The sequence below is a fragment of the Mauremys mutica genome, chromosome 2, assembly GCF_020497125.1.
Source record: "Mauremys mutica isolate MM-2020 ecotype Southern chromosome 2, ASM2049712v1, whole genome shotgun sequence".
Lineage (NCBI taxonomy): Eukaryota > Metazoa > Chordata > Testudines > Geoemydidae > Mauremys > Mauremys mutica.
The window spans coordinates 5,184,520-5,309,150 of record NC_059073.1 but is presented as its reverse complement, the minus strand read 5'-3'; the positions used below and the strand labels follow the sequence as shown (position 1 = coordinate 5,309,150).

Sequence of the window (124,631 nt, the reverse complement as noted above, 5' to 3'; positions counted from 1 at the left end):
GCCCGGCCCTGTCCCAACGTGCCTGGCACCGCACCGGCCGGGCAGGGAGTCCCTGGAGCCCGGCCCTGTCCCAACGTGCCTGGCACCGCCCTGGCCGGGCAGGGAGTCCCTGGAGCCCGGCCCTGTCCCAACGTGCCTGGCACCGCCCTGGCCGGGCAGGGAGTCCCTGGAGCCCGGCCCTGTCCCAACGTGCCTGGCACCGCCCTGGCCGGGCAGCGAGTCCCTGGAGCCCGGCCCTGTCCCAACGTGCCTGGCACCGCACCGGCCGGGCAGGGAGTCCCTGGAGCCCGGCCCTGTCCCAACGTGCCTGGCACCGCACCGGCCGGGCAGGGAGTCCCTGGAGCCCGGCCCTGTCCCAACGTGCCTGGCACCGCACCGGCCGGGCAGGGAGTCCCTGGAGCCCGGCCCTGTCCCAACGTGCCTGGCACCGCACCGGCCGGGCAGCGAGTCCCTGGAGCCCGGCCCTGTCCCAACGTGCCTGGCACCGCCCTGGCCGGGCAGCGAGTCCCTGGAGCCCGGCCCTGTCCCAACGTGCCTGGCACCGCACCGGCCGGGCAGGGAGTCCCTGGAGCCCGGCCCTGTCCCAACGTGCCTGGCACCGCACCGGCCGGGCAGGGAGTCCCTGGAGCCCGGCCCTGTCCCAACGTGCCTGGCACCGCACCGGCCGGGCAGGGAGTCCCTGGAGCCCGGCCCTGTCCCAACGTGCCTGGCACCGCACCGGCCGGGCAGCGAGTCCCTGGAGCCCGGCCCTGTCCCAACGTGCCTGGCACCGCCCTGGCCGGGCAGGGAGTCCCTGGAGCCCGGCCCTGTCCCAACGTGCCTGGCACCGCGCCGGCCGGGCAGGGAGTCCCTGGAGCCCGGCCCTGTCCCAACGTGCCTGGCACCGCGCCGGCCGGGCAGGGAGTCCCTGGGAGCCCGGCCCTGTCCCAACGTGCCTGGCACCGCGCCGGCCGGGCAGGGAGTCCCTGGAGCCCGGCCCTGTCCCAACGTGCCTGGCACCGCGCCGGCCGGGCAGGGAGTCCCTGGAGCCCGGCCCTGTCCCAACGTGCCTGGCACCGCGCCGGCCGGGCAGGGAGTCCCTGGAGCCCGGCCCTGTCCCAACGTGCCTGGCACCGCGCCGGCCGGGCAGCGAGTCCCTGGAGCCCGGCCCTGTCCCAACGTGCCTGGCACCGCGCCGGCCGGGCAGCGAGTCCCTGCAGCCCGGCCCTGTCCCAACGTGCCTGGCACCGCGCCGGCCGGGCAGCGAGTCCCTGGAGCCCGGCCCTGTCCCAACGTGCCTGGCACCGCGCCGGCCGGGCAGCGAGTCCCTGGAGCCCGGCCCTGTCCCAACGTGCCTGGCACCGCGCCGGCCGAGCAGGGAGTCCCTGGAGCCCGGCCCTGTCCCAACGTGCCTGGCACCGCGCCGGCCGGGCAGGGAGTCCCTGGAGCCCGGCCCTGTCCCAACGTGCCTGGCACCGCGCCGGCCGGGCAGGGAGTCCCTGGAGCCCGGCCCTGTCCCAACGTGCCTGGCACCGCGCCGGCCGAGCAGGGAGTCCCTGGAGCCCGGCCCTGTCCCAACGTGCCTGGCACCGCGCCGGCCGGGCAGGGAGTCCCTGGAGCCCGGCCCTGTCCCAACGTGCCTGGCACCGCGCCGGCCGGGCAGGGAGTCCCTGGAGCCCGGCCCTGTCCCAACGTGCCTGGCACCGCGCCGGCCGGGCAGGGAGTCCCTGGAGCCCGGCCCTGTCCCAACGTGCCTGGCACCGCGCCGGCCGGGCAGCGAGTCCCGGGAGCCCGGCCCTGTCCCAACGTGCCTGGCACCGCCCTGGCCGGGCAGCGAGTCCCTAGAGCCCGGCCCTGTCCCAACGTGCCTGGCACCGCGCCGGCCGGGCAGGGAGTCCCTGGAGCCCGGCCCTGTCCCAACGTGCCTGGCACCGCGCCGGCCGGGCAGGGAGTCCCTGGAGCCCGGCCCTGTCCCAACGTGCCTGGCACCGCGCCGGCCGAGCAGGGAGTCCCTGGAGCCCGGCCCTGTCCCAACGTGCCTGGCACCGCGCCGGCCGGGCAGGGAGTCCCTGGAGCCCGGCCCTGTCCCAACGTGCCTGGCACCGCGCCGGCCGGGCAGGGAGTCCCTGGAGCCCGGCCCTGTCCCAACGTGCCTGGCACCGCGCCGGCCGGGCAGGGAGTCCCTGGAGCCCGGCCCTGTCCCAACGTGCCTGGCACCGCGCCGGCCGGGCAGCGAGTCCCGGGAGCCCGGCCCTGTCCCACAGAGGATTCCGGGGGCCCGGGGTCTTGGGCGGCGGGGGCCCCCCACTTCAGTGGTAAGTCGGCGGTGGGGGGTCCTTCCGTTCTGGGACCCGCCGCTGAAGTGCCCCAAAGACCCACGGCGGGGACGTCCCGCTGCCGAATTACCGCCAAAGACCCGGCTGCACTCCGGCGGCAGGTCCCGCTTCGGCAGTAATTCGGCGGCGGGGGGATCCTTCTGTCCCGGAGAGGAAGGACCCCCCACCAGCGAAGACTGGCAGCGAAGAAGCTCCGGGGGGCCCAGGCCCCGCCTGAGTTTTTTGGGGCCTCCGGAGCGAGTGAAAGACCCCGCTCCAGGGGCCCCGAAAAACTCTCGAGGGGGCCCCTTCTGGGCCCGGAGCGTGGGGCAAATTGCCCCACTTGCCCCCCCCCCCCGGGCGGCCCTGCCAGCTGCCAAGGAGGCACGCTGCCAAAGGGCTTCCCTAAAGCAGCCACCCCCAAAGGCCCGGGCTGCGCTTTGCGGCTTTCCTTTCGCCCAGCCTCCCGCTCCCGGCGGCGGAGCCGAAGCGGCTGGCAGGGAGCGTTAGCGCAGACAGGCCTCGGGGCGCCTGCCGCCGCTTCGGCCACCTGCCCTCCCAGCCACGCCTGCTGCCAAGGGGGCAAGACGGCCGGCTGGTTTCAAAGAAGAAAACCCAACCCCACGGCATGGGTCCGGGTGCCCAAAGGCCAAGCCCTCCGCCTCGGGCGCGGTGGGCGAGGCGGCTACGGCCTGGGAGACCTTAGCGGAAGCAAGCCAGGGCGAGGCGTCAAAAGCGTGTGGCCGAGGGAGAGCTGCAGCCGGGCAGCGTGAGGGAGCGTCAAAAGCCTACAGCACCCAGTATTCCCAGGAGGTCTCCCATCCAAGTACTAACCAGGCCCGCCCCTGCTTAGCTTCCGAGATCAGACGAGATCGGGCGTGTTCAGGGTGGTATGGCCGTAGACGTTGTTGCTTGTTGCTTTGCCTGCCTTTAAAGAAGCGCACCGACGAGCCCTGCTTCTTCACCCATATCCAGACACGGCCCCTCCGGCACGGCCCAGCAGGGCCGCCCAGAGGGGGGGGGGCAAAGGGGCAATTTACCCCGGGCCCCGCAGGGGCCCCCAAGAGAACAGCAGAGGCTCCCGCCTCCGCCCCTCTCCTGGAGCCTCAGCGCATCAAGTGGGGTGTCTCCGCCGTGGCCCCTGAGCCCCGCCCCGCTCCGAGCCGCGTGGTGGGGGGGGCGGGGCTGGGAGCTCCGGGCTGAGCTCAGCTCCCTCCACTCGGCGTGGAGCTCCCAGCCCCGCCCCCTCCCCACGCGGCTCTGAGCAGGGCAGGGCTCAGTCCCCGCCGGCCACACGCTGCGGCTGTTCTGCGAGGCGCTGAGGTTCCAGGTGAGGAGGGAGCCGGGGGTAAGAAGCTGGGGCCGGGGGGGTTGCTAAGGGGCAGGGAGTCCCGGGGACAGTCAGGGCACAGGGAGGGGGCAGAGGTTGGGGGGTGGTCAGAGGGCAGGGAATGGGGGGGGTTGGATTGTGGGTGTTTGGGGGGGGTGGATAGGGGTTGGGGCAGATAGGGAGCAGGGGTGGGGTCCCAGGGTGGTGGTTGGGGGGGTTGGGGTCTGTAGTGGGATGGCTACTCGCTCCTGCCCTTTGGGGCTTTAAAACAGCCCTGGGAAGGGGCTTTAGGCTGGGCTGATTGGGGGAAGTGGCTGCAGCTGGGGCCATGCCCCAAACAGAGCTGCAGGGCCTTATAAGAAGGCCAGGGGAGCCAGAGGCCAGACAGTCTCTCTCTGTATTCAGAAGGAGATGGGCCTGGCTGCAGGGAGCTGAGAGAGAGCACCTGAGTGGAGCAGGGCTAGGGAAAGGCTGAGGAGCTGGGGAGCTCCAGCCTGGAAAGTCCCAGGCTGCGGCCTAGCTATAGGCCAAGAGGTACTGGGGGTTGCAGAGGGTAGCCCAGGGGTAGCCAAACCCCTTTGCCTGGGATGAGTGGCTGACACTGCAGTCTGCCCCAGGGCGTGGGGCTAGACAATGACTGGCAGTAGCCAATACTGAGGCAAAGTGGGGATAGTGGGGTGGGGGGTTCCCCTGGGAGGGGGAGACCCAGTTGAAGGGGCACCGAGGTCCTGGGAGGGACACGGGGGCCAGTAGCTGGAAGGCGGATCACCAGCCTGCAGAGGGCGCTCTGGATGCTGGACTGAGCTAATTCCCAAGGACAACCAGCAGGAGGCGCCGCAGGGGTGAGGCTGACCCGGTGTGACGTTATTGATATAAATGGGGACCATATAGAACATGGGTTGCAACCAAGGTCCTGTAGTGGCACCAAACCTTGGGTAAAGGGGGTCATCTAAGGTGTCTAAGACCAGGTTCTGGGTTGCTGGTTATGATTATGCTGTCTGTATGTCTGCGTATCATTTTGTAGTTGAAGTTATAAGTATTGGCTCTGTAATGTCTGTATTCTGTATTATGCTCTGCCTCTGGGAAGTGTCCCAGACAAAGCTGATGTTAGCCCGGCATAGCTGGCTTGATGGCCCATTAAAGGGCCATCGGCTACACAATTGACCCATGGAGAGAAGGCAGACACGCCTTGTGACTCAGCAAAGTATGCAGGGACTGGCCCATGTGACTCCAGGCTCCATTTTGCTGTAAATTTCCACAGTGAAGACAAAGGGATTCTTACACCTGGAAAAGTCTATATAAGGCTAATGCCTCATCTCCATCTTGTTTTCAATCCTGCTTCTGACCTCTGGAAGGACTTTGCTACAAACTGAAGCTCTGCACGAAGGACTGTTGACCCATCCCAGCGGGGGATGTTCCAGAGACTTATAATCTGAACCTGCAGTTTACTCCAGCACTGCTGCAAGCCTGAACTAAGAACTTTGCCATTACTGTATGAAATTGATTCCATTTAACCAATTCTACCTCTCTTCTCTACCTCGTTCCCTTTGTAAATAAACCTTTAGATTTTAGATTCTAAAGGATTGGCAACAGCGTGATTTGTGGGTAAGATCTGATGTGTATATTGGCCTGGGTCTGGGGCTTGGTCCTTTGGGATCGAGAGAACCTTTTTCTTTTATTGGGGTGTTGGTTTTCATGACCATTCATCCCCAGGACGAGTGCACTGGTGGTGATGCTGGGAGACTGGAGTGGCTAAGGAAATTGCTTGTGTGACTTGTGGTTAGCCAGTGGGGTGAGACCAAAGTCCTTTTTGTCTGGCTGGTTTGGTTGGCCTTAGAGGTGGAAAAACCCCAGCCTAGGGCTGTGACTGCCCTGTTTGAGCAATTGGTCCTGATTTGGCACTCTCAGTTGGGTCCCGCCAGAATCGCTCCGTCACACCCGGTTACAGCATCTCTGGGGGACGGTGAGGGGACAAGGAGCAGGATGGGTCAGGGATTCTGAGGGAGGCAGTCAGGAGCAGGAAGTGGGTGGGGGTTGGATGGGGGTAGGGCCAGGCTGTTTGGGAGGCACAGCCTTCCCCACCCTAAAGCTCATTCAGCAGTTTGAGGCTTGCAGAAGAGCCGAGCTGTTAGCTTTTCCATTACGGCCACCGTCCCTGTCACTTCTCAAATGCCAAATTCTAGTCTATATGTACTTTCAGTGCCAGAGGGAGATTATGTCAGGGGAGGGGAGCTTCATTTAAAATTAGCCACTGCGGGGAGGGATCACATGAGAAGAACAATATCCTTCCCAACCCTACCAAGGGAGACCCCTCTCCCCTGCATTCCCTGAGGCTCCAGAGGGGTTAATTCAGTGGTTCTCAAACTTTTGTCCTGGTGACCCTTTCACATAGCAAACCTCTGAGTGCGACCCCCCCCCCCCCCGCCCTTATGAATTGAAAACACTTTTTTATATATTTAACAGTATTATAAATGCTGGAGGCAAAGCGGGGTTTGAGGTGGAGGCTGACAGCTCGCGACCCCCAGTAATAACCTCATGACCCCCTGAGGGGTCCCGACCCCCAGTTTGAGAACCCCTGGGTTAATTTAATTTTAGCACCCTGTGTCCATTCACATGCATGTGCTATTTTAAGCATTTCAGTTTTCACAACATAGGCTCATCCCAGATTCTGGAACAAGCTCAAATGCTCAGTTCGTGGAGTATGTACATAGTCTATACTAAAGACAAACCCACAGTAACCCTCTCCAGTTTGTGAGGGACCCCTTGGAGCCAGTCTCTAGGAAACACATAAATGCATGCAGGCTAAGTCCATTAATGGCTATTAGCCGGGCTGGGTAAGGAATGGTGTCCCTAGCCTCTGTTTGTCAGAGGATGGAGATGGATGGCAGGAGAGAGATCACTTGATCATTGCCTGTTAGGTTCACTCCCTCTGGGGCACTTGGCATTGGCCATTGTCGGTAGACAGGATACTGGGCAGGATGGGCTTTGGTTTGACCCAGTATGGCTGTTCTTATGTTCTAACCTAAATGAACCCAAAGTTATGGAGACAGATATGAGTCAAGGAAGCCAGCAGAGTATCAGAAACCTGGAAAAATCTCTGCCTGGATGGGCTCAGGCGTTTGGTCACAAGCTGAGGTGGTTCAAAAGTTTTGGATTTTTTTTTAAGCAGAATTTTTTTATTGTTTCTTTAAACAATCAAACACAGCAAGCAGCAAATATTTGGCCACACACTTCTGAAACATCAAACCATGTTCAGGTTTTGGCAGACTAATTTCAGCTTTTCAATCAAAAAAACCACAACAAATTTTGAAGGAAAGCAGACATTGTCTGTGATTTTTTTTCTGCTTTTTAAAACCCCCTAGTTTTCGATCCAGAAAAAGTTTTGATGGAAAATATTTGTCCAACCCTTTTAATGAGCTTTAGTGCCTTTTAGCACTAGCTGATGCTGAGAACCAGTGATACCCTGTAAAGAAGTTTTCTCAAAACTGGGTTTGTGCCAAAATGCAGAAGGTTTATTTTTCCTAGGAGCGCCCGTGGGGGGGAGCAAGTGGGGCAATTTGCCGTGGGCCCCGCAAGGGCCCCCAGGAGAATAGAGCATTGCGATTTTTTTATAGAAGGGGCCCCCAAAATTTCTTTGCCCCAGGCCCCCTGAATTCTCTGGGTGGCCCTGCGGCCCAGCCCCGCCCCACCCAGCACAGCCACGCGCCACCAGCCTCACACCCCTCCCTCCCCACACCAACGCTCCCGCCCCGACCCACCAGCCGCAGACCCCCGCCCCTGGCCCGCACACACCAGCCTAACACTCCTCCCCACCCCTCCAAATACACCCCTCTCCCCCGCCCGCCACGCACTCGCTCCTGAACGCGGGACCCTCACAAACCCGCCGCACCCACCCACGACACAAACCCCCCCCCAGGCGCGCCGCGGCGCAACGCAATGCCCAGGACCCCACTGCCCCACGCACCCCCGCTGCCACTCGCCCTTTGCTCACAGCTCCTGGTGCTCGCCGCACCTCACGCCTCCCTCCCTGGGGACGCCCTCCCGCACTTGGCCTGCCTATTGCTCGCTCCGGGAAACCCGGGACGCGCCGCCCGGAGGCCTCACCCGCGTCCTGCCCCGTCTCCCGCTTCGCAAGGCCCCGGGGGAGGCAGGATGGGACACCGCCACCGCCACGGCCTCCTCCTCAGGGGGATCAGCCCAGAGGAGACCAGCACCCAACTTCCCCCGAGGCAGGGACAGCTCCAGGCCCACTGGCAGCCTTCCCGGGCAAAAGGGCCATCTTAGGGCAGCAGCTGCCTCGCTCTCCTCCCGCTTTTAAAGGGCCAGCTGCCAGGGCCGCCCAGAGGATTCCGGGGTCTTGGGCGGCGAGGGGCCCCCGCTTCGGTGGTAAGTCGGCGGCGGGGGGTCCTTCCGTTCTGGGAGCTGCCACCGAAGTGCCCCAAAGACCCACGGCGGGGACCTCCCGCCGCCGAATTACCGCCGACGCGAGACCCGCCGCCGAAGTGTAGCCCCCACCGCGGGTCTTCGGGGCACTTCGGCAGCGGGTCCCGGTTCGGAAGGAACCCCCCACCCCCCCGCCGAATTACCACCGAAGACCCGGCTGCACTCCGGTGGCGGGTCCCGCTTCAGCGGTAATTCGGCGGCGGGGGGATCCTTCTGTCCCGGAGAGGAAGGACCCCCCACCAGCGAAGACCGGGAGCGAAGAAGCTCTGGGGGCCCGGGCCCCGCCAGAGTTTTCTGGGGCCCCCGGAGCGAGTGAAGGACCCCGCTCCAGGGGCCCCGAAAAACTCTCGAGGGGGCCCCTGCTGGGCCCGTGGCAAATTGCCCCACTTGCCCCCCCCCCCCCCCGGGCGGCCCTGCCAGCTGCCAAGGAGGCACGCTGCCAAAGGGCTTCCCTAAAGCAGCCACCCCCAAAGGCCTGGGCTGCGCTTTGCGGCTTTCCTTTCGCCCAGCCTCCCGCTCCCGGCGGCGGAGCCGAAGCGGCTGGCAGGGAGCGTTAGCGCAGACAGGCCTCGGGGCGCCTGCCGCCGCTTCGGCCACCTGCCCTCCCAGCCACGCCTGCTGCCAACGGGGCAAGACGTCTGGCTGGTTTCAAAGAAGAAAACCCGACCCCGCGCCATGGGTCCGGGTGCCCAAAGGCCAAGCCCTCCGCCTCGGGCGCGGTGGGCGAGGCGGCTACGGCCTGGGAGACCTTAGCGGAAGCAAGCCAGGGCGAGGCGTCAAAAGCGTGTGGCCGAGGGAGAGCTGCAGCCGGGCAGCGTCAAAAGCCTACAGCACCCAGTATCTCCCATCCAAGTACTAACCAGGCCCGCCCCTGCTTAGCTTCCGAGATCAGACGAGATCGGGCGTGTTCAGGGTGGTATGGCCGTAGACGTTGTTACTTGCTGCTTTGCCTGCCTTTAAACAAGCCCGCCGACGAGTGACTGAAGGACCCTGCTCCAGGGGCCCCGAAAAACTCTCGTGGGGGCCCCTGCTGGGCCCGGGGCCAATTGCCCCACTTCCCGCCCCCCCCTCTGGGCGGCCCTGCAATTCAGCCCAGAGCCCGGGAACGGACCCGTGACTCACCAGGGCCGTATTTCCACGCTGGGGGCCTCTCTCCCAGGAAGCAGCGACTCCAAACAGGATTGGGGGGGGATGCTGGAGAAGCAGCTCAACGGGACCGCCTGCTGTTCTGCTGGGGGCCGGAGGGCTAATGGGAGCCTGACCCGTAGGAACAAACAGGGGAATCCCGGGGCGCAGCAGAGACCTTTTCCCTCGGCATTCAGTGCTGGGCCCAGCGCTGATGGGACCCTGGCTCCAGTTCTGGTGGCCACAATTCAAGAAGGATGCTGGTCAATTGGGGAGGGGGCAGAGAAGAGCCACGAGAATCATTAAAGGGTTACAAACCTGCCTTCGAGCGAGAGACTCGGGGAGCTCCCTCGATTTAGCTGAACAAAGGGAGGGTTATGGGGGATTTGATCCCAAGCCTGGGGAACAGAAATGTACGAATGGGCTTTTCAGTCTAGCCGAGGAAGGTCTAACGCCATCCAGTGGCTGGAGATAAATTCAGACTGGAAACAGGAAGCGATGTTTCAGCAGTGACAGGAATTCACCCCTGGACCAACTTGCCAAGGGTCCTGGTGGATTCTCCATCACTGGCCACTTCGAAATCCCGCCTGGCTGCTCTGCTCTGGGAATGATCTAGGAGCAAGTCTCTGGCCTGGATGGTCACACTGGTCCCGTCTGGCCATGGAATCTGGGTATCCCTGGGGCCAAGTCCGTGTCTACATTACGTGTGGCCCTGTGATTGGAGCAGGGGCTGAGGAATCTGTACACTCGTATTCCCACTGAACCGGCCCACGGGCTGCTAACCAAGCCGAGGAGGGAAGCCACTTGCCTGGGCACCCCCCAGCCAGGGACTAGGCTGCACTTGACTGGAATCCCAGGGGCCATGGATGGTCTAAGACGTTCACGCTGGGAGCTTGGACTGGAAGCTGAGGACAGAGACCTCGCAGCGACCCCCCCCCCCCCCCATCGTCAGATGCGACTGGTGTGGTGCTCTGCTCTGTTCAGTGTTGATATCAGTTGGTTACGTGTGTGTTCCCTCTCTGTGCTGCCCCGGCTCTGCACAGATCACTGACACAGCAAACCCCAAGAGAACCCCAATGACCACAGACTCTAGTAAGGTACGAAGGCACCTCGGCCAGGTTTATTGTCAAAGCACAGTAAGAGTTCCCTCTAGACTCTACAGGACATACTACGAATATGTGCCCCCGGCAATGGACCGGTTCCGTCAGTGGCGGGACTTTCCACTGCCCCCTAGGCTGGACAAAGACATCCACTCAGGGATGCATTCTTATACACGTTTGCAAACAGATTACTCGTCACGCCTGACGCATTGAGGTACAGCCCCTCTGTTAGGGGGTTGCCTTCTCCTGGCACAGGTTGGTTCGAACAAACTAGCCACCGTATTGTCCTTCCATATCATATTGTCTCCACCGTATTGTCCTTCCATATGGCCTATCCATCCTATTGTCTATCCATCCTATTGTTCGTTTATACTGCCTTTAGGCTGGGGCTACCCGTTCATAGAATCATAGAATCTGAGGTTTGGAAGGGACCTCAGGAGGTCATCTAGTCCAACCCCCTGCTCCTTGTTATCTGTGTGGGATGTTCGTACCCAGCTGTTCTGGTGCCGTCTTGGCACATGTTCATTGTATTAGTGACTTCTGGCAGCCCTCTTCTTGCCAACTTCGGTGAGCGGGACCTGCCTCTGGCTCACAGCCCAGCTTGGCTTAACAATGGCTTGACTATTGCTCTAGTTCAGGCCTCATACCGGTTTATACTCATACTGATACCAAGGGTTTATGTCCCATGGACTCATCTTACTACACCCCCCCCACACACACACACCTCCGCCCAGGGAATGATTCTGTTACAATGATTCTGTGTGGTGGGAGCTGGCCCATTTCAAAGGCCAGAGCAGAGCCCTGCAGAAAGAGCCCCCCGGCCATAAGGAGCCCCCGAGCCAGCCCCAAGTGTCTGGGATGATTTCGCTGTCTCCAGCAAGTAGGTGAATCCAGCCAGCAGCACCCACTGCTGGAGGGGGGGTCCCGCCTGGAGGCCTGGCCTGGGTCTCTGACTGATCGTCTTGTGTGCCTGCTCCCCAAGGCCACAGCTCCAAAAATGGGTCCTGATTTTGGGTGGCTGATCCCCACCCCTGAGCAGTGCCGGGACCCCCTGGGCCCAGGGGCGGCTCCAGGCCCCAGCACGCCAAGCACGTGCTTGGGGCGGCATGCCACGGGGGGCGCTCTGCCGGTCACCGGGAGGGCGGCAGGCGGCTCCAGTGGACCTCCCGCAGACGTGCCTGCGGACGGTCCGCTGGTCCCGCGGCTTTGGTGGAGCATCCGCAGGCACGTCTATGGGAGGTCCACCGGAGCCGCGGGACCGGCGACCCGCAGAGCGCCCCCCCCCCCGCCCGTGGCGTGCTGCCGTGCTTGCGGCGGCAAAATGGCTAGAGCCACCCCGGCCTGGGCCTGACCCCCCCGAGCAGTGCCCAGACCCCCCGGGCCCAACCCCACCCCCGAGCAGTGCCGGGACCCCCCGGGCCTGACCCCCCCACCCCCGAGCAGAGCTGAGACCCCCTGGGCCTGACCCTCCCAGCGGTGCCAAGCGCCTGCAGTGCCCAGTACAAATTGCAGGTACCCAGCGCCTTGGACACCGCCCCACGGCTCCCCATGTCGGGCACCGAGCGTCCGTGGGAGCGTAGCTGGGCCCCCCGCCATGCTGTGAAGCGTCCATCCCGGGCCGGCCCATCACCTCCCCCTCCCGCCCCAGGCCCTGGAGCCCTGCCCTGCACCCGGACTCCTGGGTCCCGGGCTCTCCAGCGGGTCGGCTCCCTGCCAGGGCTCAGGCTATGGTCCCCTCGGCGATGCTGCCATCTAGTGGAGGAATTGGGGGTGGTGCCCCTAAGCCTCCCCTGCAGGGGCTCTCGGGGTGGCTTGGTTTCATCCAGCCCAGACCCAGACCCAGACCCAGAGTGCCTGGCACCGCACCGGCTGGGCAGCGAGTCCCTGGAGCCCGGCCCTGTCCCAACGTGCCTGGCACCGCACCGGCCGGGCAGGGAGTCCCTGGAGCCCGGCCCTGTCCCAACGTGCCTGGCACCGCACCGGCCGGGCAGGGAGTCCCTGGAGCCCGGCCCTGTCCCAACGTGCCTGGCACCGCCCTGGCCGGGCAGGGAGTCCCTGGAGCCCGGCCCTGTCCCAACGTGCCTGGCACCGCACCGGCCGGGCAGGGAGTCCCTGGAGCCCGGCCCTGTCCCAACGTGCCTGGCACCGCCCTGGCCGGGCAGGGAGTCCCTGGAGCCCGGCCCTGTCCCAACGTGCCTGGCACCGCCCTGGCCGGGCAGCGAGTCCCTGGAGCCCGGCCCTGTCCCAACGTGCCTGGCACCGCCCTGGCCGGGCAGCGAGTCCCTGGAGCCCGGCCCTGTCCCAACGTGCCTGGCACCGCCCAGGCCGGGCAGCGAGTCCCTGGAGCCCGGCCCTGTCCCAACGTGCCTGGCACCGCGCCGGCCGGGCAGCGAGTCCCTGGAGCCCGGCCCTGTCCCAACGTGCCTGGCACCGCCCTGGCCGGGCAGCGAGTCCCTAGAGCCCGGCCCTGTCCCAACGTGCCTGGCACCGCGCCGGCCGGGCAGCGAGTCCCTGGAGCCCGGCCCTGTCCCAACGTGCCTGGCACCGCGCCGGCCGGGCAGCGAGTCCCTGGAGCCCGGCCCTGTCCCAACGTGCCTGGCACCGCGCCGGCCGGGCAGCGAGTCCCTGGAGCCCGGCCCTGTCCCAACGTGCCTGGCACCGCGCCGGCCGGGCAGCGAGTCCCTGGAGCCCGGCCCTGTCCCAACGTGCCTGGCACCGCCCTGGCCGGGCAGCGAGTCCCTGGAGCCCGGGCCTGGCCCAACGTGCCTGGCACCGCGCCGGCCGGGCAGCGAGTCCCTGGAGCCCGGCCCTGTCCCAACGTGCCTGGCACCGCCCCGGCCGGGCAGGGAGTCCCTGGAGCCCGGCCCTGTCCCAACGTGCCTGGCACCGCCCCGGCCGGGCAGCGAGTCCCTGGAGCCCGGCCCTGTCCCAACGTGCCTGGCACCGCGCCGGCCGGGCAGCGAGTCCCTGGAGCCCGGCCCTGTCCCAACGTGCCTGGCACCGCCCTGGCCGGGCAGCGAGTCCCTGGAGCCCGGCCCAGACCCAACGTGCCTGGCACCGCCCCGGCCGGGCAGCGAGTCCCTGGAGCCCGGCCCTGTCCCAACGTGCCTGGCACCGCCCCGGCCGGGCAGCGAGTCCCTGGAGCCCGGCCCTGTCCCAACGTGCCTGGCACCGCGCCGGCCGGGCAGCGAGTCCCTGGAGCCCGGCCCAGACCCAACGTGCCTGGCACCGCCCTGGCCGGGCAGCGAGTCCCTGGAGCCCGGCCCTGTCCCAACGTGCCTGGCACCGCCCGGGCCGGGCAGCGAGTCCCTGGAGCCCGGCCCAGACCCAACGTGCCTGGCACCGCCCTGGCCGGGCAGCGAGTCCCTGGAGCCCGGCCCTGTCCCAACGTGCCTGGCACCGCCCCGGCCGGGCAGGGAGTCCCTGGGAGCCCGGCCCTGTCCCAACGTGCCTGGCACCGCGCCGGCCGGGCAGGGAGTCCCTGGGAGCCCGGCCCTGTCCCAACGTGCCTGGCACTGCGCCGGCCGGGCAGGGAGTCCCTGGGAGCCCGGCCCTGTCCCAACGTGCCTGGCACCGCGCCGGCCGGGCAGGGAGTCCCTGGGAGCCCGGCCCTGTCCCAACGTGCCTGGCACTGCGCCGGCCGGGCAGGGAGTCCCTGGGAGCCCAGCCCTGTCCTGCACCATCCCCCCATGCCAGCGACCTCCACCCCGTGGTGTCATTCACCCCAGCACAGGAGCTATCCATATGCCCCAGTCAGTCACCTGAGCACTGGCCAATGCCCCAGGTTTTGGGAAGTCCTCTGGGGGGTCTGTGCCCAGTGGGGGTGTCTCTGCCCCACAGGAGGGCAGGGACGGGTGTGGGCTGCCGGAGCTAGGTTGGGAATGCTGTGGGGCCCGTTGTGGTGACAGGTTCCATGGCCCATTGGCCCTGCCCCGAGCCAGTCCTGCCTTGGGGGTGAAGGTGTGATCGCGCCTCACCCGGCAATACCCTTAACCGCTAGTTACTGACAATCACAGACCCGAGCGCACACCCCGAGCACACAGTGCGCACCGCTCCCCACGAGGCATTCCTGCTGGCCAGGCAGGAGCGGGTCAGCCGGGGACTCCAGGCGCTGCACGGGGTCGTTGGCAGACGCTGAGGGCTGGCAGCTCTGATCCTGGGCTGGGTCCTGCGGTTGGTTCCCAAAGAGCTTCCTCGTGGACCCCAGTTTAGAGAGTGAAACCTGAGTCCTGCTTAGCGGGGCCGTGACCAGTCATTTAAAAGTACAACACAGTATTTCTCACCAGTCCGACCCCCTTCACTCCCCCCAGCTCAGCCGAGTTACACCTTGCAAGATCAGCCACGCAACAGCCAGAACCAGCCAGCCCCACCGAGCCACACTGGGGAATGGGGACCGACGGGGCAAACCAATAGGAGTCGCGGTTTTGCAATCACAACCGGTGAGACGTGGTTCCTTGCCACACAGGATGCTTCAAAGCCCGTTTTCGGTAACATCTTCAGCTCTGTGTCTCTGGCGGCCGTGGGCACTGCTCGGACATTGGTTTAATGTACGTTATTGGGACTGTGAGGCTGTGGCTTCCTGCTTCTTAGCTCGGGGCTGCTGCTACTAACTCAGGGAAAAGCCCTCAGACCTCACAGCCCCCAGACACGCGTGGGTGAGAGTGGGAGGTGAGGCGGGTTCTGGGTGCCACCTGCTCCCTGGGCTCCACATCCCACAGGACCCTCCCTCACCTGCTGCCAGGCCACGCCTGGGCCACTCACTTCTGCCCTAAGATCTCTGTAGGGGAAGGGGAGCCGGGTCTCTTCAGCCCCTAAATCCTTTGCACTGGCTGCCCTCGCGTCCTGTGACAGCCCGTAACCCCCATATTCATCATGCCCCCCGGGCTGTGCTAGGCCATACGCAGCATGCCATGGAAGGGCCCTATGAAAGTCAGGAGGCTAAGACTAAGGGGGGACAGGATAGAGGTCTATAAAATCATGAGTGATGTGGAGAAAGTGGATAAGGAAAAGTTATTTACTTGTTCCCATAATACAAGAACTAGGGGTCACCAAATGAAATTAATAGGCAGCAGGTTTAAAACAAATAAAAGGAAGTTCTTCTTCACGCAGCGCACAGTCAACTTGTGGAACTCCTGACCTGAGGAGGTTGTGAAGGCTGGGACTATAACAATGTTTAAAAGGGAACTGGATAAATTCATGGAGGTTAAGTCCATAAATGGCTATTAGCCAGGCTGGGTAAGAATGGTGTCCCTAGCCTCTGTTCGTCAGAGGATGGAGATGGATGGCAGGAGAGAGATCACTTGATCATTGCCTGTTAGGTTCACTCCCTCAGGGGCACCTGGCATTGGCCACTGTCGGTAGACAGATACTGGGCTGGATGGACCTTTGGTCTGACCCGGTACGGCCTTTCTTATGTTCTTATGAGCTGCTGAACCCCACGGTTCTGGTCCCAATGTGTCTAAAGTGATGAGCTCGTGCTGGAGGCGTGTTACTAAAACATGCTGTGAGTTTCCTAGTGGCATGAAAAAGATCCCTGCCCAGGTGGGTGTTGACCAGTGACCACCCGTTAATCAACTGTGTGACAGCTGAGCAAGCACCACACCCTGGGAACTGAGCAGTGCCGGTGACTCGGGGCCACCAGGACATGCCTGGGCTGGCGTCTGCCAGGCACGTGGGCCAAGAAGGGTATAAAATAAGGAACAGTTGCAGCTGCTAGAGGGGACAAACTCCAGGACCAAAGGGTTTCATACACATCACACCCGGCGACCTTTATTCTAAGCAGGGAGGCCATGCCACTCTGCCCCCACACTGGCCAGGACAGGCTCAGCCAGGACAGCTGGCCGGGGAGCAGGCTCCAGCCCACCCGGGCTCGGATGTTTCACACCCCCTGGGGGAGGGGGAGTTGTTCCCTGGAGCAGCTTTTACCAGGCAGCTCAGCAGCTGAACGAGCGCAGCCCGGTGACATGGTCCAGTGCCCAGCTGATGGGGAGCTCGGAAGGCACGGGGCTGCTCCTGTCATCCTGCACCGCAGCGGGTGGCAGGACTCCTGGGTTCTAGTCCCATCTCAGCCACTGACTTGCTGGGTGACCGTGGGCAAGTCCCTTCCCTTCCCAGTGCCTCAGTTTCCCCATGTGTAAAATGGGCATAATCCTGCTCTACCAGGGGGTTAATGGAGAGGCTCCTGCTCAGTGCTTAGAATTGTCCCCAGGATGCCAGGGTGGTGGGCACAGTGTAATAACCTGAGTGGAACAAACACATCTGTGGCCTTCTAGGCCATGCGAGTTATCTCTGCACTGCACACTGGCCACTCCCTGCACCACAGTGACAGCAAGTGCAGAGGTCAAAAACCCTAGCTCCTCAGCCCAGTCGCACCTACTTGAGCTAATGGCGAATCCCCAGTAGCTGGTAGCAGTATAGGCCTGATGATGGTGGCTGGCGCAGTTCTGATTTCACACAGCAGAGGGCGGCGGTGCTGGGCCAGTAGGACTAGTGTCCAAGGGCTGAGCTGGCAGCCCCGGCGTCCCCCCGGCTGCGCGGCGGGTCTCAGCTGGGGCAGCGGGTGGTGCAGGGGTCTCCGGAGCGGAAGAGGCTGTAGACGCTGACCAGCGGGAACATGGTGAGGGCCCCAAGCATGGAGCCCAGCTGCACCACGGCCCCGCACCACACCAGGGCACTGTGCCCCTCGTCCCGCAGGATCATGCCGATCATCAGCTTCACGTAGGACAGCGAGCCCACAAAGAGAACCCAGCACAGCACCTGGGGGGAGAGCGCGGCCCGTCAGGAACTCCGGCCCGGCCTCCCACCGCGGCCCCTCCGAGCAGGGCGCTCACCCAGGGACCCTGGGGGGGAGAGCGCGGCCCGTCAGGACCCCCGGCCCGGCCTCCCACCGCGGCCCCTCCGAGCAGGGCGCTCACCCAGGGACCCTGGGGGGGGAGCGCGGCCCGTCAGGACCCCCGGCCCGGCCTCCCACCGCGGCCCCTCCGAGCAGGGCGCTCACCCAGGGACCCGGGGGGAGGAGAGCGCGGCCCGTCAGGACCCCCGGCCCGGCCTCCCACCACGGCCCCTCTGTCACGGAGTGTGGGGGACCCAGGCCCTTCACCCCCGTGCTCCCTACGATTCACCAGGACTCTCAGCCAGCCAGTAAAGCAGAAGGTTTATTTAGACGACAGGAACACAGTCCAGGACAGGGCTTGCAGGCACAGATAACCAGATCCCCCCGGTTAGGTCCATCTTGGGGGGCCTCCCAGCCCCCCCCCCCCCCCCGGGGATCAGAGCTCGGTCTACCTGCTCCCCTCTCTTCTCCAGCCCACTTTCGTCTTCCAGTCCTCTCCGGCCCCTCCTCTCTCCTCCGCCTCCTTCCTTTGTCTTCCCTGGCCAGAGGTGTCACCTCCCCTCCCCCAGGCCAAGCTCAGCTCACAGTTGAATTCCTGCATCTTCACCTAAACCTCTGGCTCTCCCCTCCCCCGCACAGACAGTCTGTGCTTCCTACTCCATCACACCCTCCGAGCAGGGCGCTCACCCAGGGACCCGGGGGGGGGAGCGCGGCCCGTCAGGACCCCCGGCCCGGCCTCCCACCGCGGCCCCTCCGAGCAGGGCGCTCCCCCCGGGACCCGGGGGGGGGGGGGGAGTGCGGCCCGTCAGGACCCCCGGCCCGGCCTCCCACCGCGGCCCCTCCGAGCAGGGCGCTCCCCCAGGGACCCTGGGGGGGGGAGCGCGGCCCATCAGGACCCCCGGCCCGGCCTCCCACCGCGGCCCCTCCGAGCAGGGCGCTCACCCAGGGACAAGGGGGGGGGGGAGCGCGGCCCGTCAGGACCCCCGGCCCGGCCTCCCACCGCGGCCCCTCCGAGCAGGGCGCTCACCCAGGGACCCTGGGGGGGGGAGCGCGGCCCATCAGGACCCCCGGCCCGGCCTCCCACCGCGGCCCCTCCGAGCAGGGCGCTCACCCAGGGCCGGGGGGGTGGGGGGCGCCAGGGACCCGGGGCGGAGGCGGGATCCCTTGGCCAAAGGGCCGGAGCCGGGGCTGCGCTGACTTACGATGAGCGTCGCTCCGGTGTGGCTGTGCAGCAGGGGCGGGCATGGGCTGAGCGCCGCCACGGCCATGATGTAGCAGCCGAACCCGGAGCCGGCCACGGCCAGGAGCCCGAGCAGCAGCAAACGCCTGGGGGGCAAAGCACCGGCTGGTGAAGGGAGACGCGTCGTTTAGCCCCAGGGACCCCAGCTCCTGCCCACCCCGTGCTACCCACCTGCCCCAGCTCCTCCAGCCTGCCCCTATGCCCTGACCCCCAGCTCCTCCAGCCTGCCCCCCCTGACCCCCAGTGACCCCAGCCTGCCCCCCCTGACCCCCAGCTCCTCCAGCCTGCCCCCCCTGACCCCCAGTGACCCCAGCCTGCCCCTATGCCCTGACCCCCAGCTCCTCCAGCCTGCCCCCCCTGATCCCCAGTGACCCCAGCCTGCCCCCATGCCCTGACCCCCAGCTCCTCCATCCTGCCCCCCCTGACCCCCAGTGACCCCAGCCTGCCCCTATGCCCTGACCCCCAGCGCCTCCAGCCTGCCCCCCCTGACCCCCAGTGACCCCAACCTGCCCGCCCTGACCCCCAGCTCCTCCAGCCTGCCCCCCCTGACCCCCAGTGACCCCAGCCTGCCCCTATGCCCTGACCCCCAGCTCCTCCAGCCTGCCCCCCCTGACCCCCAGTGACCCCAGCCTGCCCCCCCTGACCCCCAGCTCCTCCAGCCTGCCCCCCCTGACCCCCAGTGACCCCAGCCCGCCCCTCGGCCCTGACCCCCAGCTCCTCCAGCCTGCCCCCCCTGATCCCCAGTGACCCCAGCCTGCCGCCATGCCCTGACCCCCAGCTCCTCCAGCCTGCCCCCCCTGACCCCCAGTGACCCCAGCCTGCCCCTATGCCCTGACCCCCAGCTCCTCCAGCCTGCCCCCCCTGACCCCCAGCTCCTCCAGCCTGCCCCCACTGACCCCCAGTGACCCCATCCTGACCGCATGCCCTGACCCCCAGCTCCTCCAGCCTGCCCCCCCTGACCCCCAGTGACCCCAGCCTGCCCCCCCTGACCCCCAGCTCCTCCAGCCTGCCCCCCCGACGCCCAGTGACCCCAGCCTGCCCCTATGCCCTGACCCCCAGCTCCTCCAGCCTGCCCCCCCGATCCCCAGTGACCCCAGCCTGCCCCCATGCCCTGACCCCCAGCTCCTCCAGCCTGCCCCCCCTGACCCCCCGTGCCCCCAGCCTGCCCCTAGGCCCTGACCCCCAGCTCCTCCAGCCTGCCCCCCCTGAACCCCAGTGACCCCAGCCTGCCCCCATGCCCTGACCCCCAGCTCCTCCAGCCTGCCCCCCCTGACCCCCTGTGACCCCAGCCTGCCCCCATGCCCTGACCCCCAGTGACCCCAGCCTGCCCCCGTGCCCTGACCCCCAGTGATCCCAGCCTGCCGCCAGGCCCTGACCCCCAGTGACCCCAGCCTGCCCCCGTGCCCTGACCCCCAGCTCCTCCAGCCTGCCCCCATGCCCTGACCCCCAGTGACCCCAGCCTGCCCCCAGGCCCTGACCCCCAGCTCCTCCAGCCTGCCCCATGCCCTGACCCCCAGTGACCCCAGCCTGCTCCCATGCCCTGACCCCCAGCTCCTCCAGCCTGCCCCATGCCCTGACCCCCAGTGACCCCAGCCTGCCCCCATGCCCTGACCCCCAGCTCCTCCAGCCTGCCCCATGCCCTGACCCCCAGTGACCCCAGCCCGCCCCCATGCCCTGACCCCCCTGCCCTGACCCCCAGTGACCCCAGTCTGCCCCATGCCCTTACGCCCTGACCTCCAGCTCCTCCGGCCTGCCCAAGAACCTCAGGCCCTGACCCCCGGCTCTCCCAGCCTGCCCCCATGCCCTGACCCCTATGCCCTTACCCCAGTGACCCCAGCCTGCCCCAGACCCCCACGCCCTGACCCCCACTGACCCCAGCCTGCCCCAGACCGCCACGCCCTGACCCCCAGCTCCTCCAGCCTGCCCCAGACCCCCATGCCCTGACCCCCAGCTCCTCCAGCCTGCCCCCCCTGACCCCCAGTGACCCCAGCCTGCCCCCATGCCCCGACCCCCATGCCCTGACCCCCAGTGACCCCAGCCTGCCCCATGCCCTTACCCCCAGACCTCCAGCTCCTCCGGCCTGCCCAAGAACCTCAGGCCCTGAGCCCCGGCTCTCCCAGCCTGCCCCCATGCCCTGACCCCTATGCCCTTACCCCAGTGACCCCAGCCTGCCCCAGACCCCCACGCCCTGACCCCCACTGACCCCAGCCTGCCCCAGACCGCCACGCCCTGACCCCCAGCTCCTCCAGCCTGCCCCAGACCCCCATGCCCTGACCCCCAGTGACCCCAGCCTTTCCAGCCCCCCAGACCCTGACCCCCAGTTACCCCAGCCCCTACCCCCAGATCACCCGTGATACCCGCCTGTCCCAGCGACGCCAGCCTGCCCCAACCCCCACCCCCAGTGGTGCCAGTCTTCCCCCAGCGCCCTCGGTGACCCTGGACCATCCTGGCACCCTCTGCAGCAGGGGCATTAAACGCAGCTCCTGCAGCTGCCCCGCCCGGTGCCAAGCCGCGGTGCTCCTGGTGCCATTGGAAGGCAGCGCCGTTGGCCGGAGGCCTGCCCAGGCTGTGGGGTGCCCCCCCCCCAGCTGGGACGCCCACCTGTTGGGCAGGAACATGCCGATGAAGCAGGCCAGCGGGTTGGCCATGGCGGCCAGCGTGGCCGAGAGGTGGTAGGCCGAGCTGCCGTAGGGCAGGCAGGAGTAGGACTGCACCGCGGGCAGCACGGCGTTGGTCAGCGCGTTGACCCAGGCCAGCACCAGGAAGATGTAGGCCACCTGGGGCCAGGAGTACGTGCCGGTGCCGAAGTAGCTGCTGAGCCGGCGGCTCTCGGTGGGGCCGATCATGGGCCGCTCCTCCACCACGGCCTGCAGGCCTGCGCCGGCCTCCACCCGGGCCTGGGCCCGGAACCGCTCCTTGGCCCGCTCCTGCCGGGCGGCCGGGAGGTGGTTGAGCAGGACGAAGGCGGCGAGGCACAGGCCCATCATGGCGCCGAGGAAGAGGAAGAAGAGGCGAACGGAGAACCTGGCCGGCTGGTACTCTGCCCGCAGCCCCGTGCCCGAGGCGTTCCCTGCCAGGCTGCCATTCACGCAGCGGGCCACCCCCACGCCCTGGGCCAGGGCCACCAGGCCGGGCACCAGGCCACTCAGCCCCTCGCCCACAAAGTAGGTGGTGAGGTAGCGGGCCCGGAAGCGCAGCATGAAGGGCAGGAAGGTGACGGAGGAGGTGCAGTCCACCAGCGAGAGGAAGAACAGGAGGACGAGGAGAGCGGTGCTGCGGGCCGTGCCCCCCACCACGCTGGTCGCCTGCCAGAAGAAGGCCAGCAGGACGCAGGCCAGCGCCCCGAGGCTGACGATGGTGTAGATGGTGCCGGCCTCGCTGAGCCGCCCGGGCTGGAAGTGGTGCATGAGGGTGACGAAGAGCGGCCCCACGTTGGCGAACTGGATCAGCACCGTGAGGTAGGACGGCAGGTACCAGCCCTCCGGGACCCGGGGCACAATGAGGGGCAGCTCCACCCACACGCCGTTGATGGCCACCCACGAGCCGGTGCCCAGGAGGCAGGCGAGGATGTGAACCACCAGCGCCATGGCTTCCGCTGGCACGCCGGGCCTGAGAGCCAAATGGAGAGGGGGGCATTAAACCAGAGCGGCGGGCGTGCTGCCAGGGCCCCGGGGCAGGGCGGGGGCTCCCTGGAAAGCCAGCGCAGCAGCCCGGATGTGACCCCAAAGCCGGGTAACCCCCTGCCGCCCCCCAAAGCTGGGGTAACCCCCACCATCACCTCCTCCCATCTGTGCGCCACGCCCTGCCCCCCAAAGCTGGGGTAACTCCCACCATCACCTCCTCCCATCTGTGCACCACACCCTGCCCCCCAAAGCCGGGTAACCCCCTGCCGCCCCCCAAAGCTGGGGTAACGCCCACCATCACCTCCTCCCATCTGTGTGCCACGCCCTGCCCCCAAAGCTGGGGTAACCCCCACCATCACCTCCTCCCATCTGTGCACCACGCCCTGCCCCCCAAAGCCGGGTAACCCCCTGCCACCCCCCAAAGCTGGGGTAACGCCCACCATCACCTCCTCCCATCTGTGTGCCACGCCCTGCCCCCAAAGCTGGGGTAACCCCCACCATCACCGCCTCCCATCTGTGCACCACACACCCTGCCCCCCAAAGCTGGAGTAACCCCCTGTCACGTTATTGATTTGAACTGGGACCATATAGAACATGGTTGCAACCAAGGACCTGTAGTGGCACCAAATCTTATGTAAAGGGGGTCAGATAAGGTGTCTAAGACCAGGTTATGGGTTGCTGGTTAGGATTATGCTGTCTGTATGTCTGTGTGCCTGTGTCATTTTGTAGTTGAAGTTATGAGTATTGGCTCTATACTGTCTGTATTTCAAATTTGTGCTGTGATTCTGGGAGACACCCCAGACAAGTTGGTGTTAGCTCTGCCTAGCCTGCTTGATGGCCCATTAAGGACCATCAGCTACACAATTGACCCATGGAGAGAAGGCAGACACGCCTTGTGACTCAGCAAAGTGCAGGGACTGGCCCATGTGACTCCAGACTCCATTTTGTGGTACTTTTCCACAGTAAGGACAAAGAGATTCTTGCACCTGGAAAAGCTTATAAAAGGCTGATGCCTCATCTCCATCTTGTCTTCAATCCTGCTTCTTACCTCTGGAGGGACTTTGCTACAAGCTGAAGCTCTGCACAAAGGACTGAATGACCCATCCCAGATGGGGATGTTCCAGAGACTTGATTTGAACCTGCAGTTTATTCCATCACTGCTACAAGCCTGAACTAAGAACTTTGCCATCACTGTATGTAATTGATTCCATTTAACCAATTCTAGCTCTCAGCTCTAGCTTTTTCCTTTTATGAATAAACCTTTAGATTTTAGATTCTAAAGGATTGGCAACAGCGTGATTTGTGGGTAAGATCTGACTTGTATATTGACCTGGGTCTGGGGCTTGGTCCTATGGGTGGCAAGTTTGTAAAAATTTTGGTGGGGCCCAGAACCCGCCCCCAACTCCGCCCCCCCCAACTCCGCCCCCACCTGCCTAAGGCTCTGGGAGGGGGCTCGGCGGGGGAGGTCTGGGGTGCAGATCCTGGGCTGGGGATTAGGGTGCAGGAAGGGTGCTGGGTGCAGGCTCTGGGCTGGGGCAGGGGGTGGGTGTGCAGGAGGAGGTGAAGGGTGCAGGCTTTGGGATGGAGTTTGGGGTTGGGAAGGGGTGTGTGGGAAGGGGGAGGGAGTTTGGGGATAGGAGGGAGTGCAGGGTGAGGACTGTGGGGCTGAGGATGAGGGGTTCATGATGCGAGGGGGCTCAGGGCTAGGGAAGAGGGTTGGGCTGTGGGTGAGGGCTGTGGATGAGGGGTTCATGATGCAGGAGGGGGCTCAGGGCTAGGGCAGAGGTTTGGAGTGTGGGGTGAGGGCTGTGGATGAGGGGTTCATGATGTGGGGGCGCTCAGGGCTGGGGCAGAGGATTAGGGTGTGGGGGGATGAGGGCTCTGGCTGGGGCTGAGGATTAGGGTGCAGGGGGATGAGGGCTCTGGCTGGGGCGGAGGATTAGGGTGCAGGGGGATGAGGGCTCTGGCTGGGGCTGAGGATTAGGGTGCGGGGGGATGAGGGGTTCATGATGTGGGGGCGCTCAGGGCTGGGGCAGAGGATTAGGGTGTGGGGGGATGAGGGCTCTGGCTGGGGCTGAGGATTAGGGTGCGGGGGGATGAGGGCTCTGGCTGGGGCTGAGGATTAGGGTGCAGGGGGATGAGGGGTTCATGATGTGGGGGTGCTCAGGGCTGGGGCTGAGGATTAGGGTGCGGGGGGAATGAGGGGTTCATGATGTGGGGGTGCTCAGGGCTGGGGCAGAGGATTAGGGTGCGGGGGGATGAGGGGTTCATGAGGTGGGGGTGCTCAGGGCTGGGGCAGAGGATTAGGGTGCAGGGGGATGAGGGGTTCATGATGTGGGGGCGCTCAGGGCTGGGGCAGAGGATTAGGGTGCGGGGGGATGAGGGGTTCATGCTGTGGGGGTGCTCAGGGCTGGGGCAGAGGATTAGGGTGTGGGGGGATGAGGGCTCTGGCTGGGGCAGAGGATTAGGGTGCAGGGGGATGAGGGGTTCATGATGTGGGGGCGCTCAGGGCTGGGGCAGAGGATTAGGGTGCAGGGGGATGAGGCGTTAATGATGTGGGGGCGCTCAGGGCTGGGGCTGAGGATTAGGGTGCGGGGGGATGAGGGGTTCAGGATGTGGGGGCGCTCAGGGCTGGGGCAGAGGATTAGGGTGCAGGGGGATGAGGGGTTCATGATGTGGGGGCGCTCAGGGGTGGGGCAGAGCATAAGGGACCGGGGGGATGAGGGCTCTGGCTGGGGCTGAGGATTAGGGTGCAGGGGGATGAGGGGTTCATGATGTGGGGGCGCTCAGGGCTGGGGCAGAGGATTAGGGTGCGGGGGGATGAGGGCTCTGGCTGGGGCTGAGGATTAGGGTGCAGGGGGATGAGGGCTCTGGCTGGGGCTGAGGATTAGGGTGCAGGGGGATGAGGGCTCTGGCTGGGGCTGAGGATTAGGGTGCAGGGGGATGAGGGGTTCATGATGTGGGGCTGCTCAGGGCTGGGGCTGAGGATTAGGGTGCGGGGGGAATGAGGGCTCTGGCTGGGGCTGAGGGTTTGGGGTTGGAGAGGCTCAGGGTAAGGGCAGCCTGCCTTGCCAGTACTGGCGGAGGGCAGGCACTAGGACCCTGCGGCAGCAGACAGCAAATCTGCTGGGAGCCCTCCGGGCAGCAGGCAGGGGAGAGGCGGCTGCGTTCTGTCAGGCAGGGACGCAACACAACGCGGCGGAGGGGGGGGAACACGCGGAGGGGGGGTGGCAGGCGGGGGCTGGGACCTGCTCCAGGCAGGGTCGCGGGGGGAGACCTGCGGTGGCCGGGGCCGATCCAGGCAGGACCGTGGGGGGGGGGGGGGAAGAGACCCAGCTCCAACTATTGCTGGAGCAGGGCGCCCAGCCCTGAATATTGCTGGGGACCGGGCCCCACACAAATATATAACCTGCCGCCCATGGATCGAGAGAACCTTTTTCTTTTATTGGGGTGTTGGTTTTCATAACCATTCACCCCCAGGACGAGTGCACTGGTGGTGATGCTGGGAGACTGGAGTGTCTAAGGAAATTGCTTGTGTGACTTGTGGTTAGCCAGTGGGGTGAGACCAAAGTCCCTTTTGTCTGGCTGGTTTGGTGCCTTAGAGGTGGAAAACCCCAGCCTAGGGCTGTGACTGCCCTGTTTGAGCAATTGGTCTTGAACTGGCACTCTCAGTTGGGTCCCACCAGAACCACATTGTCACCCCCCCCCCATCATCTCTTCCCATCTGTGCACCACGCCCTGCCCCTCCAGCCCCCAGCACCACCTCCTCCTGCCTTCAGGAGACCCAGGCGTGACACGGGGCAGCAAAGCACGCGGTGATTTAAGCCTCTTGAAATGCCCCTCTCTGGTCTGTATCCCCCCCCCCCCCCCCCCCGCACGTGTCACAGGGGCACGAGTGACTCAGGCGCTCTGGTGGCCCACGCGGCTTTTCAGCTCCTCTGTCTCAAGAAGAAATTCAGACACATCCGGCTGAAGCACAATCAGATGCAGTCGTTGCCCAGTGCTGCATCAGTCCCGCCCCCAGGCAAACAAAACCAGCCAACAACATTGCAAAGTGCAAACGTGTGTAAAAGCCACACACAAAACAAAAAAGGGGGGGCGGGGGGCCAACATATTTTTTGCTTGGGGCAGCAAAAACCCTAGAGCCGGCCCTGGGCACACACCAGTCCAGGCGCCGTGGGGCTGCTCCCCACAGCTGGGTTTGGGGTGCGGGTGTTGACTGGCTGAGGGGCCGCTTCACACAACACCGAATGGGCAGAAATGGGCTTTGCAGGGAGCAGTTCTGGGAGCCCTGTGGGGAGCTCCTGGCAGCGCTCGCTGTGCCAGGGGGCCGAGCGCCCGGGAGGGGCCTCTCTAGCCCAGAAACCCCATCAAAGCCCAGGCAGGACCAACACTTGGCCTGGGCCTGGAAGGGGGTGCTGGGGCCAGCCTGGCCTCACCATGGGGATGTGGAGCTGGGACCAGCCCGGCCCCGCCATGGGGGCGTGGAGCTGGGACCGCCGGGGCCAGCCCGGCCCTGCCATGCGGACGCGGAGCTGGGGCCAGCCCGGCCCCGCCATGGGGACACGGAGCTGGGGCCGCCGGGGCCAGCCTGGCCCTGCCATGGGGACACGGCGCTGGGGCCGCCGGGGCCAGCCTGGCCCTGCCATGGGGACGCGGAGCTGGGTTCCCAGCAGCCCTGGCAGCACCCCGGGGGGATCTCCAAGCGCGCGGCCTGGGCTGGTGGAGCCCGGAGACACTTCACTGCTCTGCGCTGTAATAAGTGACCGCAGCTCGGTTAGGCTTTAACTCCGGCTCAGGGAATCGCCGAGCTCAGCACAGGATGCCTGGGGCAAGGTCCGGCCTTCGGCTCGACCTGCTCATGGGGCTGACCGGAGCCAGCGGCCGGGACTGGCTGAGATTAACCCTCCTTTCCGGCCGCCTCCCGCGCTCTGGGAAGGGTCACGAGCGGATTCCAGGGAGTCCCTGGGGGGGAGGACTCTGCCGGGCTCCTCATGGCACCGTCACCCCTGGGCACCTTGTACCCTGTGCACCCACACGGAGCCCCACGCAGAGCTGGTGTCCTGCTGCGACCTGGGGCTCTGCCCATGTGACAAATAGGCATCACCGCACCCACCCTAGGTCACCCGACAGGCGTCATCACACACCCACCCACCCACCTGCACACGCACACACACACACCATATCACCTGACAGGCATCATCTCACACACACACACGCACACCCCATGTCACTTGACAGGCGTCATCACACACACACGCACCCACCCACCCCATGTCACTTGACAGGTGTCATCTCTCTCTCACACACACACACCCCATATCACCTGACAGGAATAATCATCACCCACCTGCCCACCCACACGCACACACCCACTCACACCCACCCACACACCCCATGTCACTCGACAGGTGTCATCACACAGACACTCACACACATATCATGTCAGCCGACAGGTGTCATATCTCTCACACACACACACACACACACACACACATACACCATGTCACTCGACAGGGTGTCATCACACACACACACACACACACACACACACACACACACCATGTCAGCCGACAGGTGTCATATCTCTCACACACACACACACACACACACACACACACACACACACCATGTCACTCGACAGGGTGTCATCACACACACACACACACACACACCATGTCACCTGACAGGAATAATCATCACCCACCCACACGCACACACCCCATGTCACTCGACAGGTGTCATCACACACACACACACCATAACACCTGACAGGCATAATCATCATCATCACACACACACACACTCCATGTCACTCATCAGGCATCATCACACTCACACACTCACAGACATATCATGTCAGCCGATAGGTGTCATATCACACCCCCCCACACCCATACCATGTCACTCATCAGACATAATTACACAGCCACACACACATGCACCCCTCCCGTGTCACTCGACAGGTGTAATCACACACACACACACACCATGTCACTTGACAGGTGTAATCACACGCACATGCACACACACGTGTACACACAACACACACCATGTCACCCAACAAGCGTCCTCTCTCTCTCTCTCTCTCTCTCACACACACACACATACACACACACTCACAATCACACCATGTCACTTGACAGGCGTCATCACATACACAAAAATACGCATGCACACCCACATCCACACCATATCACTTAACAGGCATCATCTCTCTCTCTCTCTCTCTCTCTCTCTCTCTCTCATACACACACCCACTCACACACCATGTCACTTGACAGGTATCATCTCACACACACACACACTCCATGTCACTCAACAGGCATAATCACACAGACACACACGCATGCACAGCACCTCCCATGTCACTCGACAGGCATAATCACACACACACACCATGTCATCCGACGGGCATCATCATCAATCATCATCATCATCATCACACACACACACACACACACACACACACACATCTCTCTCTCTCTCACACACACACACAACATGTCACTTCACAGGCATCTCACACACACACACACATGCACCCACACCCACACCCTTGTCACTCGACAGGCATCATCACACACACACAGAGGCACACGCACAGAGATGCACACACACTCACACACACACGTACGTGCACAGGCAGATGCCACCTGTTACACATTCCCCCCCTCCCCGTTGGCAGCCTGGCCCCGGGCAGGGGGCTGCCAGCCGCTTTCCAGCCCTCTCCTACCTCGCAGGGCTGGGCTGGCCCCACTCTGCTGCCGAGCCGAGCCGAGCTGGAAGTGCCGCGCTCGCTCGCTCGGGGCCCCTCCCTGCTGCTTGAGCCTCTCCTGGCTGCTGCTGCCTACGTCATGTGCTGCCCGGGGCAGGGGCAGTGCCAGGGGCAGCGATTGGCTGCCTGGGGGGTGGGCAGGGGAGCTCGGGCTGCCCTGGCACGTGGAAGTGCCTGGCCCGGCTGGTTTATGGCTCAGTGCCGAGCCGCAGCAGGACGGAGCCCAGCTGGGGCCTGGCGTGAAGCCGCTTCGCTGGGTGGAGCTGGAGGAACTGCGGGGGCACCTGGCTCAGCTGGTGAACCTGCGACGGGTGAAACTGCCCGGGCGCCGGGCGCCTGACACGCCCATGGCTCTGCCGGTGTCCGGCCGGTGTCTCTCCTCCGGGACCTGGACCGGAAGCTCTGTGGGGCAGGGACGGGCTCTTTGTTCTGGGTTTGTGCAGCACCGAACGCAGCGGGGGCCTGGGCCGTGGCTGGGGCTCCCAGGCGGTGCCACAAGCCACAGAATGACGTGGGGACGGAACGGTGCCAGGGCAGCACGATGGGCAAGGGCAGAATGAAGCTGCCTGTATCTGAGCACGACCTTGGCCCCCTCGGGCAGACGTCATGCGATACTGGCTGTAATGCCAGAGCTCAGCCCCCTCCCGCCCCCCGAGCCCTGCCTCATTCAGTGCTCAGCCCCCCCCGGAGCCCTGCCTCATTCAGTGCTCAGCCCCCCCCGGAGCCCTGCCTCATTCAGTGCTGAGCCCCCCCCCCGGAGCCCTGCCTCATTCAGTGCTCAGCCCCCCCCCCCAAAGCCCTGCCTCATTCAGTGCTCAGCCCCCCCCCCGGAGCCCTGCCTCATTCAGTGCTCAGCCCCCTCCCGCCCCCCGCCGCCCTGCCTCATTCATATCTCAGCTCCCCCCCCCCCCAAAGCCCTGCCTCATTCAGTGCTCAGCCCCCCCCCGGAGCCCTGCCTCATTCAGTGCTCAGCCCCCCCCCCCCGGAGCCCTGCCTCATTCAGTGCTCAGCCCCCCCCCCCCCGGAGCCCTGCCTCATTCAGTGCTCAGCCCCCCCCCCCCGGAGCCCTGCCTCATTCAGTGCTCAGCGCCCCACCCCCCCGGAGCCCTGCCTCATTCAGTGCTCAGCCCCCCCCCGGAGCCCTGCCTCATTCCGTGCTGAGCCCCCCCCCCGGAGCCCTGCATCATTCAGTGCTCAGCCCCCCCCGGAGCCCTGCCTCTTTCTGTGCTGTGCCCCCCCCCCGGAGCCCTGCCTCATTCAGTGCTCAGCCCCGCCCCCCCGGAGCCCTGCCTCATTCAGCGCTCAGCCCCCGCCCCGGAGCCCTGCCTCATTCAGTGCTCAGCCCCTCCCGCCCCCCGGAGCCCTGCCTCATTCAGTGCTCAGCCCCCCTCCCCCCCGGTCCCGTGCGTCATTCAGCCCTCAGCCCCCCCCGGAGCCCTGCCTCATTCAGTGCTCAGCCCCCCCCCCCCGGAGCCCTGCCTCATTCAGTGCTGAGCTCCCCTCCGGAGCCCTGCCTCATTCAGTGCTCAGCCCCCCCCCCCCCGGAGCCCTGCCTCATTCAGTGCTCAGCTCCCCTCCCCCCCAAAGCCCTGCCTCATTCAGTGCTCAGCCCCCCCCGGAGCCCTGCCTCATTCAGTGCTCAGCCCCCCCCCCGGAGCCCTGCCTCATTCCGTGCTCCGCCCCCCCCCCCCCCGGAGCCCTGCCTCATTCAGTGCTCAGCCCCCTCCCGCCCCCCGGAGCCCTGCCTCATTCAGTGCTCAGCCCCCCCCCGGAGCCCTGCCTCATTCAGTGCTCAGCCCCCCTCCCCCCCGGAGCCCTGCCTCATTCTGTGCTCAGCCCCCCCCCCGGAGCCCTGCCTCATTCAGTGCTCAGCTCCCCCCCCCCCCGGAGCCCTGCCTCATTCAGTGCTCAGCTCCCCTCCCCCCCGGAGCCCTGCCTCATTCAGTGCTCAGCCCCTCCCGGAGCCCTGCCTCATTCAGTGCTCAGCTCCCCCCCCCCCCCGGAGCCCTGCCTCATTCAGTGCTCAGCTCCCCTCCCCCCCAAAGCCCTGCCTCATTCAGTGCTGAGCCCCCCCCCCGGAGCCCTGCCTCATTCAGTGCTCAGCCCCCCCCCCCCAGAGCCCTGCCTCATTCAGTGCTCAGCCCCACCCCCCCGGAGCCCTGCCTCTTTCTGTGCTCAGACCCCCCCCCCCGGAGCCCTGCCTCATTCAGTGCTCAGCCCCCCCCCGGAGCCCTGCCTCATTCAGTGCTCAGCCCCCCGCCCCCGGAGCCCTGCCTCATTCAGTGCTGAGCCCCCCCCCCCGGAGCCCTGCCTCATTCAGTGCTCAGCCCCCCCCCCGGAGCCCTGCCTCATTCAGTGCTGAGCCCCCCCCCCCGGAGCCCTGCCTCATTCTGTGCTGAGCCCCCCCCCCGGAGCCCTGCCTCATTCAGTGCTCAGCCCCCCCCCCCCGAGCCCTGCCTCATTCAGTGCTCAGCTCCCCCCCCCCCCGGAGCCCTGCCTCATTCAGTGCTCAGCTCCCCTCCCCCCCCAAAGCCCTGCCTCATTCAGTGCTGCCCCCCCCCCCCCGGAGCCCTGCCTCATTCAGTGCTCAGCCTCCCCCCCCGAGCCCTGCCTCATTCAGTGCTCAGCTCCCCCCCGGAGCCCTGCCTCATTCAATGCTCAGCCCCCCCCCCCCCGGAGCCCTGCCTCATTCAGTGCTCAGCCTCCCCCCCTGAACCCTGCCTCATTCAGTGCTCAGCTCCCCCCCCGGAGCCCTGCCTCATTCAGTGCTCAGCCCCCCCCGGAGCCCTGCCTCATTCAGCACTCAGCCCCCCCCCCCGAGCCCTACCTCATTCAGTGCTCAGACCGCTGGGGCAGGGCCACCCCCTGGAAGCAGCCTAGGCCCCAATCCAAACACACGAGTAGGGGCCAGTTTACATTCTGTACATAGACACCCTGCCACTGCGGTGGGGAGCCAGGCCGGGGACTGGGGACAGGGCAGGGCACCGGGCTGGGGAACAGGTGCTGCAGGGAGCCGGGCCGGGGACTGCGCTGTAGGGAGCTGGGCCGGGGGATGGCGCTGCAGGAAGCGCTGTGCATGCAGCCAGCACGGGGAGGGCTCAGAGTTTCGCTCCGGTGCTCTCTGGCCAGCGGACGCGAGCTGCGCCTGTCCAGACCTTATGGCCTAGCTTGGCTGTTTGCTGCCGTGAGGGGCCCCCCAGGGACTAGCCCCGTTCCTCAGAGCTGCAGACCGGCCCCAGGGTGGGGGTGGGGGGCGCTCACACGCAGGGCTGGTGCAAGGATGTTTCGCGCCCTTGGCGAAACTTCCACCTTGCGCCGCGCCCCCCGCCCCCCGCGCCCCCCCCGCCTCCCTGTGGCAGCTTCCCCCCACCACTCTGAGGCGCTCCCCCCCCGGACCCCTGCCCTGAGGCCCCCCCCACCGCCCGGTGGCAGCTTCCCCCCTCCACTCTGAGGCGCTCCCCCCCAGACCCCCGCCCTGAGGCCCCCCCCGCCCCAGCTCACCCCTGCTCCGCGCACCCCGAGCACGCCGTGGCTGCTTCACTTCTCCCGCCTCCCAGGCTTGCAGCACCAATCAGCTTAGGCGCCGCAAGCCTGGGAGGTGGGAGAAGTGAAGCAGCCACGGCGTGCTCGGGGAGGAGGCGGGACAGGGGTGAGCAGGGGCGGGGAGTTCCCCTGTGTGCCGCCCCCCTTACTTGCTGCAGGCGGCCCTTCCCGCACTCCCCTGCCCCAGCTCCCTCCGCATAATGCCGGTGGCGACCAGGGCGGCCGAAGATCCGGCTGCCGCGGTCACTGCTGAAGAAAATGGCGCCCCCCTCAAATCCCAGTGCCCTAGGTGACTGCCTAGGTCGCCTAAATGGTTGCACCGGCCCTGCTCACACGGCCGGTCGGCACCGCAGCAGGGCTTAGCAGCTGGAAGCCCCCAACCCCCCAGCTGGACCCTGCTGCCATCCCAGCCCATGCACACTTAGCCGGTGCCTGCAGCTCAGGCAGGACTGCTCAGGGGACGGGCGCTGGCTTTACTTGCTGGGATCCGGGGGGCAAAGGTTCCTCTCCCGTGGGACACAGCAGAGAGTCCCGGTGGCAGGGGCCCTGTGCTGTGCCCATAGGCGCTAAGGCAGGAAGAGGTGCCCAGCCTGGCGCTGCAGAGCAGCCGTGCATGGCGAGGGCGGTGCTCACGCAGGATTCGGCGGACAAGCAGTGCCCAGTTTGGAGCGTGCGTGTATTGAGTTCCATGTCCCAGCCGCGGGAGATTCCGGGGACTGTCAGACAACGATGCTGGAAGGACGGGAGAGATTCAGAACGTTCAATCCTGTAAAACACACCCCGGCCACGTCGCTCCCCGGGCCCAGCCTCCAGCCGCAGGCTCCCCCGTCTCCAGCAGCGGCTGGACTCTGCCAGGCTCCCCCAGGGAAATACTCACCCCTCGCTTCACGCCGGGCACCGGTACAAACCAGAGCCTGCCCCCCTGGAGAGCAGGCGGCTGCACCCCCCTGCCACACCCCGGGGCACAGGCCTGTGGGCACGTGAGAGCCAGGCTGGCCCCGGGCCCGGGTAGCTCTCACCCCCCCCCCCCCCCCCCCCGGCACCGCTGGAAGCTGAGCTGGGATGAGTCAGCTCAGCCCGACGGGTCCCACTGTGCCCCCCCCAGGACACTCTCCCTCTGAGTCCCTCTGACAGTCCTCCCCCCTCGGCGTTAACGCTTCCCAGACGGGCACGGGGGGGTCACACTGTTCTCCACTGAGCGCCCGCCTGCAGCGTGAGCGGGGCTGGCACAGAGCGGCCCAGATCCAGGCAGAGGCTGGACTAGACACCCCGGGCAACAGGGACAGGCCCAGGCCCAGGCCCCCTCCCCAGGCTGCCCACGGAGCCGTGCCGAGACGCCGAGCTCTTTTCTGAGCCCTGCTAGGGTCTTGGCCTTCACAACATCCCCTGGCGAGGAGTTCCACAGGTTGACTGGGCGTTGGGTGAAGAAATCCTGCCTTTGGTTTGTTTTAAACCCGCTGCCTGTTAATTGCATTGGGTGACCCCTGGGTCTTGTGTTCTGAGGAGTAAGTAACACTCCCCTAGTCACTACAGACCTCTGAAGAGTCCGTGTCTCATTCCTCTCTCCTCGCACGGCAGCCGGTCCATCCCCCCCCCCCCTCCCCATCACTTTCATTGCCCTTCTCTGCCCCGTGTCCAGCTGTGACAGCTCGCTTGCACTGGGGCCCCCAGACCTGCAGGCCGTATGCAAGGCCTGGCTCACCATGGCTTTGCACAGCGGCAGTGTGGGCAGAGTGTCCAGGAGTCCCAGCCACACCCCCAGCCAGGCAGGGGAACCCCATGCTGGCATGGACGGGGCACACCTGGACGTGCGGGACCGGATCTCCCTGCAAGGAGCAGCATCCTCAGGCACCAGGCTGTCACCTCCCGAGGACACGAGTGCCCAGGTCTCAGAGGGCACCAGGCAGCCCAGCTCCGGCGGCCTCTTTTCAAAGGAAGGGCTGGCGTTGCCCCACACACCATGGGCACCATCAGTGCCCGTTCCCATCGCCAGGGCTCCCGCCTTGCCCCCACCCCCACGCTCTCCCCCGAGACAGCCCGAGCACCTCGCCTGATTGCACAAGCCCAGCACCCTGGGGCTGGCTCTGGTGAGGGCTTCCGGCGACTCAGGCGTGGGGCAGAACTGACTGCGCTCTGCCCACAGGCTGGTCCTGGAGCCCGCCAGCCGCTGGGATTCCCAGGGCCTCAGCCAAACCCCAGCAGAGGGTTTTCTGTTTGTCATTGCCAAGGATGTGGAGTTCTTCCTTGGGCCCTGTGCTGTGCCCTGCCATGCTCCACCCCAGAGCTGGCTGGGTCCCTGTGAGCTGCCCCATCTCCCTGCAGGCCGGAGGAGCCCCTGCCCCGCCGGGCACACCGCAGCGGCAGAGGAGCTTGGCCAGCTGCTCGCGGGGAGGAGGAAGGAGCCGGCCGCGCTCCATCAGCCTGAGGCGCGATAGGCCGGGGAAGCAGGTGGAGCTCTAGGCAGGCGTCTCAATGCGCAGCAGGTATGAAACTGAACCAACCCTGACCCCCAGCTCCCACGGAGAGGGGCAGTGATGGGGGTGTTTCCCACGCCCAGGGCCAGCCCAGCAGCACACCACTCACACCCAGGGTGCTTCTCCCGGCCTGGCACCAGGGCACCCGGCTGCCACCAGCCTATTTAAAATATGCCCAGCGCTCTCTGCCTCGCGCCCAGCCGAGGAGAAAGGGCAGCGATCTGACGGCTGGGGCAGCTTTGAGGAGCCCACAGAGGAAGAGTCAAGGCCAAAGCTAACCCCAGCCTGTGGCTCTGAGCACAGCGAGGCCTGGCCTCTCTTCTCTTGTGGCAGTGAGTTCCCCAGGCCAGACGCAGCTGTGGGGAAAGTGCCATCTCCCGCATGCAGCAGCCTGGCCCCCTGGGATGCAGCCCTGCCGGAAGCCGTGCTCACAGGGCCGAGGGCTCCGGCTGGCCCGCGTTCAGCAGGGAACCAGTGCAGCGTGGGGCAGCAGGGGCTGTGCCCACAGGGGCCTGGGGCACTGTGCTGAGTGCCAGGGGGACACCAAGGCAGCTCCCTCATCAGCTGGAACGAACTGCGGGAACCAAGCCCAGCAGCCCCAGATGTGTGGGGCACCCTGGCCAGCTCTGGGTCTGCAAGATGGGGCACAATCTTCACCCCAGCCATGAAGGGGAGGAGCAGACAGATTCCTCCCATCTGCCTCCGAGAACATCTAGGCTCCCACAGCACCCAGAGTCCTAGGCAAGGGGATGGGGCCGGCCCAGCCGGCCCCGGCCCAGCCCTGCCCTATGCCGTGCAGACCCCAGGGCAGGGCTAGTCAGGCGCCGGCACTTCCTGAGCTGCCAAACAATCAACCCTTCCAGGCATCCTTCCCCGTGCAGCAGGTGGGGACCAACGCGGAGCTGCCTCCCCCCGCCCCAGCACAGACACCCCTCGCCGCTGTCCTGCAGCCTCCCTCCCGTCCGGAGCCAGCCCAGCTCCCCGGAGCTCCCCTCTAGCACTAGCTCTCCAGGACACGTCGCCCCCAAGGCTCTCAGGTCACGCAGCCCCCACCACTTGGCCTCCCCTGTCCCTGCTGCCTGGCTCCAGGCCCGGCAGAGCCTCGTGTGCTCCGAGATCACGCGGGCTTGTGGAGAGCAGCTGTGGTTTGGCCAGAGGCTGTAGCAATCTGAAGGCTGCGGAGCATTCCAGGAGCCGGCCCCAGGCCCACACCCTCGTGGTGCGGCACGGCTGCTGCCTGCAGCTCCATCCATTGCACGGACAAAGGGAGCCCTGTTCTGCAGACAGCTCCTGACACTCAGCAGCCAGACCCACCCAAGGCCCAGAGCAGGTCACGGTGCTGCCCCTGGGCGTCACTAACCGGGGAGCACTCGGAGCTGCATGGGCCATGCTGGGGGTGTACTGCACCCCCCTGGAGCCAGGCTTCCTGCCTGCCCGGGGCCCCCACACAACTGCAGCCCTCCCTGGGCCAGGAGCCACCTGCCCAGGGGCTCTCCGGGGCAGGCTTACGCCCCAGTAGCTGCATGAGAACGGCCAGGCTGCGTCAGAGCAGTGTCCTGGCAGCCGACAGGGGCCGGAGCCCGGTGCCCCGGGGGAGCGAACAGAACAGGGAATCACCAAGTGACCCACCCCAGAACGGCGCCATGACTCGCTAGCCCTGCAGCCACACAGCTGGCTCCAGCCCTCCCAGGGGGACGCGGCGGCCCCAGGCCGGAGCCCCTGCCCAGGGACACCAGCGCCAAGCCCCAGTGAGTGGGATAAGATTTATTCCTGCTCCACCCCTCCGTGGCCCATGGCGGAGGGGAGTCGGCGTCTACACGAAATCACCATCGTTCTACGGCCGCGGAGACAGATCGCCGCCCGCCCAGCCCCGTGGAGCCCAGCAGGAGCCAGTGAGAGGCAGCGGCCTGAGCACACCGGGCCGCATGCGGCAGGGCCTGCAGAGGTGACACGGCCAGTAGCCAGGCTGTGCGCACCACCCTGCGCCTACGGGCCTGGCTTAGGAGACCCCCCAAGGCTGGGGGTTCCCTGCTGGCTTTGGTCCCAGGCTGCTCAGGGAACAGAGCACCTCCCCCCCCCCCGCAGTGAGGAACCCCTGTCCCCCCACTGCAGTTTGTGTCGCCCCAGCCCGGGTCCCCCCAGCCCCCCCGGTTTTTGGGGGGCAGGAGCCATGCAGACCTGCAGAGGGTCAGGCAGCTGTTTGCCCCTTGTCCTGCCAAGATAAACTCCCTGCGCTGAGGCCGACCAGCTCCTGTGCCGGAGAAGAGGCTGCTGGGAGTGAACCATGGGGCTGGCTGGGCATCCGGGATCCACCCTGAAGGCAGGGCACAGACCCCAGCTCTGGGGCACAGGCTGCAATGGCTGGGATCAGAGACCAGCCCCTCCCCGGGCTCCCCCTGCTAAGTGTTGGCTCTGCAGTGAGCAGGGGCAGGATTCCCTGGGGGCTACCACGGCACAGAGGGTATCGAACGCAGGGCAGCCCAGCCGCAGGCTGGCAGGTCCCCGTCCGCCAGATCCCCAGGTGCTGGGGGGACCGCGGGCCGGAGGGCGGGGGCAGGGCCGCCCAGGGTTAACATGTACTGAGAGCGCTGGGCGGGGGCGGCTGCGCAGCGAGTGGAACGGCGCTGGAGAAGGGTGCCCAGCGGCTCCATCCAGTCAGCAGCCATTGCTGTGGGAGGGGTGGACCCCATGGAGCCTAGTCCTGCGCCACAGGGGCCCCCAGCTCCGACATTCGGACAACGGCAGCAGCGCCAGCGAAGGGCCCCCCACCCCAGCCCCAGGTCAGTGCGTCCTAAACTCTGCCGGAGAAGCACGAGTGCAGCAGCTGCCAGCCCCAGGGAACCAGGCCACAAGGCAGGGCTGCTACCCCTCTCCCCAAGCAGCAGGGCTGGGCAGGCCTCCTGGCGCCTGGTCCGTACGGTAGTGTGACCGGCCCATGGGCCTGCTCCGAGCAGCAGGGGAGAGCAAAGGCTCCCAGCTGGCCAGGGGCACCACGGGCTTCTCCTCTGAAGCATCAGCTACTGGCCAGGAGCCGCGGGACGAGCCGGCCCAGCGCTCTGACCCTCTACAGCAATTCTTAGGTCCCGAAGGCAGAGGCCAGCTGATGCCAGTTCCAGCCGGGCAGAGCCTCCCTGGGCCCGCTGTGTCCTGCCCCGCTCATGCCCCGCAGCTGTCGGTACAGTCCTGCCCGCTCCGGAAGAGGTGATAGATGCTGACGAGGGGGAACATGGCCAGGGCGCCCACCAGGGAGCCCGCCTGGATGACCGCTCCACACCACACCAGCGCCGCGTGGCCGGCCTCGTGCAGCAGGCTGCCGATCACCACCTTGAGGTAGGAGAAGAGGCCCAGGAACAGGATCCAGGACAGCACCTGTCGGGGAGAGACGGGGCCTCAGCACCTCGCCAGCCACGGGGGCCAACCACAGCGACCCAAGGGAACCCAAGGGTGGCGACGGGCAGGACCAACAGAGCCATCCCCGCCTCGTGGGCCAGAACCCCTGAGCAAACAGGCCTGGGGGCCGGCTGAGAACCAGGGGGCACTCGCCAGCCCCTGGGGATCCCGGGCATTGCCTGGACCCCCAGACATTTCGCCAGCCCTGTGAGCCTGGTATCAACCCAGGGCCGGCTCCAGGCACCCGCGAAGGAAGCAGGTGCTTGGGGCGGCACGTCCCTCAGTCCGTCTCTGAGCTGCCGCTGAAGAGAGGGAGGGAGCGAGGGGCCCGCCGCCGCCGAACGGAGCAGCACCACTGAGCTGCTGCCCATCGGCTTTACCTTCTTTTCTTCCCTTCGCTTCGCCGCTCGGGCGGTAATAAAGCTGGCGCCGGCCCCGTATCAGACACCTGGGGACTGAACCCCGAGGAGCAGCCCAGGGCAGGAGGGGCAGAGCCGGGAGCCACGGGAGGAGACCGGAGGGACGTTTCCCAAGGGCCCTGGGAAGCCCCGGCAGGTAGAGGCCGACTGGTCGGTGCCCCAGAGATCAGGCCCTGGAGCAAAGCCGCAGCCCACCAGCAGGGGACGCTCTGACGGCTCCTCTGCAGCCAGGTGCAGGGGCCCCCAGAGAGACCGGGGCCGGACTCCACCCTACTCACCACCAGGGCGACTCCTGCGGCACTGCCCAGCAGGGGAGGGCAGGGGCTGAGCACGGCCAGCACCATCAGATAGGCCGCAAAGACGCCTCCCAGCACGGAGATGACGCCCAGGCCCACCGCTGACCTGGGGGGAGAAGGCAAAGGAGGGTCAGTGGCGGGCCGGGGGGGCGAGTGGGGGCAGGGGACAGGAGCACGGCCCTGCTGTCTGAGCAGCACCGGGGGCAGGAGGCGTTAGACTGGGGGCGCCAAGTGCTGTGCTCTTGGGGTGCAGGGAGAGCTCGGAGCAAGGCTTGGGGTGCCCCGAGAGGGACTCCCACGCCAAGGCCCCTGTTGATTTAGTAACATGCTGGGGGGGCGGCTACGTCAGTTTGTACAGGTGGGGCTCAGAGCAGAGCTCTGTAGGGGAGGGGCCGAGCTCAGCGTTCCCATCGCTGTCGTGTCTACACTGAAGCGGGGCAGCGGCACAACTGTAGGTGTAGCTGTACCTGACACGGGGAGGGGGGGGGGGGGTGAGAGAACACTGGCCCGGCTGGAACAATTCACCCCCCCCCCCAAGCTGGTCAGGCTGCAGCATCTCCATGGGGCCTCCTCCTTCAGCTGAGAACACCTCACACCACACCACACCTCTCCAAGCCTGCTCCGAGAAGAGCCTCTCCCCCATAGGCTAGGCCAGATTTAGAGCTGTGGGGACGTGTGGGGAGGGGGGCTCGGAGCTGTGAGGACGTACGGGGAGGGGGGCTCGGAGCAGAGGGGACGTACGGGGAGGGGGGCTCGGAGCAGTGGGGGCGTACGGGGAGGGGGGCTCGGAGCAGTGGGGGCGTACGGGGAGGGGGGCTCGGAGCAGTGGGGGCGGTGGGGGAGGGGGGCTCGGAGCATACGCGACGTACGGGGAGGGGGGCTCCGAGCGGTGGGGGCGTACGGGGGGGGGGGCTCGGAGCAGAGGAGACGTACGGGGAGGGGGGCTCGGAGCAGAGGAGACGTACGGGGAGGGGGGCTCGGAGCAGAGGAGACGTACAGGGAGGGGGGCTCGGAGCAGAGACGTACGGGGAGGGGGGCTCGGAGCACTGGGGGCGTGTGGGGAGGGGGGCTCGGAGCAGCAGGTGTGTTGGAGGACTCAGAGCAGCAGTAGGAGAGTCTGAGCGGCAAGGGGGTGCTGGACCAGTGCAGGGGAAAGTGGGGTGAAAGGAGGGGCAGAGCTGTGCAATTGGGGCTCTGTCCCCCCCCCAGCCAGAGAACACGTAGCGTTTATATGTCCCCAGCCGTGTAGTATCTGAGGCTGGGAAGGTTTGAGGGGCTTTCTCCTCACCGCAGCCAGGGGAGGCGGGCAGTGGGGAACGGAGATGCAGAGAGATGAAGGAACATGCCCGAGGTCGCCCATCGTGTCTGTGGCGGAGCAGGGAACTTGACTCAGCTCTCCCAAGTCCCAGGCTCTAACCGCTGGGCCAGCCCCCCCTTTCCATAAACACCCCCGACTCCCCCGGGCCCCTGCCCATCAGTCTGAGCTGCCCCCTCCCCCTCCGGCAGCTGGCGGGCCTGGGGAGCCTGGCAAGCCGAGGCACCAGGCAGCTCGGGGCGGGAGGCGGGGACGTGGTCTCGGTTTTACAAACGTTTCACGTGCACAAACCCTGGACCCGGCTTGGCTGCTCACTAGGGACCCAGATACATGCCGGGCCCCCAACTCCGACCACAGAGCCACCATGCAGCTGTGACCCGCAGCTCTCCTTGCTGGCCCACCCCCCTCCCCCCAGCTGCACCAGTGCCCCTCAGGCAGGGGGTGTCAGACGGTGCTGAAGCGCGCTCTGGGGCAAGGGTGAAGAGGGGGGTAGGGAGGAGGCTGGGACATGTGGAGGTTCAACAAGGACAAGTGCAGAGTCCTGCACTTAGGATGGAAGAATCCCAGGCACTGCTACAGACTAGGGACCGAATGGCTGGGCAGCAGTTCTGCAGAAAAGAACCTGGGGGTTACAGTGGACGAGAAGCTGGATAGGAGTCAGCAGTGGGCCCCTGTTGCCAAGAAGGGATTTTGGGTTGTATAAGTAGGGGCATTGCCAGCAGATCGAGGGATGTGATCATTCCCCTCTACTCAGCACTGGTGAGGCCTCATCTGGAGCACTGGGTCCAGTTTTGGGCCCCACACTACAAGAAGGATGTGGATAAATTGGAGAGAGTCCAGCGGAGGGCAACAAAAATGATTAGGGGGCTGGAGCACATGACTTATGAGGAGAGGCTGAGGGAACTGAGATTGTTTAGCCTGCAGAAGAGAAGAATGAGGGGGGATTTGATAGCTGCTTTCAACTACCTGAAAGGGGGTTCCAGAGAGGATGGATCTAGACTGTTCTCAGTGGTGGCAGATGACAGAACAAGGAGCAATGGTCTCAAGCTGCAGAGGGGGAGGTCTAGGTTGGATATTAGGAAACACTATTTCCCTAGGAGGGTGGTGAAGCACTGGAATGGGTTCCCTAGGGAGGGGGTGGAATCTCCTTCCTTAGAGGTTTTTAAGGTCAGGCTGGGATGATTTAGTGGGGGTTGGTCCTGCTTTGAGCAGGGGGTTGGACTACCTGAGCTCCTGAGGGCCCTTCCAACCCTGCGATTCTGATGCTCTGTGCCCGGCCCTACCTGCAGAGCACAAACATGGCGACGAAGCAGGCCACGGGGTTGGCGATGTTGCTGAGCACCACGGAGAGGTGGTAGGCCGTGCTCCCGTAGGGCAGGCAGGAGTAGCTCTGCACCGAGGGCAGCACGCCGTTGGTCAGCGCGTTGGAGACGCCCAGCAGCACCAGCAGGTAGATGTTCCGGCCCGTCCAGAAGGAGGCGCCCTTGGCGATCTCTGTGGCGCTGTCCGCCGTGGGGGTGCCGTCCTGCAGCGGGAAGGACTCCTCCGTCTCCACGCTGACCTTGGAAGCGCTCTCCTGGCAGGCGGCGGCGCTGCTGGCGCGGTGGCGCTGCAGGATCAGCCCCAGGAAGGCGAGTGCCGAGACAGCGAGCATGGCGGCCATCAGCCAGAAGTAGGTGTCCGCAGGGAAGTTCTCCTGCAGGTAGTGGGGCTGGGAGCCGTTGCCGGAGGTGGCGTTGCGGCACTCCAGCTTGCCCACCCCTTGGGCCAGCGCCAGCACGCAGGGGAAGAGGGCGCTCAGGCCCTGGCCCACGAAGAAGGTGCGGATGAACGGCTGGGGGAAGCGGTACATGAAGGGCAGGAAGGTGACGTTGGAGGTGCAGCAGACCAAGGCCAGGACGAAGGCCAGGAGCAGGAAGGCCAGGCTGTGGGGCTCCCCCGCCACCGTGGCCGTCCGGTGCCAGAAGAGAGCCAGGAAGAGGCCCGCCCCCACGCCCAGCACCTGGCTGGCGTGGATGACCCAGCGCTCCTTCAGCCGCCCAGGGGCCAGCTTGTGGGCCAGGGTGACGGCGATGGGGCCCACGTTCCCCAGGGCGATGAGGACCGAGAGGTAGGCAGGGAGATTCCAGCCTGCAGGGGGAGAGACACAGCGCTAGTGACACTGACGTCCCGAGCCCTTCGCCCTGCAGGGCAGCCGGAGCCTCGGTGCGCCAGGCACCCCAGGGCCCAGCCCCGAGCCCTGCAATTCTGGGCCCTTCTAGTGCAGGCGACCAGAGCCGCCCAGCCCGTGCCCCCCTTGCCGGAGAGGGAAGCAGAGGCTGCAGAGTTCCGGGCAGCACCGCGAAGGGGCCAGTGCCTGGGTTTCGTGTCGTCCGGGCTCTGGTTGGGGGAGACAAAGCCAGGGCTCCCATGGGGGTGCTGCAGCCTCCCGTGGGATCAGCACAGCCCGGCGCAGCCCTACTGGGGAGAAAGGAACCCATGGGCTGATCTCCCCGCAGAGAGCGCGACGGGGGGGTGGGGGGCAGGGCGGACGCTGGCTAACGAAACGCTGCTACCAAAGCAACTCGCAGAGCTCTGCTGCTGCCCCCAGTCCCGACCCTCCATGGAGACGCTGCACTGTGGGATGGTCCTGGGGGCCAGCGGGGACCGGCCGAGCCCCAGCCAGCCCGGGCTGCAGGCTGCTAGTGGCAGGGGCCAGGCGAGGGCATGCGTGTGGGGGGGGAATCCAGCTGCGAGGCGGGGAGGCTCAGGCACACTCCCTTGGCACAGCCGGGTAACACCGCCAGCCCCTGGCAGCGCTTAGCTGGGAACACCGTGTGCCCGCAGCAGGTGCAGAGGCAGCCTTCAGCTGGGCGGCCCTGGCACAACGGCAAGACAGAGAAGTAGGGAACCAGGCCTCCAGCACCCTCAATAGCCCCCCAGGGGAAGCACAGCAGCCTGCCCCCGGCCCCAGGACGCTGCCTGTGCAGAGCGTGGGGCTGGCCTGCCAGCCTCCCGCCCCAGGGCTCCCTTGCCATGGCCCGAGGACACTTGCGGGTGACCTGCGGGGGGCTCTGTGACAGAGGCGAGCCTGGAGCCGTGGGGGACCCCCACAGAGGAGGAGAGTGGAGGCGCCACGGGGAGCAGGGGGCCCCCAGGAGGCTGGGTAGCGTGTGCGTGGGGCACCAAACGTGAGCATGACGGGGTGGGGGGAGGTGGCTGGCGTGTGCGTGCAGAGTGGCAGAGAAGGGCAGACAGGAGGGGAGTTGAACCAGGAACAAAAGGAGCCTGGAAATCCCCCAGCTCCTCCTCCGCTGTCTCTGCCGGTGGGAGGGGGGCGCTGCCAGAATGGCCAAGGTGTGCCCCCCCTCCCCCATTGTGGGCATTTGGAACCCCCGACGCCGGCTACTCCTAGCCAACCCGGCTACGGCAGAGGCGAGCGGGCCCCTGTCTGGCCGGGGGCCCAGCGAGTTCCTCTGGGACCGGGCAAAGGGCGAGGAGCGGCCTCCCTGCACTCGTGGCGTGGCTGTGGCAGGGCCGTGCGTGGGGCGGGTGCAGATCACGGCAGGGCTACGGGCGCCCCAGCACAATCCCTCCCGAGCAGGAACAGAGCGGCCCCCGTTTGGGAGGCGGTGGAACTGGAACCGCCCTAACACTAACTCCCGGCCCTGCCTCCTGCTCCTTATCCCGCTAAGGAGCCAGCCCCAGCACGCCAGAAACACCCACTCGGCCCACCCCACTGGCCTTCCCCGGTGTGCAGCCAGCACGGCACGCACTAGCCTCCACCCCCAGAGACGGGCTGAGGGCGGCTCTCCGCGGGGAAAGCCAGGCAGCACCTGCTGGCTCCTGGCACAGAGAGCGGGAGAACCCAGCCCCCCCCAGGCAGGGCTCCGCTCCGACACCCGGGGACTCCACAGCTTCTTCACTAGGCCACCCAGCAGCCCGGGAGCAGAACAAAGCTCCCTTGGGGCCTGCGTTCCCGGCTCCTACGGCAACCCGGAGCCCGGAGCTCCGGCTGCAACCTGGCGCCCCGGCGGCAACCCGGCGCCCGGAGCCCCGGCGGCAGCCCGGCGCCCAGAAGCAGCTGCCCGCGTTCACACCAGCAGCGTCCTTGCTGCCTCCCGCTTCGCCAAGGACCCGCCAAGGACTCTTCCTTCGCCCTGGGCCGTGAAACCCGCTGGAAGCCGGGGGAGCTCATTCCCTTCCTGCCTTTGTTCTCCGCCCGCTCGGCTGGAACCGAACGTGCTGTTTGTTGCCTGGGGCTTTGGGCTGCAGCCTGAGCATCCTTGTGCTCAGCTAGCACAACACGTGCTGCACGCGTCCAGGGCAGCACGTCTCTGCGCAGCCGGCACCGGACACCGGCCCCCTCTGAGTCCAGGGCACCGCCGGGGCCAGAGCCAGCAGGGTTCCAGCTACTCTTCCGGTGCCCTGCTCGGGCGGGGTGGCAGCAGCTGGGTCAGTCACGAGCTACAGGAGCGTGCCCAGCTTTGGCTCCCATTCTGATCCTTCGTGGCCTGGGCGGTCGGAGCCACGCAGGCTAACGCAGCATTCGGAGGCCGTACACTGCTGGGGAGGGGCTAAGTGAGAACCCCCCACCCCCAGAGGCCTCACGCCGCCGGGGAGGGGCTAAGTGAGACCCCCCCCACCCCTGAGAGGCCTCACGCCGCTGGGGAGGGGCTGAGACCCCCCCGCCCCCCAGAGGCCTCACGCCGCCGGGGAGGGGCTGAGAACCCCCCGCCCCCCAGAGGCCTCACGCCGCCGGGGAGGGGCTGAGAACCCCCCGCCCCCCAGAGGCCTCACGCCGCTGGGGAGGGGCTGAGAACCCCCCGCCCCCCAGAGGCCTCACGCCGCTGGGGAGGGGCTGAGAACCCCCCGCCCCCCAGAGGCCTCACGCCGCTGGGGAGGGGCTAAGTAAGAACCCCCCACCCCCCAGAGGCCTCATGCTGCTGGGGAGGGGCTAAGTAAGAACCCCCCACCCCCCAGAGGCCTCATGCTGCTGGGGAGGGGCTAAGTGAGACTCCCCACCCCCCAGAGGCCTTACACGGCTGGTGAGGGGCTAAGTGAGACCCCCCCACCCCTGAGAGGCCTCACGCCGCCGGGGAGGGGCTAAGTGAGACCCCCCCACCCCTGAGAGGCCTCACGCCGCCGGGGAGGGGCTAAGTGAGAACCCCCCGCCCCCCAGAGGCCTCACGCCGCTGGGGAGGGGCTGAGAACCCCCCGCCCCCCAGAGGCCTCACGCCGCCGGGGAGGGGCTAAGTGAGACCCCCCACCCCCCAGAGGCCTCACGCCGCTGGGGAGGGGCTAAGTGAGAACCCCCACCCCCCAGAGGCCTCACGCCGCTGGGGAGGGGCTAAGTGAGACCCCCCCCACCCCCCAGAGGCCTTACACGGCTGGGGAGGGGCTAAGTGAGACCCCTCGTTGCTGAGCCCCGGACTAGCAGGTTCGCATGTTTCCCAAGGACGGGGATTGTCTGAGCCCCACCCGCCCCCTTTCATGATCACAGGGATGTTGCCGTGTAACTACAGCAATTCCCCATTCAACACTCTCCTCCGCTCCGCTGGCTCCGGGCGCTGGGCAGCCGGAAGGGAAGACGAATGGCACAGCAGAAGGCAAGACACCTGACCACCCACTGGGCTGCTCCTACGTGCCAGGTGAAGCCAGGGGCATCACCCTGCCGGGCCCACAGGCTCCGCTCTATTGCCACCCATCAGTGCCTCACCTTCTGGAAGCCACTTCACCACCACGGGGAGCTCCACCCACAAGGAGTTCACGGAGACCCAGGAGCCCATTCCGAAAAGGGCCACCAGCACGTGAGTGAGCACAGCCTGGCCCATCACGGAGGCAGCCATCCTCTCACCCTGGCAACAGAGAAGAGAACAAGGTCCGGTTCAGCTAATCCCCTGGTGAACAGCGCCCGCTCTGAGGGGATTCCAGACGGGGTCCCTGGCTCCCAGGGCAGGCGTGCTGCAGCACAGAGGGCTCAGAGCCAGGGAGAACCTGGCATAGGAGTCAGCAGAGCCCCCTCCCAGCGACGGACATGCACAGAGCCGGGCCGGCTTCCTACACACAGCCCCATCCGTCTAGCCTGCCTCACGCCTCTCCCAGGGGCTCAGTCCGTGTGACTGGCAGGGGAGGTCAATCTCCATGGCCCAGCCAGTCCCCTGTCTGCAAGGGCCTAACAGCAAAGAGCTGGTCACAGTGGCAATCTCAGGTCTGAGCATTTGGCCACTAGGAACAGGGCACGACCAGTGAGTCAGGGTCTGTCTGTGACTAAGGGGGAAGATTCTGCATCTCCCTCAATTGATTCCTAGGAGGCAGCAGGGGCTGTCTCCACCCCACCCGTGTTCCCTCCCGCTGGGCAGCTGGTAAGCAGAGGGGTGGGGAGAACAGGGGGTTTGTACCTGGGATTACCTGATAGGCTGGTGGATCCAAAACCAAATCGCTCCCAACAGCCCGAGCTATGCCAGGCGAAGAGCGAGGAGGAGTCCAGAGCCGCCGGAGCAGGGATCCCCACAGCCAGCCATCGCTGAAAGAGACAACATCCTTCACCAGAGCGCCCACCGCTGGGTGTGCTGGGGCTGGAACTGTCCTACCAGGGCCCAGCGCCAAACTCCAGCGGCCAAGGCCTGAGCAGGGGCGGTGCTGTGGGACGATGCACGGAGCGCGCACGTCCGAACGCTCCCATTCAACCTCTCAGCACAGTTGTAAGCCAGTGAGCTGAATGCAACAAGCCAATGGTCAATTTCTATTCGCACTGTCAGAGCCCGGGCAGAGCTGCAGGCAGGCTCCAGGGGTGCTGACAGCTGGGCAAGGACCTCAGGAGTGGGGCAGCCGCAGGGCTGTGGGGCACTGGCAGAGCTGTCTTCATACCCTCTATTCACACTTTCAACCCAGGCTCCAGAGCAGCTGTGGGACCCACTCCCTGCACCTTTCTGTGCCCTGTGTCAGTTCTGACCAGACCTGCTGTGGGGCAGAGCCCTGGGTCCCCCAGTAGCACACGGACTGACCACCCCACACATGCTAAATCACAGCCAGAGCACCAGGGTAGGAGGCGGCGAGTCCTGCTATGGAGCAGGCAGCTGGGGAGGCTGATTGATTAGACCCACTGGACGGCCAGGGTGAGTCTGGGCTTTACGCAGATCTCAGCGGTGGGGAGATCCCCCCATGCAACACTAAGAGTGCCCTGGCCCATCCCCCATGGCCCAGCGGGGGCCAGAGCCCATGTGCTCACCCCTGGGCCGGTGGGAAACCTCAGACAGCTCTGCAGTGACTCCTCCGGTTGACCAGGAATGATGCCCACGGGTTCCCTGTCCAGCCCTCACTGGCTAATAGCAGCGTAGGCCTGGCAGAGAGAGACTGGGCCCGGTTGGCGCTGAGCGGCGTTCTGCCCGTGCTAGCAGTTACAGGGCCCTGAAGGGGGGTGACAGGCCGCTGCAGTTGAGGTGAGAGGAGATGGAGGCAGACTGAGGACTCCAGCTCAGGGGAAGTGACCCCAGCAGCCCCCCCGGGGCGGAAATGGACAGCCGGGGGGGGGGGGGGGAGTGGAGAATCAGAGGATGCCAGAGCTCTGGGCAATGAGAGTCCTGAGCAGAGGCAGAGATGAGCTGTGTGCAGGGAGGCTCCCCAGCAAGGCAGAGCGACCGGAGGTGGAGCTATGGGCGTGCGATCGGCGAAGCTATGGGCGTGCGATCGGCGTAGCTATGGGCGTGCGATCGGCGTAGCTATGGGCGTGCGATCGGCGTAGCTATGGGCGTGCGATCGGCGTAGCTATGGGCGTGCGATCGGCGTAGGACTAGGAGCTACGGCTGAGAGACCCAGTGCCCATGACTGGGACACGGGAGCAGGAGGCAGTGAAAGATAAAGGAACCTGCTGAGCCTTGTTCTTCCCAAGCCCCTGGAGAAAGGGGCTCGGCAGCCTCCAGCCGTATCACAGCTACAGCGTTAGCGCCCCACGCTGGGAGAGGCTGGGGAGTAACGGGACCACTGCAAACCCCGTCCATTGCCAACGAGCAGAACGCGAGGGCCATCACGTACGGCGGGGACACAGCGCAGCAGGGGCCCAGCGGGGCCCAGAGCCCCTGGAGCTTGGCCTGGATTCCTACGTAACAGTATAGCCCACTGGATGCCCCACACCCTCGTAGTGACCTTACCCGCCCCCCAACCACCTCCCTGCCACCACCCGTCCCAGATCTAGCCCCCTAACCACCCTCCTCCCCACTGACCCCCACCTGTCCTCACCCTGCTCCATACCCACATCAGCTCAGCAGCAGGCTGGGACGGAACACACCCTGTATTCACACCCCATAATCCTCTGTGGGCAAAACAGGCCTTGTCAGGTAGCATCTGAAAACTGATAACTCGCTGGTCAATAACATCCCGGCAGAACGTGGGTAGCAACATTACATGTAAAGTTACAAATCCCGTCACAATGACATTGGTGGCACATGTTCAAAACCACGTAGCCCCGACTGGGCAGGTCCTAAACAACAGGATGTGTGTTCATCTCAGTTTATATCCGAGTTGTGACCAGGATCCTCAGAGAGCGAGAGGGGGGAAAGCAGGAGACAAGGAAAATCTGCATTTCAGCAAACAAAGGTGAGAAGAAACAGCTGCAGCCTCTTTCACCACCAGGCACCACGTGGCCTCCTTCACCCCTCGAATGAACTTGAACTGGGGGTAACTGTCAGGAAAATGCAGTACAAGGATGAGTGAACTGTAGAAGTGAGGGGCAAAGCCACACCCAGCTCTCTCTCCCTGTCCATCTCTCTGTTCCAGCCGGCAAAAGGAACAGTCTGTGGACTTTGGAAGCAGATCCTGGCCTCCAAGTCTGGTCAGCAATCGACTGAAAACATGCAGTATGGGACTTCCCCGGGACCCACGTCTAGTTTGAAAGCGTTTCATCTTTCTCTCGGCTGTAAGAATTTCCGACTCTAATGCCTTATGCAGGTATTCACTCAAAATCTCCCTCTTTGTAAACAAACAAACTTGTTTCATTCTTTAATTAAAACGAACCCAGCGTTGTGAATTGGTTGAGTAACTTCATTTACAGGAGCAGACTGTTGTATGCTGAGGAGGGGGCTGGACAGTGCAGAACAACCTTTGTGTGCGCGTTTGGGGGGGATTAATCCAGGACTGGGAATGTGCTGGGATCACCCTGCAGCTTGTAACCAAGGCTCCTGGCAGCCAGAGTGTGGCTGATGTTTGCTGGGGTCAGAGCTGCTGGCCCAGGGCCGCGGCTACACACACACACACGGCTACACACACACTCACACTCACTCACTCAGGGTGTGACCTGCGTGCTGGCAGGCTGTTTGTGAGGAGCCCAGGTTGGGCGCTACAGCAGCAAAGCACGGGGAGGCACCCCAGGTTGCAGGGCAAGTGGTGACACAGCCCCTCACTGCTCCAGATTGCAACCTGGCATGTCCTACAGGCTCCTCATCCTCACGGCCAGCCTGATGCTGCTTCCTCTAACCCCTGCAGGGTGTTAATCGCAGGGGGCCCAAGGCAAGTCACTGAAGTGTTACTGGAGCAGGAGTCCTGTTTGCACCCCTGGGAGGCCCTCCCGGCAGTCGCCCTGGGGCAGCCGGCACAGAACGGGCATTTCAGACGTCAGGATGGTGGATCCCTTTGGAATCCGGCGATTAAAAAGAGCCTCCTGCTCAACTGCACTGATACAGAATGGGGGTGGGGAGCAACTGGCTGCTCAAGAGTGGGGAAGTCAAAAACGCAGAGCTGCCCCGGAAATCAACACAGCCCAGCAAGTCTCAGGAATTCAGGTTCTGCCAACCTCCCTGCTCTGCCTCCTGAAAAGCTTGTCAGGGCACGGAACATGCTGAGCACCGGGTGCTGGAATAAGAGCATCTAGCACCTCGACAACCCTCGCACTGCTCCTTCCCCGCAGGCAGCATGCGCCGTGCCCATTGTGCAACGGGGCCTGGAGGAAGTTGGGCAATGGGAGTTTCTGAGCGGGCAGAGATCCACCCGCTCCCAGTTTAACACGACAGCTGCCAACATCAGCCCTGGTTGCAGAGCTATCAGCAGCTTTCAGATCCAGCCCCAGCACTGATCTCCCTGCCCTCCTGCCGCAAGAAGCTGTGAGTCTGCTCCACAGACCAGGACTTCCTTTAACCTGAGCTAAATGGACCTGCCACTAGTGTCCCTGTGGAACTCCAGGGGCTCAGATTATAGGAGAAAGAAGAGGGCTGAACAGACCAGTTCTCGTTCATCCTAGTGCTAAATTACCCCATTGTACCTTTGGCCTTCCTCAGGCTTCTCTGCAGCCTCAGGAGATGCTTCCTTACGGTTGGGAGGCAGCCAGACAGCTCGTAAGATGAGACTCCAGCACCACTCAAGGTCCCCAGCACCTCCTGAGTTCCCTCTCGGCAAGTCCTGGAAATGCAGAGCCCAGCAGCGTGAGACACCATCTCTGGCAGCACAAGTGGCCCTCCCCATGGCCACACTCACACCTACCTGGAGCTGAGCCTCTCACACACCTTAGGGTCCTTGGTGAATTTCATGAACCCGCAGTCACTCCCTCCTCTAAATAATTCACCCGGCCATGGGACAGCCCAGGGCCCAGCACCCAAGCAAGTCACCCACTATTAACCTCTATCCAAACAGGCCAGCTGCTGCTCACCACGGCTCCCTTTCGCCCCAGCGGCCAACACACCACAAGGCTCCCCTCCTACCAGGGGTTACTCATTTCCCGGACAGCTTTTTATGGAGACGCCTTATCAAAAGTGTTGTGAAATCCCCACCCAGCACCCAATGGCTCCTCTTATCTGCTAATTTATTGGCTTCTTCTGAGAAGCCCAGCCAGCCGGTCAGAGCTGCCTGATTGAGGACTGAGCTGGCTGGGCCCGGACCAGTGACCCCCACCCCTGACCACACTCCTTATGGCCGGTGTTACATGCCGGTGGATCTCAGCCAGGGGCAGGTGCACCCCGGGGGGACGGAGAGGTCTCGCGCGGGTCCATCAGCTCCTCTGGAGATTTGCCGAGTTTTACAGCCGGCTCCAGGAAAAGCCCTAGACTCGGAGCTCGCACCGTGAGCTGCGGACGCGGAGATGCACGTGCGGCAGGGGCTGGGTGTGAGACGGAGCCGCTAGACACGAGAACGGGAGCTGGTGCTCAGCCCTGGCCCGGCTCGGACCCTGCCGGTCTGTGTCTGGGTTTGGAGCGAGCAGCTCTGCGGGGCGGTGAAACCCGGGGGCGGGGCGGGGCGGGGCGGGCAAACCCGCGTCCCGGAGGGGGGGGGGGGGCAGGCGCCTGGAAAGGTCCAGAGCCGCCAGCGGCCTAAGAGCTTCTCCCAGCAGCTGCCCCCGGCCCACGCCGGGCCGGGCTCCGGCTACGCGGGACTGGGGGCCCCGGGGGCCTTCCCAGCCCCCCCCCGGGGCAGGACGCACCCCGGGCCGGGCTCCGGGCTCCGCCCCCGCCGGGAGCTCCCCAGCCCCCCGGGACGCCTAGGCCTGGAGAGCGGCTCCCCCCGGCCGAGCCCCGGGCCCAGCTCCGGCCCGCGAGCGCTGCGGGCCCGTCCCCACTTCCCCACAGCCCCCCCCCCGCACCTCTCTCCTCCCCCCTCACCGCCCCCCCCCCGCGCTCTCACTCGCACGCGGCTCCAGCCTCCTGCCCGCTTCCGCGAGTGGGGGGTGGCCCCGCCCCGGAAGTGACGGATCCGGGATGGCGCCGCAACATCCGGTCTCGCGGGCCCCTGACTGAGGAGCCGGCGGCGCACGCGGGGATCCCGGTCAGCAGCGCGCGGCCCCCCCTGCCCCTTCCCACAATCCTCAGCGCGGGACCCCGGGTTGCCCCACAGAACCCTGCCCCGCCCCTCCCCCACCCCGAGTCCCCCCTCCCCTCCTCACCCCCCCACCCCGAGTCCCCCCGCCCCGCCCCCATTCAGCCCCCCTTGAAGCTCGCCAGCTGCGGGCTCCCCGGTTGCAGATTCACCCGCGTGTCTCTGCCTGCGCCTCCCCCGCTGCCGCAGCAGCAGCTTTGCCCCCGGGCCGGACCCCGCAGGAGGCTCCCAGCCCCCCAGCGCTGGCCTGAAGCGGCGCCGTCCTCTGGCTAGAGCAGGGCAGGGAGCGCGCCGCCCCCAGGGAACTCCGTGCCCCCGAGTGTCACCCAGCCCCTGCGAGTGACCCAGCCGGTCCGCTCCCAGGGCGGCGCAGGGCTGGGGGGGGGGCAGGGCGAGAAGCCCTGAGGACAGGCCCATGTCTCCAGGGGCGCTGACAGGAGTTCATCGGGCGCCGTGTGGAAGAAGCGGGAAGTTAGGGCCTTGTAGGTAAAGGAGGGCAGCAGGGAGATGGCTGACGGGAACAGCAATACTTTATTCCCCCTGTCAATCTCCCCGTGCTCCGGGTCGGTCGCCCCCTTTGTGTTGGGTTAGAGTCTTTCTAGAAGATACGCTCTCGTTCAGGCTGGATCCAGCCTCTCCCTGGGGAGGGTTCCCTGGCCTGCGCCATGCAAGAGTTCAGACTAGATGGTCAGAACGGTCCCTTCTGGCCATAAAATCCATTAATCGTCATTCCCAATTTACAGCTGGGGAAACTGAGTCGCAGAGAGGTGACGTGTGTCACCTGGGGTCGAACATCACCATCAGCGCCGGGAACAGAACACAGATCCCGTCACTTGGAGCGCCACGCCCTGTCCACAGGGGACCACGCGGAGGCTGGAACCAATGAATGAGATCCAGCTTTTGTCCTTGGCCTGTGTTGGTTTTCACTTCGCTGCCGGCCTGCCTTGGTAGGAACATGCGGAAAGACCCGAACGCTCCTAGCAGGGGTTGTCACCTGTCTTTTTTGCTGGAAATGTGCTGCCAGATTGTCTCTGTCGATTAACCCGGCCTATAGGAGCTACTATGGAAGAGCCCAGGACAGCAGAGAACTTGAGAGAGGCTGGGGCCTCTTCAGAACTGTCCGGCACAGGGCAGAAGGCTTCCAAGAAGCAGAGAACCAAGGCAGGTGGGAGACCGGGACCAGGGGATGCCAGCAAGGCCTCCAAAAAGAAGGCGGCTTTCAAGGCCCCCAGGAGAGTGGCCCCGGACTACTTTGTTCATGAGACGGACAATGACATGCTGCTGATCATTGCCAACATCGGCGACGGGCAAGACCGCCCTCCCAGGAAAGTAGCAAAGAGAAAGCACCAAGCGCCAGCAAAGAAGCAGCCGCTGCAGCGCGTCCAAAGGACTGGCGTGGCAGGAGGGAGAAAGAGAGAGAGAGGAGGGGCTCCTGCTGCCCAGGAGCCTGTGCCTGGGGGCCGGGCTGAGGAAAGCGGGGGAGCTGCTGGGGCCTCCTGGGGAGAGCGCCTCCCAGTAGAAATCCTGGTGCGGATCTTCCAGTCTTTGGTGGCGTCCGAGGGGGCCGTGCCCTTGCTCTGCAGGTGTGTGGAGATCCAGGGAAGTGGGTTAGCGGGGACCAGGCAGTCAGCACGGCACAGTCACTCAGTGCTTACGGGAACAAGCTCACTGGCTTCCTTCTCTGTTTGGGCTAATAGTCCATCCTTGCTTCCTGCTTTGCTGGGGTCAGAGGGAATGGGGGGCCGGGGTGATGAGAGGAAGGATGGGCCAGTGGTTAGGGCACTAGCTTGGGACTTTGGTTCCATTCAGATGATCACAATGGTCCCTTCCGGCCTTGGAAGCTATGAATTCCTTGCTCTGTCACAGACTTTCCGGGTGACCTCGTGTCACGGGCTCACAGATTGTGCCCACTCTTGGCCCCACGCGGTCCGTGGGGGGGGGCCCCTTTCAGTGCGACAGCCCTTCTCGGGGGCCACTCTCTCTCGGGGTCAGGCCCCTCCATCTCCCAGAGTCGCACCTCTTTGAGCCTTAGCACATCTGTTTCTCGCTGTGGGCCAACTCAGGGAGTCAGGGGCGCTCTGGACCCCCACCCCGGGCCTCCACCCCCCAAAGGGGTTGATGCAACCCTGCTCTCTAGCCCAGAGTGAATCAGCCAGCGTAACACAGGAGGGTTTATTGAGTGTTGAACCCAGCACAGGAAACTCTCAGGGCCTCAGGCCTGGCCTCCCTCAGCACAGCACATCCCAGTCCCCCTGCAGCCAGGGGGGCTCTGCCTGCTCCCCTGCTCCAGCCCCGAGCCCCCCTGCTCCCAGCTGGGCCTCCGATATCCCCTCTGTCCATTGGCTTCTCTCCAGATAATCAGGGCCGTAAACAGGCAGGCCTGGGTCTCCTCTCCTCCCAGCCCTCTGGCCGCTTTGGCTGGAACTGGCTGGTCAGGTCACCGGGGTCCTCTCCCCGCAGCCCATTGTCCCCCACTGGCCAGAACCAGCTGCGACTCCTGAGCTGGGTCTCCGGGTCACCAGTCGCTGGGGTCTCCATCCTCCAGGCCATCGGCCGGGGGTCCCGAGTTCCCTCTCTGGTCCTGTGTCCCAACAAACTCCCTCTCCCCTCACCTCATTCAACCAGTAACACCCGGGGACACTGAGTCCCATCCCCTCTGCATGCAAACCATTGGAAAAACCAAGAAACCCGCCCACTTCGTCACACCTCGGGTAAGTCACTTAGGGCCACCTTTGTAAAGATCTTGAAATCGATGGGAGTCAGGTACTAGATGCCTTTGAAAATCCCACTAGGCACCTAAATACCTTTAAAAATCTGGCCCTTTGTCCCTCTCTGCCTAAGTTCCCTTTCTCTCCGGAGGGGACAACAGCTGTGCCCTGCCTCCAGGGCCGTTTGTGAGGGTAAATGGCTAAACCCATTGAAGAGTGTGCAATGGCGATGGGGCCCGAACGGCGTATTCCTTTAGATAGAATCAAGGGGCCCAGAGACTCAGAGGTGGTGACAAGACACTGTACCTGTGTTGGACGAGGTTTGGGGTTTGGTATGCAGAGACCTCAGCCTGCATAGTCCCCTGGCAAGCACCCCATTAAACAGCCTTTTCACCCTGAGTAAAGACACAGAAAAGAAGGGAGGGGGCTAAACAGTGAAAGCATTTGAAATGTCAGCTCTCCCTTGTCCCCTTTCCCTTTAGCTGGAGCGAGTTTTTAGACCCAAGCCCCCTTAGACACTCGTCTGGTGTTAAAGGTGGCAGCAATAACTGTCCGTGGGGGAAAAGCGAAGCCGTTAGCAGATGGGCTGGCGCTGGCATTGTGGCTGATGTTAACGCCAATCCCGTTCCCCAAAACAAGCCAAATACACCCGAGAGGGAAGGAAAAAAGAGCAGCAAAGATGCTGCTCCTGTCTCTGGTGCTGACTCTCCCTTGCAGACTCCCTGCTGGAGAAACACAGACCCGTCCACTGTCTGATCCGCCGCTCTGAGACCTGGCAAACTCGTCCCAGCCTCAGGCTGGGTCTCGGCACAGGCTCACAGCAGGGTGGCGGAATGAGCCGTCTTGTCCAGCTAAGCCAGAGAGAGAAGGCAGAAGGAGAGGGATAGGAAAGAAAAGAAACAAGATGGGGAAGGAAAAGGACAGGTTAGGTTGGGGGGAGGGGAGTGCCTCACATCCCAGGTGGTATTCAGGATTCAGCCAGTGCTGGTAGAGGTGAGGGTGCCATCTGGGTCCCTCTCTCTGGCCCACTCCGGTCAGGACGTCTGTCAGGATTAGGATGAAGAAGGCACAGTGGTGTCACGCTGGGTCCCAGGAGATGGTGTGGGTGGCAGCCGTGATGATGAAGGTTGCTCCTTCCCCATCACTCAGTCAGACGGTGTTCCCGTCCTTTCTGGCAGCCACTGCTGTGATTGCTGCCTTTTCACACCCTTCCACATCCACGTTTGTTGTGAGACGTCAGTGTGAGATAATCATTCACTCACTTTTCACAGTTGAGCTCACAATGAGGGTAACTTTCTAAGCTCGGTTATCACAACACATGTTAGTACCTAAGATGGACAGAGGGTAAGGAGGGAGGTGACGTGGTGGGATCGCAGGGTTATCCTCTCTGATTCCAGATCCAAGCCGGTCCCTTCACTCATCGCAAGCTGGCTGTAACGGCTGGCGCTGCAAACTGACCCTCCTGGCTCTGCAGGCCGAGCTAGACGCTCTCTGCCTCTGACAGTGTCGCTACTGATGCAGGTTCTGCAGCAGGGAGCCAGCTGCCAGTTCTGCTGGGGTTGGGGCAGGCAGAATCAAATGCCCCTCAGGATTGCCTGGCCGCATTGGCCCTGCATGCTGCCCTGGCCCATTGTAATGAATGCTCAGTAGAGCCGATCTTCGAGACCTACCAGGAGCTGGGCAGTTGAGTACAAAGGGGGCACTTGGCGGACCCACAGCCTGATGCCTAGAGTGGTGGGATTCTTACCAGAATAGTCCAGGCACCCTGGCATCGTGTGGCAGCTCACTGGCGTGGCTTTGAACTCGTTTTGTAAAGCAGTACTCCAGGAAGAGAAGACAGGTGGCCACGAGGGCTCTTCTCCCAGAGCTTAGAAACCCCTCCCTTGACAATGTCTCTAAGGTATTTCCGAGGCTCCTTTCACCGGGTCGTTTTATCAGCATATCAGGGTCCCAGAGCAGTAGTGAGGTAGCCCAAGGCCTCAGGGGGTCAGCCTGCAGCCCCTGCGTTATGGGTCTCTAGTAGCCCCAGGGGAATCTTGCATTGACATTCTGCACAGGCGCCTTGTGCCCCCGGCCTCTGGGCACTTGAACCAATCTAAGGATGAGATTTGTCCTGGTAAATAGTGCTAAGCGTGGATTTCAGCGTGCACACCACACACCGAGGAGAAGGTATTCCCAGCGCTAGTAGCCAGCATGTACAGATGGGCAAAGGAAGAGAAATGCTGCTTGTGTGTAAAGCGTGTTGTCATGCTGGTGCTAAGGGAGCTGGAGCAGAGGTGCCATGTAGGTAGCTTTAACTTTTGACTCTCAACTGCTACTTTCGTTAAATAATTGTCTGTGCTCAACCCCCGCCCCCCATCATTTCACACAACTGTGAAAACGTAAATTGGTAAAAGTCTAAAAAAAGGCTTAAAAATAAACAGAATCAGAGAACGGAAGGACTGGCAGGGACCTCGAGGGGTCAGATAGTCCCGCCCCCTGCACTCCTGGCAGGACTAAGTATTAGCTCGACCATTGATATTATGTGTGAGAATTAAAAAGAATAAAAAGTGACTTCTGCCAAGCCGAAATATAAACCTCCCAGAGCAGGGCCTGGCTGATAAGTTCAGGGCGTCGCTGGGGGCAAACCAACCCCCAACCCTGTCATCTGAGTCCCCAGAACCCCGCTGTGAACCAACCGCCTGAGAAGGACCTGGGACCAAAGTCAGTCCTGGGGCAAGCGCTTGCAGCTCCCTACTGAAGTCACCAGGTGTTGCTGACTTTGCCCTTGGCCTTGAGGGACATCACCGTTGCGCGCTGGCACTCAACGAGGAGGAGGAGTGGCTGGAGCGTGCTCCTCAGTGGAGATGGCCAGTGGTACCTGTAGGTCAGTCTCGGGCACCTCAGTGCCATGGACAGCTGGCCCTATAATGTGCAAGGTCTGAAAGCCCAGGAGCAAGGCCTTGAAGAGGGCCTGGTGGATAATGGGTGGCCAGTGACACTCACAGAGTGTGTGCATCACCGACTCCCAATGGGCAGAGGCCCCGGAGCCCGCACGTGGCCTGTTCTGCACCCACTCCAGCCGGAGGGGCATTTCCAGGGGGGCTCCCAGCAATGCTCCTTGCTGTACTGGGTCACACACTCGGGCAGAAGGGCTGTGGAAAGGGCTCTGACCCACCTGAAAAGCTCTGCCTGACCATTAGCTGGGCTCTCACCTGCTGGCGGTGGGCCCCTGGGGCCTGCTGTGCTGAGATGGCTCTGCTCCCACCTCCGCTACGTGTCTAACCTGGCGTGTGCCATGGCAGTGACGGGTGTCTCCATCCCCAGGGTGGCCCGTGTGTGCCGGCTGTGGTACGGGGCAGCCTCCAATCCCGTGCTGTGGCAGAAGGTGTCAATCGGCTTCTGCTGGGTGGAGCCTGGCAAAAAGCAGCCTCCCCAGACCGAGAGGAGGATCCTCAGCACGATGGAGTGGCTGGTCCCGAACAGGTGGGTGCTGCGTTAGAGATGGGGGGTGTCCGAGCCCCTGTGCATGACCTGCCTTGGCCCTCCCCCCGCAGTCCTTCCCACTCCAGCTCCCCTTAGGGGCTGGACGCTGCGCTGCCCGTCCCCCCCCTTTATACCGGGGCCGGCTCGGCAGCCAGATTCACTCTCTGTTTCCTCCATGCAGGTTTTCACTTCTCCGGGACTTTGCTCTTTGTCACTGGAAGAGCCACGTGCCCGTTGTCCTGCAGGTGAGAGGGCAGGGGTCAGTTTGGCGTGATATTCTGCCATCCTTTGGTGGCTGCTCTCCACGGGCAATGCCCCTCTGCCCTGGGACACCGGCCGGCCCACTCCGATCCCTGGTTTTGGATGGATGTAGCCGTAGCTCTGAGAACAGGAGGCTTTCTGTGACTAAGAGCCAGTGGCACAAAGCTCTGTCCTTTTCACGCAAAGGATATCCAGCCCTTGGGCTCCGAGTCTGGGGCCGTCTGCTGTCAGTCACGCAGCCCCTGTCAGCCTGGAAGAACTGAGATCGGAATCGTCTTCCTCGCAGGGAATTTAATTGGAGCGAGGTGGCGAACGTGAATCCCCAGCCGGCGTGTAGCCTGCCTTTTACAGGGTCTGCTCATGGGATGGCAGGGCCGGCTGGCTCACCGCCCTCTCTCGTTACAGGCCCTTGCGGAGTCCTGCCCCCTTCTCCTGTCCCTCAAGCTGACCTACTGCAGTGGAGTGACCACCAAGTCCCTGAGCGTACTGGCCGAACGCTGCCCCCGGCTGGAAAGCTTAAACCTGCAGAATTCCCAGGTAGGGGCGTGTGAGGGTCTGCTGAGCTGAGGGGGAGACGGGGTCAGTTTAGGCCAGGGAGCACTTGAGGCCCTGCCAGAAATACAAGGGTGCCGTCCTGGGGGCGATGCTGCAGCCACATCACTATTGCTGCCTGCTGGGGGGGTGAGTCTAGGAGGCCCATCCTGCCCAGCCCCCGGGGGAGCACTGTGTGCCCTGCCAGAGAGGAGCCATCTGCCAGCCCTCTGGTCCCCTAGGGACGTGAGAACACTGAGCTACAGCCAATCAAACCCACCGCGCCTGCTCTGAGACTGTCCACGCCATCGCATGGGACAGCGCTCAGCCCCCTCCCAGACATGCCAGACAAGCCCCTTACCCCGTCCCAGTATTGCTCGCCCCGACGGGGGCTTCCTAAGCTGATGTAGCCAACAGCTGTGTACAGCAGTGGAGCTTTTCCTGTGGCTAATTAGCCAGCCCCTCCTCAGATGGCTTTGAGGGCGGTGCATGACGTCGGGCTGCCACGTGCTGGGTGGTAACCCCTCGCTGGGTGGCCTCCTCTGGTTTGTTCCCAGGTTGACTCCTCAGCTGTGGTGAGCTTTCTGGAGGCTGCTGGCTCTCGGATCCGGCAGCTCTGGCTGACGTACAGCAGCCGAATGAATGCCATCATCGCCACGCTCTCGGTAAGCCTGGCAAAGGCCGCTGGGGGAGGGGCTGGCCTTGCCCGAGGGTTCCCTGTCGGAGCTGGACTGCACCACACGCACGTGGGCTGGGACAGTTTCAACAGAGGCTTATGAGACCTATGAAGCTGCTTCCGCTGAGACTGGCAGGGGTTGAACTGGGAGTGCTGCTTCCCCAGGCTCTGCCCACAAGCTGGGCGCTCCCCATTCCTGACTCTGAAATGAGATGCCATTGAGTCAGTGTCAGATTTCCATTGTAACCATTCCTCTTCCTGGCAGCTCTGCTAAGCTGTGAAATGGTTAGCATCTCACATTGCTCGTTAGGTTTCAGAGTTAACACTCCATTGCGATGAACAGGGCAGATCGTACCGCTCAGGGCTGCTGTTCCAGGCTGTCTGCGGATGTCACTGCATCAGTTACACCTGGGTCACATTGGGAAGGTTCAGCAAGGCGGGTGGGCGTGGGGCCTGACCGATCAGCAGGGAGTGCCTCATTCTCTAAACCTGTCGCCCCTCTGCAGAGCGGTTGCTGCCTTGGGCTGCGGCTCCTGGAGGTGAACACGGAGATCAAGCAGAGCAGCCAGCACCTCCAGCTCTCAGTAGAACAGCTGCAGGCGGCCTGCCAGCAGCTGCAGGTACCTGTGAGCTCTCCTTCCTTCCTTCCTTCCTCTCACGCGACTTCTCTGATCTTCCTCTCTCCCCTTCCCCTACCCTGGTAACCCTTTGCCGCCCTGCAGCTCCAATGCTAGCTTATTCCTTCCCCGCTGGGTAGGTTCCTTGGACACATGACAGTTCTGGTTTCACAGGCTTCCCGGAAGCTCAGGTCGGTTCATTCTCCTGCCCCTGCCCTGTTCGGTCTGCACCCCCACTGCACTGGCAGCTTGTGTGGCCACCTGTGGCTCCAAATGGCGCTCGGTTCAATGCAGCGCGCTTGCCCAGTGTGCCCCTGCAGCCAGGAGAGGTCTCCTGACACCTGAGGGCGTCCCCTGCCGCTGGGGGCTTTCTCTCTCTGGAGAGGGTGGCAAGCCTTGCATGAGGGGCTCGCAGGCATTCACAGCCAGCAGCTGCTTTTCAGCAGGTGATGCCTGTGTGTCCTGGCATTGCTTTATGGCCGTGCATTGCCTTGCCTTCTCCCACGCTGCCCCCTGCTGGTGGGAGACCTCCCAAACCCAAGGTACCAGGCGCCCCTTCACATCCCTCCTAGAGACTTGCTTCCTCCCTAGTCTCTCGCCCGTGTCCGGAGCTCTGGCCACCCCAGCAGTGTGTGCCAGTGAGGTCATGTCTGTAGCTCACCTCTCCTCCCGTTTCCCTGGGCATCTCGACAGACGCAGCTCAGAGGACGGTGGTGCCCGGTGCCCAGGGTGCTGTGCCCAGCGCGGGCCTGGCCCATGTGATCAGGGTGGATCCGGAGGCAGTTCTGCTGATATTGTTGCATGGCAAAGCCCTCGTTAATGCTGCTGGGGCACCCCAAGCTTTGGGACACTGAGAGCTGCATCGGCACCTTGCACCTGCCTTCCCAGTGCACATCCAGGGCCTGGTTCGTTTCCAGAAGGCCCTGAGCAGCCTGGCTGTCTCGGGTCGCCTCTCCCACTGTGCCCATTGCAGCGGGGAAGCTCTTGCCATCTGCCCCCTTCTGGGACAGGACTTCAGGGTGTCCTCAGGGGACCCCCTTCCTGCCTGCTGCTTGAGCCTGTCGAAGCCACTTCTAGGACGCAGTGCAGGATCTGATTGTTCCCTCTGTCTTCTGATGTGCGCCTGGGGCAGGGTGCCTGTCATCCCACGGGAGGAGGTAGGGTTGATCTGCACTGGCTGTTTTAATCCTCCTGTGCCCTCCTATCCCCATGCTGGGCATGGGGTACATGCCTGGAGGAGAGACAGCTATTGGCCAAGGGTACTGCTGTTCCCAGCATGCAGTGCGTTTGGCTGCATTGCATGCTGGGATTTGTAGTTTTCCTGGGCTGCACTGTAGAGCATCAGGAGCTGCACCTGGTCAATGTTTGCTGCCTACTCTTTAAAGCAGCCCTGAGTGGAGCAGGCCAGGGGTTGTTCCTGCCCATAGGCACGAACTTTCCCCGGTGCTGGTGAGTGCTTGCGCCCCCCTGGCCCCGCCCCGACTCCACCCTTCCCCGCCCCCCTTCCCCAAAGTCTCCACCCCCTCCCTGCCCCTATTGGACCCCTTCCCCACATCCCCTCCCCGGCCCTGCCACCTCCCCGAGCGTCCCGCGTCCCCCCCCATCCCTCCCAGCTGCTTCGCGGCGCAAGCACTGGGAGCTAGGGGGGAAAGCGGGCACGCAGCGTGCTCAGGGGACGAGGTGGAGGTGAGGTGGGCGGGGAGCTGCACCCACCAATTTTTCCCTGGGGGTGCTCCAGCCCCGGAGCACCCCTGGAGTCTGCTCCTATGCTCCTGGCGGTAGCCATTGTTGTCAGCCGATTGGGAGATTGTTGTCTCAAGGTTGGTGGGTCATTCCTGCCCCCATCTGTTTCCCTTCCAGGTGCTGCGTCTGCTCAATGTGGTCTGGTCCGTGAAGCCGAGCTCTCGCTCCGCCCCCACCTCCTTGGGCTTCCCTCATTTAGAGGAGCTGTGCCTGGCCACCACCTCTTATTCCTTTGTCAGTGACGGCGTCCTGCAGAAGATCCTGCAGGCCTCCACCAGGCTGCGGGTGCTGGACCTGCGTGGCTGCTTCCGCGTGACACCCAAGGGGCTGCAGGAGCTGCCGTGCCCTGGTGAGCCTCGGAGTCCCTGTCTCTGGGGAGCAGGAGGGGTGCATCTGGTGCGGAGGACGGGTGCATCTGGTGCAGCTAGGGACAGTCTGTCTGCCTCCTGGTGAGGCCCTGAGCCTAATGTGTAGACCAGAGGTGGGCAAACTACGGCCCGTGGGCCACATGCGGCTCGCGGGACCCTCCTGCCCGGCCCCTGAGCTCCTGGCCCAGGAGGCTAGTTCCCGGCCCCTCCCCTGCTGTTCCCCCTCCCCTGCAGCCTCAGCTCACTGCGCCACCGGTGCAATGCTCTGGGCGGCGGGGCTGCAGGTTCTTGCCGGGCAGTGCAGCTGCAGAGCCGCGGCCTGACCCGGTGCTCTGTGCTGCGTGGTGGCGTGGCTGGCACAGTGCCGCTCTGGGCAGCGCAGCTGTAGCGCCGCCAGCCACTGGTGCTCCAGGCAGCGTGGTAAGGGGGCAGGGAGCGGGGGCGTTGGATAGAGGACAGGGGAGTTCAGGGTGGTGGGCGGGGGCAGGGGTGTGGATAGGGGTTGGGGTGGTCAGAGGGTGGGGAACAGGGGGGTTGAATGGGGGCAGGGGTCCCCAAGAGGCAGTCAGGAAGGAGGGGGGGTTGGATGGGGTGGCAGGGGGCAGTCAGGGGCAGAGAGTTCCACAGGTTGATTGTGCGTTGTGTGAAAAAATACTTCTGTTGGTTTTAAACCTGCTGCCTGTTAATTTCATTGGGTGAGCCCCGGTTCTTGCTACGTGAAGGGGTAAATAACACGTCCTTATTCCCCGTCTCCACACCTGTCCTGGGTTTATAGACCTCTGTCGTCTCCCCCCTTCGTCGTCTCTTTGCCAAGCTGAACAGTCTCAGTCTCATTCCTCTCTCCTCGTCCGGCAGCCGGTCCATCCCCTTGAGCATGTTTGTCGTCCCTCTGTGACCCTTTTCCAGTTCTAATGTAGCTGGTTTGGGTTGGGGCCACCAGAACCACACGCCATATTCCAGGTGTGGGTGAACCAGGATTTCTATAGAGGCCCGTTCCGAGGGTTCCTAACATTCTGTTCCCTTGTTTGGCTGCCGCTGCTCGTTGAGTGGATGTTTCCAGAGAACTCTCCACACTGACTCCAAGATCTTTCCTGAGGGATAACAGCTAATTCAGACCCCACCATTTTGTACGTAGAGTTGGGATGATGTTTTCCAATGTGCATCACTTTGCATTTATCAACACTGAATTTCAGCTGCCCCTGTGTTGCCCAGTCAGTCACCCAGCTTTGTGCGTCCCTTTGGGACTCGCGTGGTCTGCCTGGGACTTAGCTGTCTTGAGTAGCGTTGTGTCTCTGCATCCCAGACCTAGAGCAGCTGTACCTGGGCCTGTACTGCAGCGATAACCACCTGCTCCTGCCCTCGGCGGGCAGCCATCTGCTCACCTGGAAGTGGCACCACAGCCTGCAGGAGCTCGATCTGGCAGGGCAGAGCTTCAGCGAGCACGACCTGGAGCGCGCCATGGCCGCCTTCGGGCAGGGCAGCAGCCGGGCAGCCCTGCGATCCCTCAACCTGACCGGGACCAAGGTCACCGTGAGCACTGTCAGGTGAGCGCCGGCGGAGGGGCTGCGGGCAGCCAGCGGGGAGCCCTGTGCACTGGCTCGGGGTCACCAGCCATGGCTGCGTTCCCCCCGGGGCCTGGGCTGCAAAGCCCCCTCTCGCCCGGAGAGCTGCTGTGTGTAACTGACTCCCTGCGTGGCTGGCTCGCAGCTCGGCTGCTGCAGCCTCCGCTCCCCCGTCAGACGCCACCCCGAAAACCAGCCTCTCCTGCTCCGCAGGCCTCTGCACCCCGCTCTCCTTCCACACCGCGGCCCTGCTTGGGTCTTCCCCGTCCTGCTGCGCTGCCTCTTCCTGGCTGGGCCGTTCTGCTCGGCTCCCACACGGCCTCCCGCCTTCTCTGGTGCCACCACTGGCACGTGGGCTGGCCCCTTGCCTCCTTCAGCCTCCGCGCTGGGTCTGCCGCCCCACGTGCTTAATCTAGGGGGAAGCCCCATGTGGCCGAGGGATGCAATTCAGGCATTTCTGCTTCTCCCACAGTGCCCTGATCATCAGCTGTCCTGCCCTGAGCTACCTCAGCCTGTCTTCCTGCCGCTGCCTGCCCCGGGGCATGAAGAAGGTGTACCGGGGCCAGGACGACATCCGCCAGTGCTTGAGCAAGCTGCTGGCCAGCGCCGACGAGCCGGCAGCTGCACAGGATACGTCGTCATGACGCCAGCACCTCCCCTCTCGATTGGCAGCCTGAGGCCCACGCCCAGGCTGAGTGCCAGGGGCTGGTGTTTCGCTGGGACGTACCCATACTCCTGGCAGTGTGGGTGGCGCCTGGGACCTGGGCTCCCACCTGGTGCTGTAGCAGCAGGCAGCCTGTTCCCCTGGGAGGAGCAGCCGTGCCTGGTTCCCTGCTCCCCTTTTTGTATGACGTTCCTCTTGGATTTTTCAGTGTTTTACTGTCCGGTGCAGCGCCCGGTGCTACAGAATAAAGGGCTGTTCCTGCAGGGAATTCGTGGGTCTGTCCCCAGGGCCTGGCGCACACGCTGCAGGGAGGGACCTGCCCGCTGCTGCAGCCTGGCAGGGAGTCAGAGGCCTGGGGAGCTGCAGCCCACCGAGCCCAGCGGATTCCGGCAGCCACACGGCTTCGGTAACCCAGCTTCTCCGGGGAAAGGGTGTTTCTCCACCAGGGGCTTCGGGAGGCTTGGCGGAACCCAGGACCCACACAACACTTCTCCTGAGCTGAATTCCTAGGCTGGGTTTCTGGGGTGAATGGCTACCACCGGCTCACAGCGAGAGGGAGCCCTGTCTGTGCGCCCCCCCCCCCCGGGAAATTCCCCACCCCCGCTCCTTTGTACAGGCTAGCAATTTACACACCCGCCTTGTTATACCTGAGTGCCAAGTCCCCGTCTTCTGGACAGCCGCAGTGCACCCTGATCCGCTGCGCCCCCGTTCACAGCTCTCACCCCCCTTCAGCACTCTCCTTAGCACCAGGCACTTAGGTTGCTAGTGAAACCAAACTGAAGTTTCTTTAACAGAGCTTCAGCCGAGACTCAAAGCACGTGGAAGGGTTTGGAAACGTACGGTTCCGGGCAAGGGACAAACGAGACGCAATCAAAAGTCGACCCTGGTTAGCAAGTTCCTGTCCTGTCTAATAGGGGATTTCTCAGCCCCAGGCCAGTCCTGGCAGCTGGGCCCACTGGTCATGAGACACCTTCCGCCTTCCCCAACAACAGAGAAGCACTTCTGCTTCCAGAGTCACCAGCTAGTGGCTCCGAGCCCAGCCTCCCCTTCCAGGCGCTCGCGCGGCTGAGGTCCTCCGGCCGGGCCAGCCAGCGTCTCCACGGCTGTCCCCGTGCTCAGCGTGGCCTGCGCCAGCTCACCCCTGCCTGCTCGGGTGACGGGCTTGAAAGCCGGGACCCTGCACAGCGCATCCCTCGCAGGTTCTTTCCCGGCCAGCCCTCTTGCAGTGACCCTGGCGGTCAGCCCGGGCTGACCCCACTTGAGACGATGGCCGGATACGGGGCGGGGGGGTTGGCCAGGGGGCCGGTTTTCGACCCGAACATCTGGTGGAGAAGGGAAGCTGGCGGCACAGCCGAGGGGATGCTACAGTCCAGTTACCTGCAGTAACCGGCCTCCGCCACCAGGGGGCGGGAAGAGCAGCTGCTGCTGGGCCTGGCGCCGCGGGTCTGTTCGGCTACTGCTGCCCTTCCCGCCCCGGCCTGACCGCACCGGCTGCGCCCGCACCGGGCTCCAGAGTACCTGCCTGCCCCGCCCCCCCGCTGTGCCTCGATTTCCCCCGCCCTCGCTCCAGGGACCGACCCCCCCCCCCAGCTGGGCCTCGATTTCCTTCCCCGCCCCTCGCTCCAGGGACCGACCCCCCCCGCTGTGCCTCGATTTCCTTCCCCGGCCCCTCGCTCCAGGGACCGACCCCCCCCCCGCTGTGCCTCGATTTCCCTCCCCGGCCCCTCGCGCCCGCGACCGCCCCCCCCCGGCTGTGCCTCGATTTCCCCCGCCCTCGCTCCAGGGACCGACCCCCCCCCGGCTGTGCCTCGATTTCCCCAGCCCTCGCTCCAGGGACCGACCCCCCCCAGCTGTGCCTCGATTTCCCCAGCCCTCGTTCCAGGGACCGACCCCCCCCAGCTGTGCCTCGATTTCCCCAGCCCTCGCTCCAGGGACCGACCCCCCCCCCCGCTGTGCCTCGATTTCCCTCCCCGGCCCCTCGCTCCAGGGACCGACCCCCCCCTGCTGTGCCTCGATTTCCCCCCCCCTCGCTCCAGGGACCGACCCCCCCCCGCTGTGCCTCGATTTCCCTCCCCGCCCCTCGCTCCAGGGACCGACCCCCCCCCGCTGTGCCTCGATTTCCTTCCCCGGCCCCTCGCTCCAGGGACCGACCCCCCCCCCCGCTGTGCCTCGATTTCCCTCCCTGCCCCTCGCTCCAGGGACCGACTCCCTCCCCCCGCTGTGCCTCGATTTCCCTCCCCGGCCCCTCGCTCCAGGGACCGACCCCCCCCTGCTGTGCCTCGAGTTCCCTCCCCGGTCCCTCGCTCCAGGGACCGACCCCCCCCTGCTGTGCCTCGATTTCCCTCCCCGCCCCTCGCTCCAGGGACCGACCCCCCCCTGCTGTGCCTCGATTTCCCTCCCCGCCCCTCGCTCCAGGGACCGACCCCCCCCCGCTGTGCCTCGATTTCCTTCCCCGGCCCCTCGCTCCAGGGACCGACCCCCCCCAGCTGTGCCTCGATTTCCCCCGCCCTCGCTCCAGGGACCGACCCCCCCCCACGCTGTGCCTCGATTTCCCTCCCCGGCCCCTCGCTCCAGGGACCGACCCCCCCCCCGCTGTGCCTCGATTTCCCTCCCCGGCCCCTCGCTCCAGGGACCGACCCCCCCCTGCTGTGCCTCGATTTCCCTCCCCGCCCCCCGCGCCAGGGACCGCCCCCCCCCGGTGTGCCTCGATTTCCTTCCCCGGCCCCTCGCTCCAGGGACCGACCCCCCCCCCCCCGCTGTGCCTCGATTTCCCTCCCCGCCCCTCGCTCCAGGGACCGACCCCCCCCTGCTGTGCCTCGATTTCCCTCCCCGCCCCTCGCTCCAGGGACCGACCCCCCCCCAGCTGGGCCTCGATTTCCTTCCCCGGCCCCTCGCTCCAGGGACCGACCCCCCCCCCCGCTGTGCCTCGATTTCCTTCCCCGGCCCCTCGCTCCAGGGACTGACCCCCCCCAGCTGTGCCTCGATTTCCTTCCCCGGCCCCTCGCTCCAGGGACCGACCCCCCCCCCCGCTGTGCCTCGATTTCCTTCCCCGGCCCCTCGCTCCAGGGACTGACCCCCCCCCGCTGTGCCTCGATTTCCCTCCCCGCCCCGCGCTCCAGGGACCGACCCCCCCCCGCTGTGCCTCGATTTCCCTCCCCGGCCCCTCGCTCCCGGGACCGACCCCCCCCGCTGTGCTTCGATTTCCCTCCCCGCCCCCTCGCTCCAGGGACCGACCCCCCCCGCTGTGCCTCGATTTCCCTCCCCGCCCCCTCGCTCCAGGGACCGACCCCCCCCGCTGTGCCTCGATTTCCTTCCCCGCCCCCTCGCTCCAGGGACCGACCACCCCCTGCTGTGCCTCGATTTCCCTCCCCGCCCCTCGCTCCAGGGACCGACCCCCGCCCCCCGCTGTGCCTCGATTTCCCTCCCCGCCCCCCCGCTCCCGGGACCGACCCCCCCCCTCTGTTCCTCGATGTCCCTCCCCGGCCCCTCGCTCCCGGGACCGACCCCCCCTGCTGTGCCTCGATTTCCCTCCCCGCCCCTCGCTCCAGGGACCGACCCCCCCCCGCTGTGCCTCGATTTCCTTCCCCGGCCCCTCGCTCCGTGGACCGACCCCCCCCCGCTGTGCCTCAATTTCCCTCCCCGCCCCTCGCTCCAGGGACCGACCCCCCCCCCGCTGTGCCTCGATTTCCCCAGCCCTCGCTCCAGGGACTGACCCCCCCCCGCTGTGCCTCGATTTCCCTCCCCGCCCCTCGCTCCAGGGACCGACCCCCCCCCGCTGTGCCTCGATTTCCCTCCCCGCCCCACGCTCCAGGGACTGACCCGCAATTGGGCGGGCTGCACATCACCTCCTCTCAGCCCAGCTCTGCAGGTGGCAGGTGAGTGCAGGGGGAGGGGGCAGGGGGCAGGGGCGGGGCCTCGGGGAGGGCGGGGCCTCGGGGAAGGCGGGGCCGGTGTTCAGTTTTCAGGGATTGGAAAGTTAAGAGCCCCACGCAGGGGTTGTGCACGCGCCTGGGGACTCCTGGGTCTGGCTCCCCCCCGCCGTACACTGACCCACATCTCGCCTCTGGGCTGGTATCTCTGCTCCCGCCATGGCTAGGCAGGGTGCCGCTTCCAGCCAGGGGCCTCCCCTTCTCAGCGGGGCCGGCTCCCGGACTGGACCTGGCCGAGCAAGTCCCCTCCCCGGGGCATCGGGGGACGCCCCCCTCCCCGGGCCCAGCTCCACTTCCCTGATCTCCCCTGCACTGGGGGGCTTCTCGGGAGTCTGCTTCACCCTCTCCTGCCACCTGGGTCCTGGGCCCTCCGAGCAGACTGGGCTGCCCAGAACGGCTGCTCTGCAGGGCTGAGAGGAGACCAGGGCGCGGCGCTCAGGAGGGGAGTCCAGCGTCAGACACACACTGCTTGGGCGAGAGGGTTGTGATCTCCCAGGGCAGGGCCCAGCCACACCCACAGGCCATAGGAGAGTGGGAGACAGGGAGACGCCCGCTCAGCTTGGCCCCGGGGCCGGGAGAAGAAGCATCGTCCCAGCTCGCCCAAGAACGGACCCCGTCACGTGGCCTGCTGCATGCCTGGCAGGTGCTCGGCTCCAGTGGGCTACGCAGAGCAGGCCAAGAGCAGGGGCCACCGCGGTGCCTCCCTTCCTGCCTCGCCAGCGGCCTGGGGACCCCCGGGCCCTTCAAGTCACTAGGGGATGGGCTAGGTGAGCCTCCCCTGCCCGCCACAGGGGCACAGGTCTCCTCGGCTCCCGGGGTTACCCCCCGGGCAATTCTGTGCCAAGAACATGACAAATTCTGCGCACAATATTTTAAAATTCTGCATAGTCAGGGGGGAGGGATAGCTCAGTGGTTTGCGCATTGGCCTGCTAAACCCAGGGTTGTGAGTTCAATCCTTAAGGGGGCCATTTAGGGATCTGGGGCAAAAATTGGTCCTGCTAGTGAAGGCAGGGGGCTGGACTTGATGACCTTTCAAGGTCCCTTCCAGTTCTAGGAGATTGGTATATCTCCAATTATTATATTTTTTATTTTTTTTATTATATTTTATTTTTCAAAATAACACATCGTCATCACACCCGTGAGATTATTTGGGTAATTTATTTCAAAATACCTGTCAGCAAGTGTGTCTGTAACAACGCAGACAACAAAAAGAGATGCCGAGTTTCCTTCCTAGGCGCATTAATACAGACCTCGGAGTAATCATTCCTTTAACCTACACCCCAGAACCGGATTTCCCGCAGCCCCCAGAAGCCGTGCAAAGACGGGGGAGTCGGGGGTAACTGAGGAGCTGAGGAGGGGGAAGGCGCCTCGGAGTGAACCTGGAGGGATTGTTGGGGAACTTCCCCCATGCAGAGCCTGGCCAGTCCCAAGCCTCTCCCATTCAGACAGGTACCTCTGCCTCTGTCCCCATGTGGCCCTGCAGCCCCCTCCCACACAGCCACTGGCTCAGTGCTGTCACCCCACTAGCTTCTGTGACCCCCCAGCAGCCCCGTGTGCATGACTCTCTGCCCCCCCCATCCTGTGCCCCCTAACCTGGCTCCCTGGGCAGGGGGCTGTGATGACTCCAACGTGGTCAGCTGTTACTGTCTGTTCTGGCGCCACAGCAGCCTCTGGTGGAAGAAGGGCAGAACTGCAGCACTTCTCAGGCACTTTCTGCACAGAAAAGCAAATTCTGCACTGGGCATGAATTCTGCACATGCGCCGTGGTGCAGTTCCCCCAGGAGTAAGGGCTGCTCAGCAGCTGCTGTTTGGCCTGGCCACACTGGGCGCCCGCTGAGCGGGGGTGGGTCCTAGTGGGTGCCTGGGACCTTCCCGCTGAAATGTTGGCAGCTGAGAGCTTAGCCAGGAGGTCCTGGCTTTTAAAGGCCAGGCTCCCTAGGAGCCGCAGAGGGAAGCACGGGGGGCCAGCTGGAGCCAGGCTGGTCCCCAGCCCCACAGGCCAATGCGCAGGCTGCCCAATGTCTGGGTGCTAGTCCCTCCCAAGCCCCCTGCACTCCCAGCCCCTCCTCTAGAGCCTGGTGCACGGGGCTGGGGGCAGGGCCTGCTTTGGCACCGCCCTTCTCTGAGTGCCGTTGCCCTGGAAACAGTGTCCTGGGTTCTCTAGAGCTCTGTCCGCCTGTTCTAGAGCCCACAGGGGCCGGTCGCCATGGCGCAGCAGTGCACTCTGTGCCCCCCGCCCCCTGCAAGGGCCCTGCTGTTGAGCCTCCCTTGCCGCAGACAAGGCCCTTGAACCAGGCTTGCTGACCCGCTGTTCCCCAGCCGGGACTCCCCAGCTCCTGAGGGTAGGGCGACTTGGCAAGTGCTGGGACCGGGGGGCTCTGTGCGGTGGGGCCCTGGGTACAGAGCTGGGGCTGGGATGTTCTCAGCTCGTACCGGCTCAGGAGGGTTGGGGCAGCTCAGTTATTAGATGGGAGACTTCTCGGTGCTGCCCCAGCCCCGGCTCCCAGGTGGTGCTAGGGGTGCTGTGCTGCAGGGAGCTCGATAGGGGGCGCTCTCCTCTGTGAGTCAGCGCTGACCTCAATGTCCCAGCATGGCCCTGGGGTGCTGGGGTGCTGTCAGCTCCGCTAGGGGCACTCGCTGCGGGATGCTCTTTTGGCTGAGATGAGTCCGAGGCGCTAGCTGCTTGTGGGCCTTTGAGATCCCTGCGGATCTGTAACGCCCCGGTGCCCTGGCCAAAGCCCAGCTCGGGGGATTCCATTCTGCCTCAGTTCCCCCTGTATTTTCAGGTAGATCGGGGTGTGACGGTGCTGCCCGTGGGAGCCAGCTGAGGTCACTCAATCAGGGTGAACTGCAAACAGAACGGGGCAGACAAACCCCAGACGCTGGTGGTTATTCCAGTACGTAGATTTACCAACCAGCTCAGAACAGCTTCTGTAGCACCTCACTGGGCACTCAGAGTCCAAACCCCGCAGTTCCCTTAAAGTGCCCAGCCTCAGGCCTCTGGCCAGACACACCTGTCAGATATGATGATGATTCCTGAAAATCTCTCATCATAGAAAAGAAAAAGTTCTTCCAATCCCAAAGGATCAGCCACACACCCAGGTTCAATTATAACTTAGATCTTACCCAAAATACACGCTACAGCCAATTCTTATTAACTAAGCTAAAATGTATTAAAAAAGAAAAGAGACAAAGAGAGTGTTGGTTAAAAGATCAATCTACAGACAGACTTGAATTCAATTCTTGAGGTTCAGACACAGCAGAGATGAGCTTGTAGTTGCCAAAAGTCCTTTTTTAACTAGTCCAGAGGTTACAGTCCAATGTCCATATTCAGGGTGACTCCAGTCAGTGACTGGGGATCTCAATCCTTGTGGCTTAAGGTTTCCCCCTCTTGAAACCCAGAGCAGATCTGAGATGAAGCAGGATCATGACCCAGGTTCTTATACATTTCCAGCAGCCTCTTGGCCTGAGAAAACAACAGGCTCAACTCTCCTTCCAAACATCCTGGCAAGTAGCACAGGGTAATTTATCCATTAAACAGTTCAGATACAGGTGACCACAACCTTCAGAGAGACACATAGACAATAACACTATTTCACTCAAATATCATCATAAATGTTAATATTTCTTTTTTGATCTTTGAATCAAAGCTCTAGCAATAGACAAGCCTTGTTTGCTTACATCACAAGACCTGAGCAAACACCTTCCCCTTCTGCCTCTAGCAATGCCGGCTGCATTTCCAAGCTCTGGTCATTTACAGATCTTCCTAACCAGTCTCTAAAGCTCGGCCCTGGGTCAGGTCAGTCTGGGAGGTAATTAACTCTTTCTGGCCCTGTCACCTTCCAAGGAAATATTACATTACACTCATAACATCACACGGGGCTTATCCTGCCCCCACTGTTGTGTGGTGTTGCAGCGGCTGTTAAACAGCTGCTGCATCCCACCCCAGAGGTGGCTGCATATCAATGGTCAGGGAAGTGGTGGCTGTGCACAGTCTGTGGAGCCCTTTGGGATACTCCCGGATGGCAACCTGGGCTATTAACTTGGGACTTGGCTTCTTGGGTCTATTCCCAGCTCTGCCACCGACTCGCTGGGTGACCTTGGTCGAGACACGTTCCCGCTCTGTGCCTTAGTTTCCCCACTGCTGACATGCGCCTGATGAATCCCAGGGTTCACTGTATGTAGGGCAGGGTGCGTTTCCCTGCTGACTGACCGGCTCCTCGCCCTTCCCTCGGCAGCTCTCGTCGGTGTGGGCGGACGCCCCCCTCCCAGGAGCAGCCATGCTGCGAGGCGCTTTCGTGCTCTGGAACCTCCGCTTCTTCAACGTGGAGAGGAGCCTGGCACGCAGGCTGCAGCAGGACACGCATTACCCCTTCCAGGTGCAGCAGCCCAATGGTGAGGAGCAGCCCCGGCACCAGGCCCAGCAAGCTGGGCCCTGGGGTGTCCAGGGTACATGGTCCCACATCACCCAAAGCTCCTGGAGGTGTTTGAGACGCCCACAGGAGGATGTGTCTGATGCAGCATCACTGGGTTGTAGTGTTGTGAAGAGGGGCCCTGAAACCACCTTCTGCACTCCAGAACCTGCTCTGGAACCCACTAATGTTCTGCACACCCGCTCCAGAACCTACAAATGTTCAACCTGCCCCACTCCAGAATCCACAAGCCTCCTGCCTTCCCTGCTCCAGAACCCACTCCAAAACTAGCAAGCGTTGGCCTCCCAGCTCCACAACCAGCCAGCCTCCCCTGCTCCAGACTCTGCTCTGGAGCTTGCAAACACTTTTCTTTCCCCTCTCCGAAAGAGCAATGGTCTGTCCTCCCCGTTCCAGAGCCCACTCTAGAACTCACAGCCATGCTGGCTCCTGCACTCCAGAACCTGCTCTGGAACCTGCTTCTGTCTGTTCTCCAAAAACTGCTGCCTTCCCCACCCCAGAACCCACACCTGTCCTGTCTTCCTGCTCCAGAGCATGCAACTGTTCTGCAATACACACTGCAGAGCCCATTCTGGAACCGGCACATGGCTGCCTTCCCTGCTCCAGAATGTGACCTGGAACCCACAAATGCGCTGCTTTCCCTGCTCCAGAGCATGCAACTGTTCCGCTTCCTTGCTCCGGCACCCGCTGGCATTCGGCCTGCCCCAGGGACCTCCCTGCCCGTAGCCCCTTACACCGACCGGCACTCGCCGAAGGGCAGAGCCTGCCACGGGCGCCCGGTGTATGCTCGGCCCTGTGGGTCAGGGGACAGAGGGGGCCAGTCTTAGAACTGAAGGTCCCAGGTTGAGCCTGTCGGGGGCAGCCCCAGGTCGTCCCCCCACCCCGCGCCCTGTGGTGAGTGTGCCCTGGGCCTTGCTGGCTGGCCCGGGGGAGGGTGGGTCCTGGCCCGGCCCGGCCCCATGCTGAGCTCTGTCTATCGCCCCCAGTGTTCGTCATGGAGTATTACAAGGACACGCTGTGGAAGGGGGCCCTGATCTTCCTGATCTGTGTCCTGGGTGGGGTCTTCTACGTCAAGAGTGAGAAGGTAGGCGAGCCCCTGGCTGGTCCCAGGCCGTGCCCCAGAGCCCCCCGGCTGGGCCCCTCACACGGCCGGCCTGGCCCCCGGGGCTGGTACTGGGCCAGGCAAAGGGTGTTGTTCCCATTCCCCCCATTGGGCGGGTTCTAGATAACTGGGGATCCCTCCCCCCGAGTCCTCCAGCTACTTCCCCAGCCGGGGAGCCAGGACCAGCAGATGCCTCTGGCTCCAGCCCCCCCCCCCCCCCCCCCCCCGGCTCTGGGTCTTGGCTCCTGGGTCCGTCCCTGCAGGTCTCCCAGGATTACTCCGGCTTCTTCGTCTACGGGACCCTGGTCGGCTTCTGGCTCCTCCTCAGCTCCATGCACAAGCGGCACCTGGTCATCAACCACCTCCAGGGCTGCTACCAGATCTACATCAAGAGGCGGCTGTGGGAGGAGGGGCCCCTGCACCAGATCTTCGTCCGGCTGACGGCCCAGACGGACGGTACGGCCCCTGCCCGGGGAGAGAGCCCCCCCCCCCCCCCCCGCCCCCACGGGACTCTCGCCCCTCACCGGCTCCTCTGGCCTGTCCTGCAGCCTACGGGAAACGCTTCTACAGCCTCATCATCAACGGCCACGGGCTGGAGGGGCTGGCCCTGGCCAGCCTGTCGGACAAGTACGAGGTGAGCAGCCTGGCCAGCCCCTGCCCGGCCCTCCCGGCGTGGCAGGGGGCCATGCCGGGCACCACGCTGCAGCCCACGTGCTGTGCCTGGCGCCACTGCAGCCATGAGCCCGCTGTGAACCGGAGAGATCAGAGAGAGCCCCACCACCCCGACCCGCAGCCCCTGCTAGCCCAGCCCTGCGTCCCCCAGCTCTGCCGGTGCCCCTCACTCGCGACACACAGCCCCCTGCTAGCCCAGCCCTGGGTCCCCCAGCTCTGCCGGTGCCCCTCACTCCCGACACGCAGCCCCCTGCTAGCCCAGCCCTGCGTCCCCCCACCCCCAGCTCTGCCGGTGCCCCTCACTCCCGACCCGCAGCCCCCTGCTAGCCCAGCCCTGGGTCCCCCAGCTCTGCCGGTGCCCCTCACTCCCGACACGCAGCCCCCTGCTAGCCCAGCCCTGCGTCCCCCAGCTCTGCCGGTGCCCCTCACTCCCGACACGCAGCCCCCTGCTAGCCCAGCCCTGGGTCCCCCAGCTCTGCCGGTGCCCCTCACTCCTGACCCGCAGCCCCCTGCTAGCCCAGCCCTGGGTCCCCCCACCCCCAGCTCTGCCGGTGCCCCTCACTCCCGACACGCAGCCCTCTGCTAGCCCAGCCCTGGGTCCCCCCAGCTCTGCCGGTGCCCCTCACTCCCGACACGCAGCCCCCTGCTAGCCCAGCCCTGGGTCCCCCCACCCCCAACTCTGTTGGTGCCCCTCACTCCTGACCCGCAGCCCCTGCTAGCCCAGCCCTGGGTCCCCCAGCTCTGCCAGTGCCCCTCACTCGCGACACACAGCCCCCTGCTAGCCCAGCCCTGCGTCCCCCAGCTCTGCCGGTGCCCCTCACTCCCGACACGCAGCCCCCTGCTAGCCCAGCCCTGCGTCCCCCAGCTCTGCCGGTGCCCCTCACTCCCGACAAGCAGCCCCCTGCTAGCCCAGCCCTGCGTCCCCCAGCTCTGCCGGTGCCCCTCACTCCCGACCCGCAGCCCCCTGCTAGCCCAGCCCTGGGTCCCCCCAGCTCTGCCGGTGCCCCTCACCTCCCGACCCGCAGCCCCCTGCTAGCCTAGCCCTGGGTCCCCCAGCTCTGCCGGTGCCCCTCACTCCCGACCCGCAGCCCCCTGCTAGCCCAGCCCTGGGTCCCCCAGCTCTGCCGGTGCCCCTCACTCCCGACACGCAGCCCCCTGCTAGCCCAGCCCTGCGTCCCCCAGCTCTGCCGGTGCCCCTCACTCCCGACCCGCAGCCCCCTGCTAGCCCAGCCCTGGGTCCCCCCACCCCCAGCTCTGCCGGTGCCCCTCACTCCCGACCCGCAGCCCCTGCTAGCCCAGCCCTGCATCCCCCAGCTCTGCCGGTGCCCCTCACTCCAGACCCGCAGCCCCTGCTAGCCCAGCCCTGGGCTCCCCCATCCCCAGCTCTGCCGGTGCCCCTCACTCCCGACACACAGCCCCCTGCTAGCCCAGCCCTGGGTCCCCCCAGCTCTGCTGGTGCCCCTCACTCCCGACCCGCAGCCCCTGCTAGCCCAGCCCTGGGCTCCCCCCCAGCTCTGCCAGTGCCCCTCACTCCCGACCCGCAACCCCTGATAGCCCAGCCCCTTTGCTGTGAGTTTGCACAGGTTGTCGGCAGGCCGGGAGGCTGCTTTGGAGCATGGGGCTCTCTCAGGACTAGTGTGTCTGTGTGTGGGTGCTTGGGGGAGCTCATGTTCCCAGGGCCCATGGCAAGGCCAGGCAGCGAAGGGGCCATGGAGGCTGAGTGGCTCCTTCCAGGATAGGGGGAGATACCCTGGGGCAGGTGCTTGGTGGGGATCCGCCCATCTCTGTCCAGATCCCCTTGCCTGGCCTCATGTCCCGCCCCACAGGGACCCCCCCTCCCGCTGCCCCTGGGCGCCTGTCCCGGCCTCATGCCCCCGCCCTGCCTGTTGCCCCCCAGCACATGGAGTTCCTGGGCAGGCGGATCGCGCGCAAGCTGAAACTCAACTACTTCGACTACCTGGATGTGTCCACGCGCCACGTGATCCGCCACCGGCCCCCGCTGGAGCGGGACGAGGAGCTGCAGGTGTGAGGGGGGCAGGGCCCCAGTAAAGCTCGGCCTCCCTCTCCGCTCGCAGCTGTTTGCACTGGGGGGGCCCTGCTGGTCCCACCCGCTCTGGGCCTGTCGGGGGGGGGCCCTGCAGCGTATCCGCTGGGGCTTTGCCCCGTCCCCAGCCCTGGCGCCCACCGAGTGTCGCCCCTCCCAGCCCCTGGGCTCCTCGGTCCCTCCTCGGGCGCCTCCCACGTCGGTCCCTGGGCGACCAGCCCTGTGGCTGTGCCAACCGCCCAATCAAAGCGCCCCCGGGCCTGCCAGGGGCCGACCCCCCGTCCTGTCCAGCCCCCCCCGGCGTCTCAGACCCGCCCCTCCCGCACAGAGCGAGCCCCCCAGGCTGCCCCAGTGCCCCAGGGTCCCCCTGGCTGGGCCTGTTCAGAGCATCCCCCCGAGGGCTGGGGCTGGCTAGGCTGCGGGCGCGTTTGCCCAGGGAGGCTGGGGACGGGCAGTGGCAGCGGGACCTGAGAACAGGCAGCTTGGCCAGGGAGGCCGGGAGAGTCCTGTGCCCGGGGCCGTCCAGCGGGGCCCACGCACGGCGCCGCAGGTGCCTGCTCGGGTGCCTGGTCCAAACCGCTGTGCGGGTCCCTCGGCCAGGCAGACTCGGCCAACGGGCCGGTGAGCTCCCCAGCAGGGGCCGACGGGGCTGCAGGCAGGGCGGAGAGAGCTGCTCTCGGGGTGTCCTGGTGCTGCTGGGGGGGGGTGCCCAGCCATGCGGGGGGGGGGGACCTGGGGCCGAGGTGTGGCTGGGCACAGCGATCTGGGCCTGGCCTGGCTGCGTCTCTCTGCTCCGGCCTGCTGGAAACCGGCTGGCACGGCCCCGTGCGAGCCGCCCTGCACAGCCCCCTTAGGCAGAGCACGTCCTGGCCCCCGGGTGGGCTAATGGGGGCCCAGTCCCTGCCTCGCCAGCTGGCCCTGCTCCTAGCCACGGGGCTGTCGTGCCGGGTTCCCCCGCTAGATGGGGCACGTCGCACTCCAAACAGTTCGGTGGCTCCGAGCCCTGGGCTGCGGGGGGTGGAGGGGGCAGTTTGCAAAGCCCCAGGACATCCCCCCCCCCGGCCCGGTCCTGGTTGAACTGGGCTCTGCGACGGGGTGAGGAGGACGTGGGGGTCGGGGTAAGAGGCAACCAGGGGGATTCCGTGACACTGGGCAGGTCCCGTCCCGGTCTGTGCCTCAGTTTCCCCATTGGACGTGGGGCCAGGGAGCCTGAGAGCGCTGAGGTGTGTGAAGGGGGCCAGTGGTCGGTGGGCACCTAGCCCCAGAGAGCAGCGCACGTTGCCGCAGGGCAGTCCGGGGAGTCGGGCACCAGCCCAGCGCCTGCTCGGAGGTGCCCCGTGCTGCCGAGCGAAGGGCGCTGGGGCTCATGGGTTCACACAGCCAGGTGCTGCCCTGCCCAGCCCATGTGACTCACAGCCAGCCCTGGGCACGGCTGAGCCCAGCCGGTCTCCTCCTGGCAAAGGGCTCTGCCCTCTGCTGGGCAGCTGCCCCGAGGCCGGGTCCTCCTGGGCTCTTCTGTGCTGGAGTGAGACGCGCACCAGCCTGGCCCTGCCTTAGCACATCCGCTGCACGCGCGTGTGCCACAGACAGTGCCCTGCACGCGCGTGTGCCACAGACACTCCGCTGCACACTCAGGTGCCACAGACAGTGCCCTGCACACTTGGGTGCCACAGACAGTGCCCTGCATGCTCGGGTGCCACAGACAGTGCCCTGCATGCTCAGGTGCCACAGACAGTGCCCTGCACACTTGGGTGCCACAGACACTCTGCTGCACGCTCGGGTGCCACAGACAGTGCCCTGCACGCTCGGGTGCCACAGACAGTGCCCTGCACACTTGGGTGCCACAGACACTCTGCTGCACACTTGGGTGCCACAGACAGTGCCCTGCATGCTCAGGTGCGCTGCTTGATGTGCCAGTGTGGTGACAAGGAGCTTGTCCCATCACCTGCCGCTGCCCACCTGACTTACCACCACCCAGCCCCACACTGCCACCCCCCTCGCCACCACCCATCCCCACGTCACTGCCCATCTCTCTCAGCACCACCCCCTGCTGCCGCCCACCCCGCACCCGGTGCTCACGGACGGCTCTAGTGAAACCGAGGAAGAGGTCGCAGCACAAGGTTCAGAGCGCCGTGCGACGGGCAGGAGATGGGTGGGCAGCAAATGGCCACGTGTTAAATAAACCCATCAGCCGTGGTCTGGAGCCTCGATCCCATTAACGAGGGACGTTCACCTCTAAAGCGACGCTCCCCCAAGTCCTTCCAGTGCCGGCAGTCAGGGGCCAGAGACCCCTGGGGAAAAGCAGAGGTTTAACCCGCCCTTGGTGTGTTGTCAGTTCGCTGCACGGCCCCTCCCAGCCACAGGCGCCACTTGGCCTGGTCAGGGGGTGAAGGGACGTGTGCCTAGACCAAAAATGGGCAACCAGCCCCACCTCGCAGCTGGGCTCAGACGAGCCGGCTCCAGCCCTGGATAAAACCGCGGCTCCATCGCAGCCCATGGGAGCCGAGCCGCTAGCCAGCGAAAGGACACGCCCGGCTTCGGCCGCTGGGCCGGGAGGGAGCTTTCCCCACCTCGAGTCCCTACAGCGAGTGACCCGAGCAACCGCGCAATGGAAGGGGGAAGTGAGCCGCCCCTGGGCACCGTCCCGCGGTGGGAGGCCGGGAAGGCTGGCGCCTCCTGTAGCTGCGGGGACGCTGGGGACTGGTTACTTGCACCCAGGACTTTGTCTAGGCTGGAAGTGTAACACCCAAGGGTGCTCGTTACTGTCTGCGTAACTCGGCTGGGTTTGCCCCCCCCGCCCGCCGAACCCTATTTCATCTGGGAATCTGCAGCTTCCCATGAAATAAACCTTCTTTGTCTCCCAAGCCGGGTGCAAACGGGAGCAGGTGCCTGGGGGCTGGTTTCCCCCCAAGGGGCCGGTCCGAGCGCCTGGGCACTACGGAGGGGTGGACGTGGGAGAGCCCGGACCCCGCAAGGCTGGTGAGAGGCAGGGTGAGGCCTGGTGCTCGTGGGCAGGCGACTGATGGCAGGGAATTGAGCCAGACCCCACAGCGCGTAGGCCCCGATGTTACAGGGCGGGCGGTGACAGAGCTGCCAGCCTGAGCAGGCCCCAGCACGTCCCGTTGGCACCGTCAGTGGGGTTCCAACCTGCCCGGGCATGGCCAGCTGTAGAGTTTGGCTGGGTGCCGGGGGGAAGAAAGGGGCCAGGAGGGCTTGGCAAAGGAGCTGAATGTCCTGCCCTCCTCTGCCGGTGCTGAGCAGCTACAAGGACAAGTGCGGAGTCCTGCACTTAGGACGGAAGAATCCCATGCACTGCTACAGACTAGGGACCGAATGGCTGGGCAGCAGTTCTGCAGAAAAGGACCTAGGGGTTACAGTGGATGAGAAGCTGGATATGAGTCGACAGTGTGCCCTTGTTGCCAAGAAGGCTAATGGCATTTTGGGCTGTATAAGTAGGGGCATTGCCAGCAGATCGAGGGACATGATCATTCCCCTCTATTCAGCACTGGTGAGGCCTCATTTGGAGTACTGTGTCCAGTTTTGGGCCCCACACTACAAGAAGGATGTGGATAAATTGGAGAGAGTCCAGCGGAGGGCAACAAAAATGATTAGGGGGCTGGAGCACAGGACTTATGAGGAGAGGCTGAGGGAACTGGGATTGTTTAGTCTGCAGAAGAGAAGAACGAGGGGGGATCTGATAGCTGCTTTCAACTACCTGAAAGGGGGTTCCAAAGAGGATGGAGCTCGGCTGTTCTCAGTGGTGGCAGATGACAGAACAAGGAGCAATGGTCTCAAGCTGCAGAGGGGGAGGTCTAGGTTGGATATTAGGAAACACTATTTCACTAGGAGGGTGGTGAAGCACTGGAATGGGTTCCCTAGGGAGGTGGTGGAATCTCCTTCCTTAGAGGTGTTTAAGGTCAGGCTTGACAAAGCCCTGGCTGGGATGATTTAGTTGGGGTTGGTCCTGCTTTGAGCAGGGGGTGGGACTAGAACCTCCCGAGGTCCCTTCCAGCCCTGAGGTTCTGTGACCCCTCCCCATCCCATGCGGGGCTCCTGCAGGTAGTGGGGCACAAACATGGCGACGAAGCAGGCCACGGGGTTGGCGATGTTGCTGAGCACCACGGAGAGGTGATAGGCCGTGCTCCCGTAGGGCAGGCAGGAGTAGCTCTGCACCGAGGGCAGCACGCCGTTGGTCAGCGCATTGGAGACGCCCAGCAGCACCAGCAGGTAGATGTTCCGGCCCGTCCAGAAGGAGGCGGGCTGGGCCGGGGGGTGGGCGCCCTTGGCGATCTCCGTGGCGCTGTCCGCCGTGGGGGTGCCGTCCTGCAGCGGGAAGGACTCCTCCGTCTCCATGCTGCCCTTGGAAGCGCTCTCCTGGCAGGCGGCGGCGCTGCTGGCGCGGCGGCGCTGCAGGATCAGCCCCAGGAAGGCGAGTGCCGAGACAGCGAGCATGGCGGCCATCAGCCAGAAGTAGGTGTCCGCAGGGAAGTTCTCCTGCAGGTAGTGGGGCTGGGAGCCGTTGCCGGAGGTGGCGTTGCGGCACTCCAGCTTGCCCACCCCTTGGGCCAGCGCCAGCACGCAGGGGAAGAGGGCGCTCAGGCCCTGGCCCACGAAGAAGGTGCGGATGAACGGCTGGGGGAAGCGGTACATGAAGGGCAGGAAGGTGACGTTGGAGGTGCAGCAGACCAAGGCCAGGACGAAGGCCAGGAGCAGGAAGGCCAGGCTGTGGGGCTCCCCCGCCACCGTGGCCGTCCGGTGCCAGAAGAGAGCCAGGAAGAGGCCCGCCCCCACGCCCAGCACCTGGCTGGCGTGGATGACCCAGCGCTCCTTCAGCCGCCCAGGGGCCAGCTTGTGGGCCAGGGTGACGGCGATGGGGCCCACGTTCCCCAGGGCGATGAGGACCGAGAGGTAGGCAGGGAGATTCCAGCCTGCAGGGGGAGAGAGACAGCGCTAGTGACACTGACGTCCCGAGCCCTTCGCCCTGCAGGGCAGCCGGAGCCTCGGTGCGCCAGGCACCCCAGGGCCCAGCCCCGAGCCCTGCAATTCTGGGCCCTTCTAGTGCAGGCGACCAGAGCCGCCCAGCCCGTGCCCCCCTTGCCGGAGAGGGAAGCAGAGGCTGCAGACTTCAGGGCAGCACCGCGAAGGGGCCAGTGCCTGGGTTTCGTGTCGTCCGGGCTCTGGTTGGGGGAGACAAAGCCAGGGCTCCCACGGGGGTGCTGCAGCCTCCCGTGGGATCAGCACAGCCCGGCGCAGCCCTACTGGGGAGAAAGGAGCCCATGGGCTGATCTCCCCGCAGAGAGCGCGACAGGGGGGTGGGGGGCAGGGCGGACGCTGGCTAACGAAACGCTGCTACCAAAGCAACTCGCAGAGCACTGCTGCTGCCCCCAGTCCCGACCCATGCTGCCCCCTGCCCCGGCCCTGCATGGAGACGCTGCACTGTGGGATGGTCCTGGGGGCCAGCGGGGACCGGCCGAGCCCCAGCCAGCCCGGGCTGCAGGCTGCTAGTGGCAGGGGCCAGGCGAGGGCATGCGTGTGGGGGGGGAATCCAGCTGCGAGGCGGGGAGGCTCAGGCACACTCCCTTGGCACAGCTGGGTAACACCGCCAGCCCCTGGCAGCGCTTAGCTGGGAACACCGTGTGCCCGCAGCAGGTGCAGAGGCAGCCTTCAGCTGGGCGGCCCTGGCACAACGGCGAGACAGAGACAAGTAGGGAACCAGGCCTCCAGCACCCTCAATAGCCCCCCAGGGGAAGCACAGCAGCCTGCCCCCGGCCCCAGGACGCTGCCTGTGCAGAGCGTGGGGCTGGCCTGCCAGCCTCCCGCCCCAGGGCTCCCTTGCCATGGCCCGAGGACACTTGCGGGTGACCTGCGGGGGGCTCTGTGACAGAGGCGAGCCTGGAGCCGTGGGGGACCCCCACGGAGGAGAGTGGAGGCGCCACGGGGAGCAGGGGGCCCCCAGGAGGCTGGGTAGCGTGTGCGCGGGGCACCAAACGTGAGCATGACGGGGTGGGGGGAGGTGGCTGGCGTGTGCGTGCAGAGTGGCAGACAGGAGGGGAGTTGAACCAGGAACAAAAGGAGCCTGGAAATCCCCCAGCTCCTCCTCCGCTGTCTCTGCCGGTGGGCGCTGCCAGAATGGCCAAGGTGTGCCCCCCCCTCCCCCATTGTGGGCATTTGGAACCCCCGAGGCCGGCTACTCCTAGCCAACCCGGCTACGGCAGAGGCGAGCAGGCCCCTGTCTGGCCGGGGGCCCAGCGAGTTCCTCTGGGACCGGGCAAAGGGCGAGGAGCGGCCTCCCTGCACTCGTGGCGTGGCTGTGGCAGGGCCGTGCGTGGGGCGGGTGCAGATCACGGCAGGGCTACGGGCGCCCCAGCACAATCCCTCCCGAGCAGGAACAGAGCGGCCCCCGTTTGGGAGGTGGGAGGGGGTGGAACTGGAACCGCCCTAACACTAACTCCCGGCCCTGCCTCCTGCTCCTTATCCCGCTAAGGAGCCAGCCCCAGCACGCCGGAAACACCCACTCAGCCCACCCCACTGGCCTTCCCCGGCGCGCAGCCAGCACGGCACGCACTAGCCTCCACCCCCAGAGACGGGCGGAGGGCGGCTCTCCGCGGGGAAAGCCAGGCAGCACCTGCTGGCTCCTGGCACAGAGAGCGGGAGAACCCAGCCCCCCCCAGGCAGGGCTCCGCTCCGACACCCGGGGACTCCACAGCTTCTTCACTAGGTCGCCCAGCAGCCCGGGAGCAGAACAAAGCTCCCTTGGGGCCTGCGTTCCCGGCTCCTACGGCAACCCGGAGCCCGGAGCTCCGGCTGCAACCTGGCGCCCCGGCGGCAGCCCGGAGCCCGGAGCCCCGGCGGCAGCCCGGAGCCCAGAAGCAGCTGCCCGCGTTCACACCAGCAGCGTCCTTGCTGCCTCCCGCTTCACCAAGGACCCGCCAATGACTCTTCCTTCGCCCTGGGCCGTGAAACCCGCTGGAAGCCGGGGGAGCTCATTCCCTTCCTGCCTTTGTTCTCCGCCCGCTCGGCTGGAACCGAACGTGCTGTTTGTTGCCTGGGGCTTTGGGCTGCAGCCTGAGCATCCTTGTGCTCAGCTAGCACAACACGTGCTGCACGCGTCCAGGGCAGCATGTCTCTGCGCAGCCGGCACCGGACACCGGCCCCCTCTGAGTCCAGGGCACCGCCGGGGCCAGAGCCAGCAGGGTTCCAGCTGCTCTTCCGGTGCCCTGCTCAGGCGGGGTGGCAGCAGCTGGGTCAGTCACGAGCTGCAGGAGCGTGCCCAGCTTTGGCTCCCATTCTGATCCTTCGTGGCCTGGGCGGTCGGAGCCACGCAGGCTAACGCAGCATTCGGAGGCCGTGCACTGCTGGGGAGGGGCTAAGTGAGAACCCCCCACCCCCAGAGGCCTCACGCCACCGGGGAGGGGCTGAGAACCCCCCGCCCCCCCAGAGGCCTCACGCCGCTGGGGAGGGGCTGAGAACCCCCCGCCCCCCAGAGGCCTCACGCCGCTGGGGAGGGGCTGAGAACCCCCCACCCCCCAGAGGCCTCACGCCGCTGGGGAGGGGCTGAGAACCCCCCACCCCCCAGAGGCCTTACACGGCTGGGGAGGGGCTAAGTGAGACCCCCCCCACCCCTGAGAGGCCTCACGCCCCTGGGGAGGGGCTGAGAACCCCCCGCCCCCCAGAGGCCTCACGCCGCTGGGGAGGGGCTGAGAACCCCCCACCCCCCAGAGGCCTTACACGGCCGGGGAGGGGCTAAGTGAGACCCCCCACCCCCCAGAGGCCTCACGCCGCTGGGGAGGGGCTAAGTGAGACCCCCCCACCCCCAGAGGCCTCACGCCGCCGGGGAGGGGCTAAGTGAGACCCCCCCCACCCCTGAGAGGCCTCACGCCGCTGGGGAGGGGCTGAGAACCCCCCGCCCCCCAGAGGCCTCACGCCGCTGGGGAGGGGCTGAGAACCCCCCGCCCCCCAGAGGCCTTACACGGCTGGGGAGGGGCTAAGTGAGACCCCTCGTTGCTGAGCCCCGGACTAGCAGGTTCGCATGTTTCCCGAGGACGGGGATTGTCTGAGCCCCACCCGCCCCCTTTCATGATCACAGGGATGTTGCCGTGTAACTACAGCAATTCCCCATTCAACACTCTCCTCCTCTCCGCTGGCTCCGGGCGCTGGGCAGCCGGAAGGGAAGACGAATGGCACAGCAGAAGGCAAGACACCTGACCACCCACTGGGCTGCTCCTACGTGCCAGGTGAAGCCAGGGGCATCAATCTGCCGGGCCCACAGGCTCCGCTCTATTGCCACCCATCAGTGCCTCACCTTCTGGAAGCCACTTCACCACCACGGGGAGCTCCACCCACAAGGAGTTCACGGAGACCCAGGAGCCCATTCCGAAAAGGGCCACCAGCACGTGAGTGAGCACGGCCTGGCCCATCACGGAGGCAGCCATCCTCTCACCCTGGCAACAAGAAGAGAACAAGGTCCGGTTCAGCTAATCCCCTGGTGAACAGCGCCAGCTCTGAGGGGATTCCAGACGGGGTCCCTGGCTCCCAGGGCAGGCGTGCTGCAGCACAGAGGGCTCAGAGCCAGGGAGAACCTGGCATAGGAGTCAGCAGAGCCCCCTCCCAGCGACGGACATGCACAGAGCCGGGCCGGCTTCCTACACACAGCCCCATCCGTCTAGCCTGCCTCACGCCTCTCCCAGGGGCTCAGTCCGTATGACTGGCAGGGGAGGTCAATCTCCATGGCCCAGCCAGTCCCCTGTCTGCAAGGGCCTAACAGCAAAGAGCTGGTCACAGTGGCAATCTCAGGTCTGAGCATTTGGCCACTAGGAACAGGGCACGACCAGTGAGTCAGGGTCTGTCTGTGACTAAGGGGGAAGATTCTGCATCTCCCTCAATTGATTCCTAGGAGGCAGCAGGGGCTGTCTCCACCCCACCCGTGTTCCCTCCCGCTGGGCAGCTGGTAAGCAGAGGGGTGGGGAGAACATGGGGTTTGTACCTGGGGTTACCTGATAGGCTGGTGGATCCAAAACCGAATCGCTCCCAACAGCCCGAGCTATGCCAGGCGAAGAGCGAGGAGGAGTCCAGAGCCGCCGGAGCAGGGATCCCCACAGCCAGCCATCGCTGAAAGAGACAACATCCTTCACCAGAGCGCCGACCGCTGCGTGTGCTGGGGCTGGAACTGTCCTACCAGGGCCCAGCGCCGAACTCCAGCGGCCAAGGCCTGAGCAGGGGCGGTGCTGTGGGACGATGCACGGAGCGCGCACGTCCGAACGCTCCCATTCAACCTCTCAGCACAGTTGTAAGCCAGTGAGCTGAATGCAACAAGCCAATGGTCAATTTCTATTCGCACTGTCAGAGCCCGGGCAGAGCTGCAGGCAGGCTCCAGGGGTGCTGACAGCTGGGCAAGGCCCTCAGGAGTGGGGCAGCCGCAGGGCTGTGGGGCACTGGCAGAGCTGTCTTCATACCCTCTATTCATACTTTCAACCCAGGCTCCAGAGCAGCTGTGGGACCCACTCCCTGCACCTTTCTGTGCCCTGTGTCAGTTCTGACCAGACCCGCTGTGGGGCAGAGCCCTGGGTCCCCCAGTAGCACACGGACTGACCACCCCACACATGCTAAATCACAGCCAGAGCACCAGGGTAGGAGGCGGCGAGTCCTGCTATGGAGCAGGCAGCTGGGGAGGCTGATTGATTAGACCCACTGGACGGCCAGGGTGAGTCTGGGCTTTACGCAGATCTCAGCGGTGGGGAGATCCCCCCATGCAACACTAAGAGTGCCCTGGCCCATCCCCCATGGCCCAGCGGGGGCCAGAGCCCATGTGCTCACCCCTGGGCCGGTGGGAAACCTCAGACAGCTCTGCAGTGACTCCTCCGGCTGACCAGGAATGATGCCCACGGGTTCCCTGTCCAGCCCTCACTGGCTAATAGCAGCGTAGGCCTGGCAGAGAGAGACTGGCCCCGGTTGGCGCTGAGCGGCGTTCTGCCCGTGCTAGCAGTTACAGGGCCCTGAAGGGGGGTGACAGGCCGCTGCAGTTGAGGTGAGAGGAGATGGAGGCAGACTGAGGACTCCAGCTCAGGGGAAGTGACCCCAGCAGCCCCCCTGGGGCGGAAATGGACAGCGGGGGGGGGGGGGGGAGGGGGGAAGTGAAGAATCAGAGGATGCCAGAGCTCTGGGCAATGAGAGTCCTGAGCAGAGGCAGAGATGAGCTGTGTGCAGGGAGGCTCCCCAGCAAGGCAGAGCGACCGGAGGTGGAGCTATGGGCGTGCGATCGGCGAAGCTATGGGCGTGCGATCGGCGTAGCTATGGGCGTGCGATCGGCGTAGCTATGGGCGTGCGATCGGCGTAGCTATGGGCGTGCGATCGGCGTAGCTATGGGCGTGCGATCGGCGTAGGACTAGGAGCTACGGCTGAGAGACCCAGTGCCCATGACTGGGACACGGGAGCAGGAGCAGTGAAAGATAAAGGAACCTGCTGAGCCTTGTTCTTCCCAAGCCCCTGGAGAAAGGGGCTCGGCAGCCTCCAGCCGTATCACAGCTACAGCGTTAGCTCCCCACGCTGGGAGAGGCTGGGGAGTAACGGGACCACTGCAAACCCCGTCCATTGCCAACGAGCAGAACGCGAGGGCCATCACGTACGGCGGGGACACAGCGCAGCAGGGGCCCAGCGGGGCCCAGAGCCCCTGGAGCTTGGCCTGGATTCCTACGTAACAGTATAGCCCACTGGATGCCCCACACCCTCGTAGTGACCTTACCCGCCCCCCAACCACCTCCCTGCCACCACCCGTCCCAGATCTAGCCCCCTAGCCACCCTCCTCCCCACTGACCCCCGCCTGTCCTCACCCTGCTCCATACCCACATCAGCTCAGCAGCAGGCTGGGACGGAACACACCCTGTATTCACACCCCATAATCCTCTGTGGGCAAAACAGGCCTTGTCAGGTAGCATCTGAAAACTGATAACTCGCTGGTCAATAACATCCCGGCAGAACGTGGGTAGCAACATTACATGTAAAGTTACAAATCCCGTCACAATGACATTGGTGGCACATGTTCAAAACCACGTAGCCCCGACTGGGCAGGTCCTAAACAACAGGATGTGTGTTCATCTCAATTTATATCCGAGTTGTGACCAGGATCCTCAGAGAGCGAGAGGGGGGAAAGCAGGAGACAAGGAAAATCTGCATTTCAGCAAACAAAGGTGAGAAGAAACAGCTGCAGCCTCCTTCACCCCTCGAATGAACTTGAACTGGGGGTAACTCTCAGGAAAATGCAGTACAAGGATGAGTGAACTGTAGAAGTGAGGGGCAAAGCCACACCCAGCTCTCTCTCCCTGTCCATCTCTCTGTTCCAGCCGGCAAAAGGAACAGTCTGTGGACTTTGGAAGCAGATCCTGGCCTCCAAGTCTGGTCAGCAATCGACTGAAAACATGCAGTATGGGACTTCCCCGGGACCCACGGCTAGTTTGAAAGCGTTTCATCTTTCTCACGGCTGTAAGAATTTCCGACTCTAATGCCTTATGCAGGTATTCACTCAAAATCTCCCTCTTTGTAAACAAACAAACTTGTTTCATTCTTTAATTAAAACGAACCCAGCGTTGTGAATTGGTTGAGTAACTTCATTTACAGGAGCAGACTGTTGTATGCTGAGGAGGGGGCTGGACAGTGCAGAACAACCTTTGTGTGCGCGTTTGGGGGGGATTAATCCAGGACTGGGAATGTGCTGGGATCACCCTGCAGCTTGTAACCAAGGCTCCTGGCAGCCAGAGTGTGGCTGATGTTTGCTGGGGTCAGAGCTGCTGGCCCAGGGCCGCGGCTACACACACACACACGGCTACACACACACTCACACTCACTCACTCAGGGTGTGACCTGCGTGCTGGCAGGCTGTTTGTGAGGAGCCCAGGTTGGGCGCTACAGCAGCAAAGCACGGGGAGGCACCCCAGGTTGCAGGGCAAGTGGTGACACAGCCCCTCACGGCTCCAGATTGCAACCTGGCATGTCCTACAGGCTCCTCATCCTCACCGCCAGCCTGATGCCGCTTCCTCTAACCCCTGCAGGGTGTTAATCGCAGGGGGCCCAAGGCAAGTCACTGAAGTGTTACTGGAGCAGGAGTCCTGTTTGCACCCCTGGGAGGCCCTCCCGGCAGTCGCCCTGGGGCAGCCGGCACAGAACGGGCATTTCAGACGTCAGGATGGTGGATCCCTTTGGAATCCAGCGATTAAAAAGAGCCTCCTGCTCAACTGCACTGATACAGAATGGGGGTGGGGAGCAACTGGCTGCTCAAGAGTGGGGAAGTCAAAAACGCAGAGCTGCCCCGGAAATCAACACAGCCCAGCAAGTCTCAGGAATTCAGGTTCTGCCAACCTCCCTGCTCTGCCTCCTGAAAAGCTTGTCAGGGCACGGAACATGCTGAGCACCGGGTGCTGGAATAAGAGCATCTAGCACCTCGACAACCCTCGCACTGCTCCTTCCCCGCAGGCAGCATGCGCCGCGCCCATTGTGCAACGGGGCCTGGAGGAAGTTGGGCAATGGGAGTTTCTGAGCGGGCAGAGATCCACCCGCTCCCAGTTTAACACGACAGCTGCCAACATCAGCCCTGGTTGCAGAGCTATCAGCAGCTTTCAGATCCAGCCCCAGCACTGATCTCCCTGCCCTCCTGCCGCAAGAAGCTGTGAGTCTGCGCCACAGACCAGGACTTCCTTTAACCTGAGCTAAATGGACCTGCCACTAGTGTCCCTGTGGAACTCCAGGGGCTCAGATTATAGGAGAAAGAAGAGGACTGAACAGACCAGTTCTCGTTCATCCTAGTGCTAAATTACCCCATCGTACCTTTGGCCTTCCTCAGGCTTCTCTGCAGCCTCAGGAGATGCTTCCTTACGGTTGGGAGGCAGCCAGACAGCTCGTAAGATGAGACTCCAGCACCACTCAAGGTCCCCAGCACCTCCTGAGTTCCCTCTCGGCAAGTCCTGGAAATGCAGAGCCCAGCAGCGTGAGACACCATCTCTGGCAGCACAAGTGGCCCTCCCCATGGCCACACTCACACCTACCTGGAGCTGAGCCTCTCACACACCTTAGGGTCCTTGGTGAATTTCATGAACCCGCAGTCACTCCCTCCTCTAAATAATTCACCCGGCCATGGGACAGCCCAGGGCCCAGCACCCAAGCAAGTCACCCACTATTAACCTCTATCCAAACAGGCCAGCTGCTGCTCACCACGGCTCCCTTTCGCACCAGCGGCCAACACACCACAAGGCTCCCCTCCTACCAGGGGTTACTCATTTCCCGGACAGCTTTTTATGGAGATGCCTTATCAAAAGTGTTGTGAAATCCCCACCCAGCACCCAATGGCTCCTCTTATCTGCTAATTTATTGGCTTCTTCTGAGAAGCCCAGCCAGCCGGTCAGAGCTGCCTGATTGAGGACTGAGCTGGCTGGGCCCGGACCAGTGACCCCCACCCCTGACCACACTCCTTATGGCCGGTGTTACATGCCGGTGGATCTCAGCCAGGGGCAGTGCACCCCGGGGGGACTGAGAGGTCTCGCGCGGGTCCGTCAGCTCCTCTGGAGATTTGCCGAGTTTTACAGCCGGCTCCAGGAAAAGCCCTAGACTCGGAGCTCGCACCGTGAGCTGCGGACGCGGAGATGCACGTGCGGCAGGGGCTGGGTGTGAGACGGAGCCGCTAGACACGAGAACGGAAGCTGGTGCTCAGCCCTGGCCCGGCTCGGACCCTGCCGGCCTGTGTCTGGGTTTGGAGCGAGCAGCTCTGCGGGGCGGTGAAACCCGGGGGCGGGGCGGGGCGGGCAAACCCGCGTCCCGGAGGGGGGGGGGGCAGGAGCCTGGAAAGGTCCAGAGCCGCCAACGGCCTAAGAGCTTCTCCCAGCAGCTGCCCCCGGCCCACGCCGGGCCGGGCTCCGGCTACGCGGGACTGGGGGCCCCGGGGGCCTTCCCAGCCCCCCCCCGGGGCAGGACGCACCCCGGGCCGGGCTCCGGGCTCCGCCCCCGCCGGGAGCTCCCCAGCCCCCCGGGACGCCTAGGCCTGGAGAGCGGCTCCCCCCGGCCGAGCCCCGGGCCCAGCTCCGGCCCGCGAGCGCTGCGGGCCCGTCCCCACTTCCCCACAGCCCCCCCCCCGCACCTCTCTCCTCCCCCCTCACCGCCCCCCCCCCGCGCTCTCACTCGCACGCGGCTCCAGCCTCCTGCCCGCTTCCGCGAGTGGGGGGTGGCCCCGCCCCGGAAGTGACGGATCCGGGATGGCGCCGCAACATCCGGTCTCGCGGGCCCCTGACTGAGGAGCCGGCGGCGCACGCGGGGATCCCGGTCAGCAGCGCGCGGCCCCCCCTGCCCCTTCCCACAATCCTCAGCGCGGGACCCCGGGTTGCCCCACAGAACCCTGCCCCGCCCCTCCCCCACCCCGAGCCCCCCGCCCCTCCCCTCCTCACCCCTCCCCCGCCCCGCCCCCCCACCCCGAGTCCCCCCGCCCCTCCTCACCCCTCCCCCACCCCGAGTCCCCCCGCCCCCGCCCAGCCCCCCTTGGAGCTCGCCAGCTGCGGGCTCCCCGGTTGCAGATTCACCCGCGTGTCTCTGCCTGCGCCTCCCCCGCTGCCGCAGCAGCAGCTTTGCCCCCGGGCCGGACCCCGCAGGAGGCTCCCAGCCCCCCAGCGCTGGCCTGAAGCGGCGCCGTCCTCTGGCTAGAGCAGGGCAGGGAGCGCGCCGCCCCCAGGGAACTCCGTGCCCCCGAGTGTCACCCAGCCCCTGCGAGTGACCCAGCCGGTCCGCTCCCAGGGCGGCGCAGGGCTGGGGGGGGGGCAGGGCGAGAAGCCCTGAGGACAGGCCCATGTCTCCAGGGGCGCTGACAGGAGTTCATCGGGCGCCGTGTGGAAGAAGCGGGAAGTTAGGGCCTTGTAGGTAAAGGAGGGCAGCAGGGAGATGGCTGACGGGAACAGCAATACTTTATTCCCCCTGTCAATCTCCCCGTGCTCCGGGTCGGTCGCCCCCTTTGTGTTGGGTTAGAGTCTTTCTAGAAGATACGCTCTCGTTCAGGCTGGATCCAGCCTCTCCCTGGGGAGGGTTCCCTGGCCTGCGCCATGCAAGAGTTCAGACTAGATGGTCAGAACGGTCCCTTCTGGCCATAAAATCCATTAATCGTCATTCCCAATTTACAGCTGGGGAAACTGAGTCGCAGAGAGGTGACGTGTGTCACCTGGGGTCGAACATCACCATCAGCGCCGGGAACAGAACACAGATCCCGTCACTTGGAGCGCCACGCCCTGTCCACAGGGGACCACGCGGAGGCTGGAACCAATGAATGAGATCCAGCTTTTGTCCTTGGCCTGTGTTGGTTTTCACTTCGCTGCCGGCCTGCCTTGGTAGGAACATGCGGAAAGACCCGAACGCTCCTAGCAGGGGTTGTCACCTGTCTTTTTTGCTGGAAATGTGCTGCCAGATTGTCTCTGTCGATTAACCCGGCCTATAGGAGCTACTATGGAAGAGCCCAGGACAGCAGAGAACTTGAGAGAGGCTGGGGCCTCTTCAGAACTGTCCGGCACAGGGCAGAAGGCTTCCAAGAAGCAGAGAACCAAGGCAGGTGGGAGACCGGGACCAGGGGATGCCAGCAAGGCCTCCAAAAAGAAGGCGGCTTTCAAGGCCCCCAGGAGAGTGGCCCCGGACTACTTTGTTCATGAGACGGACAATGACATGCTGCTGATCATTGCCAACATCGGCGACGGGCAAGACCGCCCTCCCAGGAAAGTAGCAAAGAGAAAGCACCAAGCGCCAGCAAAGAAGCAGCCGCTGCAGCGCGTCCAAAGGACTGGCGTGGCAGGAGGGAGAAAGAGAGAGAGAGGAGGGGCTCCTGCTGCCCAGGAGCCTGTGCCTGGGGGCCGGGCTGAGGAAAGCGGGGGAGCTGCTGGGGCCTCCTGGGGAGAGCGCCTCCCAGTAGAAATCCTGGTGCGGATCTTCCAGTCTTTGGTGGCGTCCGAGGGGGCCGTGCCCTTGCTCTGCAGGTGTGTGGAGATCCAGGGAAGTGGGTTAGCGGGGACCAGGCAGTCAGCACGGCACAGTCACTCAGTGCTTACGGGAACAAGCTCACTGGCTTCCTTCTCTGTTTGGGCTAATAGTCCATCCTTGCTTCCTGCTTTGCTGGGGTCAGAGGGAATGGGGGGCCGGGGTGATGAGAGGAAGGATGGGCCAGTGGTTAGGGCACTAGCTTGGGACTTTGGTTCCATTCAGATGATCACAATGGTCCCTTCCGGCCTTGGAAGCTATGAATTCCTTGCTCTGTCACAGACTTTCCGGGTGACCTCGTGTCACGGGCTCACAGATTGTGCCCACTCTTGGCCCCACGCGGTCCGTGGGGGGGGGCCCCTTTCAGTGCGACAGCCCTTCTCGGGGGCCACTCTCTCTCGGGGTCAGGCCCCTCCATCTCCCAGAGTCGCACCTCTTTGAGCCTTAGCACATCTGTTTCTCGCTGTGGGCCAACTCAGGGAGTCAGGGGCGCTCTGGACCCCCACCCCGGGCCTCCACCCCCCAAAGGGGTTGATGCAACCCTGCTCTCTAGCCCAGAGTGAATCAGCCAGCGTAACACAGGAGGGTTTATTGAGTGTTGAACCCAGCACAGGAAACTCTCAGGGCCTCAGGCCTGGCCTCCCTCAGCACAGCACATCCCAGTCCCCCTGCAGCCAGGGGGGCTCTGCCTGCTCCCCTGCTCCAGCCCCGAGCCCCCCTGCTCCCAGCTGGGCCTCCGATATCCCCTCTGTCCATTGGCTTCTCTCCAGATAATCAGGGCCGTAAACAGGCAGGCCTGGGTCTCCTCTCCTCCCAGCCCTCTGGCCGCTTTGGCTGGAACTGGCTGGTCAGGTCACCGGGGTCCTCTCCCCGCAGCCCATTGTCCCCCACTGGCCAGAACCAGCTGCGACTCCTGAGCTGGGTCTCCGGGTCACCAGTCGCTGGGGTCTCCATCCTCCAGGCCATCGGCCGGGGGTCCCGAGTTCCCTCTCTGGTCCTGTGTCCCAACAAACTCCCTCTCCCCTCACCTCATTCAACCAGTAACACCCGGGGACACTGAGTCCCATCCCCTCTGCATGCAAACCATTGGAAAAACCAAGAAACCCGCCCACTTCGTCACACCTCGGGTAAGTCACTTAGGGCCACCTTTGTAAAGATCTTGAAATCGATGGGAGTCAGGTACTAGATGCCTTTGAAAATCCCACTAGGCACCTAAATACCTTTAAAAATCTGGCCCTTTGTCCCTCTCTGCCTAAGTTCCCTTTCTCTCCGGAGGGGACAACAGCTGTGCCCTGCCTCCAGGGCCGTTTGTGAGGGTAAATGGCTAAACCCATTGAAGAGTGTGCAATGGCGATGGGGCCCGAACGGCGTATTCCTTTAGATAGAATCAAGGGGCCCAGAGACTCAGAGGTGGTGACAAGACACTGTACCTGTGTTGGACGAGGTTTGGGGTTTGGTATGCAGAGACCTCAGCCTGCATAGTCCCCTGGCAAGCACCCCATTAAACAGCCTTTTCACCCTGAGTAAAGACACAGAAAAGAAGGGAGGGGGCTAAACAGTGAAAGCATTTGAAATGTCAGCTCTCCCTTGTCCCCTTTCCCTTTAGCTGGAGCGAGTTTTTAGACCCAAGCCCCCTTAGACACTCGTCTGGTGTTAAAGGTGGCAGCAATAACTGTCCGTGGGGGAAAAGCGAAGCCGTTAGCAGATGGGCTGGCGCTGGCATTGTGGCTGATGTTAACGCCAATCCCGTTCCCCAAAACAAGCCAAATACACCCGAGAGGGAAGGAAAAAAGAGCAGCAAAGATGCTGCTCCTGTCTCTGGTGCTGACTCTCCCTTGCAGACTCCCTGCTGGAGAAACACAGACCCGTCCACTGTCTGATCCGCCGCTCTGAGACCTGGCAAACTCGTCCCAGCCTCAGGCTGGGTCTCGGCACAGGCTCACAGCAGGGTGGCGGAATGAGCCGTCTTGTCCAGCTAAGCCAGAGAGAGAAGGCAGAAGGAGAGGGATAGGAAAGAAAAGAAACAAGATGGGGAAGGAAAAGGACAGGTTAGGTTGGGGGGAGGGGAGTGCCTCACATCCCAGGTGGTATTCAGGATTCAGCCAGTGCTGGTAGAGGTGAGGGTGCCATCTGGGTCCCTCTCTCTGGCCCACTCCGGTCAGGACGTCTGTCAGGATTAGGATGAAGAAGGCACAGTGGTGTCACGCTGGGTCCCAGGAGATGGTGTGGGTGGCAGCCGTGATGATGAAGGTTGCTCCTTCCCCATCACTCAGTCAGACGGTGTTCCCGTCCTTTCTGGCAGCCACTGCTGTGATTGCTGCCTTTTCACACCCTTCCACATCCACGTTTGTTGTGAGACGTCAGTGTGAGATAATCATTCACTCACTTTTCACAGTTGAGCTCACAATGAGGGTAACTTTCTAAGCTCGGTTATCACAACACATGTTAGTACCTAAGATGGACAGAGGGTAAGGAGGGAGGTGACGTGGTGGGATCGCAGGGTTATCCTCTCTGATTCCAGATCCAAGCCGGTCCCTTCACTCATCGCAAGCTGGCTGTAACGGCTGGCGCTGCAAACTGACCCTCCTGGCTCTGCAGGCCGAGCTAGACGCTCTCTGCCTCTGACAGTGTCGCTACTGATGCAGGTTCTGCAGCAGGGAGCCAGCTGCCAGTTCTGCTGGGGTTGGGGCAGGCAGAATCAAATGCCCCTCAGGATTGCCTGGCCGCATTGGCCCTGCATGCTGCCCTGGCCCATTGTAATGAATGCTCAGTAGAGCCGATCTTCGAGACCTACCAGGAGCTGGGCAGTTGAGTACAAAGGGGGCACTTGGCGGACCCACAGCCTGATGCCTAGAGTGGTGGGATTCTTACCAGAATAGTCCAGGCACCCTGGCATCGTGTGGCAGCTCACTGGCGTGGCTTTGAACTCGTTTTGTAAAGCAGTACTCCAGGAAGAGAAGACAGGTGGCCACGAGGGCTCTTCTCCCAGAGCTTAGAAACCCCTCCCTTGACAATGTCTCTAAGGTATTTCCGAGGCTCCTTTCACCGGGTCGTTTTATCAGCATATCAGGGTCCCAGAGCAGTAGTGAGGTAGCCCAAGGCCTCAGGGGGTCAGCCTGCAGCCCCTGCGTTATGGGTCTCTAGTAGCCCCAGGGGAATCTTGCATTGACATTCTGCACAGGCGCCTTGTGCCCCCGGCCTCTGGGCACTTGAACCAATCTAAGGATGAGATTTGTCCTGGTAAATAGTGCTAAGCGTGGATTTCAGCGTGCACACCACACACCGAGGAGAAGGTATTCCCAGCGCTAGTAGCCAGCATGTACAGATGGGCAAAGGAAGAGAAATGCTGCTTGTGTGTAAAGCGTGTTGTCATGCTGGTGCTAAGGGAGCTGGAGCAGAGGTGCCATGTAGGTAGCTTTAACTTTTGACTCTCAACTGCTACTTTCGTTAAATAATTGTCTGTGCTCAACCCCCGCCCCCCATCATTTCACACAACTGTGAAAACGTAAATTGGTAAAAGTCTAAAAAAAGGCTTAAAAATAAACAGAATCAGAGAACGGAAGGACTGGCAGGGACCTCGAGGGGTCAGATAGTCCCGCCCCCTGCACTCCTGGCAGGACTAAGTATTAGCTCGACCATTGATATTATGTGTGAGAATTAAAAAGAATAAAAAGTGACTTCTGCCAAGCCGAAATATAAACCTCCCAGAGCAGGGCCTGGCTGATAAGTTCAGGGCGTCGCTGGGGGCAAACCAACCCCCAACCCTGTCATCTGAGTCCCCAGAACCCCGCTGTGAACCAACCGCCTGAGAAGGACCTGGGACCAAAGTCAGTCCTGGGGCAAGCGCTTGCAGCTCCCTACTGAAGTCACCAGGTGTTGCTGACTTTGCCCTTGGCCTTGAGGGACATCACCGTTGCGCGCTGGCACTCAACGAGGAGGAGGAGTGGCTGGAGCGTGCTCCTCAGTGGAGATGGCCAGTGGTACCTGTAGGTCAGTCTCGGGCACCTCAGTGCCATGGACAGCTGGCCCTATAATGTGCAAGGTCTGAAAGCCCAGGAGCAAGGCCTTGAAGAGGGCCTGGTGGATAATGGGTGGCCAGTGACACTCACAGAGTGTGTGCATCACCGACTCCCAATGGGCAGAGGCCCCGGAGCCCGCACGTGGCCTGTTCTGCACCCACTCCAGCCGGAGGGGCATTTCCAGGGGGGCTCCCAGCAATGCTCCTTGCTGTACTGGGTCACACACTCGGGCAGAAGGGCTGTGGAAAGGGCTCTGACCCACCTGAAAAGCTCTGCCTGACCATTAGCTGGGCTCTCACCTGCTGGCGGTGGGCCCCTGGGGCCTGCTGTGCTGAGATGGCTCTGCTCCCACCTCCGCTACGTGTCTAACCTGGCGTGTGCCATGGCAGTGACGGGTGTCTCCATCCCCAGGGTGGCCCGTGTGTGCCGGCTGTGGTACGGGGCAGCCTCCAATCCCGTGCTGTGGCAGAAGGTGTCAATCGGCTTCTGCTGGGTGGAGCCTGGCAAAAAGCAGCCTCCCCAGACCGAGAGGAGGATCCTCAGCACGATGGAGTGGCTGGTCCCGAACAGGTGGGTGCTGCGTTAGAGATGGGGGGTGTCCGAGCCCCTGTGCATGACCTGCCTTGGCCCTCCCCCCGCAGTCCTTCCCACTCCAGCTCCCCTTAGGGGCTGGACGCTGCGCTGCCCGTCCCCCCCCTTTATACCGGGGCCGGCTCGGCAGCCAGATTCACTCTCTGTTTCCTCCATGCAGGTTTTCACTTCTCCGGGACTTTGCTCTTTGTCACTGGAAGAGCCACGTGCCCGTTGTCCTGCAGGTGAGAGGGCAGGGGTCAGTTTGGCGTGATATTCTGCCATCCTTTGGTGGCTGCTCTCCACGGGCAATGCCCCTCTGCCCTGGGACACCGGCCGGCCCACTCCGATCCCTGGTTTTGGATGGATGTAGCCGTAGCTCTGAGAACAGGAGGCTTTCTGTGACTAAGAGCCAGTGGCACAAAGCTCTGTCCTTTTCACGCAAAGGATATCCAGCCCTTGGGCTCCGAGTCTGGGGCCGTCTGCTGTCAGTCACGCAGCCCCTGTCAGCCTGGAAGAACTGAGATCGGAATCGTCTTCCTCGCAGGGAATTTAATTGGAGCGAGGTGGCGAACGTGAATCCCCAGCCGGCGTGTAGCCTGCCTTTTACAGGGTCTGCTCATGGGATGGCAGGGCCGGCTGGCTCACCGCCCTCTCTCGTTACAGGCCCTTGCGGAGTCCTGCCCCCTTCTCCTGTCCCTCAAGCTGACCTACTGCAGTGGAGTGACCACCAAGTCCCTGAGCGTACTGGCCGAACGCTGCCCCCGGCTGGAAAGCTTAAACCTGCAGAATTCCCAGGTAGGGGCGTGTGAGGGTCTGCTGAGCTGAGGGGGAGACGGGGTCAGTTTAGGCCAGGGAGCACTTGAGGCCCTGCCAGAAATACAAGGGTGCCGTCCTGGGGGCGATGCTGCAGCCACATCACTATTGCTGCCTGCTGGGGGGGTGAGTCTAGGAGGCCCATCCTGCCCAGCCCCCGGGGGAGCACTGTGTGCCCTGCCAGAGAGGAGCCATCTGCCAGCCCTCTGGTCCCCTAGGGACGTGAGAACACTGAGCTACAGCCAATCAAACCCACCGCGCCTGCTCTGAGACTGTCCACGCCATCGCATGGGACAGCGCTCAGCCCCCTCCCAGACATGCCAGACAAGCCCCTTACCCCGTCCCAGTATTGCTCGCCCCGACGGGGGCTTCCTAAGCTGATGTAGCCAACAGCTGTGTACAGCAGTGGAGCTTTTCCTGTGGCTAATTAGCCAGCCCCTCCTCAGATGGCTTTGAGGGCGGTGCATGACGTCGGGCTGCCACGTGCTGGGTGGTAACCCCTCGCTGGGTGGCCTCCTCTGGTTTGTTCCCAGGTTGACTCCTCAGCTGTGGTGAGCTTTCTGGAGGCTGCTGGCTCTCGGATCCGGCAGCTCTGGCTGACGTACAGCAGCCGAATGAATGCCATCATCGCCACGCTCTCGGTAAGCCTGGCAAAGGCCGCTGGGGGAGGGGCTGGCCTTGCCCGAGGGTTCCCTGTCGGAGCTGGACTGCACCACACGCACGTGGGCTGGGACAGTTTCAACAGAGGCTTATGAGACCTATGAAGCTGCTTCCGCTGAGACTGGCAGGGGTTGAACTGGGAGTGCTGCTTCCCCAGGCTCTGCCCACAAGCTGGGCGCTCCCCATTCCTGACTCTGAAATGAGATGCCATTGAGTCAGTGTCAGATTTCCATTGTAACCATTCCTCTTCCTGGCAGCTCTGCTAAGCTGTGAAATGGTTAGCATCTCACATTGCTCGTTAGGTTTCAGAGTTAACACTCCATTGCGATGAACAGGGCAGATCGTACCGCTCAGGGCTGCTGTTCCAGGCTGTCTGCGGATGTCACTGCATCAGTTACACCTGGGTCACATTGGGAAGGTTCAGCAAGGCGGGTGGGCGTGGGGCCTGACCGATCAGCAGGGAGTGCCTCATTCTCTAAACCTGTCGCCCCTCTGCAGAGCGGTTGCTGCCTTGGGCTGCGGCTCCTGGAGGTGAACACGGAGATCAAGCAGAGCAGCCAGCACCTCCAGCTCTCAGTAGAACAGCTGCAGGCGGCCTGCCAGCAGCTGCAGGTACCTGTGAGCTCTCCTTCCTTCCTTCCTTCCTCTCACGCGACTTCTCTGATCTTCCTCTCTCCCCTTCCCCTACCCTGGTAACCCTTTGCCGCCCTGCAGCTCCAATGCTAGCTTATTCCTTCCCCGCTGGGTAGGTTCCTTGGACACATGACAGTTCTGGTTTCACAGGCTTCCCGGAAGCTCAGGTCGGTTCATTCTCCTGCCCCTGCCCTGTTCGGTCTGCACCCCCACTGCACTGGCAGCTTGTGTGGCCACCTGTGGCTCCAAATGGCGCTCGGTTCAATGCAGCGCGCTTGCCCAGTGTGCCCCTGCAGCCAGGAGAGGTCTCCTGACACCTGAGGGCGTCCCCTGCCGCTGGGGGCTTTCTCTCTCTGGAGAGGGTGGCAAGCCTTGCATGAGGGGCTCGCAGGCATTCACAGCCAGCAGCTGCTTTTCAGCAGGTGATGCCTGTGTGTCCTGGCATTGCTTTATGGCCGTGCATTGCCTTGCCTTCTCCCACGCTGCCCCCTGCTGGTGGGAGACCTCCCAAACCCAAGGTACCAGGCGCCCCTTCACATCCCTCCTAGAGACTTGCTTCCTCCCTAGTCTCTCGCCCGTGTCCGGAGCTCTGGCCACCCCAGCAGTGTGTGCCAGTGAGGTCATGTCTGTAGCTCACCTCTCCTCCCGTTTCCCTGGGCATCTCGACAGACGCAGCTCAGAGGACGGTGGTGCCCGGTGCCCAGGGTGCTGTGCCCAGCGCGGGCCTGGCCCATGTGATCAGGGTGGATCCGGAGGCAGTTCTGCTGATATTGTTGCATGGCAAAGCCCTCGTTAATGCTGCTGGGGCACCCCAAGCTTTGGGACACTGAGAGCTGCATCGGCACCTTGCACCTGCCTTCCCAGTGCACATCCAGGGCCTGGTTCGTTTCCAGAAGGCCCTGAGCAGCCTGGCTGTCTCGGGTCGCCTCTCCCACTGTGCCCATTGCAGCGGGGAAGCTCTTGCCATCTGCCCCCTTCTGGGACAGGACTTCAGGGTGTCCTCAGGGGACCCCCTTCCTGCCTGCTGCTTGAGCCTGTCGAAGCCACTTCTAGGACGCAGTGCAGGATCTGATTGTTCCCTCTGTCTTCTGATGTGCGCCTGGGGCAGGGTGCCTGTCATCCCACGGGAGGAGGTAGGGTTGATCTGCACTGGCTGTTTTAATCCTCCTGTGCCCTCCTATCCCCATGCTGGGCATGGGGTACATGCCTGGAGGAGAGACAGCTATTGGCCAAGGGTACTGCTGTTCCCAGCATGCAGTGCGTTTGGCTGCATTGCATGCTGGGATTTGTAGTTTTCCTGGGCTGCACTGTAGAGCATCAGGAGCTGCACCTGGTCAATGTTTGCTGCCTACTCTTTAAAGCAGCCCTGAGTGGAGCAGGCCAGGGGTTGTTCCTGCCCATAGGCACGAACTTTCCCCGGTGCTGGTGAGTGCTTGCGCCCCCCTGGCCCCGCCCCGACTCCACCCTTCCCCGCCCCCCTTCCCCAAAGTCTCCACCCCCTCCCTGCCCCTATTGGACCCCTTCCCCACATCCCCTCCCCGGCCCTGCCACCTCCCCGAGCGTCCCGCGTCCCCCCCCATCCCTCCCAGCTGCTTCGCGGCGCAAGCACTGGGAGCTAGGGGGGAAAGCGGGCACGCAGCGTGCTCAGGGGACGAGGTGGAGGTGAGGTGGGCGGGGAGCTGCACCCACCAATTTTTCCCTGGGGGTGCTCCAGCCCCGGAGCACCCCTGGAGTCTGCTCCTATGCTCCTGGCGGTAGCCATTGTTGTCAGCCGATTGGGAGATTGTTGTCTCAAGGTTGGTGGGTCATTCCTGCCCCCATCTGTTTCCCTTCCAGGTGCTGCGTCTGCTCAATGTGGTCTGGTCCGTGAAGCCGAGCTCTCGCTCCGCCCCCACCTCCTTGGGCTTCCCTCATTTAGAGGAGCTGTGCCTGGCCACCACCTCTTATTCCTTTGTCAGTGACGGCGTCCTGCAGAAGATCCTGCAGGCCTCCACCAGGCTGCGGGTGCTGGACCTGCGTGGCTGCTTCCGCGTGACACCCAAGGGGCTGCAGGAGCTGCCGTGCCCTGGTGAGCCTCGGAGTCCCTGTCTCTGGGGAGCAGGAGGGGTGCATCTGGTGCGGAGGACGGGTGCATCTGGTGCAGCTAGGGACAGTCTGTCTGCCTCCTGGTGAGGCCCTGAGCCTAATGTGTAGACCAGAGGTGGGCAAACTACGGCCCGTGGGCCACATGCGGCTCGCGGGACCCTCCTGCCCGGCCCCTGAGCTCCTGGCCCAGGAGGCTAGTTCCCGGCCCCTCCCCTGCTGTTCCCCCTCCCCTGCAGCCTCAGCTCACTGCGCCACCGGTGCAATGCTCTGGGCGGCGGGGCTGCAGGTTCTTGCCGGGCAGTGCAGCTGCAGAGCCGCGGCCTGACCCGGTGCTCTGTGCTGCGTGGTGGCGTGGCTGGCACAGTGCCGCTCTGGGCAGCGCAGCTGTAGCGCCGCCAGCCACTGGTGCTCCAGGCAGCGTGGTAAGGGGGCAGGGAGCGGGGGCGTTGGATAGAGGACAGGGGAGTTCAGGGTGGTGGGCGGGGGCAGGGGTGTGGATAGGGGTTGGGGTGGTCAGAGGGTGGGGAACAGGGGGGTTGAATGGGGGCAGGGGTCCCCAAGAGGCAGTCAGGAAGGAGGGGGGGTTGGATGGGGTGGCAGGGGGCAGTCAGGGGCAGAGAGTTCCACAGGTTGATTGTGCGTTGTGTGAAAAAATACTTCTGTTGGTTTTAAACCTGCTGCCTGTTAATTTCATTGGGTGAGCCCCGGTTCTTGCTACGTGAAGGGGTAAATAACACGTCCTTATTCCCCGTCTCCACACCTGTCCTGGGTTTATAGACCTCTGTCGTCTCCCCCCTTCGTCGTCTCTTTGCCAAGCTGAACAGTCTCAGTCTCATTCCTCTCTCCTCGTCCGGCAGCCGGTCCATCCCCTTGAGCATGTTTGTCGTCCCTCTGTGACCCTTTTCCAGTTCTAATGTAGCTGGTTTGGGTTGGGGCCACCAGAACCACACGCCATATTCCAGGTGTGGGTGAACCAGGATTTCTATAGAGGCCCGTTCCGAGGGTTCCTAACATTCTGTTCCCTTGTTTGGCTGCCGCTGCTCGTTGAGTGGATGTTTCCAGAGAACTCTCCACACTGACTCCAAGATCTTTCCTGAGGGATAACAGCTAATTCAGACCCCACCATTTTGTACGTAGAGTTGGGATGATGTTTTCCAATGTGCATCACTTTGCATTTATCAACACTGAATTTCAGCTGCCCCTGTGTTGCCCAGTCAGTCACCCAGCTTTGTGCGTCCCTTTGGGACTCGCGTGGTCTGCCTGGGACTTAGCTGTCTTGAGTAGCGTTGTGTCTCTGCATCCCAGACCTAGAGCAGCTGTACCTGGGCCTGTACTGCAGCGATAACCACCTGCTCCTGCCCTCGGCGGGCAGCCATCTGCTCACCTGGAAGTGGCACCACAGCCTGCAGGAGCTCGATCTGGCAGGGCAGAGCTTCAGCGAGCACGACCTGGAGCGCGCCATGGCCGCCTTCGGGCAGGGCAGCAGCCGGGCAGCCCTGCGATCCCTCAACCTGACCGGGACCAAGGTCACCGTGAGCACTGTCAGGTGAGCGCCGGCGGAGGGGCTGCGGGCAGCCAGCGGGGAGCCCTGTGCACTGGCTCGGGGTCACCAGCCATGGCTGCGTTCCCCCCGGGGCCTGGGCTGCAAAGCCCCCTCTCGCCCGGAGAGCTGCTGTGTGTAACTGACTCCCTGCGTGGCTGGCTCGCAGCTCGGCTGCTGCAGCCTCCGCTCCCCCGTCAGACGCCACCCCGAAAACCAGCCTCTCCTGCTCCGCAGGCCTCTGCACCCCGCTCTCCTTCCACACCGCGGCCCTGCTTGGGTCTTCCCCGTCCTGCTGCGCTGCCTCTTCCTGGCTGGGCCGTTCTGCTCGGCTCCCACACGGCCTCCCGCCTTCTCTGGTGCCACCACTGGCACGTGGGCTGGCCCCTTGCCTCCTTCAGCCTCCGCGCTGGGTCTGCCGCCCCACGTGCTTAATCTAGGGGGAAGCCCCATGTGGCCGAGGGATGCAATTCAGGCATTTCTGCTTCTCCCACAGTGCCCTGATCATCAGCTGTCCTGCCCTGAGCTACCTCAGCCTGTCTTCCTGCCGCTGCCTGCCCCGGGGCATGAAGAAGGTGTACCGGGGCCAGGACGACATCCGCCAGTGCTTGAGCAAGCTGCTGGCCAGCGCCGACGAGCCGGCAGCTGCACAGGATACGTCGTCATGACGCCAGCACCTCCCCTCTCGATTGGCAGCCTGAGGCCCACGCCCAGGCTGAGTGCCAGGGGCTGGTGTTTCGCTGGGACGTACCCATACTCCTGGCAGTGTGGGTGGCGCCTGGGACCTGGGCTCCCACCTGGTGCTGTAGCAGCAGGCAGCCTGTTCCCCTGGGAGGAGCAGCCGTGCCTGGTTCCCTGCTCCCCTTTTTGTATGACGTTCCTCTTGGATTTTTCAGTGTTTTACTGTCCGGTGCAGCGCCCGGTGCTACAGAATAAAGGGCTGTTCCTGCAGGGAATTCGTGGGTCTGTCCCCAGGGCCTGGCGCACACGCTGCAGGGAGGGACCTGCCCGCTGCTGCAGCCTGGCAGGGAGTCAGAGGCCTGGGGAGCTGCAGCCCACCGAGCCCAGCGGATTCCGGCAGCCACACGGCTTCGGTAACCCAGCTTCTCCGGGGAAAGGGTGTTTCTCCACCAGGGGCTTCGGGAGGCTTGGCGGAACCCAGGACCCACACAACACTTCTCCTGAGCTGAATTCCTAGGCTGGGTTTCTGGGGTGAATGGCTACCACCGGCTCACAGCGAGAGGGAGCCCTGTCTGTGCGCCCCCCCCCCCGGGAAATTCCCCACCCCCGCTCCTTTGTACAGGCTAGCAATTTACACACCCGCCTTGTTATACCTGAGTGCCAAGTCCCCGTCTTCTGGACAGCCGCAGTGCACCCTGATCCGCTGCGCCCCCGTTCACAGCTCTCACCCCCCTTCAGCACTCTCCTTAGCACCAGGCACTTAGGTTGCTAGTGAAACCAAACTGAAGTTTCTTTAACAGAGCTTCAGCCGAGACTCAAAGCACGTGGAAGGGTTTGGAAACGTACGGTTCCGGGCAAGGGACAAACGAGACGCAATCAAAAGTCGACCCTGGTTAGCAAGTTCCTGTCCTGTCTAATAGGGGATTTCTCAGCCCCAGGCCAGTCCTGGCAGCTGGGCCCACTGGTCATGAGACACCTTCCGCCTTCCCCAACAACAGAGAAGCACTTCTGCTTCCAGAGTCACCAGCTAGTGGCTCCGAGCCCAGCCTCCCCTTCCAGGCGCTCGCGCGGCTGAGGTCCTCCGGCCGGGCCAGCCAGCGTCTCCACGGCTGTCCCCGTGCTCAGCGTGGCCTGCGCCAGCTCACCCCTGCCTGCTCGGGTGACGGGCTTGAAAGCCGGGACCCTGCACAGCGCATCCCTCGCAGGTTCTTTCCCGGCCAGCCCTCTTGCAGTGACCCTGGCGGTCAGCCCGGGCTGACCCCACTTGAGACGATGGCCGGATACGGGGCGGGGGGGTTGGCCAGGGGGCCGGTTTTCGACCCGAACATCTGGTGGAGAAGGGAAGCTGGCGGCACAGCCGAGGGGATGCTACAGTCCAGTTACCTGCAGTAACCGGCCTCCGCCACCAGGGGGCGGGAAGAGCAGCTGCTGCTGGGCCTGGCGCCGCGGGTCTGTTCGGCTACTGCTGCCCTTCCCGCCCCGGCCTGACCGCACCGGCTGCGCCCGCACCGGGCTCCAGAGTACCTGCCTGCCCCGCCCCCCCGCTGTGCCTCGATTTCCCCAGCCCTCGCTCCAGGGACCGACCCCCCCCCCCAGCTGTGCCTCGATTTCCTTCCCCGCCCCTCGCTCCAGGGACCGACCCCCCCCGCTGTGCCTCGATTTCCTTCCCCGGCCCCTCGCTCCAGGGACCGACCCCCCCCCCCGCTGTGCCTCGATTTCCCTCCCCGGCCCCTCGCTCCAGGGACCGACCCCCCCCCGCTGTGCCTCGATTTCCCCAGCCCTCGCTCCAGGGACCGACCCCCCCCCGGCTGTGCCTCGATTTCCCCAGCCCTCGCTCCAGGGACCGACCCCCCCCAGCTGTGCCTCGATTTCCCCAGCCCTCGTTCCAGGGACCGACCCCCCCCAGCTGTGCCTCGATTTCCCCAGCCCTCGCTCCAGGGACCGACCCCCCCCCCCGCTGTGCCTCGATTTCCCTCCCCGGCCCCTCGCTCCAGGGACCGACCCCCCCCTGCTGTGCCTCGATTTCCCTCCCCGGCCCCTTGCTCCAGGGACCGACCCCCCCCTGCTGTGCCTCGATTTCCCTCCCCGCCCCTCGCTCCAGGGACCGACCCCCCCCGCTGTGCCTCGATTTCCTTCCCCGGCCCCTCGCTCCAGGGACCAACCCCCCCCCCGCTGTGCCTCGATTTCCCTCCCTGCCCCTCGCTCCAGGGTCCGACTCCCTCCCCCCGCTGTGCCTCGATCTCCCCCCGCGGCCCCTAGCTCCAGGGACCGACCCCCCCCTGCTGTGCCTCGAGTTCCCTCCCCGGTCCCTCGCTCCAGGGACCGACCCCCCCCTGCTGTGCCTCGATTTCCCTCCCCGCCCCTCGCTCCAGGGACCGACCCCCCCCTGCTGTGCCTCGATTTCCCTCCCCGCCCCTCGCTCCAGGGACCGACCCCCCCCCTGCTGTGCCTCGATTTCCTTCCCCGGCCCCTCGCTCCAGGGCCCGACCCCCCCCCGCTGGGCCTCGATTTCCCCAGCCCCCGCTCCAGGGACCGACCCCCCCCCACGCTGTGCCTCGATTTCCCTCCCCGGCCCCTCGCTCCAGGGACCAACCCCCCCCCCCGCTGTGCCTCGATTTCCCTCCCCGGCCGCTCGCTCCAGGGACCGACCCCCCCCTGCTGTGCCTCGATTTCCCTCCCCGCCCCTCGCTCCAGGGACCGACCCCCCCCGCTGTGCCTCGATTTCCTTCCCCGGCCCCTCGCTCCAGGGACCGACCCCCCCCCCCGCTGTGCCTCGATTTCCCTCCCCGCCCCTCGCTCCAGGGACCGACCCCCCCCTGCTGTGCCTCGATTTCCCTCCCCGCCCCTCGCTCCAGGGACCGACCCCCCCCCAGCTGTGCCTCGATTTCCTTCCCCGGCCCCTCGCTCCAGGGACCGCCCCCCCCCCCCTCTGTGCCTAGTTTTGCTTCCCCGGCCCCTCGCCCCTGGGACTGACCCCCCCCAGCTGTGCCTCGATTTCCTTCCCCGGCCCCTCGCTCCAGGGACCGACCCCCCCCCCCGCTGTGCCTCGATTTCCTTCCCCGGCCCCTCGCTCCAGGGACTGACCCCCCCCCGCTGTGCCTCGATTTCCCTCCCCGCCCCTCGCTCCAGGGACCGACCCCCCCCCGCTGTGCCTCGATTTCCTGCCCCGGCCCCTCGCTCCCGGGACCGACCCCCCCCGCTGTGCCTCGCTTTCCCTCCCCGCCCCCTCGCTCCAGGGACCGACCCCCCCCGCTGTGCCTGGTTTTCCCTCCCCGCCCCCTCGCTCCAGTTACCGCCCCCCCCCTCTGTGCCTCGATTTCCTTCCCCGCCCCCTCGCTCCAGGGACCGACCACCCCCTGCTGTGCCTCGATTTCCCTCCCCGCCCCTCGCTCCAGGGACCGACCCCCTCCCCCCGCTGTGCCTCGATTTCCCTCCCCGCCCCCTCGCTCCAGGGACCGACCCCCCCCCGCTGTGCCTCGATTTCCCTCCCCGGCCCCTCGCTCCCGGGACCGACCCCCCCTGCTGTGCCTCGATTTCCCTCCCCGCCCCTCGCTCCAGGGACCGACCCCCCCCCCCGCTGTGCCTCGATTTCCTTCCCCGGCCCCTCGCTCCAGGGACCGACCCCCCCCCGCTGTGCCTCAATTTCCCTCCCCGCCCCTCGCTCCAGGGACCGACCCCCCCCCCGCTGTGCCTCGATTTCCCCAGCCCTCGCTCCAGGGACTGACCCCCCCCCGCTGTGCCTCGATTTCCCTCCCCGCCCCTCGCTCCAGGGACCGACCCCCCCCCGCTGTGCCTCGATTTCCCTCCCCGCCCCTCGCTCCAGGGACTGACCCGCAATTGGGCGGGCTGCACATCACCTCCTCTCAGCCCAGCTCTGCAGGTGGCAGGTGAGTGCAGGGGGAGGGGGCAGGGGGCAGGGGCGGGGCCTCGGGGAAGGCGGGGCCGGTGTTCAGTTTTCAGGGATTGGAAAGTTAAGAGCCCCACGCAGGGGTTGTGCACGCGCCTGGGGACTCCTGGGTCTGGCTCCCCCCCGCCGTACACTGACCCACATCTCGCCTCTGGGCTGGTATCTCTGCTCCCGCCATGGCTAGGCAGGGTGCCGCTTCCAGCCAGGGGCCTCCCCTTCTCAGCGGGGCCGGCTCCCGGACTGGACCTGGCCGAGCAAGTCCCCTCCCCGGGGCATCGGGGGACGCCCCCCTCCCCGGGCCCAGCTCCACTTCCCTGATCTCCCCTGCACTGGGGGGCTTCTCGGGAGTCTGCTTCACCCTCTCCTGCCACCTGGGTCCTGGGCCCTCCGAGCAGACTGGGCTGCCCAGAACGGCTGCTCTGCAGGGCTGAGAGGAGACCAGGGCGCGGCGCTCAGGAGGGGAGTCCAGCGTCAGACACACACTGCTTGGGCGAGAGGGTTGTGATCTCCCAGGGCAGGGCCCAGCCACACCCACAGGCCATAGGAGAGTGGGAGACAGGGAGACGCCCGCTCAGCTTGGCCCCGGGGCCGGGAGAAGAAGCATCGTCCCAGCTCGCCCAAGAACGGACCCCGTCACGTGGCCTGCTGCATGCCTGGCAGGTGCTCGGCTCCAGTGGGCTACGCAGAGCAGGCCAAGAGCAGGGGCCACCGCGGTGCCTCCCTTCCTGCCTCGCCAGCGGCCTGGGGACCCCCGGGCCCTTCAAGTCACTAGGGGATGGGCTAGGTGAGCCTCCCCTGCCCGCCACAGGGGCACAGGTCTCCTCGGCTCCCGGGGTTACCCCCCGGGCAATTCTGTGCCAAGAACATGACAAATTCTGCGCACAATATTTTAAAATTCTGCATAGTCAGGGGGGAGGGATAGCTCAGTGGTTTGCGCATTGGCCTGCTAAACCCAGGGTTGTGAGTTCAATCCTTAAGGGGGCCATTTAGGGATCTGGGGCAAAAATTGGTCCTGCTAGTGAAGGCAGGGGGCTGGACTTGATGACCTTTCAAGGTCCCTTCCAGTTCTAGGAGATTGGTATATCTCCAATTATTATATTTTTTATTTTTTTTATTATATTTTATTTTTCAAAATAACACATCGTCATCACACCCGTGAGATTATTTGGGTAATTTATTTCAAAATACCTGTCAGCAAGTGTGTCTGTAACAACGCAGACAACAAAAAGAGATGCCGAGTTTCCTTCCTAGGCGCATTAATACAGACCTCGGAGTAATCATTCCTTTAACCTACACCCCAGAACCGGATTTCCCGCAGCCCCCAGAAGCCGTGCAAAGACGGGGGAGTCGGGGGTAACTGAGGAGCTGAGGAGGGGGAAGGCGCCTCGGAGTGAACCTGGAGGGATTGTTGGGGAACTTCCCCCATGCAGAGCCTGGCCAGTCCCAAGCCTCTCCCATTCAGACAGGTACCTCTGCCTCTGTCCCCATGTGGCCCTGCAGCCCCCTCCCACACAGCCACTGGCTCAGTGCTGTCACCCCACTAGCTTCTGTGACCCCCCAGCAGCCCCGTGTGCATGACTCTCTGCCCCCCCCATCCTGTGCCCCCTAACCTGGCTCCCTGGGCAGGGGGCTGTGATGACTCCAACGTGGTCAGCTGTTACTGTCTGTTCTGGCGCCACAGCAGCCTCTGGTGGAAGAAGGGCAGAACTGCAGCACTTCTCAGGCACTTTCTGCACAGAAAAGCAAATTCTGCACTGGGCATGAATTCTGCACATGCGCCGTGGTGCAGTTCCCCCAGGAGTAAGGGCTGCTCAGCAGCTGCTGTTTGGCCTGGCCACACTGGGCGCCCGCTGAGCGGGGGTGGGTCCTAGTGGGTGCCTGGGACCTTCCCGCTGAAATGTTGGCAGCTGAGAGCTTAGCCAGGAGGTCCTGGCTTTTAAAGGCCAGGCTCCCTAGGAGCCGCAGAGGGAAGCACGGGGGGCCAGCTGGAGCCAGGCTGGTCCCCAGCCCCACAGGCCAATGCGCAGGCTGCCCAATGTCTGGGTGCTAGTCCCTCCCAAGCCCCCTGCACTCCCAGCCCCTCCTCTAGAGCCTGGTGCACGGGGCTGGGGGCAGGGCCTGCTTTGGCACCGCCCTTCTCTGAGTGCCGTTGCCCTGGAAACAGTGTCCTGGGTTCTCTAGAGCTCTGTCCGCCTGTTCTAGAGCCCACAGGGGCCGGTCGCCATGGCGCAGCAGTGCACTCTGTGCCCCCCGCCCCCTGCAAGGGCCCTGCTGTTGAGCCTCCCTTGCCGCAGACAAGGCCCTTGAACCAGGCTTGCTGACCCGCTGTTCCCCAGCCGGGACTCCCCAGCTCCTGAGGGTAGGGCGACTTGGCAAGTGCTGGGACCGGGGGGCTCTGTGCGGTGGGGCCCTGGGTACAGAGCTGGGGCTGGGATGTTCTCAGCTCGTACCGGCTCAGGAGGGTTGGGGCAGCTCAGTTATTAGATGGGAGACTTCTCGGTGCTGCCCCAGCCCCGGCTCCCAGGTGGTGCTAGGGGTGCTGTGCTGCAGGGAGCTCGATAGGGGGCGCTCTCCTCTGTGAGTCAGCGCTGACCTCAATGTCCCAGCATGGCCCTGGGGTGCTGGGGTGCTGTCAGCTCCGCTAGGGGCACTCGCTGCGGGATGCTCTTTTGGCTGAGATGAGTCCGAGGCGCTAGCTGCTTGTGGGCCTTTGAGATCCCTGCGGATCTGTAACGCCCCGGTGCCCTGGCCAAAGCCCAGCTCGGGGGATTCCATTCTGCCTCAGTTCCCCCTGTATTTTCAGGTAGATCGGGGTGTGACGGTGCTGCCCGTGGGAGCCAGCTGAGGTCACTCAATCAGGGTGAACTGCAAACAGAACGGGGCAGACAAACCCCAGACGCTGGTGGTTATTCCAGTACGTAGATTTACCAACCAGCTCAGAACAGCTTCTGTAGCACCTCACTGGGCACTCAGAGTCCAAACCCCGCAGTTCCCTTAAAGTGCCCAGCCTCAGGCCTCTGGCCAGACACACCTGTCAGATATGATGATGATTCCTGAAAATCTCTCATCATAGAAAAGAAAAAGTTCTTCCAATCCCAAAGGATCAGCCACACACCCAGGTTCAATTATAACTTAGATCTTACCCAAAATACACGCTACAGCCAATTCTTATTAACTAAGCTAAAATGTATTAAAAAAGAAAAGAGACAAAGAGAGTGTTGGTTAAAAGATCAATCTACAGACAGACTTGAATTCAATTCTTGAGGTTCAGACACAGCAGAGATGAGCTTGTAGTTGCCAAAAGTCCTTTTTTAACTAGTCCAGAGGTTACAGTCCAATGTCCATATTCAGGGTGACTCCAGTCAGTGACTGGGGATCTCAATCCTTGTGGCTTAAGGTTTCCCCCTCTTGAAACCCAGAGCAGATCTGAGATGAAGCAGGATCATGACCCAGGTTCTTATACATTTCCAGCAGCCTCTTGGCCTGAGAAAACAACAGGCTCAACTCTCCTTCCAAACATCCTGGCAAGTAGCACAGGGTAATTTATCCATTAAACAGTTCAGATACAGGTGACCACAACCTTCAGAGAGACACATAGACAATAACACTATTTCACTCAAATATCATCATAAATGTTAATATTTCTTTTTTGATCTTTGAATCAAAGCTCTAGCAATAGACAAGCCTTGTTTGCTTACATCACAAGACCTGAGCAAACACCTTCCCCTTCTGCCTCTAGCAATGCCGGCTGCATTTCCAAGCTCTGGTCATTTACAGATCTTCCTAACCAGTCTCTAAAGCTCGGCCCTGGGTCAGGTCAGTCTGGGAGGTAATTAACTCTTTCTGGCCCTGTCACCTTCCAAGGAAATATTACATTACACTCATAACATCACACGGGGCTTATCCTGCCCCCACTGTTGTGTGGTGTTGCAGCGGCTGTTAAACAGCTGCTGCATCCCACCCCAGAGGTGGCTGCATATCAATGGTCAGGGAAGTGGTGGCTGTGCACAGTCTGTGGAGCCCTTTGGGATACTCCCGGATGGCAACCTGGGCTATTAACTTGGGACTTGGCTTCTTGGGTCTATTCCCAGCTCTGCCACCGACTCGCTGGGTGACCTTGGTCGAGACACGTTCCCGCTCTGTGCCTTAGTTTCCCCACTGCTGACATGCGCCTGATGAATCCCAGGGTTCACTGTATGTAGGGCAGGGTGCGTTTCCCTGCTGACTGACCGGCTCCTCGCCCTTCCCTCGGCAGCTCTCGTCGGTGTGGGCGGACGCCCCCCTCCCAGGAGCAGCCATGCTGCGAGGCGCTTTCGTGCTCTGGAACCTCCGCTTCTTCAACGTGGAGAGGAGCCTGGCACGCAGGCTGCAGCAGGACACGCATTACCCCTTCCAGGTGCAGCAGCCCAATGGTGAGGAGCAGCCCCGGCACCAGGCCCAGCAAGCTGGGCCCTGGGGTGTCCAGGGTACATGGTCCCACATCACCCAAAGCTCCTGGAGGTGTTTGAGACGCCCACAGGAGGATGTGTCTGATGCAGCATCACTGGGTTGTAGTGTTGTGAAGAGGGGCCCTGAAACCACCTTCTGCACTCCAGAACCTGCTCTGGAACCCACTAATGTTCTGCACACCCGCTCCAGAACCTACAAATGTTCAACCTGCCCCACTCCAGAATCCACAAGCCTCCTGCCTTCCCTGCTCCAGAACCCACTCCAAAACTAGCAAGCGTTGGCCTCCCAGCTCCACAACCAGCCAGCCTCCCCTGCTCCAGACTCTGCTCTGGAGCTTGCAAACACTTTTCTTTCCCCTCTCCGAAAGAGCAATGGTCTGTCCTCCCCGTTCCAGAGCCCACTCTAGAACTCACAGCCATGCTGGCTCCTGCACTCCAGAACCTGCTCTGGAACCTGCTTCTGTCTGTTCTCCAAAAACTGCTGCCTTCCCCACCCCAGAACCCACACCTGTCCTGTCTTCCTGCTCCAGAGCATGCAACTGTTCTGCAATACACACTGCAGAGCCCATTCTGGAACCGGCACATGGCTGCCTTCCCTGCTCCAGAATGTGACCTGGAACCCACAAATGCGCTGCTTTCCCTGCTCCAGAGCATGCAACTGTTCCGCTTCCTTGCTCCGGCACCCGCTGGCATTCGGCCTGCCCCAGGGACCTCCCTGCCCGTAGCCCCTTACACCGACCGGCACTCGCCGAAGGGCAGAGCCTGCCACGGGCGCCCGGTGTATGCTCGGCCCTGTGGGTCAGGGGACAGAGGGGGCCAGTCTTAGAACTGAAGGTCCCAGGTTGAGCCTGTCGGGGGCAGCCCCAGGTCGTCCCCCCACCCCGCGCCCTGTGGTGAGTGTGCCCTGGGCCTTGCTGGCTGGCCCGGGGGAGGGTGGGTCCTGGCCCGGCCCGGCCCCATGCTGAGCTCTGTCTATCGCCCCCAGTGTTCGTCATGGAGTATTACAAGGACACGCTGTGGAAGGGGGCCCTGATCTTCCTGATCTGTGTCCTGGGTGGGGTCTTCTACGTCAAGAGTGAGAAGGTAGGCGAGCCCCTGGCTGGTCCCAGGCCGTGCCCCAGAGCCCCCCGGCTGGGCCCCTCACACGGCCGGCCTGGCCCCCGGGGCTGGTACTGGGCCAGGCAAAGGGTGTTGTTCCCATTCCCCCCATTGGGCGGGTTCTAGATAACTGGGGATCCCTCCCCCCGAGTCCTCCAGCTACTTCCCCAGCCGGGGAGCCAGGACCAGCATTTGCCTCTGGCTCCTGCCCCCCCCCCCCCCCCCGGCTCTGGGTCTTGGCTCCTGGGTCCGTCCCTGCAGGTCTCCCAGGATTACTCCGGCTTCTTCGTCTACGGGACCCTGGTCGGCTTCTGGCTCCTCCTCAGCTCCATGCACAAGCGGCACCTGGTCATCAACCACCTCCAGGGCTGCTACCAGATCTACATCAAGAGGCGGCTGTGGGAGGAGGGGCCCCTGCACCAGATCTTCGTCCGGCTGACGGCCCAGACGGACGGTACGGCCCCTGCCCGGGGAGAGAGCCCCCCCCCCCCCCCCCGCCCCCACGGGACTCTCGCCCCTCACCGGCTCCTCTGGCCTGTCCTGCAGCCTACGGGAAACGCTTCTACAGCCTCATCATCAACGGCCACGGGCTGGAGGGGCTGGCCCTGGCCAGCCTGTCGGACAAGTACGAGGTGAGCAGCCTGGCCAGCCCCTGCCCGGCCCTCCCGGCGTGGCAGGGGGCCATGCCGGGCACCACGCTGCAGCCCACGTGCTGTGCCTGGCGCCACTGCAGCCATGAGCCCGCTGTGAACCGGAGAGATCAGAGAGAGCCCCACCACCCCGACCCGCAGCCCCTGCTAGCCCAGCCCTGCGTCCCCCAGCTCTGCCGGTGCCCCTCACTCGCGACACACAGCCCCCTGCTAGCCCAGCCCTGGGTCCCCCAGCTCTGCCGGTGCCCCTCACTCCCGACACGCAGCCCCCTGCTAGCCCAGCCCTGCGTCCCCCCACCCCCAGCTCTGCCGGTGCCCCTCACTCCCGACCCGCAGCCCCCTGCTAGCCCAGCCCTGGGTCCCCCAGCTCTGCCGGTGCCCCTCACTCCCGACACGCAGCCCCCTGCTAGCCCAGCCCTGCGTCCCCCAGCTCTGCCGGTGCCCCTCACTCCCGACACGCAGCCCCCTGCTAGCCCAGCCCTGGGTCCCCCAGCTCTGCCGGTGCCCCTCACTCCTGACCCGCAGCCCCCTGCTAGCCCAGCCCTGGGTCCCCCCACCCCCAGCTCTGCCGGTGCCCCTCACTCCCGACACGCAGCCCTCTGCTAGCCCAGCCCTGGGTCCCCCCAGCTCTGCCGGTGCCCCTCACTCCCGACACGCAGCCCCCTGCTAGCCCAGCCCTGGGTCCCCCCACCCCCAACTCTGTTGGTGCCCCTCACTCCTGACCCGCAGCCCCTGCTAGCCCAGCCCTGGGTCCCCCAGCTCTGCCAGTGCCCCTCACTCGCGACACACAGCCCCCTGCTAGCCCAGCCCTGCGTCCCCCAGCTCTGCCGGTGCCCCTCACTCCCGACACGCAGCCCCCTGCTAGCCCAGCCCTGCGTCCCCCAGCTCTGCCGGTGCCCCTCACTCCCGACACGCAGCCCCCTGCTAGCCCAGCCCTGCGTCCCCCAGCTCTGCCGGTGCCCCTCACTCCCGACCCGCAGCCCCCTGCTAGCCCAGCCCTGGGTCCCCCCAGCTCTGCCGGTGCCCCTCACTCCCGACCCGCAGCCCCCTGCTAGCCTAGCCCTGGGTCCCCCAGCTCTGCCGGTGCCCCTCACTCCCGACCCGCAGCCCCCTGCTAGCCCAGCCCTGGGTCCCCCAGCTCTGCCGGTGCCCCTCACTCCCGACACGCAGCCCCCTGCTAGCCCAGCTCTGCGTCCCCCAGCTCTGCCGGTGCCCCTCACTCCCGACCCGCAGCCCCCTGCTAGCCCAGCCCTGGGTCCCCCCACCCCCAGCTCTGCCGGTGCCCCTCACTCCCGACCCGCAGCCCCTGCTAGCCCAGCCCTGCATCCCCCAGCTCTGCCGGTGCCCCTCACTCCAGACCCGCAGCCCCTGCTAGCCCAGCCCTGGGCTCCCCCATCCCCAGCTCTGCCGGTGCCCCTCACTCCCGACACACAGCCCCCTGCTAGCCCAGCCCTGGGTCCCCCCAGCTCTGCTGGTGCCCCTCACTCCCGACCCGCAGCCCCTGCTAGCCCAGCCCTGGGCTCCCCCCCAGCTCTGCCAGTGCCCCTCACTCCCGACCCGCAACCCCTGATAGCCCAGCCCCTTTGCTGTGAGTTTGCACAGGTTGTCGGCAGGCCAGGAGGCTGCTTTGGAGCATGGGGCTCTCTCAGGACTAGTGTGTCTGTGTGTGGGTGCTTGGGGGAGCTCATGTTCCCAGGGCCCATGGCAAGGCCAGGCAGCGAAGGGGCCATGGAGGCTGAGTGGCTCCTTCCAGGATAGGGGGAGATACCCTGGGGCAGGTGCTTGGTGGGGATCCGCCCATCTCTGTCCAGATCCCCTTGCCTGGCCTCATGTCCCGCCCCACAGGGACCCCCCCTCCCGCTGCCCCTGGGCGCCTGTCCCGGCCTCATGCCCCCGCCCTGCCTGTTGCCCCCCAGCACATGGAGTTCCTGGGCAGGCGGATCGCGCGCAAGCTGAAACTCAACTACTTCGACTACCTGGATGTGTCCACGCGCCACGTGATCCGCCACCGGCCCCCGCTGGAGCGGGACGAGGAGCTGCAGGTGTGAGGGGGGCAGGGCCCCAGTAAAGCTCGGCCTCCCTCTCCGCTCGCAGCTGTTTGCACTGGGGGGGCCCTGCTGGTCCCACCCGCTCTGGGCCTGTCGGGGGGGGGCCCTGCAGCGTATCCGCTGGGGCTTTGCCCCGTCCCCAGCCCTGGCGCCCACCGAGTGTCGCCCCTCCCAGCCCCTGGGCTCCTCGGTCCCTCCTCGGGCGCCTCCCACGTCGGTCCCTGGGCGACCAGCCCTGTGGCTGTGCCAACCGCCCAATCAAAGCGCCCCCGGGCCTGCCAGGGGCCGACCCCCCGTCCTGTCCTGCCAGCGCCCCCGGCGTCTCAGACCCGCCCCTCCCGCACAGAGCGAGCCCCCCAGGCTGCCCCAGTGCCCCAGGGTCCCCCTGGCTGGGCCTGTTCAGAGCATCCCCCCGAGGGCTGGGGCTGGCTAGGCTGCGGGCGCGTTTGCCCAGGGAGGCTGGGGACGGGCAGTGGCAGCGGGACCTGAGAACAGGCAGCTTGGCCAGGGAGGCCGGGAGAGTCCTGTGCCCGGGGCCGTCCAGCGGGGCCCACGCACGGCGCCGCAGGTGCCTGCTCGGGTGCCTGGTCCAAACCGCTGTGCGGGTCCCTCGGCCAGGCAGACTCGGCCAACGGGCCGGTGAGCTCCCCAGCAGGGGCCGACGGGGCTGCAGGCAGGGCGGAGAGAGCTGCTCTCGGGGTGTCCTGGTGCTGCTGGGGGGGGGTGCCCAGCCATGCGGGGGGGGGGGACCTGGGGCCGAGGTGTGGCTGGGCACAGCGATCTGGGCCTGGCCTGGCTGCGTCTCTCTGCTCCGGCCTGCTGGAAACCGGCTGGCACGGCCCCGTGCGAGCCGCCCTGCACAGCCCCCTTAGGCAGAGCACGTCCTGGCCCCCGGGTGGGCTAATGGGGGCCCAGTCCCTGCCTCGCCAGCTGGCCCTGCTCCTAGCCACGGGGCTGTCGTGCCGGGTTCCCCCGCTAGATGGGGCACGTCGCACTCCAAACAGTTCGGTGGCTCCGAGCCCTGGGCTGCGGGGGGTGGAGGGGGCAGTTTGCAAAGCCCCAGGACATCCCCCCCCCCGGCCCGGTCCTGGTTGAACTGGGCTCTGCGACGGGGTGAGGAGGACGTGGGGGTCGGGGTAAGAGGCAACCAGGGGGATTCCGTGACACTGGGCAGGTCCCGTCCCGGTCTGTGCCTCAGTTTCCCCATTGGACGTGGGGCCAGGGAGCCTGAGAGCGCTGAGGTGTGTGAAGGGGGCCAGTGGTCGGTGGGCACCTAGCCCCAGAGAGCAGCGCACGTTGCCGCAGGGCAGTCCGGGGAGTCGGGCACCAGCCCAGCGCCTGCTCGGAGGTGCCCCGTGCTGCCGAGCGAAGGGCGCTGGGGCTCATGGGTTCACACAGCCAGGTGCTGCCCTGCCCAGCCCATGTGACTCACAGCCAGCCCTGGGCACGGCTGAGCCCAGCCGGTCTCCTCCTGGCAAAGGGCTCTGCCCTCTGCTGGGCAGCTGCCCCGAGGCCGGGTCCTCCTGGGCTCTTCTGTGCTGGAGTGAGACGCGCACCAGCCTGGCCCTGCCTTAGCACATCCGCTGCACGCGCGTGTGCCACAGACAGTGCCCTGCACGCGCGTGTGCCACAGACACTCCGCTGCACACTCAGGTGCCACAGACAGTGCCCTGCACACTTGGGTGCCACAGACAGTGCCCTGCATGCTCGGGTGCCACAGACAGTGCCCTGCATGCTCAGGTGCCACAGACAGTGCCCTGCACACTTGGGTGCCACAGACACTCTGCTGCACGCTCGGGTGCCACAGACAGTGCCCTGCACGCTCGGGTGCCACAGACAGTGCCCTGCACACTTGGGTGCCACAGACACTCTGCTGCACACTTGGGTGCCACAGACAGTGCCCTGCATGCTCAGGTGCGCTGCTTGATGTGCCAGTGTGGTGACAAGGAGCTTGTCCCATCACCTGCCGCTGCCCACCTGACTTACCACCACCCAGCCCCACACTGCCACCCCCCTCGCCACCACCCATCCCCACGTCACTGCCCATCTCTCTCAGCACCACCCCCTGCTGCCGCCCACCCCGCACCCGGTGCTCACGGACGGCTCTAGTGAAACCGAGGAAGAGGTCGCAGCACAAGGTTCAGAGCGCCGTGCGACGGGCAGGAGATGGGTGGGCAGCAAATGGCCACGTGTTAAATAAACCCATCAGCCGTGGTCTGGAGCCTCGATCCCATTAACGAGGGACGTTCACCTCTAAAGCGACGCTCCCCCAAGTCCTTCCAGTGCCGGCAGTCAGGGGCCAGAGACCCCTGGGGAAAAGCAGAGGTTTAACCCGCCCTTGGTGTGTTGTCAGTTCGCTGCACGGCCCCTCCCAGCCACAGGCGCCACTTGGCCTGGTCAGGGGGTGAAGGGACGTGTGCCTAGACCAAAAATGGGCAACCAGCCCCACCTCGCAGCTGGGCTCAGACGAGCCGGCTCCAGCCCTGGATAAAACCGCGGCTCCATCGCAGCCCATGGGAGCCGAGCCGCTAGCCAGCGAAAGGACACGCCCGGCTTCGGCCGCTGGGCCGGGAGGGAGCTTTCCCCACCTCGAGTCCCTACAGCGAGTGACCCGAGCAACCGCGCAATGGAAGGGGGAAGTGAGCCGCCCCTGGGCACCGTCCCGCGGTGGGAGGCCGGGAAGGCTGGCGCCTCCTGTAGCTGCGGGGACGCTGGGGACTGGTTACTTGCACCCAGGACTTTGTCTAGGCTGGAAGTGTAACACCCAAGGGTGCTCGTTACTGTCTGCGTAACTCGGCTGGGTTTGCCCCCCCCGCCCGCCGAACCCTATTTCATCTGGGAATCTGCAGCTTCCCATGAAATAAACCTTCTTTGTCTCCCAAGCCGGGGTGCAAACGGGAGCAGGTGCCTGGGGGCTGGTTTCCCCCCAAGGGGCCGGTCCGAGCGCCTGGGCACTACGGAGGGGTGGACGTGGGAGAGCCCGGACCCCGCAAGGCTGGTGAGAGGCAGGGTGAGGCCTGGTGCTCGTGGGCAGGCGACTGATGGCAGGGAATTGAGCCAGACCCCACAGCGCGTAGGCCCCGATGTTACAGGGCGGGCGGTGACAGAGCTGCCAGCCTGAGCAGGCCCCAGCACGTCCCGTTGGCACCGTCAGTGGGGTTCCAACCTGCCCGGGCATGGCCAGCTGTAGAGTTTGGCTGGGTGCCGGGGGGAAGAAAGGGGCCAGGAGGGCTTGGCAAAGGAGCTGAATGTCCTGCCCTCCTCTGCCGGTGCTGAGCAGCTACAAGGACAAGTGCGGAGTCCTGCACTTAGGACGGAAGAATCCCATGCACTGCTACAGACTAGGGACCGAATGGCTGGGCAGCAGTTCTGCAGAAAAGGACCTAGGGGTTACAGTGGATGAGAAGCTGGATATGAGTCGACAGTGTGCCCTTGTTGCCAAGAAGGCTAATGGCATTTTGGGCTGTATAAGTAGGGGCATTGCCAGCAGATCGAGGGACATGATCATTCCCCTCTATTCAGCACTGGTGAGGCCTCATTTGGAGTACTGTGTCCAGTTTTGGGCCCCACACTACAAGAAGGATGTGGATAAATTGGAGAGAGTCCAGCGGAGGGCAACAAAAATGATTAGGGGGCTGGAGCACAGGACTTATGAGGAGAGGCTGAGGGAACTGGGATTGTTTAGTCTGCAGAAGAGAAGAACGAGGGGGGATCTGATAGCTGCTTTCAACTACCTGAAAGGGGGTTCCAAAGAGGATGGAGCTCGGCTGTTCTCAGTGGTGGCAGATGACAGAACAAGGAGCAATGGTCTCAAGCTGCAGAGGGGGAGGTCTAGGTTGGATATTAGGAAACACTATTTCACTAGGAGGGTGGTGAAGCACTGGAATGGGTTCCCTAGGGAGGTGGTGGAATCTCCTTCCTTAGAGGTGTTTAAGGTCAGGCTTGACAAAGCCCTGGCTGGGATGATTTAGTTGGGGTTGGTCCTGCTTTGAGCAGGGGGTGGGACTAGAACCTCCCGAGGTCCCTTCCAGCCCTGAGGTTCTGTGACCCCTCCCCATCCCATGCGGGGCTGGGCCCAGCCCCTCGTGCGGGTGCTCTGGGGCACCGTCCAGCGCTGCCAGTGCAGAGGTAGCTCTGGTTCCTTTTACCCCTCCTGCCACCCTGCTCGCCCCAGCCCTAGGTCCCCAGATCTCCGCCTGGGTCCAGCCTGCAGAGCCAGCCGGGCTCTCTCCCGCCGAGCCGGGCGGCCCAAGGAGGCGCTGGTCTCGCCCCCTTCCGAAGGGAGGGAGCGTCAGTCCCCCCCGCGTTAGTCTTACCGTGCTGTGGCCGACATGCCCCATCCACGCTGGGGGGCCTGGCTGCCCCAATCCCATCTCGCTGCCAGAGCCCCTGGGTCCCATCCTGGTGCAGACAGAGCCTGTGAGGTTGGGGTGCGAATGGCCGGCTCATTGGGCTTCCTCAGCCGAGGCCTCCCTCCAGGACATGCCAAACCTGCTCCCTGGGGGGCCGGGGCGGCTGCCAGCTCTGGGCTGGGTGTGACGGAGCGATTCTGGCGGGACCCAACTGAGAGTGCCAAATCAGGACCAATTGCTCAAAGAGGGCAGTCACAGCCCTAGGCTGGGGTTTTTCCACCTCTAAGGCAAACCAAACCAGCCAGACAAAGAGGACTTTGGTCTCACCCCACTGGCTAACCACAAGTCACACAAGCAATTTCCTTAGACACTCCAGTCTCCCAGCATCACCACCAGTGCACTCGTCCTGGGGATGAATGGTTATGAAAACCAACACCCCAATAAAAGGAAAAGGTTCCCTCGATCCCAAAGGACCAAGCCCCAGACCCAGGTCAATATACACATCAGATCTTACCCACAAATCACGCTGTTGCCAATCCTTTAGAATCTAAAATCTAAAGGTTTATTTACAAAAGGAAAAAGGTAGAGATGAGAGGTAGAATTGGTTAAATGGAATCAATTACATACAGTAATGGCAAAGTTCTTAGTTCAGGCTTGCAGCAGTGATGGAGTAAACTGCAGGTTCAAATTAAGTCTCTGGAGAACATCCCCCACCGGGATGGGTCGTTCAGTCCCCTGTGTAAAGCTTCAGTTTGTAGCAAAGTCCCTCCAGAGGTCAGAAGCAGGATTGAAGACCAGATGGAGATGATGCATCAGCCTTATATAGACTTTTCCAGGTGTAAGAATCTCTTTGTCTTCACTGTGGAAAATTACAGCAAAATGGAGCCTGGAGTCACATGGGCCAGTCCCTGCACTTTGCTGAGTTACAAGGCGTGTCTGCCTTCTCTCCATGGGTCAATTGTGTAGCTGATGGTCTTTAATGGGCCATCAAGCCAGCTAGGCAGGGCTAACACCAGCTTGTCTGGGATATTTCCCAGAGGCAGAGCATAATACAAAATACAGACAGTACAGAGCCAATACTTATAACTTCAACTACAAAATGATACACAGACATACAGACAGCATAATCATAACCAGCAACCCAGAACCTGGTCTTAGACACCTTATATGACCCCCTTTACTTAGGATTTGGTGCCACTACAGGACCTTGGTTGCAACCCATGTTCTATATAGTTCCCATTTATATCAATAACGTCACACTGGGCCTGTCCCAGGGGAGCTGCCAGGCCTGCGAGCAGCACCCTGCCCAGACACTGCTCACAGGGGCTCTCCGACGCCAGGCCCACTGCTGGCATCCCAGCCCCGCTCCCGCCTCCAGTGCCTGCCAAGCTGGCGCCAGCCATCGAGCCGGCCCTGCCGGCTGCCCCTCTGTGACACGGGGCCAGTGACCTGCCCCACCGGGGGGGGGGGTATTTACCAGTCTGGGGTACTCACATGCCCCCCCACTGTAGTGTCTGGGCACCTCCCCATCTGTCAGTCCTCTGTCCTCACAGGCCAGTGCTGCTATCTCCATGGCACAGACGGGAAACGGGCTCAGAGCATCTAAGTGACTTACCCAAGTTCCGAGCGGGGCCCTGACTCCAGCTCTCCCAACCCCCTGAGAGCTGAGGGCAGAAGGTGCCATAAAGGGGCCTATTCGAGACACCTCCCCGGGCACGCAGAGGGTTAAACCGATCCCACGTGCCGCACCTGCTGAAGAGCCCGGAGAGCAAAGGCAGCTGGGGGTGGGAGGGGAGCAGGGGTGGGTGCCTGGGCACGCATGGGCCCTCCCAGCATCTCCTGTCGGGGGCCTGGGACTGGGTGTCTTGTTGCACAGACGTCCCTGCCAGCTGCGTGGGGCGTGGCGGGAGGGGGCCCTGCAGCACAGTGCCCCCTCTGAGCTGGCGCTGCCCTGCCTGCCCTCCCCCCAGAGGAGCCAGTGTTCTGATGGGGCTGGCTGGGGGAGCCTTGGGATGCTGCCCCCTCGTGCCCCCGGGCACCCCCAGCTCCGTGCACGGTGCCCTGTACCGCTCGAGGCTCAGCAAAGGGCCGGGGCTGCCGCGGGCTGCCCAGTTCCAGGGGCATCCCAGCCCGTCCCGCCTGAGCAGGGTGGCATCATGTGGCCGATGGACGGGGGCCCGCCAGGGCTCGAACCAGAGCCCGAGCTCAGCCCGGAGCCTCCACTGAACTTCTCCAAGTGGAAGAGCGAGACCCCAGCCCACCACCCCTCGGATCCCCCCGGCTCGCGGCGGCGGGAGGCAGAGCCCTTTCATTGCTTTTATAAAGTGCACAAAGGCAACAGACTCCACGGGAAGCCGATGCCCCCTCCCCCGCGCCCGCCCGCGCCAGCCGCCTGTGGCACTCCCCGGAGGAGAGGGAATCTCGGGCTTCATTTACCGCGTCAGTTGTGCCCAGCGCCGGGGCGGGCGCCCGGGTGCAGACACAAAGGGGCAGGCCAAGGGGAGCAAGGGGCTGCCCAGATGGCAGGGGGGGCAGTGCCTCTGGTTGGGGGAGGGGCTGAGTGCCCCCTCCGTGCCTCCGGCTGCCCCCGAGCTGAGCTCACGGGAAGTGGCAGCAAAGCGGCCCCCGCGGGGAAGACACAGCCGGGCGCGCAGCCTCCCACGGACAGCGGCACCTCTCCTGGGCTCGGCACCAGAGCACGGCCCCCGCGGGCGAGGCCCTGACCGCGCTGCAAGGGGTCAGACCCACAGGACTTGCAGCTCGGAGCCATCAGTGTCTCCCACCCCCCCCACTACCGATCTGCCACTGCAGCCCCAGGGTCCAGCCTGGCCCGCTGGGCGTCCTGCTGATTGCCCCGCTCCCAGCAGCCCCCTGCTTTCTAGGCTCGCCCCGGGGCGTGGCCGTGGCTGTCTCGCCTGCTCCCCCGCTACTGCAGCTCGCCCGGCAGGGCCCTGGCCAAGCCTGATCCCCTCCGCTTGCTCCACAGTCCAGGGCCTTTTCTCTCCCCGTCCTAGGCCCTGGCAGCTGCAGCATCCCAGGAGAACACAGCTGTGGTGGGGTGGGAGGTCTCCATCATGGGCACGGCTGGGTCCTGGCAGCCTGCTAGTGAAAGGTCCCAGCCGTGACCTGGCAGGGGCATGGACATGGCGTGAGGGGCTCTCAGAGCAGCCAGACCCCCATGGGAGTTACGCACAAGCCCCATGGCAGTTCCCTGGGCCCTGGGCCTTCTCCTGCTGACTCTCCCTGTGCCTGTGCGCAGCTCCACAGACAGAGCGAATGCCCCCAGAGCTACAGCTTCTGTGGGGTCAGAGCCCCCCATACCCACACGTCATCCACAGCCCAGGGCCAGCGGCCCCCGGGCACTCAGAGTCCCTGCAGGCCAGGCGGGAGGTGCGAGATGGAGCAGATCTTTGCATATCCAACCTCTCCTGTTCCTCCTTCCTGGGCACACGCCCAGCAGCCTCACTGGGAATGGAGGAGTGGGAGCTGTCCCCTGCCCCTGGAGAACTGATCAATGAAAGTGTTTTGAATTGTTCACTTTATGAATGTAACTTCTGTTCCCCATTCACTGCACTTGCCTGCACTGTAACTTCTGGTCACTGTTTGCCATATTGGAATTCAAACCCCATTTTCAAACGCTCCCTCCAGTTTGTAAAAGCTTCCGCCAGCCTTCATTTCTGCAAACCCTGCTGTCATCTTATTAGCTTAGCTGTGTGACTGAGGTATGGATGGATGATGGAATCAGTCTCCAGCCCCAGCCTGTCCTGATGAAATAAACTTCAAACCCCAGCGGGTGAAGCTGCAGACAGGAGCCCTAACAAAGTAAGAAGATTCCACCCTAAAAAGAAAAGGTGCAATAGAAGGAAGATCAAAGCCAGGTCCGAGGCTGAAAGTCAGGCCTGCAACTGACGGGTGATCAATCACCAAACCCAGAGGCAGCGGGACACAGCAAGACCTAGAGACTCTGGATTCAAAGTAAAGCCTACAAAAAGGCTGGGTGAGATGGGAGACTTTGGAGGGTAACATTCTGCTGCCGGCATGGAAGGGCATCGGTGCAGGCCCAACAGTGACCCAGCCCGTCCTTGTGCCCGGCTTTCCTGGCCAGTTACCGCCAGAAGCTACGAACCCAAGCTATGTCCAGGACTGGTAACTATGCAGCAGCTGCAGAACATCTGATGGGTGTGTGTGTGTGTGTGTGTGTGTGTAGGTATTAGGTATAATGTGTGTATAAGGATTAAGATATTAGTTATTGGTAATCAATCAGATTGTTATCATCATAAATGTGGCATCTTTGTCCTGTCCCCTGAAAAGATCCTGTGCAGTTTTCTCTGTACAACACCCCTCTCCAGCAGGGCTCTCCAGTGCCACGGGACGAGCCAACCCTGGTCTTG

General features: G+C 64.1%; 7 protein-coding genes, 1 non-coding gene and 1 pseudogene across 12 annotated transcripts; 4 read left to right on the top strand and 5 right to left on the bottom strand.

The window, feature by feature from the left end:
- Window positions 1–3,079: 3,079 nt before the first annotated feature.
- On the bottom strand, window positions 3,080–3,198 carry LOC123365504. The gene has a single exon (XR_006577635.1). It is a non-coding gene; the product is annotated as a 5S ribosomal RNA (ribosomal RNA).
- A 5,691-nt stretch (window positions 3,199–8,889) lies between these two features.
- On the bottom strand, window positions 8,890–8,997 carry LOC123365502 (annotated as a pseudogene).
- Window positions 8,998–15,598: 6,601 nt separating this feature from the next.
- Window positions 15,599–28,758, bottom strand: LOC123362827 (riboflavin transporter 2-like). Its single transcript, XM_045003329.1, has 4 exons — window positions 28,724–28,758; window positions 20,966–21,973; window positions 18,327–18,450; window positions 15,599–17,048 (listed from the first exon to the last, which is right to left on the bottom strand). The coding sequence occupies exons 2-4, from the start codon at window positions 21,949–21,951 to the stop codon at window positions 16,836–16,838; spliced, it is 1,323 nt and encodes a 440-aa protein (XP_044859264.1). The 5' UTR covers window positions 21,952–21,973; window positions 28,724–28,758; the 3' UTR covers window positions 15,599–16,835.
- Window positions 28,759–36,531: 7,773 nt separating this feature from the next.
- SLC52A2 (solute carrier family 52 member 2) lies at window positions 36,532–51,887 on the bottom strand. Its single transcript, XM_045003330.1, has 7 exons — window positions 51,786–51,887; window positions 50,434–50,570; window positions 46,593–46,707; window positions 45,901–46,039; window positions 41,486–42,332; window positions 38,870–38,993; window positions 36,532–38,151 (listed from the first exon to the last, which is right to left on the bottom strand). Exons 4-7 carry the CDS (start codon window positions 46,028–46,030, stop codon window positions 37,939–37,941), a joined length of 1,314 nt encoding a protein of 437 aa, XP_044859265.1. The 5' UTR covers window positions 46,031–46,039; window positions 46,593–46,707; window positions 50,434–50,570; window positions 51,786–51,887; the 3' UTR covers window positions 36,532–37,938.
- LOC123362826 (F-box/LRR-repeat protein 6-like) lies at window positions 51,808–65,778 on the top strand. 3 transcript variants are annotated; one of them, XM_045003326.1, is made up of 10 exons: window positions 51,808–51,926; window positions 52,721–53,560; window positions 57,992–58,150; window positions 58,332–58,395; window positions 58,817–58,948; window positions 59,500–59,607; window positions 60,125–60,238; window positions 62,096–62,327; window positions 63,650–63,890; window positions 64,381–65,778. In XM_045003326.1, the coding sequence occupies exons 2-10, from the start codon at window positions 53,040–53,042 to the stop codon at window positions 64,550–64,552; spliced, it is 1,743 nt and encodes a 580-aa protein (XP_044859261.1). In that variant the 5' UTR covers window positions 51,808–51,926; window positions 52,721–53,039; the 3' UTR covers window positions 64,553–65,778. The 3 variants fall into 3 exon arrangements, with proteins under 3 accessions (XP_044859261.1, XP_044859263.1, XP_044859262.1); XM_045003328.1 differs by lacking the exon at window positions 51,808–51,926 and adding an exon at window positions 52,112–52,459; XM_045003327.1 differs by lacking the exon at window positions 51,808–51,926 and adding an exon at window positions 52,112–52,463.
- A 4,929-nt stretch (window positions 65,779–70,707) lies between these two features.
- On the top strand, window positions 70,708–76,734 carry LOC123365187 (transmembrane protein 249-like). The gene is made up of 6 exons (XM_045007862.1): window positions 70,708–70,843; window positions 72,740–72,896; window positions 73,918–74,015; window positions 74,297–74,489; window positions 74,582–74,667; window positions 76,603–76,734. Exons 2-6 carry the CDS (start codon window positions 72,782–72,784, stop codon window positions 76,732–76,734), a joined length of 624 nt encoding a protein of 207 aa, XP_044863797.1. The 5' UTR covers window positions 70,708–70,843; window positions 72,740–72,781.
- Window positions 76,735–79,562: 2,828 nt separating this feature from the next.
- LOC123365185 (solute carrier family 52, riboflavin transporter, member 2-like) lies at window positions 79,563–91,008 on the bottom strand. The gene is made up of 6 exons (XM_045007858.1): window positions 90,907–91,008; window positions 89,563–89,699; window positions 85,743–85,857; window positions 85,052–85,190; window positions 80,796–81,677; window positions 79,563–79,684 (listed from the first exon to the last, which is right to left on the bottom strand). The coding sequence occupies exons 4-6, from the start codon at window positions 85,179–85,181 to the stop codon at window positions 79,563–79,565; spliced, it is 1,134 nt and encodes a 377-aa protein (XP_044863793.1). The 5' UTR covers window positions 85,182–85,190; window positions 85,743–85,857; window positions 89,563–89,699; window positions 90,907–91,008.
- Window positions 90,929–104,949, top strand: LOC123362825 (F-box/LRR-repeat protein 6-like). 3 transcript variants are annotated; one of them, XM_045003322.1, is made up of 10 exons: window positions 90,929–91,047; window positions 91,893–92,732; window positions 97,164–97,322; window positions 97,504–97,567; window positions 97,989–98,120; window positions 98,672–98,779; window positions 99,297–99,410; window positions 101,268–101,499; window positions 102,822–103,062; window positions 103,553–104,949. In XM_045003322.1, the coding sequence occupies exons 2-10, from the start codon at window positions 92,212–92,214 to the stop codon at window positions 103,722–103,724; spliced, it is 1,743 nt and encodes a 580-aa protein (XP_044859257.1). In that variant the 5' UTR covers window positions 90,929–91,047; window positions 91,893–92,211; the 3' UTR covers window positions 103,725–104,949. The 3 variants fall into 3 exon arrangements, with proteins under 3 accessions (XP_044859257.1, XP_044859259.1, XP_044859258.1); XM_045003324.1 differs by lacking the exon at window positions 90,929–91,047 and adding an exon at window positions 91,295–91,631; XM_045003323.1 differs by lacking the exon at window positions 90,929–91,047 and adding an exon at window positions 91,295–91,635.
- Window positions 104,950–109,867: 4,918 nt separating this feature from the next.
- On the top strand, window positions 109,868–115,888 carry TMEM249 (transmembrane protein 249). The gene is made up of 6 exons (XM_045007855.1): window positions 109,868–110,003; window positions 111,900–112,056; window positions 113,078–113,175; window positions 113,452–113,644; window positions 113,737–113,822; window positions 115,757–115,888. The coding sequence occupies exons 2-6, from the start codon at window positions 111,942–111,944 to the stop codon at window positions 115,886–115,888; spliced, it is 624 nt and encodes a 207-aa protein (XP_044863790.1). The 5' UTR covers window positions 109,868–110,003; window positions 111,900–111,941.
- The last annotated feature ends 8,743 nt before the right edge of the window (window positions 115,889–124,631 follow it).

What these genes read in the sequence shown, in the direction of transcription:
- LOC123362827 (XM_045003329.1), bottom strand. Translation starts at nt 21,951, where the DNA reads ATGGCGCTGGTGGTTCACATCCTCGCCTGCCTCCTGGGCACCGGCTCG. An exon ending in GGCATGTTCCTGCCCAACAG is followed by an intron (nt 18,451 to 20,965) that starts GTGGGCGTCCCA and finishes TTTGCCCCCCAG; the next exon opens with GCGTTTGCTGCTGCTCGGGC. An exon ending in ACACCGGAGCGACGCTCATC is followed by an intron (nt 17,049 to 18,326) that starts GTAAGTCAGCGC and finishes CTCTCCCCCCAG; the next exon opens with GTGCTGTGCTGGGTTCTCTT.
- SLC52A2 (XM_045003330.1), bottom strand. Translation starts at nt 46,030, where the DNA reads ATGGCTGCCTCCGTGATGGGCCAGGCTGTGCTCACTCACGTGCTGGTG. An exon ending in GCCATGTTTGTGCTCTGCAG is followed by an intron (nt 38,994 to 41,485) that starts GTAGGGCCGGGC and finishes TTCTCCCCCCAG; the next exon opens with GTCAGCGGTGGGCCTGGGCG. An exon ending in CCGCAGGAGTCGCCCTGGTG is followed by an intron (nt 38,152 to 38,869) that starts GTGAGTAGGGTG and finishes TCTCCCCGACAG; the next exon opens with GTGCTGTCCTGGATCCTGTT.
- LOC123362826 (XM_045003326.1), top strand. Translation starts at nt 53,040, where the DNA reads ATGGAAGAGCCCAGGACAGCAGAGAACTTGAGAGAGGCTGGGGCCTCT. An exon ending in GCCGTGCCCTTGCTCTGCAG is followed by an intron (nt 53,561 to 57,991) that starts GTGTGTGGAGAT and finishes CTCCATCCCCAG; the next exon opens with GGTGGCCCGTGTGTGCCGGC. An exon ending in CCATCATCGCCACGCTCTCG is followed by an intron (nt 59,608 to 60,124) that starts GTAAGCCTGGCA and finishes GCCCCTCTGCAG; the next exon opens with AGCGGTTGCTGCCTTGGGCT.
- LOC123365187 (XM_045007862.1), top strand. Translation starts at nt 72,782, where the DNA reads ATGCTGCGAGGCGCTTTCGTGCTCTGGAACCTCCGCTTCTTCAACGTG. An exon ending in TCTACGTCAAGAGTGAGAAG is followed by an intron (nt 74,016 to 74,296) that starts GTAGGCGAGCCC and finishes CCGTCCCTGCAG; the next exon opens with GTCTCCCAGGATTACTCCGG. An exon ending in GCCTGTCGGACAAGTACGAG is followed by an intron (nt 74,668 to 76,602) that starts GTGAGCAGCCTG and finishes GTTGCCCCCCAG; the next exon opens with CACATGGAGTTCCTGGGCAG.
- LOC123365185 (XM_045007858.1), bottom strand. Translation starts at nt 85,181, where the DNA reads ATGGCTGCCTCCGTGATGGGCCAGGCCGTGCTCACTCACGTGCTGGTG. An exon ending in GGTGAAGTGGCTTCCAGAAG is followed by an intron (nt 81,678 to 85,051) that starts GTGAGGCACTGA and finishes CTCCCCCTGCAG; the next exon opens with GCTGGAATCTCCCTGCCTAC. An exon ending in CCACTACCTGCAGGAGCCCC is followed by an intron (nt 79,685 to 80,795) that starts GCATGGGATGGG and finishes ACCCCTCCGTAG; the next exon opens with TGCCCAGGCGCTCGGACCGG.
- LOC123362825 (XM_045003322.1), top strand. Translation starts at nt 92,212, where the DNA reads ATGGAAGAGCCCAGGACAGCAGAGAACTTGAGAGAGGCTGGGGCCTCT. An exon ending in CCATCATCGCCACGCTCTCG is followed by an intron (nt 98,780 to 99,296) that starts GTAAGCCTGGCA and finishes GCCCCTCTGCAG; the next exon opens with AGCGGTTGCTGCCTTGGGCT. An exon ending in CGGCCTGCCAGCAGCTGCAG is followed by an intron (nt 99,411 to 101,267) that starts GTACCTGTGAGC and finishes TTTCCCTTCCAG; the next exon opens with GTGCTGCGTCTGCTCAATGT.
- TMEM249 (XM_045007855.1), top strand. Translation starts at nt 111,942, where the DNA reads ATGCTGCGAGGCGCTTTCGTGCTCTGGAACCTCCGCTTCTTCAACGTG. An exon ending in TCTACGTCAAGAGTGAGAAG is followed by an intron (nt 113,176 to 113,451) that starts GTAGGCGAGCCC and finishes CCGTCCCTGCAG; the next exon opens with GTCTCCCAGGATTACTCCGG. An exon ending in GCTGACGGCCCAGACGGACG is followed by an intron (nt 113,645 to 113,736) that starts GTACGGCCCCTG and finishes CCTGTCCTGCAG; the next exon opens with CCTACGGGAAACGCTTCTAC.